We start from the raw sequence: 144,179 nt of genomic DNA on the forward strand, positions 1-144,179 counted from the left end.
GACCGGTTAGCTCCCAAAGCTCGCGGGGACCCATAAAACCGTGCCCGGGAGCCCTCGCAGCACCGAATCACCGCCCTAAGCGGTCGTGCAGGGCGCGCGAGGGTGCGTTCGATCTGCCCAACGGCTCGGCGCAGCCGTTGACCCGCTCACCCGCCCAACGGCTCGGCGCGGCCGTTGACCCGCTCACCCGCCCAACGGCTCGGCGTGGTGGGTGAGGCGGCAGCAACCCCCGCTCACCCATCCAGAAGAGCCTTCCTCACCGACACCATACACACAAGCCGTTTAAGGGGTCGGGTTTTGTTCCTTTACACCTACTACAAACTATTTTGCCAAGGCCGACTATCTCTCCATCACAATATAAACTTGACACTGCCTCTGTCCTCCCCCAAAAGTTAGCTGGAATAGGGTCTTGACCGAGCTCATGCATCAGCATAAAGCTTAGCCAAAGTACAACTGCCAGTTCTGTATACCTCAAGATGGACGTTTCTTAGAGATGCCACCAAAGCGGAGAACATCTGAAACATATATGGTTTTACCTTAGCATTCATCCTCAGAGACAGTGCTTTTTGAAAGCAAAAAGAAAGGGTTTTTGTTTTGTTAAAAATTGCCGACTGATAAATGAGAGTATGTTTCTCAAACTGCAGGTGAGGACTTCCACTGGTAAACATGGAAGAAATCTCACCTCAACATACTACAGACAACACAGGACAAAGTTCAGAACTGCTCTTGCTCATTGTCTGCCAAACCTCTCCCTGGTCTGCTTTCAGGCTCCAAAGCAGCTTCTCAAATATTTTGAAAATATACTTCACCATGTTTGTAGTTTGTACATTGGGTCATAAGTGGCTTTGGACTTCCCATGCAATTTCCAACATGTTTTATGACTATTCTAGTGGCTCTTCAACTCTATACCTTCTGTGATGGTAAAATACATCCAATGACTGTAGAAAGATGCTCTTTCATCTTCTGTACAATCCAAATCCATAATAATAGATTCTTCTTTATTTAATGACAGAAATCATTTGGACAACTGGATCAGAGATGCTCTGTAATCTGATAGTAATAATATCTCCTTGAGAGACCATGGAACATAGTTTAAACCTGGGATGATGATAAACCAATGAAGAACTAGTTCTTCAGGAAGACACTACAGACTACATACTGTTACTGTAAGGATTCCCAAGGATCAAAGTGTTCCTTCAAAATCCTTATAACACTGGGATCTCTCTAAAGAGCTCACATTGTTAGCTTCTTAAAGACACATCCCATAGTGCTCCCTGTGTATCCCAAGTATCTATAACCAGGCAAGTATTTCCACCGAGTTTTTGAAAAAAACAATTGAGAAAAAACAATGTTCTTGAGATAACAGGAGAGATCCTCACACCCAAATGAGATCAACAAGTTTTCCTTACTCATGCACACACACACACACAAACCCCTAATACATGGGAAAAAGCAAGCTCCATTAAAATCAAAAGCTAAATCCACTTAGATCTACACCAAAACACTGATTCAGCTGAAAGGCTGGGAGGAATTGAAGCACATTCAATGCTTACCTGAAGCGTGCTCTTCTTATTTATGCCATAGATATGTGATATGAAAAGACAGAGGATGAATCCCTGCAGTTACTGCTGATTTGAAAAGTGCTCAGTCTAAGCTACTTGAATTTATGCATACGGACCATCATTCAAAGATGGTCCTGATGTTTCAATCATCTACCTGATCTTATAAGATATTATAAGAGATATTATAAGATATCTGATATTATAAGAGAAACTGATATAGTGAGACTGCTTACTTTAGCCTCCTGAGATCTATGGATTCTCAAACATTTTCAGCGTTTTTTTTTGTTTTCTACACACTTTATACAAACAGCATATTAATCCCTCACCTCATAATCTCTTCATTGTCCCAAATTCTTATTCTAGTATCATAGCTTTACCCAGATCGCATTTTAGCTGTCTTCTCACCTCACAGCCACAGATTTGTCAGGTAGAAGCAGTAGCTCCTCCCACATATGAGGGAACTAAACACACACTGGGGATGGGGAACAGGGAAGGCAGAGCTGTACTGTCCCTCACTTTCTTCCCCTTTCAATACAGGTTGATCCAACTCTCTTGTGCTCTTCCACTTGTACCCTACTTTTACACTGGGAACAACATTTTCCCATCAATGATTAATTCACATAGAGAATGAATCCTGGTCCCACTGAAGGGTTTTAACGGGAATCCAGTGGGGTTAGGATTTCACAGAAAGCAAATTCTGCCTCTCATAAAATACCGTATGTGTGTGTGTGTTAAAGCACATAAATAATCTCTTAACAGGCATCCCAAAAACTTTTAATTTGGCATATCATTAATGTATAGTTTGAGTAACATAGTTAAAAATTCAGAGTAGCATTTTTCCAGATTCTGTGCAGAAATGCTTGATTTTTAATAATGTGCTGTAAAAAGCTAGTAAATGTTGATATTTGTAAATTGCTGTAGTTTAGAGCATATAATTCAACAAAATCAAAATTTTCTTCCAACCAATTATTTTCTCTTTTCTCCTTTCCACCTTCCCATCTCCTTCAGGATTTATATTTGAACAGCTCAATAAAAAAATGGGGCTAAGATCTTTCATGAATGAAAAGATGACAAAAAAGATGGAAAAAAGGTCCAACTATAGATACAACTTATTCCTGAAGCAACCTGATATGAAAGTCTCCTCAGAGTTTGTTACCACAAATCAGCTAGTTGCATTTAGAGTTCTCTGGATATCAGTCAGAGGGAGACATAAATGTGAGAATTCACAACAGACGGATGAGAAAGATTCATAATCTTGATAGGCCTCTACACCCTGCAATAGCTTCATACCATCTCAGCCAACCTGAAAACAAATATTTAACAAGTACACTGGCACCTGGCAGTTAAACACTTCTTTAAATATCTAACATCTGACATCATTCAGAATCAGTATCTAACCAGTTCAAGTAACAGCTCAAGAAGAAAACATTAGAAAACAAACACCTCTTATCAGCACCCAAAAGTGCATGAGACCCAGTGAAATAATTTGTACAAATGAAGCAAAGCTCCTGTATGAAATCCCAAAGCACTAACAGAAGCAAGAAAACAAGATTAACAAAGCAGCAGCTCAATTACATAAAAATGGGTGTTTCATTCCTTACCCTTTTGAATAGGTTTGTCTCATCCAAGTCTGAAGATGTTTTTATCTGATCACCACATGTTTTTAGCTTGACATAGCTACAGCTCTTTGATGTGCAATACTTCAAGATTATGGATGAAATTTAGCAAGACTTTTGAAAAATTACATGTTTTTTGCAGTCATGATTGATCTTTTTCTTTATTGTCCCTTATAATAGATGTATTATTTTCAATCTTTAATTTTTAAGCAACTGAAGTTGTTTTTAACTGTTATAGTAACTAAGTCTGTCTCCCGCACACAATTGTACCACTATTTCAGATGTCAACACCTGCCCAATACAGACACATCAATTAAAAAATAGCTACTGTGCTTTAATAATTAACAAGTTTATTATTATTCTGCTGATTATAATTACTATAATACTTAAGCTGTTTTCTTTCCTTACTTTTCTAATGTCTTTAACCTAAATTGATCCAAATCATGACCACTTGACATACATATTTTTGTCTTCTGATGTCTCCTCAAAAGCATTAATATGGAAAGATGCTGTTTTGTGATATAGCACATGGGCAGTCATGTTACTTATTTCGTAATGTAAATGTAAATGAATGTTTTGTAATGCTTAATACTGTACACAGTAAAGAAAAAAATATTATTTTTTGCTTAAGCAGGTAAATATTTAATGTCAGGGCTGTGAATTTGATTAAACTCAGTTTCAAGTATATTTCCATCCTCATAACATTGTTGTGAAAACTTCACATGAATCTAAATATTTCTAGATACACATGTCTTCATGTTCAGTTTAAGCTTTTTACACCTGTTATTCTATCATTCTTGAGGCAACATTAAATATTTCCCTCAAACAGTGATCATTTCAAATGTCAGAACCGTGGCGCAAAAAAAAAAAAATCCCTTCAGCAAACAATATAATCACTTGTTAGATCCCATAAGCTGCTGCAGATGAACTGCATTAAAATAATTTCCTCTCTTAGCACTTACTCAAAAACAGACAGACACCAATGAATTTAGCAAAACAAGTTCAAAGTTTTTTTTCAACTACAGTTTAATCAGATTTAAAGACACAAATTAGAAAAAAACATTTATAGGCAAGTTAAAAACACCTTTAAAACATAACAGCAAGCTGCTTCTGCAGCAATGCTGAGACAAATTAGAAATAAGTAATTATTAAAATATCACAATCACAGTGTAACTAACAGTGGTATTTTAATTTTACCATACACCAACACTTAGTTTATGGATCTGTTGAAAAATAACACTTTTTAAAAAATATATATTTTGGAATAATAAAAATGAAATTCACTGACAATGCATTATATTCTGAACCAGGAAAGGCAAATTGAGGAATACTGTCGCTATCCACTTTTAGGGGTGTTTTCTCATCTTAACAAATGGGTATTTGGAGGCATAACTACTTCTGCATTGAGGTAAAACTATTCCTTTGAATGTGTAACCAAGGCAGGAAAGAACAAAGTTCCATATTTTAAATTCTTAAATTGAATAACTTATTACAACATCTTTGAATAACGCTATATTTTACCCATCTTACACTAGTTTTCAATCAATACATTTTGAACGTTGTGTTCTAACTGATCTAGAATACATCTGAGGTCTGGGATTTAAGGATAACTACCTAGTTACTATTGTATCATTTTTGACACCTTTGTCACAGTAAGACACATCAGAAGATTCTTCATAGAAATAGTCAATATCACTGGACAAAAAAAGGTAAGAAGACAAAGAAAAGGTGTTAAGAGAAACAATAAACACATCAAAAGGCAAAATATGTGTAGGCAAATACTCCCTTTCTTCAACTTATTGTGACAAAAGTTTGTCGCACTTTTAATACGTAGTGTTGCACTATTCTGATTGCCAGTCTCTAGGCACCCCGTTTCGCTATTTTTTTTTGTCTCGTATTACATCTTCACAGTTTGGAAGGAAGTTAATAGCCTAATTCAGACTAAAGCATGGACCACGGCTATCTGTTCATACTAGATGTTGTAGTGAAATCTAAATTCCAACCCGGGGTATTTTTCCCCTCAGAGAATGAAAGTAAGATTAAAGAAGTGTTTGAAGGAAAAGGTTTCTCTTACTGAGAAGTTGGTCTGCAATAAGGTACTAGGACTGACTCATATAAAAAGTTTTCTCTGAAAGTAGCCCTGCATAGTTTCCAACTCAGATTTCAGTAATATACCTGAAGTCAAATTATATCTTCATAGCATGCTGCAGAAAATCCTGGAAGGGCTGGTTTTGCAATAAACTGAAAGAAGCGCTTCACTCTCTTCTTAAAATGTAACCTACAGGTTCTGTTTTCACTTTAGGAAACAGAAAGCTTAGCACTCTAAGAACAGAACTGATTTCAGTAAATATAGCGTACAACTGGAGGGCTCAAAGCTAGTCTCATGTAAATATTGATATGGCCTATTTTAAATATATTTATGCATACTATAGGCAACTACAGTTCCTCAATCCATGAAGTTTACACTATGCTTATATGGATATGCACATGAATCCAGGCAATTTAAAAATGTTTAAAATACAAAAGCAGGTGCAAGTCACAAGACACAGAGCTAACACAGAAGAGAATTAAGTGGCAAAATTTGCTTTTGCACATTTCTGTAACTGCAAGGTGAGCAAAATTGCTTTTTAAATATTATTTAACAGGATGAAAATTGTTCCAGCTGATAATTAGGTTTTGTTAGAAATATACAAAAAATTCACCTCAAACATGTTTTTAAGAAATTAAAAATAGTAAAAATATTTTTATTTTTTACCTTAATAAACAACTGTTGCAATATTTGCAATGGTAAGATTGTACGGTGACTTTGCAGATGCCTGGATTTCATGACCTTTTATCAAGTGCCTAGGTTAAAACTGCAATACACTTCAAAAATCCAGGTAGACCTAGCTAAGAGCAGCTGCAGCCTGGGTCACAAGCAAGCAGGAAACTTCTCTGTCAAGTTCTGCACGTAATATTGCCAAATCAGCAATGACTATGAGGAGGATAAAGGCCAGGACAGTACAACTAGCTTAGGTCCAGACAGATCTGGAAATGTAATGAGAGTAGGCTCAATTCAGTAGAGCCTCTGTTTAGATACTTAATTCAGCATAGCACCTAAGTGCTTGTTTAACTTCAAGCATTTATAGCCAATTGATTTTTGAACAGGACTTAAAAAAACCCCCAAAACTGCTGAATATTACTGGACTTAAATAAATACATAAAGGCTAATCATGTACTTAAATGCCATGATGAATCAGCACTGAATATATGCATATTTTTGTATCTAGAGTCTTCATATTAAAATTCTGAAAGGTATTTCCTTCTGATTTGTAACACTGATCACTTTTCAAAATTAATGACACTATTTCCAAATTTTCCTTTTAAAACAAAACTACAGAAACCTGATTTCAGAATTCAATGAGAATTGGAAAGTGAGAGATAAGAGCAAGGGAAATGAAAGCCTAAATTATTGCAAATGGTACTTTTCTTTATCTTTTCAAGGCGAGTTTGTAGAGCTGAGCATGTGAAAGTCTGTATGTAAGCATCAGTGACACATTTGCATGCAATCATGGAGGATATATTTGACCATGTATTTAAACAAATATACAATTTTGTCTGCAAAGCTTCTGAGAGACAATCCAGAAGCTGTTGAAATTACTTTTGACATGAATTTGATAGGAGGCCAGGATCTTGTAATGGTGTTTGCAAAAACAGATCTCATCTACATCAGAAGTTTTACCACTAACTGGATCAGTGTCAGTAAAGGGGCACAACTACTCTGTGTGCATCCTGTCATACACACATAATAGTGTTTATACTTGTATTATTCATTCCCATAGGGTAGAGGGAACAAGTTATGTATGTGTAAAATTCTTTTAATAAATAATATACTATACCGGTAAAACATCACGAGTCATGATATCAAACAAGTCAGTGTAGAGCTGGGGATATACCAAGATCTCTTTGTAAAGTATTCTCATTAAAATATGATTTGTCATCAAGAGCATATTAAAATGCATACCAATATTTTTATACAGTAATAGGTTTCAAATTGTCACCTATTACTGAAATCTTGTGGATGTGGCAGCTTAAGGAATGTCTGTGGAAGAATAACGTTTCTGAATAAGAAGGGCATATATGCAACTGTAAAGCCAACAGAGCCTTCTCTATCACAACAGTAGTAGGCACCACTGAAACTATTATTTAAATATATAATATAGATATCTTTCATTAATACAGAAACATAAAAAATTAAAAATAGTAAGCATACAGCTACTATGAGGGTGACTACATTTAGTAACTAACATTAACACATTAAGTGCCTGGAAGAATCGTTCACAATAGGCAAATACCTGCAAAGCAGCATAAAGTTATGAAGGATATGTTATATTGACTTTTCAGAGAGTGCTGAACTGGAATACAATAAAGACTTTTCACCTTTTAGATGTACATTAGTTAATAAGAGAAAAAAAAAATATTTAAAACCAGGTTACCTTCATGTCCAAAACATTTCTAAGAAATTTACTTTCTAATATTTTTTTCAGTAATAGTAAGTCACCAACATCCTTTCAAATCCAATATTATGAAATTACACATATAAAAACTAAAAATTATCTGAAGCATGAGGGCTGCTTGTTCTTGATTTTTTCATTGAATGGATTAAAAGGATTCAGTGCAACATTTTCATTTGTCATAGCAAGGCAGATAACTAGCAAAGCAGAAGGAAAACAACAAAAACACAATGACTAAGACCAGAGTGCTGCCATTAAACAAACAAAAAACAAAAAACCCAAAATATAACTCTCTCCATAGTCACAATAGATAACTGATTTGCATGAAGAGCAGATTTTGGTTCAGAGTATTTTTATATTTAGCAATGACATTTAAAGCATAAATTCTAGGACACTACACTTCAGAAGAAATTCTGTGCAGAACTAATGGAATTAATTGTCATAATTTTCTAAAGCTGTAATGTTTTAAGGGGCTCAAATCATGAAGAAAAAATAATTGTAATGCATGCAGAAACCATCACGCCCAACTTCGAAACCTGTATTTTGCTACTAGTGCCCAACTAAAGCAGGTACAGATTTTCTTAACTGTTTTAACTTCCTCTTATACAAGAATTTTAAACAAAACTATATGTGAATTCACTCAGACGGAAGTACTGAATACTTCTCTAACTTAACTCTGTTTGCTTTTTGCGAGCGCTTACAACTGCTCTTGTATTTCATTTTTAAGAATCAAATCGCCTCATCACACACATTGGTACCCATGCCAAAACAAGGGTACCAGAATATTAATGGAAAAAAACAATACATTAGATGTTGTACTAGCATCCAAAAATGCTTGTTCTGGTAGAAATGTAGACTGCACCAACAAGGAAGAGGGATTTAAGTTCAACAGTAACAAATGCTGAAAGCATCAACCCCAAATCTACTCATCCATCCAGAAATGGGCAATTCTATTCCTTATTTAAAGCAAGTGTCCCTTCAAGAACAGAAGGTGGAAAATGTCTTTCCTGATTCTATATCTAATAAGGATAAATAAGCATAAACAAACTAGTGTGCTCTTACTTATAAGCAATGGAAAAAGACAAAAATGCCTTTTCAAAAAGGCGTATAATGACAACTGCAACTCCATTCAAGGAGAGGTCTACATGTGTAATTAAAGTAAGGATTTACAAATCAGATTATTTTCTTCTGAAGATCATCGGTTTTCATGACTGCCATATTAGCATCCCTGCTCAGCAAAACAGAGACTCATCTGCTCCCACTGCATTCTCACTCCCACTTTCCTAAGTAGTTTAATTAGTGCTAACCTATCATGGCAAGGAAACACCTCTGACCTGACTTAGGATTTGGTTCTTTAGAGAGTTAGCCCAGAGAAGTCTTGTGACTATTTTTGCAGGACAATGTCCCCAAAACTGAGGACTATCACTGCAGTTCTACAAATATTAAGAATATTCACCCCACTAGTGCTATCAGATATCTGATCAAAAGTCTTTAAGATTCAAAATATTTCCTCATGATAAAGTTTTTCTCATTCATTTGTAGGTTATTAATCAACAAGTTACAAAATATTGCCAGGGAAAAATAATGCATCAATTTTAAAGCTAAAATAACATGTGGATAAACAGTTTGTATTTACTAAAAAAAAAAAAAAGTAATATGAAAATACAGAATATAAGCAATTAAAGTCTAGCCCTTTAACACAGTACTCTAGCAGGGACCATCACCACAAAAATGGTCTGGAATAGATATAATCACTGCATTATCCCCTTGACATATTTCCATAATTAAAATTCAGTCAGATATTCTCTTTTTTTTCCTCTATTTACCTACAAATGTGATGTGAACTTTGCATCTGAAATTCTAGGTTAAAGAAAAAGCTTTTCCGCAAATTCACATATTTCTTTGGATAAAGGGCCATCAGTTATCAAGCATACAAAACTTGGTTATCAGTAATTTCCTGTTTTATTATCTATGAGCTCAAGGTAATTTGGCTATTTTTATGTGTAAGCATCATCAGCTAACTACTGCATGCCTGAAACTTCAAAATGACTTTAAGTATTAAAAAGTCATTATTTGTAAAATAGCTCCATTCTAGAATAAGGATTTCTGGTATTTAAGGGTAAAAAAGCACTTTTCACTGAAAGCCTGGTGCTTGCACATTGTCTTTTTCTGTGTCCTATGGCTGCCTTTCCTTCTCTAGCTGCAAAGTCCACTTAGTGGTATTTTATATTGTTTTTATTTTAAAGTAAAAGAAACCTACATTAGAGCTATCAAGCTCTGGAAAAGGTGAACCTTCAGTTTTGTTTTTTAATCCATTCAAAAGGACTTGTGTAATTAGAATCTTTATCAAAGAAACCTACATATAATTTGGCATTGGTAATGTTTACAGTTCTGTAGTGTACTGCAACAGTTTGAGATACTTTAAGAAAACCCTCCAAATACTGAGATGCTTATTGCAATTCCCTTTTAAAGATTCAAAAATCTTCTAATGACTTTCCACTTCATATTTTTATCTTCTTTATAGCATTTAGTATTATATATGCATTCCACATAAAATCAAACTTGAAAATACCATTTAGAAACAATATTTCAGTAAATAGAGGGTTTAAGGCAAGTCATTTGGAAAAAATAATTTCCATTTGTTAACCCTAGATTGACACAATTTTATTCCACCCCATCAGTGCCTTGGGATACACAACGTACATTCAGCAAAGGGCACACATATGACCCTATGGACATACGTTGCAAGTCCTGAGTGCCCATTGAAATAATGGTAATATCTTCATATAAGGCGTGACCCACAGGGACATGGCATGGGAGGGGTTAATTTGTTTTGTTTCCAGTCTTGCTATTGTACGTGATTTTTCTAGGTAATGCATTCTTTTCTTACTAAACATCTTTGCAAACAAATACAAACCCCTTTAAAAGGTGCTAAAAATGGGTTTCTGAAAACATACAAAATATATTCATCATAGTATTTCTCAATCACTGTTTTAGTGCTTGATATCTGCAGGTTATTTCTTGTTTCTGACTGAAACTATTATTTGTTGTGGAATAACTGTTCTTTTGCAAAACATTTTCTTCTTCTAGTTTTTTGGACCACATGGACTGGATGCTTTCATGCTTTTTACTTCCTTTTTGAGTTCTTTTCAATGGAAATACCAACAACACCAGGACGCTGGCAATATGAAGACAGAAATAGCAGGAGCTAAAAAATAAACAAAAATGATAATTCAGTAAAACTCCAACCGCTCTTACAGGATGCTTAAATAAATTGTCGAAACCTACTTGCATATGATAGATTGCATGTAAGAAATTTGCATCAGTAAGACATTAATATTTCCTTTCTTTTAAAGTAGTAATGGGAAAAAAAGAAATAAAATCTTCCCTCACGGTATTTAGTGCTTTACAAAGATGATAATATATTTCTATTATCAGTACCAGAAGCGAGTGAAGGGAAACCTGCTTTGAACTATTTACTTTTTAATAAGAGTTACTTTTAGGATGCCATTTTCTTGTCTTATTATAAAGCAGGTCAAGGGCATAGAGTAATCTCAAATGCGTCCCCCCCCCCTTTTTTTCTTTTTTTCCTTCAGGAAAAAATAAGCCTATTACAGTAGGAAAACAAAAGCACTTTGATTTCTTAAACACAACAGAAACTGTGCTCAAGTGCTGGAATAGAAAGACAGTTCGCTCAACTAACAAATATTTAATTATCACTAAAACGACTTCAGAAATCTTGTGCAACAGAAAATATTTGCCTTTAAGTTAAAGAAAAGAACAAGGAAACAGGTAAAATGTGCTTACCTGTAAAAGGTGAAAGAGGGTTTTACAGAGAGCAGTACAAATGGCACAACTGTGTAACTTATTGCTACTTGAGTTGCCATCCACGTTACAATATCATAACATAGTTTAACAGTAGGAGATTCAACAAAGTAGTGTCTGATATTGTTTCTTATCTAAAAAAAGCAGGTAAGAATAAGTTAGATTAGGTGAATTGAAACGCTACAGTTTGGACAAGTACCTTTGAACCATTCCAAAATAAATTAACTTCAATAACAATCAGTTCATATTCTCTCCCTGCCTTTTCAAATAGTATGCTTTATCCAGCACAGGAATTAAAGTAAATTAATGTGTACACACCCACACCCACAGTGGATACTTCCAGTATAAATCCAGTCCAACTTTAGACTTCCTATCTGAATGTAGCAGACATTCCATCAAGTGATTCTGCAAACATATATTTTTGTAGTAATTGAAAACCAGAATGCTTCTGCTGAAAGCTTCTATATGGTAAGCCATTTTCATATACTTGCTAATAGGATATATTTTAGAACAGGTAGGGTATAAATCAGAATATTTAAAATAATCAATTTTAATGACATATTTCAGGATTCTTAGTAACAACTAATATCAAGTGAAACTATTCTAAAAAAACTCAAATCATTTCCTATGTTGAGTTTTCTTTTGTTCATAAAATTCTGTTCTAATAATGGAATACCGACAGTATTAAAAAACCCCAAACCCATGCAGGTTTGGGTTCAATTTTATATAAGACTGTGCATCAGAAAGACACCAATAGATTTTGCCCCTGCTTCCTTTATGTGACCAAGGATGGCAGTTCAGTTAGTCTTATTCAATCTCTCATCCTCCCTCTTCTGTCACAAAACAAACATTGCATGGCCCTCATTTAAGTAAAAACTATCTTCACATCTCACTGTTTGTATTCCCAGTTTTTTCCTACTGTCTTCTCCTTTCTATTTCTAAGCTTGTGAACATATTGAAGGTTCTCAAAATGCCCAACTACCTAAGTTATATTTGAAGATGGCCAAACCCCAGGGTCTTCACTCAGTCCTCATTCATTTTACTAATTGGAATTTGTTGACACTGATATAATTTCTGATATTCAGAAAGCTCATCTTCTATCAACTTTCATTACTTATAATACCAATTTTTCTAACATTCCAATCAATCCCCTGATCCACTGCATCTTCCTTCCACTTAAACATTTAACAGAGTCATCCAAGATGTCTAAACTCTTCTTAGAATATTTAAGTTTCTTCCTTTTCCTTTCCCTTCCCCTCTTGCCCTCAGACTTGTAGCTAGAAATCCCATCCAGGCTCTGTCAGGTATTTTGGTTTCTGAACCATCCAATTCTCCTGGGACTGCCTTGACAAATAAAACATTGCTCTCACTATGCACCTTCAGAACAATCATTTTCCTTGCTTCTTCTGATTAAATCATAATTCTCTATTTCAGAATCTCCCTCTGCTCCACAGAAAAGGATGTAAACTTAACCCATACACCACACTACCACCTTTTAGGTCATTCTAGTTTAGCCTAAAAAGGCTAATATTAAAAAAATGGAGTTATTGACTTGCATTTGGCTGTGTTAACACATTAGCCTCTGTCATGAATTAGCCTAATTTTCTCTCAAAACTGTTTTTCCAGTTTTATCTATCATTCATAGGAGAAAATAATGCCCATGTGATTTTTTTCCTTCAAAACCCTCCACAAGACTTGTTTCTAAGAAGTTAATAATAAAACACTTCACGTTAATCAGACCGGAAATATCCTGAAACTGTCACTTGACACTAAACTAACAATTGCAGTCTGCAGCCCTGTTTTTTCCTGTTATAGACACTGATTCTTTGTAGCAGTGACTTTTGATGCACTTCTGTAATGCATGTCTACTTATCATGCATGGCGAACATAATTTCTTTTGAGCTGTTAGAAATTAGCCCAATACAAGTAAGGGTGAGGTACTTAAAATGAAGCTAGAAAAACAGAGTAAATACGTAAACTCAATTTAAAATGCAAAATGAACAAGATATCATAGTGAAGAACTAGCCCATTGGAACCTGTACTTTGAAACATCCTTTTTTTTTTTTTTTTTTTTTTTTTCCCAGTTTGCCCTCCCAATGCCTACATGAACTCCCAACATAGTCAACGGAGGTCTGATCAACACAGTTAGGGGAACCTAAAGAGGAACTCACTGACAAGTCAAAACATGTTTAATTCACCCTTTTTATAGCTTTTTATCACAAATGCGACTTTCCAATCATCTGGCATTGAGATAGTCTTCTCTGAAAAGTTGCACACCAAAGTACACAGTTTAGCTATTTCACCCTTGAGTTCCTTTACAACTCTTGGATGAGTACTGTCTGGTTTAAAGATCTGTTGCTGTTTATTTTGTTAATTTGTTCTGTGACCTTCAATAGATAACTCAAGTTTGAGACAGAACCTCTAATATGACTTCACTAAAGAAGCATCTTAAATAGCAATGTCACCAGCCTCCTTATCATATGAATTAATTTAGTCTTTCCTCTAAAGCCTCATCTTTTTCAACAGCTCCTATACTCTCTTGATCATCTACTGGCTCTACAGACTCTGACAAGGTCCCTGCTCCTGAAAAAATAAAGATTTTTAAGATTGAGGTGGGGGGAAATTAACTACTGTTCTCGATGGAAAGTTGTTCCACCAACCACTCCTGTTATTGCTCCCCACCAAAATGTATACAAAGCTAGCTCATGCTGATTTTTCTGATTTTTTTTTTTTTGGTTACATTGTAGAATATTACCCTTTTCTTTTGCCCTTCTTACCCATATTCCTCCTCTGAGCCTTTTTTTAGTTAAACTAAATAAGTTAAGGCATTCTAGCTACATAAAACATATCCTTCATCCTACTATCTGTCATCTTCCCCCATTTTCTCCTATGGACATATACATGAATGCCCGAGTTCATGAGTTCTGTAAAACTTGGGTGAACTTTTACAGAATTTCCTGTGTAGAAATCTAGTAGTTTAGGACTCAAAGGATCACATTTAAAATAAATCCATAATTGTCCCTAGTAAACACCTGATTATGAAATGTGTAACGATTAAAGGGAGTAAAATTAGTTGAATACATGCTTAGGCATGACATGAGAGGACTGAGGTGATAAGGGTTGCTGAACTTTGCAGGATTAACAAAGGCTAGTAGAGTTAAACTATAAACATGGTAAAATATCTCTTTAACATACTTTATCAGTTAATATTAAGTACCTGTTCATACAAAAACTAAACAGCTTCTTATTTAACATCCTATTGATTTGACAGATATGAAATCTGAATACAATGCAGCTTACTAGTGAAGCCCAGGATGAAGTGCAGGGAGGAGTCCAATTTACAGGACTCGCATTGCTGAGAGAATGCAACAACTTTTATTTGTGAAGCCTCCCTGGACCTTGGCTTTTGCATCAGTCCCCTGGCTAATAAATGTGAACAGTCAACTGTGGTAGAATCTGGAAAGGAGAAGGGAACTATGCCTATCATGAAGAAAGGAGTCAATGCTATCAAACAAGGATAACACCCAAATCTTTGTAAAGAAAGAAGAGGAGCACGTTTTATTACTGTTAGTAAGAATCTATAACAATTGAAGTACCACCTTCCCCTTCCTAGCTATTTTAGCAACAGAGAAATCTGCTCCATTTCTCATTCTCCTGGTTATTTCAATGGAAGAGGGGTCTGTTATTCTGCTCCTAGCCATCATCTAATTTTTTGGTCCTCTTCCCCCTTGAGTAACCTGCCTCTGTTCTTACTCAGCTTTCTCAAGCAGTATTATAAGAGCTTTGACAAATTTACTCAGCCAATGTCGAGCAAGTAAAGAGTTAACAGGACTGCTTCTGAATAGCAGCTGCAACATTTTGTTAATATTACTACATAGGTACTTGGCAAATTTGGGGTAGTAACTGCACTAGAGATGTTTATCTGCTAGTTGAGATGAAACATATTTTAGTTAGCATCTTTAGAACAGTATTGGATAGAAACTAGGGACAGGGGAGGGACTCTATAAATATATAGCATGGACCCTCAAATTTTAAGCTCCTGGTCATCAGTGATAATGCTTTTTCAAAACAATCTTAGGTGACATTACCCTGTTCAGCATGGCATAATACCTGATCAGTTAATAGAGAGGAAAAGCTTCCATAAGAGATATCCCAAAAAGATATTATAGTCTGTGTACAGTCTTGCTTATTCCTACTGATCAGCCCCTCCTTATCATTAATCATTCCTACTGCTCTCATAACTAAAGAAGTAAACAACAGTATCAGAGACTGTTTGTGTGTCAACTATAAAGCAGAATGTGATCAATTTTCATTAAAAAAAATACTTATTTAAGATACTTGGTTGGTACTTACAGCTCGTGCTGCTAGTGTCATTAGTATTCCTGTTAAAAATGTTAAATAATATCCTGGGTATACCCCATGCCAGATGGCAGAAAGAATGAAGGTTTGGATCGTTGGGCTGAAGGTGGCTCGCTCATAGCACACTCTAGCAAGTCAAAGACAATTCAATATAAATTAACATGACAGATAGAAGATTACCAACATCTTACCTGTTATCATTTATATATTTACATTTCTAGCATCTGGTATCTCTAACATACCATTTGCAATGCAATTACAGTGAACTATGTATTAAATAATACCATTACATTATGACTCATAAAAAAATACTTCAAGTTATTCACAGATTCAGATTTAACCTTCAGTGCTAACCCATGTTCAATGCCATCATTTATGTATTCATTTATAATGAAGTGATACAGAAACATCCAAAGATAGGTGTTGGTGCTAATAAGGGATCTTGAGCCATCCAAGAATGTCTTTGAAAAGCTACACTGGAAGGCACAGACTATCCAGCAAACTCTTGCAATGAGTCAGATATTTATTTCATAAAATGAAAGCAATGTATGGGAGAAGGGAAAAAGTAACAACTGCCTTCAATTCTGAATAATAGAGAGACTATAGTTTAAAATATGTCTGTGTAGGGCAATTGGGTGAGCATGATGATAATGAAATGATAGTTAATGACTCTAGGGATGTGAATGTATCAAATCAGGAAAATGCTGAATTTTGCTGTTTAAAAATTGAGACTCAAAAATAAATAGGCAAGGTCTTAGAGACAGGAATTCTAGAAGGAAGAAGGGAAAAGGAGTTAAAGAAAGGTGGTAGTTTTCTAAAAGACAACATTAAATGACACAATGACAAACCATCATGATGTGGAAGAATGATAGGAAGCATGGTAAGGTCCTGATATGGCTTCATCAAGAGTTCTTTAATGATCTGAAAACCAAAAAGCAGTAGAAAACATGGAAACAGATGCACATGAAAGTGAAGTAAAAATAAACAGCAAGAGCATGCATGAACACGACTAAGGCTAATACACAAAATGACTTCTAACTAACAGAGGCCATAGACATCAATATGCAAAATGTTTTATAAACACATACCAAGTAACAGAAAGACAGAGGAGAATGCAGGTTCATTATTCAAAGAGGAAGACAACTTAATGAAACAGCTGAAATATTCAATATCTACTTTACTACAACTTCCATATATTCAAAAGATTGTTGAGACCAATTGATATGGTAAATGTTAAGGAGCAGAAGGTAAAAAGACAGGATCTGATTTGGGAAAGAACAAAAGTATTCTGCTAAACTTGTTGTATTCCAGTCGAGAAGGCTGGTAAATTTTATCTTAGAGTTCTTCAGTGCGGGGTACCTGCATAGCTCCCTCCCTTGCCAAATGGCCTGGCTAACAACACATGCTAAGATAAGGATGTGGACCCAGAAAGAGTGAGCAAGCGGTGTGTGCATGTGCACAATACACAAAACTGTCAGAGGTTGTTTGCCCAGAACAGATCATATTGAAGAGGAAGACAACCATCAGCCAAATTAAACAGTAACAAGGAAATTTCAAGGAGACTTTTGAAACAAAGAATGTGTTAGCCTGAAAAGAAGTATAAAAGAAACATGAAAATTTGTAAGAAGCCAGGGAGAGACCTTGGAGTGGCAACAGTAGTAGTCAAAACCTGGTTTGACACTGCCACAAGTCCCCGCGCCAGCATCACGACATGACCTCTGCCTAGGCTGAGACAGAGCATCCTCCCGGGCGGACACAGCGAGCAGTCTGCAGCCAGCCAGCGGGCTGTCCATGCAGGACGTACTACATCAGGAGCCCGAATGTGAACTCAGAGCATGCTTTCTAATTGACCTGTGAACCAGCAGGTCCCCCATAAAGCTGAACAGATGTACATCTCCACAGGAGGTGTCTACAAGTAGGGGACCCCCACTTCCAGAAGGAACTGTGTGCTTGTAGCCCACGTGTCCTCTCTCTGTGTATGAGGGGAACAGAGGTGGGAAGTGCATGCAAGTGTGTGCACACGTGTGCATATTTACATGCTTGCAAGTGCTATTAAAACTTCTCAGGATTAGTTATAGAAGGGTGTTTAAAACTTTGTTTAATAAACCACAATACTAGACATTTAAAAAATGTTATCTGTTGCAGTACTGATATTAAAACTGAATTTATAATTAACTGCCAATCAGTGACCTATGTCTCATTAATAAATCAGTAAACCAGTTCAGTCCCAATTTGTTTTTACCCTGCAAAGCATGCAGGAACTAACAAAGCTCACTGAACTAAACAAATTTCAGCCATATCAACCCAAGTTAGAGAACAAGATATCTAGTAGGAGAGAAGAAAAAAATGCCAAAGAATTAAAAGTAAACTTAAAAACCCGTCCATGGATTTGTCAGTGATAAGTCCTGTTGAAACATTTCCTTGATACTCCTAAAAGCAATTCAAGGAAATATGGTCATCACAACAGGCTGAGAAACCCTATTCAAATATAGCTTACCCATGATTTGCTCTAGAAGTGGGAAGATGCATCAACTGTTCAGCAGAGGACTGTCTTTGGTCTGGTTCTATACTTCCATTACTAGCTTGGATGGTAGACTTAAAAGTACGCTTCCCCCTCTCTTTCATCCCTTGCCACTTTCTTTTCTTTTTGGGGGGGAGGGGGAAGGGGGATGAGAGATTGGTATTTTTTTTCTTAGCAGATATAGGACTAGAATTCAAAACAAACTTAACAGACTGAATGATGTTCCAAAAATCAACAAGATGGAATGAAGCCCAAAGTCTAAAACACCTAGGAAGTAACCTCAAATGGAAGATACAAAACTAAGTATGTAGTGTTACTGAAAAAGTATATCTGAGCATGAATATGAATCAACAAGACGAAAAACTGAGCATCAGCTGAATAGGAGTCAACAATAGACTGCTGGGCAAAAAAGACAGACACAATATTGTGAGGTATTAGCAAGCATATTATCTAAAGAAAAAGAAGGTAATTAATCCACTCAAATCATCCACCCAGACTGCAACAAGCCAGGAAGAGATTTTGGAGATCTTAGGAGAAGTACGCTACATCCACTGTAAGAAGATAAGAAATCTGGAAAGAAGCCAGGAGAGAGCAATAAGAACTACAGAGGTTTTGCAAATATGACCAAAGACAAATGGAATTAGATGTCTTGTTTGGAAAAAAGAATGAACAGGCTGAGGGGGAAAAAGAACAGCTTCTCAATCAGGAAATATTATCACAATGATATATATTGTTGATACATGCTACCATGTAAATATCTATTTTAACTTATTACAGTAATACTTTTGAATTGCTATATTTTGTGATCTACATTAAATATTTATTAAATTTCTTTATGATGTGTAGCTCAGTTAACTGCTTAAGAGCTGTTACCAGCTCTAGTTTTTTATACCTGATCAGGGTTTGTGCAAGTCCTGTAATTTTGATGGTTCCTTTTTCAAGATTATCAGGAAAGAACAGAAATAATGCTTTGTATGCCTCGTATTTCTGTACTTCATACGAGAAATAGCTAAGATTTTAGGTAATTCTACAAATGGTACACAAGAGAGGTATTAAAAGTGGTTGTTTAAAGTAAAACATGAGCTTGTGCTATTTGAACTGCTGTAGCATACCAACTAATCAAGTGATTGGTAACATATACTCTGTGCTACTATTCATGGTCCTCATATATAATAATGAAAAGTGATTTTTTTACTCACAGTGAAACTTTAAGAACCACCCTTCTCCCTTACACTGTGGCAGAATGAAGACGCATATAGACTATCCTTAAAAGATATCCTCTGACTGTTCTTAAAAATACTCATTAAAGATGCTAACTTCTTTTAGCATCTTCTTTTAGGATCAACACACCAGCAATTGATTTGAATTTTTTTTCTTTCAGTTCAACAGAAATGTTACTTTATTCCCCACTAAAAGTTTTCTTTTAAAATCATTTAATTTAGGAGATTTGAAAATTTGTGAAACTTGACCTTTTTCTACAGTTTCAATACTGATAAACTTCTATTTTCATTCTAAACTAAAAATAATTTTTAAATAACTGCTTTGCTTTACTAAGTGATACATTTCAATACCTGTGAGCATATAATTCTTCCTTGCTGACTCTCCTAGCAACAGATTTTACTGTCTATTGAGCCAACTAGACTAATCACAAAATTCAATTTACTAATCACAAAGTTGAATTTCTTTTTTTCCATAGGTCAGAAAAAACATTTCAGAAGCAAAGAGGACAAACCCTGTAAAGAAGTTTGATGGAAGCAACATCCTGTTCCCAGCCATCCCAAGATAAGAGACAAAGTCCTCTGAACTGTTCCAAGATGGGGTTTAAGTCAAACCCCCAGCTACTGGTAAAAGACCACCTATCAAGAGATGGGGAGAAGGGAAACAATACCTGTGTCTCTACTGCTCTCAAGAACACTTTTTTACCTTCTAGTTACCACAGTGAAGTGGTAAAAGCAGAAAGATTTACTTCACTGGGCACTATGTCTGTTCCCTAGACAAGGGGAAAAAAAATGCATCTGAGGGATATGCTGAGTAGTTTGCAAATTATTTTGACAGCACATTGTAGGGTTTGATGTCTGCAGCGCAGTCGTTATGGACGGAGAGCACAAAGTTCCCTCTCAGAACACAGGCAAGTCCCTGTATCCCTGTGTGGCTAATGAAAGTCAGCGCTTCCCAGGCTGGCAGCCAAAGATGTGCTTTTTGCACAGTGCTCTCAGCAACATGCACTGCTTGGAAAGCTAAAGACTGGGCAGGGAGGAGGGAGGGAAAGGACTCCTCTACAAATTAATACTTTTAGGTTGCCTCTGAACAGTGGTAAAGACAAACAGTTTCTATCATTACCTGATAGGTTACACTGAAAGGTAAGTGCTAAATTCAAAGGGTTTAAAGTATTACTCAAGAATAGGAACGTCCAATGGAATTGGCTACACAACCACACTGTTTTGTGGATTTTAGCTTTAAATGTTAAATTATCTTCAAAGACATATTTATCTAAAACTTCAGTGCAGAAAAGCTTTCCTTTAAAAAATAAATACCTTTTAAGCCAAAGAGCTGTTTGAATATTCCAGTTATCAAGAAACATCTTGAAACTTGTGGAAAACTGTAAAATGAAAACAAATTATTTCCATGATTGTAAAATGTCATGAAATATTTCAGAACTATGTAATATAAATTATAAAAGACTATTTTGTGATTAATTGAATAAGGAAGCCAGGAATTTACTCAGCTGTTTATAAGCACAAAAGATTTTGAAAGTCAACCGACAGGTAAAACATATCCAAAACAGACTTTATTTTCGATCCTTTCCCAAGAGTATGAACACATCATTTCTGATTAATAACATATTCACTATCTTGAGAAACAAAATGTACAGGAACAGTTAATGAAATTACAACCAAGTACCTCCATGAGCATGCATTTTATTTGAAAGAGCCATGAACAAACCTCTATTTGCTGGATTCTCAGATTTGATACTAGATCCCAATGTGTAACTCCATTTTTATCATAACCTCTAAAACCAAACCCTGCGGCATTATTAATTGCATCTGCTGCAATGAAACAAAGAAACAATGAATTATAAACTGACTGTATTGCAAGTATTCACATCACATAACACATAGTTTGTTCACAATATTTATCACATTTTGGAAGCTGCATATTTATTTTTTTTAATACCAAGGATCACTGTATTAGACACTTGAACAAACAGGAAACAATCCAAGCAACATTCTAGTTTTCAATTTAAGAAAATCTTATACAAAAGCAAAAGAATGAAAAATAACACTGTTTCACGGTACAGGTATCTTCTTTCTCTCATACAGTCTACTTAGTTTTATTTCATGCTGTGCTTCAGATAGGCCTGCTTGAGCAATTTGACAGAAAAACAGACAAACTCAATGAGATGCACTGAGACTATGAAGTGGTTATCTATATATTGGTTGCGATCATCTGAGATAGCAGCTCAACACTCAGATGCATGCTTTTAGATATTCATTAAATAGCTATGGTGATGTTTAAAGCATAAAAATAATATTGCATGATTCACTTCAGACAGGTGCACATTTACAGCACCACACACAGACCAGGCAAAACCTAACACACAAAAACAGAGTAATTTAGTAAGCATTGCATACTTCTAAAACAAGTTGCCAAACTTCCACTGGTGGCACAAGACTTGTGAGTGACACGCTCCCGAGTCTGAAGTGTTCACAATGCATATCAAAGCTCAAATAGTTCAAAACAAACAGTATATCTCTCTTGGAGAAAAAGTCAGCTACTGTAATTTAGACTGTATGGGAAAGAGCATGAGATTTTACACTGAATACCACCTGCAAATTTCACTAACCACCTTTTCCTCAGCTTTGTTAGCTCAGAGGCTAAAGCTTCCTCAAAGTTATACCTCCTAAATTTGGATAACCACTTACCTGGAACTGGAGTTTTTCCCAAATATTGCCTCTGCTGAGCCAGGCACTTGAGTGCATGCACCCAAACACCGTAACCACGAGGCACATGGATATATAAATGACCATGTGTGGAAGAACACCAGTTCCTCTCATAATTCCGAAGAATACTAAAGAATTGGAAGTGAGGCAGACAAAAGGCTCTGAAGAAGCAATGCAGATTGAGTCCTCTAGTTACAGGACAGTAACCCTCTGTGTTAGTTCAGAATTCATCTAGAGCACTATAATTATATTTTTATATATATATATATTCAAATTATATATAAATATAATTATATTAAGTTACAGCTAATCCCCTCCTAAAATTTGCTCAATTCATATTACTACATTAAAAATGAATTTACTTTACACAGCAATGACCTGCCAATGAAATTATCTTTTCTCTTCCCCTTTCTTCTCAACAACTCGACAGAAGGCACTAATCCAGTGTATTCAGAAAGTAAGAGAAACAAGTATTTTCCCTTCTTTTCCAAATACTGCATTTTAAAACTTTTAAGTTATGTCCACTCTAACAGGTAATTTCCTCCAGTTCAGATTCTCCTGATTTCTACTGGTCTGCAGGCAAGCTTTGTGACATGTGATTTAATATACGGTAATTTATAACATTTTTATTTCCTCTCAACAACAATTTTAAGAAGTCATTTTAAAAGCAACAGAATTTGCTACTATGCATTTGAGATCATGCATGCCAACTTCAAACATTAGACAGTTTTATGTTCAATTAGAAACAGCTGAAGACATCAAAATCTATTTTCTTACTAAGGAGTACAGAGAGCACAGCTAGAATAAGTATTCATTTTATTATCGTTTTAGTAAGTATTCAGTTAGTAATTCATTTTATTAACATAAGTAATTCATTTTATTAACAGATTTCTTTTAAAGTGCAAAGAATAACAAAGTACAACTCAAAAGCATAATATTCAGTAAAAACCTAAGGCCACTGCACATTCTACTCACACCCTTAAAGTTAACATAAGGTGGAATGGAAGGAGGAAGGCCAAAACAAGGTACTTAGCAAACTGAATAAAGTACAGAGTTGATGCAGTTCATGTTCTTCAGTATTTTGCCAAAGAAATGCTATAAGCATGTATAAACAGAAATCCATCTGAAGAATTACAGGAAAAAAACTGAAGATTTTTTTTTTTTTTTAGCTGACTCCTGCTCTTGACAAGAGATGACACTGGTGCATAACAGCACAATATTCAGAATTATTTCTTTCTGTAATATGCCCCAGAATTATTATACTCAGACAAGCTGAAAGCACTTCATCCATTGACCAGGAATGAAACCAGCAGCTGTAAATGAGTCATGCTGCTCTAATACACGAAGGCTCTTTATTGCATTGTTTTCCACAGATTCTCAATCAAAAGAATTATGAAACAGATATGTAAAACTGGAGAGGAGGAAAACTGATGAAATCCGTTTTGTGAGGCATTTCCAAGATGCTAACTTACATAAATATAGCATCTTGGTGTGTGGGTTTTTTTTTTTTCCCTAGTAGCATGAAGTGTAAGGTAAAATATTGTTTAAACTACATGATCTATTCAGTGTCTTAGATGAGTGATTACAGTGTTCTGTCTTTCTGTCAATTAAAATTTTTAGCAAGCAAAGAGTAAAAATGAAGTGTCACCCGTCAAGGTCTGGAAATACTACTGCAAATGCCAACTACTATTAACAAACACTACGATATATCTGTATATCAATATATTCACTTTCCTGTTATGCTTGAATATCATCATCAAGCAAATTACTGATAACTAACCACAGAGAGAGGTTTGGAATAGCTTTTCAGATAGGCTGAAATCTAATTATCAAAAACAGGTATCAGACTAGCTTTAGTACAATTTTTAAAAGGGAAAAAAGTCATTGCTTGTTAAAACACTACCTTCCTGCCAAAAGCCCCCATGTTTCACTGAGATTTGATCAGTAGACCCTGATCTCATTTGCAACACTGTTACAACACTGTGCTTAGTTTTATAAATGTTATTGTTTTGTAAAAAACAAACAAGAAAACAAACAAATCCCCCCAAACAAGTGTACTCTGACAATACCTCATACTACTTAAAAGTAATAATGTTTTCCTAAGGCCTCAAGAGGGCACTGTCACATCAACACATGCTTAGTGGGCAGCATCTCAAATGAAAAGCAATACATACACTTTTTTGTTGCTTACCTAAAGTCCATGCAAAATAATATTTGGGTCTGGCAGCCATAAGAGACATATATAGGTAGAAGACCCTTACAGGCCATGATGCTGTAGCTCTGAAGTTATCATCAATGTTGTATTCCACAGGTAAAGTTTTTGTAATAGTCATGTGAAATAATAAGGACAGTCCACAGATTAAGAGTTTCTGTGCCACAGCTATCTGAAAAGTTTAAGACAGGAGACCTCGTAAGCTTCAGCTTTATCAATCTTCTAGAAACAAACACAAGTTATAACCTTCCTTTCCTACACAGGTGTGTATACATATATATACACATACATACACACGTGCACACACACATATATATGTATGTATATATGCCAATTTTTCAGTAATACGTACTACCAACTTAAAAATAGTTGGTAACATTTTATAGATGCTCAAGAAATAGTTTTGATTAGGCTATGAGCACCACTTCTGGGGAATGCAACAGATCAAATCCTACTACAGTTTCAGGCCCTGAAAAACCCTTTCAATACTGCGAACATCTTTCACAGTTCCAGTTTTACATTTCATTGTAAAATTACCCAAACAAATAAATAGTTAAGACATTAAGCACATAAGCCAGAACAGGACATCCGAGCTGAGCACTATCACTGCAGAGATTCCAAAGTTAATGGCAAAGCTTTAGTTCATTTTCAGTAATCTTTGGTATAATTCAGGTGCTCAGTTGCTGCCCAACTAAATGCATCAGTCATCTCTGCTGGAGTCTTAAAATATGTAAATTCCAAACCAAAACTGAAATACTGAAATAATTTATGGATTTACAACAAAAAAACCCTCAGTTTTATGGAGTTCTGTTTTCCAGCTAAAATGGTTAAGCTATATAAGAATATGCCCACATACATGTAAAAACCATGTTGTTCAGCTAGGATCTGGACTCAAGATTTCCTAAAAATTCAGTTTTGTTATAACCACCACTAAGGAGTATGTTATTTTTAGAAAAATAACATTTCCAAGGTTCCATTATAAAGTGCACAAAGCAATAACTCATGGCATTTGCTGCTTTAAGTAGCTAGTCTGATCCATATTCCACAGTCAGATATCATGTGTTATTTCAGTGACTTACACATCACACTAAATAAGCACCTGCAAAGGAGAAGTTTTAAGAGAGCTAGTCATATAAACTTAACTTGCAAGTTTTAATTGTAAATGATCTCAATATCTAAACATTACAATTTGAATTTACATTACAGGAAAGCAGTGACATGAGAGAAATGGTGAGGATAACTGGCAACTCTGGATACTGCATATATTTCACGATGGTCACCTCACCAGTTATTTGAGAGAAGATTAGAAAAAACAGCTAATTAAACAAACTGGCTGGCTAATTCAGGAGGCAACTACCTATTGACAGCTAAAGCCAGTTCCTGTTCGTTCCTACTTGCTTTCTAATGACTCTCATTTTAATGTTTTGCTCTGTCACAGGACTTCAAGGTGAAGGTCATAAACAAAAAACACTTTCAGAAAGATATTCTAGTAACTATTAATCCATCACTGTCTCTACCAGTGCAAGGGGATAGCTGAGCTGGCATTAACTTGTTGTCTTAGGGAATTTGAGTAGAACTGAATGTTCAGAAATTCAGCTATTAACTCTAATGAAGCTTTAATTTTGGTATGCAAATACCTGATACACACAAAACTTGGATATCTGTAAATACCAAAAGACATCATTAAGTTCCAAGGATAGTTGCAAGGATTTAACTTCAAAATCTAAACCACAATTAAAAGTCACAATTTATCATGAGAAACAGTATTTACAAGCTGGTAACTAAACATATAAAATAAGGAGCATGTTAATATGCTTATATTTTAAGTGTTTTTCATCTGAAGATCTCTACAAAGTCTCAAAATACTAACTAATGTTATCACTGTTTAAAATGGCCTTCTTCCACAGGCCACTATTTTCCAGTTCTTTTACATATTACCATCAATCTGCCAATTCTACCCAAGTTATGTTTAGTATCTCTTTGGAGAGTTTTAACTAAACTGTGGTGGAGAAAGCCCTTCTTTTAAGAAAAAGCATTAGAGTTTCAATAACATTAGAAAATTCAATAATGAACTCATACAGGGCTCCCTCTTAAGTTGTACTTTTTAAAAGACAAAAAAACTCCCTGCAGTTTTCAATTTGAAGTTGTAGAAAAGATACCATAGCAGGAAGTTTGGGTTTTTTTAATATATATAAAGTATTTAAATAATATATTTCTACAATTTTTTAGCAGTGACATTTAAGTATAGAACAAGCATCATAACATCCAGAAACAGCATCTTTCTTAATGTTACATGGATTTATTTTTTTTTTTTAATAATCCTGTTTCACCTCATGATTGTAAATCCCAGAGCCCCAATCAAGTATGCTGAGACCATTTACAGGGATCAGTATCAGGTATATTAATGTCCCTAGCAAACAAGGATGGAGACAATCTCAGGGCCCTAGAAGGATCCGAAGCTGCAGTTTCACGACTGGTTTATGTACAATTTCTGAAAGACGATCTAAACGCAGGCTGCAATGTAAAGGAGCCAGCCTGCCTCTCTCCTCAACGAGGCTGCAAGGTTTTGCCCTTTTCCTTCTACTGAGCCAGATTAGGGAAGTAAATGAGGTGAAAAACTAGCTGTTTAATTTAGGCAGGTTTTTTGTTTGTTTGGGGGGGTTTTTTGAACAAGCTGCTTTTTGACTGGATCAAGCAATCTGAATCAGATCACCAAGCAATTAAATGCATGTTAATACTACTATGACAAGCAAAAGACCCAGAACCCATACCCAAGACTGGCATAATCAGCATGAGTTTATACTTAGCTTGGCCTAAATAGGTTGTTAAACTACAGCCTGAGATTTGTTAATAGACAGCCTGAGATTTGTTAATAGCACTTAAGTTCTGAATAGATTTACTGATTTATTATTTCTGAATAGAAAGAATACTCCTCACCTGACACCATAGAAATCTACAGTTGAACTACCTACATCAATCCATTCGTTTAGTATGGCTTAACTGACTAGGTTATTGATACAAGCTTCTTTGCCAAAGCTTAAATAGGTAACCAATGGATTTCACATTTACAGAAGGATTTTTTTTTTTTTCCAATAGGGACAGTCACTAATTTAAAAAATTTAAATTTAAATTTCATTCAGTCTTTAAAGTTTTCAATGTATCAGTTTAAAAAAATGGAACATGTTTATTGCAGAATAACTCAAAAACGCGCTTTGCCAAAAGAAACTGTTCTCTGAATGAATTAAAAGAGCATAAGCTGTTCTTCAATCCCATATGTAGTAGTATGTACGTGACAGTCAAAGTAAAAAAACAAAAAGAGAGAGAGAAAAAAATCAGTAAGTAAGAATTTTAGTGTAGGAACTCCTATGCTGATCAGAGAGTAGACAGTTAATTTACAAGGAAAAGGTAAAAAAGGCCTGGCTCATTTAGCTTTGATGAACAAAAGCTGAGTGTTCCCAGATAAAAATATCAAATATGGTTAACACTGGGAAGGGAAAAAGGTACCAAGTTAGAAGGCAGTGCCAGAGCAAGAACAAATGTGCATAAATTAGAAGCGCATATAATTAGCTTGAAAGCTGGATTCCTAATCAGAGCAAAGGAGTTCAGGAACAGCTTGCTAATAGGCACAATAAAGGCAAAAAACAAACAAACAAACAAAAAAACCCCAAACAACCCACCCAAATTCCTAACCCCCAAACAAAAACTCCACTGAGCTCAGGGATTATATACATCTATTTCTGTATAAACATGTATAAGGTATATAAATATATATTAATAAGTAGATACAGATCTTTTAAATTTATTTAAATGAATTTTTCATTTTTCTTAGCTGATAAACAATCAATAAAGAGATCAATACAATATTGAACTACGTTAAAACATTATTTTGGGGAGGATGACACCTCTAATTGCTGGTAATTAAGCAAGAACTTCAACTTGTAGTAAGATTCTGTGTAAGAGGCAAAAAACACAGGTATCTGCTGACAGGAATCTTGTATCTTAAGGGCAGCCATGATAAAAAGAAACTCACAAAGAGAGAGATTAATTTCTGAGAGTTGACACCATTTTGAGCACCAACAATTGACAGCTTGCAAAAAGGCACAATAGGAGGGATATAAAAAGTAAGTTTTAATGGTGACTTGATACATTTAACAATGCAATGAAAACAGCAAAAATACTAAATCAAGTTAACATCGTGCAGTTAACACACAGTATAGAGGAGGAAGCTGGCATGAACTTGTTATATAAATGATATTTAACAAGAGATGAACATTACTGTAAACTCAGCTTAAGGATTTTTTCATTTACTATATTAACATTTGCTGATCCCCATTACGTTTCTGATTTTTCGAGTTCCCTAACAATTTATTCTTCTTGAAATAATAAATAACCTGATAATCTAGGAACACATTTAGCTCATTTTAATGTGAAGTTAATGGCATTTAAATATTATTCTAGAACAAAGCAATGAATATTTTAATTGATGAAGCAAATGCAGTAAAAAAAAAAAAAAAAAAACTCATAATCCATATTTCTCCAAAAGCACACAATACTATCTGGCATTATAAAATGCAGTCATATTTCTCTTACACCAGCTGGAAGGTGAAGTATCAATACCATAGACAGCTTCTCTTTATTTTCATGTCAGAAGTTAATGAAGCATAAATTGGAAAAAACAAACAAACAAAAAAAAGCATTTTATGAGCAACTCATTTTAAGGAAAACTGCTTACCTGAAAAAAAAGAATCCTTTATGAATTTATTTATTTCTATTGACTTTCCTCAGATTGCTAGCAAGATTACATGGTAAAGCTAAGTAGTCCTTCCAGGCAATCAGTAGATGCAAGTCCAGAAGTATTTATACCAGCAGATTTGGTTGGTTTCACTTATTTGCAGTAATTTTATTACACAATATTTTTCTCCAGAAACAAGATTTTTAATACATAAGATGTGATGCCTCTACTGAGCCAAAAGGATGTTTAAAAACAGGAAAAGTGTCTGCAACTTTGTCAATACAGCATATCAATGCAAGGACAGACCACAAGGAGCCAGCCTATGCAAAGAAGTCTCATTTGCCTTTCTCACTTCCTGACTACTTGCTCAACAGTAGGCGTCTATGAGCTTACATACTTTGTCAGCATGTGAAGCAGTTCACAATATTATCACCCTCCAGCTACTAGTTTACATTCCTGCGGTGCAAGTTACTGCAACCACAGCAAGACAGGTAGAATGGAGCATGAGTAAGAGTGGCTGGAGATGACACAGCTAACGGGAAGCACTCACATGGCCTGCTCTGTTCACCAAGCTGTGGAGCTGGTAACCTCCAGCTGGTGGCATGTGACAAGAAGCTAGGTGTGGGAATGCCTTCATCGGCTCCAGCAACAGCTAGTGGTCCACAAGATACACAGAAAACAGCTAATTGGTGTTGGAACTGGTGAAAGCCATTTATCTGAAGCGTATCAGTTGACTTCATAATAATTCTGATTTTTTTTTGTGTGGTAATAATTATCTTGGATTCAGGCACACAGATTTAAAAATCAGACACACTCCAATTTAGAGAATATGAAAAGAATGACAACAGAATATTCAGTACCCTGAGCACTAAACTGATTAAAAATTAATCAAAAACTCCTGAAACTTGTTACTTGTTGTCTTTTTTCATTTTAATTCACACATCTCTTGTAAAGTGTGATCAATTGGACTTTTATCTGTATGTATTTGGTCTCCTTTCTAATAATGGAATATAGAAAAAGAGAAATAGGCTGTATGGATTATTAGCCATAATATAATGTGATGAAGACATGAAAGTCTTGCTTTTATTACATCTTCAGATCAAAAAAAAATCCATCTCTAGTACTTCTCTACATGGATAAAAGTAATAAAAGTTAAACTACAAGTGTTTTTCAACTTGTTACACACAAATGTTTTCTGCTTGCTGCAAGCAAATGTTAAAATATAGAAGAATTTGAGAATGTTCATGGAAGTTTGCTGGAATTCTTAAGTCTCCTCAGCTTATATAAGACAAGACGTGCAGTTCATCCTCACCAGGACTTTTTCTGTGCACAGTATATGCTTCAAAGGAAACAGTCATAAACTGCTTCATCCAAAGATGGATTTTTAACCATACAAGCTTGTTAGGAAGCTCCAATTTCATTTGCTTTGTCCACAAGATCCAAACTGAAAACCATGGAGAAAACCTGCCTTAGAAAAAGTAAGCATTTAACTTTTTGAACATAGTGTTGACAGTACTGTTGATGAATGAGCTCCAGATACAGCTCAGAAGTTATGCCTATAAATGAACAGTGCAAACCAAGCTTTTCACACAATGATTACATAGCATTTGCACTGCAAAAAAGTCATAGATCTTACATTTGGAGAGGGATCCGTTTGCTCGTATTTTGTATCTTCCTTCCCATTTGCTTCAGACTGTTGCAGTTGGTATGATCTGCCTTCAATGAAAGTAATATAGTCTTTGTAAGAGCACAATGGGCCTGCCAGGATACCCATGAAATTACAGTTGTAACTTAAATACTCCAGTAGACTTGGCATACGCCTGTAATTCAAAGACAAGTAACTTGTGAGATGGAAAGTGTAGTTTTATACATTTCCACAGCAGCAAGAGTCATTCTTCATGTTATCATTTATTCTAATCATCTGTTATTCTAATCACCTGTTCTATTCATCTAATCTTCTATCATTTATTCATTTACAGTAAAAAACAAATGTAGAAATGCACTTTATTTGTATTTTGTAATCACAATTTAAAACAGAAATATTTCTCTCCTATTTGTACTGAGCATTTTCAGACTGATCTCTTGGAACTATGGTGACTTTCTCCTTGCCCAGCACCAAGCTAATATCTATTCTTACACATGCCTCTTCATTATAAAAGGCTTAAATGTCCACAATATAAAATAATAGCATGACTGGATGGGGTTTTCCTCGTCCATTCAAATATTGGCAATACATTTCTCATGATAATCAGGAAATTGCCATGTTTGCTAGAGACTGTTATTGTCATTATAATTTATTGATGCAGGCAGAATTCTTAAATATTTATAAGTAAACTTAGTAAACAAATCATCCTTCTGCAATAGACCAAAGTTTTAAAGACATGAGCTTATTCAGTTGTATCTCAAAATGATAAAAAAGATATCACTGATTTTCTCTGAATCCACTATCTCCAAGTCCTAAAAATTCTTGTGTAATTAATAACAAAAAGCATTTCTTAAAAGCAGAATATTCTACTTACCTAATTTTCTTCCCGCCCAACAAAAAATTGGCAAGGATGAAAAAATTTCAAAGTAATCTAAGTACAAATGCAAAAAATAACCTAGAAGATTTGTACATTGCTTACTGGTGTGACATACAAGGAGAGGCATAAACTGGGTACTGACACATATACTGGCATAAACGGCAGGGTTTCGGGTGCAGGGGTGACCTGTGTGGGTGGAGGCCATGAACTGCCCTATGTGGTCACAGACGGGTCTAGCCTGCTCTGAAACAGATGGGAACACCCCTTGCGAGCCAAAACTGCAAGCAGAGGAGCACATGGCGCCTCTGCTCAAACACGTTTAAAGAAGAGCAACAGACACTAGGGGAGGAGAAAATGGAGGAGACTTAATGGCATTGCTGGGGACACGGCTGGAGACATACTTGTGGAGTAAGTCTCCACACTAGAGGAGGAACCACGGCCCACGGGTGACCCAGGCCAGGGCACGGGGCAGCCCTGAAGAGCACAGCCCAAGGGCAACCCCACACTGGGGCAGGGGCACTCCCCGAGGGACCACAGGCAATCTGCACAGGGGCAGAGAAAAACAAGTAAGTAGCAAAAAGTGGCAGAAAAGACATCACACAGATAATCCCAACCAACTGCGCCACCCATCACCCCAAAAGGATTGGGAGGGACCAAATGTAACTCAGTGAAAACAAGAGAAGTTGAGACTATGAAGGGGGAAGGAGAGGTGTTTGACTGAAGCTGAGCCAAGGGAAGGAGGAAGAAAGGTGTTTCCCTAAGCATTTTTTTAACTGCTTATGTTTTCTTCCCCCCTACCCCATAACCAAATCAGTAATCAAAATTAAATTAATCAAAATACCCTGAGTCAAGACTGTTTTGCCCATGATAACATATTATTTTCAAGTCTCCTGAATAAAGGAAGACAAAGGTAAGCTAAATATTAAAAACAGAAATTAGACAAGCATGTTTCTTTGCTGATTACTTTATATGTGTATTAAATGTTACCTAACCTCCTGATTTGGCATAGTCATTAATATGCATATAAATGCATAGAACTTAAAATAATTTAAGAAAAACATTCTAAGTATAAAGCCTATTTCAATAGACATTTCCTGGGAGAATAGAGATATGTTATTAAGTTACAAATATGAAGCACATGGATCTGTTTTAGATCAGTTTGTGAACTCTCCATCTTGAATATGAACGGTAGCAATTCCTCAAAGCATTAATAAAACACAAAAAACAGCAGCTTCTCCTCATCCCCAAAATCAGACCAGACCTATACGACCTATGAAAGCCTACCTTACAGCCAAGCACCTCTGTGATGGAGTCAAATCTTCATTTTTTCGAAACATTCCTAGAGAACAGAGGGGAAAAAAAAAAATTTTTTTTAAGATCCCAACCATTAACTAGCAATTTCTTTGTTGAATGGAGTAACTCTCATGCTGCAATGTAATTTCTTATTTGCTCAAATAATTTCAGAGGTTTTATGTGACATAACATTTTATGCTGGAGTTGGGTCAAACAATTCTTACCACTGATAAAATGAGAACACTTTCGTATCCTCAGATATATCCAGCAGTGCATACACATCAAGTTGTGTTGTTCAGGAAGGTTTTAAGGAGGCTTGTAACAGATGTTCACAAACACATTTCCCCTATATTTAAGATTTCAGGGTTCGCAGGTTTTAAAACCTTATTCCCAATCCTGGAGATCAGACAAGCTCCAAACCCCATTCAACATTACAGTAACGCGGGGATGTTACGCTAGCCAGTACACATTTGATGTATAGTATGAGCATGGTCCAACACAGATTTAAGCAATTCAAAGCCCAAGGCAGACCTCACAAAATCACTTCTGTGCTGCAGCCCTCAAGGTGCTAAACAAGGTCCCATCAAGCAGCCAGGACAGCAGAGTATGCTCGAGTCTTGCTCAGAAGCGTTAACCAGGAGCCCTAAGCCCTGCTAGCAGAAGGGGGCAGGCCAAGTCCAAGTTCAGCAGCAAGACTGGATTTACCCTCTTGCTGTACACAGCACCTTCTGAATGCTGATAAGGCCACCCCTGAAAAACGAGTTTCAGAATTCATACTGCCATAAAAGAGAAAAGGCAAAAAATACAACTTCCAACACTTTGAATAATTATAAAATATTCAAATTCAAGGGCAGGGGGTGCAGAACTCCTCCTCTCAAACAGGGCTGGTTTATACCAGCCAGCAGCACTGGCCAAGTGACAGCTTTGGCTACTTTTGCAGGCTCTCTGCTACGCAGACATCAGTGCCTGCATGCATTCTATTCAGTTCACATTTGCAAATTTTCTTTGGGATTGCAAGTGCTAGAAAATTTATTTTCATTAGCCTAGTTTCCTAATGAAAATTAAGCTTATGCAATCCCACTTTAATTAATTCTTCCTTCCTAGCAGTTTCTAAATCCATCAGCCAATTCCCAGCCAAGCTTGATGAAAGAGTAGAGGTAATACAGATATGAAACTCTAATATGTTTTATGAAAATAGGTGACTGTATAGAGGAAGAGATCCTACTAGTTGCTGCACTCGGGGAAAGGCTGGCTTCAAAGCCCACCCTTTGATGCCAGCAGATCCACAGAGGGGAACGCTTGTATTTGCTCCAAACATAGGAGTTCGGATCAGAGCCTTTTTTTTTTTTTTTTTTTTAAGGTATCAAAACAAGTCAAGTTTGAGATAAAAGTCCATGGGGGACCAGGGCAGGAGGGAAGCTTTTTTTGATTCTATGACTCATGGAAATAATAACTATCTAAAGAAAAGATAATCTGTTGTCTCCATGTGACTCCAGGAACTCTGACCTATAGACACTTATGACTTAAAAATTGCACTTTTAGTCTTCAAAGCTGAGACAATAAAGAGGGGTTAAGCAGCTTGACATCTCTCTCTTCCAATAGGACCTGCAAAAATACCTTCTGACATTCCTGATCCTCCACAGTGGAAAGTCACCCCCATCCATACACACTCAAGGGAAGGAAAAAGACACTTTCTCTTCTCCATCATTACATTTTCTCACGTGCTCCCTAGTACTACAGTAAAGACTTCCATGCTGACAACTGGACTGAAAAAGAGATGTAGGAGAAGCTTTTTAAAAGCTGTGTTAACCTTTAAGGCTATAAGATTACAGGTCCTAGTTCTTCGAATTTAACACAAACTAAAGCAGAAATTTAACACTGAAAAAGTCCTATATATGTAGATCATACAAAACAAATAGTGTAGGGAAGTAGCCTGTAGAGAACCTACAGGCTCTTACAACATATACAACATCAACTGACCAGAGCAGTATCCTGCTAGCTGTGATATTCCACATGAATATTTTTCCCTTAAGTCAGAGGAAGCAGTGACCAAGGGTGTCCAAATGAACCTGCATAAAGCTAGACTAACCAGTAAATAAAGGTAACTCTTAGTGGAATGAAAGAATCTACTGATGTGATTTAAAAAAGGATGAAGTGGAGAAATCAAAACAGAAATAGAGGAATCAAAGTACTGAAATGTGGTCTATACTTTTGGAGGACAGGGAGGAAAGAGAGAATAGGCATATTTAAAATGGGTTCAAGATATATACATACATACATATAGAAGCATCTTACAGCCTAGGTAGCCTAGTGGGTAATACACCTGCTGTCTTAAATATACTGAATACAAATAAGTCTCCATGAATTTTTCATTTCCCTATCTCACTAAGACATCCTTCCAGCCACCCCAAACTCAAGTTTCTTATATGAGTGGCTTCCCCCGCCCCACCTTTTTTTTTAATGTCACCTCAGTGTCTTGAAGGTCCATTCATCGCCTTTGCATCGCAAGCAAGAACAAGCAAACCATTGATCTCTGCTTGTATCTCACTCTTAAAAACTTTCAGGAAGCTACAAACTTTAATTAATAGAAAATACTTATAAACAAATATGCTTTTCTACTAAAGTTTGTCTCATGATGAATATATACACATTCAGTATCGCCAAGGCAGTGCATCTGCCCATGGGCAGAGAGGCCTCATAAATCATAGCTGCTCCCTAGCTACTGAATGGTAGAGATTAAGGAACGCCATTTCGTTAGCATGCAGCTGCTAGGGAACTTGTGAAGTTTTCTAGCTTTTCTCTAGAGATCAGAAGAAAAGTTTTCCCCCATCCTAAAGCACAGAACTACTGCAAGGGCAGCATTTTCTAGGTCCTACCAAATCACAAATTAGGAATCAGAGAAAATGCCTTCTATCAAATTTCTGTTGAAGAGGTGAAATGACTTGGTCAACTCAGCAACCGTAACTCAGCTTTCTCATTTGTAAAGTAGGAAATAATTCTATATGCCTTACTTGGTAAAAGAATTTTGTAAATCACTAAAAACTTATCTCCCCCATTGATCTAGATCATGAGGAAATTATATTTTTTCATCCCTCCTCAGGAGATGATATCATATTGGTAACAAAGCCAACACCTTTAGGTACATGCCATTACCCTTCTATACAGCCTTCATAAAAGCACATTGTAAGTACCGATATGCTCTCCCACTAAATTTGCCATTATATCATACTATTACCTCAGCTTTGCGGTTGATCTGCTTGAATATTTTCACCTTTACATTTGCATGAAAATCTGGCTGTTCAGTAACTCCCTAATAATGCTTAAACATAAGATTATATCACATTAATAAAACCTAAACATGGAGATTATATCACAGGCTGTTGTATCTACAGGAAATTTTAATTTGTGGTTGTGTAATGGATCACTGGCTGAACTCAGACGCATGCTGTTAGTAAAATATTTTAAGACCTAAAGAAGACAGACAGACAACTACAGTTTCAGTTGTTACTAGCATATTGGCAGCAACAAAAGCAGACAGACACAGATGCCAGCTGAGTATAATTACAAAAAGACTAGAAAAAACAAGAAAAAAAAAAATAAAGGCAAAAGTTTTGATAGCCAGAGAGCAGAGCAAGCAAACATAGGTCCAAAACAACACTTGAAGACTTAACAGTGGAGAAATGCAATGTAATTCCTTTAAACACTAATGACATGTACTGCAATCAAAGTGATTCAGTAACTGATACTGAAGCAATAATGAACATGCTGTCACTAACACAACAGGGAGTACTTTTAAAAATATATACAAAAATATAGATCAAGAAGCATTAAAAGGATTTCCTAGACTTTAGGAAAAAGGATCAAGTTACTAAAAAAAAAAAAATTTGCAGGTTCACTGACTTTTTTAAAGCCAAACACACAGCAACTGAACAGATGAATTAGAAAAGCACATTCTTGGTTGAACAGCTGCAGCTTTTTGCTGCAATACTAGCATTTATAAACTGGAACTGGGTCATGATGACCCATCGAAAATTTTAAAAGCATGTAGTTCAACATGCGCAAGCACACATCTCACCATCTCAGGAACTGGTCAGTTTTCTGTTGCTCAAAGTTTCATGACAGCAAACATGCAAATACACTTTTTAAAAGACCTGATGATAAAAAAAGCTATTTAAAAATCAGAAAAGCACATTGTTGCTTTATGAGATCTTTATTTTCATAGATATAATCACATTCTTAAATAAATGATCATCTCTCCCTAGAGCAACAAAAAACCCCAAACATTTAATTGCAAAAATAAGTCAGTCAAAACACTGTATGCTTTCTTTTTACCAGAGGGTCACAACATGACAGTCAGCAATTCAACCTGATAATCCTGTTTTGCTTTTGTAGGTATTTAAAATAAATTTGAAATATCACATCTAATGTATAGAAGCACATAAGCTGTTCAACACTTCAATATATCCACATTTTCACACTTTAAGCAAGAATAGACTGAAGTTGTCTGCAAGCCTTTAGAAAGATTCAGTGCCTTTTTGCTGAACTTGAGAAGTATTTGCCCTTGAGAAACGTAAAAGGAGTACAGTCAAGCTAATTGAGAACAAGGAGGAAATGTTTATAACAATTAGAACAAGCAGCATTCTGAGAGACTTTGGACAGTATTACATTACTTGAGAACAGATAACAACGCCATTATCATTAACATAACAGCACATAGTAGAGTTGGGATAGAATAGCTGATCAGCTGCAAACCAGCAAGAAATTACTATCCTTATAACATTTTTTTCCCCCCACAATGTCATCTAAGAAATATCTGAAGGGTATGGTTTATCACCACGATTCAATGAGGCAGGTAGCAATACATAATTAAGACCATTGCAACTAAAAAGGTGTTTCTCCAACATTACTTCTGTTTCTTTTTCCTTCTTATCTCCTTCCTTCTTTCCCATTTTTCCATGTATTTTATCTATCCATTAAAATATCCTCCCTCTGAGGAGCTGTATGGACTATACTTTCATTACTGGGGCGTGTGGGGATAGGCTCTACTAGCCTATTTGGAAATCTTACAGCATTATAATAGTACAATAGCAACGTGAGGAAAACCAGCATAGGATAATTTGGTCAGTGCCCTAATAGGCTGATATTGTAACAAAGTAAAGCAGAGAGACTTAAAACATTGGTGTAACCTTACTATATTTGCCAATATATCGTTCAAAGGAAAAGGCAGAGGTACAGAATCCTTTGAGTGCGTGTTCGTTGCAATATTCACCTCTTCCTAGTTCTCACAGTAAATGCAGTGCCTTAACAGATCAGCATCAATGTCTCATCTGTGGCTTTTCAAAACAGAAAGCCGCATACAGCACAAGGAAGTAATTAGTAAGAAAAGGAAGCAGAGTTCCAGGGAAGTGCATTTAAAAATCAGCAACTAGAGTTGAAAACCAAGGCATGAGGGATAGGAAATGGGTACACATGGGAACAGCAGAGCGCATTTTTTGTGTCAGACACCATGCGAAGTAAGTCTCTGGAAAGCAAGAAGAAGAAGCTGGCAGAAGGGAAGAGCATTATACCTCTGGTTTCTTACGTGTGTCTAACTATGCTTTTCTGGACAAATCCAAGAGTAATAAGAGAAATAATTTGGAAGAATTACATTTCTTTGCTAGTAGATGAATATTATACTTAAGAAGTGGCTGGGTTTTTTTTCAAGTTTTATGTAGTATTTAGTTAAAATGGAGAAAAGAAATTAAAGTGAGCTTGAAGAAGCTCAGAGATTTTTTTTTCTCTCTCTCTTAAATATCAACTCTCATGTTTCTCAGTTTTGCTGAATCTCCTGGAGAGATTTAAAAAAAAATATGTTGTGAGCTCCAGAATTTTCATGGGGTATGAATGTAAAAATTTGAAGAGAGTCTATGTTTAAGATTCACTAAGCATTAGAGCTAAAAACAAGTTGCCAAAGAGCATACAGATTAGTAAAATTAGATTTTGATACGGGTCTTGCCTGAGAAGATCCCTGAGCTGATACAGGACTGCAGTAAAACGAGCAAGGCTCTGCGTGGATGAATGGGTTAGCAGCAAGGAGGAGAACCCAATACACAACTCATTGCAAGATACAGGAGTTAAGCAATGACAACACATCTCTTCCTCTCCCCAGCTTAAGTTTAGTACCTTATAACTATAATTGCAAAAACTTTTATAATTACACCATCTTCCAGATAGGATGACATTCCTTTCGCAAGTAAAGTCCTCCATTTTTAGCCTTTCTAAACTACAATTGTAGACATTTTCCCTGCTTCTAAAATATCTGCAACAGATCATTCCTTCTCCAAAAGCACACAAAAAACAACAAAAAATAGTTGTAAGTTTGGGGGGAAAGGCACTTCAGAAGAGAGAAGAGAGAATCAAAAAATTCATCTTCTTCCTTGACTCTGTCATTCGCCTAATGTGTTACATAAATAAGTCTAAATCTTGCCATAAAGAATGAATATGGACACAAGCAGCCTCCAAACCATGTAAAAACATTTCTGCCTTTAAAACATACATGTGTGATGCCAAAGATAATCAACAAAAAATACAAAGCAAGTCTTAATATAGTGACTATTTGTTTCTGGCAATGCTCAAGTAACAAAAAAACATAAAAAGGCAAGAACTATCATGGGCCTAAGGAAGATAATTTCAAAAATAAATGAGAACACACCAAAGGCAGGGTTAAACTTGTGATCCATGCAACATTTTGAAGAAAGGTTAGTATTAAATATAAAGTTTAAGTGATTTCTATACAACTTGCATACAATGGTTCTGCTTCTAAAGAAAAAACATACAGTAAGTGCCCAAGGTTATAACAATTATAGGGATGGCCATTGCTTATTTATGGGATTCTGTACTAGAGTTCAGCTGGGAATCAAACACATCTGCACTAAGAGTAGACAGACTTGTTAATATGTGGCATGAGTTGCCTTCATGGTTATATCCAGTTCTCCCCAGAACTTGCAGATTTAAGACTGAAACCAGGCTGAACACAATGAATAAGCTGCCAGAGTAAGGTATAGAGAATTTGCCTTTACCACTAATTAACCTAGTTACAACTGGTCTTGCCCTTACTAAGATTTACTAGCAGACCAACACCTTTCTTTGAGCTTTTCATTTTCACCACCTGACCTTGGAGATAATGGCAAAAATTGAGGGAGGGGGAAAAAAACAAAAAACAAACAGGAAGTAGGTAGTGACTAATATAACCAAGCTAATGTGACTCCAGGCTCATGAGATTAATCCCTTAAATATAGTGATTTTCATCATTATTTCCTCCCCTGTCAGCAGATCTTTTAAAGTACTTTCCAGGGGAAGCATGGACTCTTGTACAGTTAACAAAAGCCCATTGACAGCAGGTTTGTTTTTGTTAATTACTCTTGATGGACAGTGAACTCTGAATTTGGAAGTTATTTGGCTAATTCAGAATCAACAACCCAGCCCAAGAAATGTCAGTGAAGGATGCTGGTCTTTTGATTTTCATCAAAACATTTTCAGAGCTTATGTAATGACCGAACTACCTTTCTTGGTGACTATCCATTAGTAAGCATCAAAAGAATCAACAACTGAGACACAAAAATGTATTCTCTCCCCCCAAAAAGGATTGGACTAAAGCACCTCAGTGTATTGACTCATGGCTAACTTTTCTTAAATTTACTTTGTTTAGAAAATTAAATGGAAAATTAAAGACAGTTTAAAGAAGTCTTACCATCATGAATCTCAAATGCCAAACTAGTGATCTTCTGTGTAATTATCATCATTGGACTGTTACAAGAGAGGAAAAAAAAAAAATAGTTTAGAAAAAAGTCCACGATTTTCTTTCACATGTAAATATCGGGAAAAGTTTATACTAACAGTCCAGATTAACAATACTCTCAACTGGAAGATCTTCAATGCAAGTACAAAGTGATCGGTTTTTAGAGCTCAAATCATAAATTTTGATACAGTGAAAGTAACTTATTCCTTAGTTATAATATTTGATAAACTATGCCTTTTATTGCTGCACTGGGTCCCACAAACATGGCCAAAGTGTTTCACATTTATTTTCTGTTAACATAGTTTATTTATTTTACAGTGCGAAGAGTATAGGACGATGAGCACTAACCAATTATATGCATTATAAATTATCAACAGCAGCAGTAAGCAACAGACAAATACAAAGTTCAACAGTGACATAATTTATCTAAATACACAGACTATTTTCACTTTTTCTCTTTTTTTCTAACTAACACCTGGTCCTGTATTTAATTTTTCACCTAGAATTATTATTATAATGGAATTCAGTTTGTGGTGAACTTGGTTCACTTGATCAGTTCTTGAACTGTCAAAGAAATATTCCTTAGTGGCTGAGAGAGTTGGCTTTAACTGCTGTGGAGGTCAAAACCTTTACTAAAAGACTGGTACCATCTTTATGGTATCTAAGAGTTTTCAACTGAAGTAAATCTCAGCATTCCCAACCACTAACAGAGAGGGGGAAGGAAAAAATGCTTAAAGCAGGCTACGAGAATTTAGAAACTTAACTTTGAAATCAGTTTTTTTAAAAGTATATTGGGGAGTTTTTATTTGCCTAGTAGTATCTGAGCTAGGGACAAAAATCGATCATATTATAGGATGGACATAATTTTGTCCAAGTCTTTTTACAGCGCTTGGTATTTTTAATCACATATTTAAGTTGATTTAAGTTGGCATAGAAAAGCAAATCAAAGAGCCATCAAGTGTTCCTTTACCAACAGGACTATGTCAGTGTTTTGCCAGAGAATGTTAAGTCTGTCACATTATTTTTTTTTTTAGATTATGGTTATTTCAAAGCCCAATATATTTACAGTCCTCAACAGGAGTTCTCCAAACGGCCCAAAATCCAGGTATCAAGGCTAGAGTGACAGGTAAGGGTAGGGAAGAAAACTAAATGAGAACGGACAGCCTGGAAAATCCCTCATAGCTCTTTCCAGCATTTAAGCTGAAGACCTGCCTGGTGCTGGCTGAAGATCCCTAACTGGTTCTAAACATAATGTGTTTTCCTCTGCAAGTGGTCTCGTGATGGCACAAATCCCGACGGCTGGAAGAATAGAGTTCAGCAGGGGCTCAGTCATACCTTACACTAATTCTAGCCAATACATCTATTGTTGTTCTTATAGTAAATCCTAATTTTTTTTTCTCCTGAAATAGCTATTCTAGTATCTTAAGAGATGTGGCTGAAGCACAAGTCTCGAGACTAGAAGAGGGAGGGTCCTTCCTGGAACAGAGGGCTTTGTGGCAGGACTTTAATGATCCCTTTTACATGTTGGCAGCAAGGCAAAGAAAGGGGCAGAAGGCTCACAGACAGTGGAGATCTGTCAGTACTAAAGCCAGAACCACAGAGCTCTGCACAGGCAATGGTAACTCCAGCATGGTCTCCTCAGTTTTCTCTGCTGCCAGTGCATTGCTACCATGCTTCACATTTCCTCTGGAGATTCTCTGGGTTTGGACGGGCATGACATGCGCTAGGAGAAACATCTGGGTAAACAGAGACACTCCAAGCTCTTTCCAGGCTAAGCACTATCTAGGGGATATAAGCCAATATCTTCAGTACCAAGGAAGAATTTGTTGATGCTTGGGGTTCAACAGCTGGTTGGGCTTACTTTCTCCCATGGACCTAGGAGTGAAGCTGAGTGATTGAATCCAAGAAGGCTATTTTCTATCTGCAGCATGTCTTTTCTCCTTCTGTGTTGGAAGTAACCTCTGTTTCAGGCCTCGAGGTAGCAGATGCAGTATATGCTAGAGATTTACCCTTTTCCAATGCATACATCAAGCTCCCAAACCATTGCATGAATGGATAGTTTAAATCAGACAGCTCAAACGTATAATCAGAGTGTTAGAGGCTTTAGAGCATCTAGAGCATCCATCTAGAGCACAGACCTCATGAATCTTTTGGCATGTGTAGACCTAGCAGAGATCTGTGAGCAAACACCAAGCTAACAGAGCCACAGAGAAAGCTTGTACCTGAATACAGTACATTTGAGCAACAGTGTGCTTGACCTATTATTAACAGCTCAACCACAGCACCAAACAAATACAATTATACTGCTTCCAGAATTAGCTCACATCTTTGATCATTGGAAGATTGTACACTTTGGCCCTAAAGTGGGCTGAAAGGACAGCACTTGGATTATATAATCATGAGATTCAATTCAATTCAACATTACTACAACCAACCTTAAGCATCTTTATGCATAATGTCTATGCTATAGCGAGGTATGAGCTCTCATAATCAGTGGAGATCTAGTCGGTACAGTCAGCTCTACATCTGGAAAGTGATCCAGCTCATGCTAATGTAGATACTTAGTGGTTGGTCAACCAAAATGCCCTTGAGGCTCTACGGTCTACATTGATTTGACCTCCACTGACTATAACTGGAACTTAGACATCTGGCTTTAACATAGACACCTAGGCGTAGACACAAGTTTAGCTGAGTCTCATCTTCTGAGACATGTTTCTAATAATGACAGAAAAGTACTTAACCACTAGGCTTCAGTACTTAACCTTTAGGCTTTAGCTTATAAGTTAGTCTGTGCTAGACGTCCATTACCAATGAAGACTGGGACAAGGCTAACTAAAATACACTACTGTACAATACAGGTAACATTAAATTACAAAGACCAATGCCATTCATAGTGTTCTTGAAAAATATTTAATGCATTTTTAAACAGACTTGCAACTATCCCCCGCCCCCTTTTCCTCAATTCCTCCACAATTTCCCTTTAAATCAACAAACCCACCATCAACAGGATACTCATTTATAGAAAGTGTTGTGCTTTGCTTCTGTCAGCAGCACAGAGAAGAATCGCCAGTATGGTTTATTTTCACTTTACCTATTTTATTATATTTTGCTGGCATATAACTCTATCCCAGTATTAGGTTAAGTTAATTATATACAGTGACAACACAGACATAACTTTGTATTTCCAAGGGCCATGTTACTACTCCACCATACAAGTGATTGTCTCTTTAGCTTTCCCTTTCTGAAACATCTCGCATAAGATGGAAAAAAGAAAATGCTAAAAGCTAAACTCCATAAAACATTCAGATTTTCCTCGGATAATGGTATCAGGCTGTGGCAGACATACAAGTACGTCAGATGCAGTTCAGGTTCCATCAGGTTGTCATGGGTGGTAACTGGAATTTTAGGGGGAAAAGCCAAAGCCAAAAATCCCCAGGGCCACCGAATCCTTTACACCCTTCAGACAGGAATGTGAGGAAGCAGATAAGCAGTTGTGCATTCTGACAGACACAACTGTTTACAAAATTCTCCATTTGCATGCTTTAAGTATGTGTACATCTATATTTGTACCTATACTAATAACATAGAAAGTCTAGCTTTCTCTTAAGGTTTATAACAGGTAGACACATTTAATTCAGAAAAACAGAAATAGACACAGCATCACTTAGAGGAACAAGGTGAAAAGCATAAGACTGTTTTTTTATTCTTACCCAGAAAAATCAGCAGAATACTGTCCATAATCAAAGATGTAGACTCTAGTAATTTGGCACACAGTGAGGTATCCCAAAGCAAAAACAAAGCAGTACCTGAAAGAAAGAGGGGAAAAATTTGCTTTTCAATTAAAAAACATTAACATTTTCTCCACTAAGTAAACTATTGTTTTAAGAAAATTTTAGTTTTCATTTATTTCCAGTAGTTGTTTTATAATTTGAGTTTGTAAATATACCTTCACCCTGAACTTTGCATTTCTTTTTAGTGTACAGAACTTAGAAATTCTATTGTCATTATTCATAATATACATTCATACAAATAAAGATAGAATTTATAATTTCAAGTGCTACTGTGAAAAAACAGAAGTCCTATGAAAAGAAGATGAATCTGTCGCACTTTTCATTCAAAGTTAATTTTTGTCTATGAGTGCACAAATTAGACAAATTATATATTGAACATCTTCTCCATTGAGTGTACGGATTCCATACATTCCAACTTCAGCACCACAAATCCCACTGCAGCTGTTTGCAGGGAGGATTGGAAAAGGCAATTAATTTTCAAATACACACATTAGAACATTTCCGAATGAAAAATGAACAGCATGCCTTTATGCCTCTTATTAAAGCTGAGCCTCAGAAAACATACAAAAAGTACAGATAAAAATAACCTCACAGGAATATTATGTCTCATTTCACATATCTTTTTTCCAGTTCATTTTTTCCTCTTATTAAGAAGTACAATAGAATACCAGTGAGAATTAATCTGTCAATATACCCCCAAAACCTGCTAGATCATTTGCTGTCAAGAAAGATGGTAAATGCCAGAAGGAACTTATATTTTAACTAAGCCTTTAAAACATTCAGAACCCACATGGGGGTAGGGGGGGGAATCAGAATTAGAACTGTACTTAGTTGAAATACTGAGCAACACTAAAGGAAGAGTTTAGAGCACCCTTTTCCTTTGTTTTCCAAACAAATATTTTTGTTAAAAGTATTTACATAATGAATTCTAAAATTTTAGAAATTATTCTCCAATCTGAAAGTGGTAACTATTTTTGTTACATAGAACACTTGCAGTTTAACCTTAAATAATCAAGAATTGTGCTGGATATAAACTAAATGTTTTAAAACTTTCAGCCTTCAAATTACAGAACCATTTTTCATCTTATGTAACATATATTGGTAGCTACATTAAACCTCTCATTATTTAAAAACAGAATGCTGGCTGAGAAAGAGCTGTAACATCCATAGGTTATTCCAGTGCTTTGTGTGTGTGTATATATATATGTTTTATATATGTATACACACACACACACACACACACACACACACACACACACTCTGACTGGCCAGCCAGGTCAGTCCCAGACTAGCCACAACATACACTAGCCAGGCATGCTGACCAGTAGGCTCAGAAAGCAAGCAGACAAGCAGTCACACTGATTAATTCACATAACCAGAGGGTACGTGGGATGCATTTTGCTTTGATTTTCACTTTTGGGGGACTCATCATCTTTAGTTATAAAATATTTGGTCAAGTACCTACCGTACCTAACTATTTGCACTACATCCAGCAAAAAAAGAACTGTAACCTTGACAATGGTACCTTTTGGGGGATACCATAACACAGTATTTGCTACGTTAGGCTCTTCCTACACAGTGGAAGGACTGTTCTGCTGGAAGAAAGTTAAATAAAGCAATCAACACAATGCTGCTCTTTTCCCCCAGCCAGTAAGCACATAGTACAGGTTTAGCACCAAAACAAAGGTTTCATGTCCAGCTAAGATCCCTTCCTTCCATTACATAAGGAGACAGTACAAACTTTTCTTTGTAACATGTATACCTATTCAGTTTCAGAAGGCAGATCTGAGCACCATGGGATACTAAACCACTTTGATTTTTTAGAAAATGTGACAGAATAGCCTCAGCTATTCCCATGCCATTGTTCCAGCCTTGTGCTAAAAGCTATTGCCTGCTTTTTTTATTGCTTGTGCCAATGTAGAAATCACTGAAACACAAATTCTTGTCTCTAGGGTCAGAACTGAGTTCTTATAAAAAATGCAGTTATATGAATAGTTTTAATTCTAATGGGCATAATTAGTTTTTCATGGTTCAGGCAGTAAAACAATCTTCAACTCTATCCATTTACTACATACAATATTCGTTTGCAAATCCTCACAGGGAAAAAGCATACATCAAAAAGTGTCAATCTAAACATCTAATTCCATAATCATCAAGTACAAGCCAATAAAAATACTGGTTAGAATTAGCTTAGTCTTGACTCTCTAACATTTCACAAGGTAAGTTAGCTTGCCCCAGCTTGCTGTGGTTACACCAGGAAAGACTGCTTATTCAAACAGTTCATGTTCAAACTATGGATACAGTATTGACATAACAACTGAATTACTTAGAACACAGAGCAGTTTTGGACATAGACAATCAGTAACAGACTTGAGAGTGTGGCCTTGCTCAAGTCACCACCCTCTCTATATTTCAAGAAACCAGCCTCTAAAATGAGTGCAATATTAATCCTTGCAAGTCATCTGGCAGTCTTCTGATCCATCCACTATTTTGTCACTTCTGATGATTTCTTCAATGAATTTTCAATCTTTAAATACACACACGACAAAACCAGACTGCTTATTAGCCCATTGCACAAAAACAAGTGTTTATACTATGACGCTTCACTGCTAGCCATTTTAAAGTAAATTTAACAATTGGACAGAGTTCTCAAACATTTAGATGCAACAGCAATCCTACATAACATATAGGTCTACATGTAGTCTCCAAAGCAATTCATTTGGCTAGTCAGTCAGCACATGCTGTGGGTAACTGGGAGCTACCTAACCATCAGCATGCAGCCTGGCCACATATTAGGCTCATAGCTCTGGACTAACTACAGTATATGACAAGTTTTGCTCAGCCAGTGGGGAAAAAGATATCAAGGTCCATAGGTTTCCTGTATACACCCAGACACGTTAAAACCATGGAGCATGAAGCTTCATTAGCTCTACCATTCACAGAACCATTTGTGATTTCTGGAATAGCTAGTACTGTTCATTACAGACTTGCTGTACTCACTATCACTTGCCTAAAGTATTTTGGTGTTTTGCTACATAATGGCAATGTAGTAGCTTGGTAAAATAAATCTCAAAGTTAAATTAAACAATCATTCCATTTATAGCTACAGGCAATATTCAACAGAATGCCACATTAATACATGGCAAATACAACCACAGAAGTTCTTGTCAAAAATATATATCCAAAGTGTGGTATTTTCAGCATGATCTCAAAGTTTTCATTCTCTCTCTTTCTCACCTCTCCTTCTGCTCCCTCCAGACCTGAAATGTCTCAAGGATAAGGAGGTTGGCTCCAAGCTCCCTTACAGAGGATAAGCCTCCACTAGAAATAAAGAGGGGGGAGGCAGGAGAGAGAAATTGCTTTTGTTTCTTCCCCAAGAGGGAAGGAATATGTTATTCATCTCGTTCTTCCTGCAAGTCCAGAGGAACACGGAAGCAAGGAGGATGGGAATAGAAAAATTTGTTTTATCCATAGGACTCAGAGTTGAGGGCTGCATTTGATTCTGTCTAAAAATCATGACAGACGTATTCCTAGAAAGTTGCATTATGATGAATTATGGTATTGGAATAAAGAGGCTGACTACAAAAACATTCTTACCCAAACTATCACGTTACTTTTGCCTTTGGAAAGAAACACTGTTAGCAAACAGATTTTAATATTAAACTGAAATGTTACATGAGAGATCAACCAAGTTCTCTGTCATCTGAAAAACCACAGTATGTAATATCAACCCTTATTTCTGCAATCACTTGAAAGCATAATAGCAAACAATGCAGATAAGAGCACCAAACCTGATCTTTATTTTTAAAAAGGCTGCTGTCTATTAGTATATAGCAGTTAAAATCATACACAAAGAAGAAAGCATAACAGCTTCACAACATGAAATATTTAAGGGCAGAGTTTTCCGACTTTGGAATCTGTCTTACAAAACCCATTTGAAGGAAGGAAATTTTTTCAACTGTCCCACAAAGACGAGTAGTTATAATTCAGAAATAAAGCATCTGCTAAATTCCACAAACCTCCTATTTTAGCACTGTGAACTTTTATTTTTATTTGTTCACCCATTTTTCTATGCACAATATTTTTCTATCTATACGGTATTTATCCCAGCATCACAGCATGCAAGTGATTTCATCCTTCCCATTTGTCCCATGTCATATACAAGTAGCATTCTCTCAGACGGCAGAAACTTGCCTACCACCTTTATTTTTGCCAGCTAGCAGAAAGCCACAGAGTACATAGCTGAAAAATATTCTCCTTCTAGGACTACAGTGTATCAGCCAGACAAAAACACAGAAATTCTATGGAATATTTTTAAGGAAATAAAGATGTTATTACAGAACATTCTGACAGTAATAGAACAATGTATAAGAAAGTACTATTTTAAACAGAGCTCTACTAGCCATAATGGTTTAGCAACTCTAAACTAGAATTGCTAAACACAAAGTACTTTGTGTAACTAAATCATTTTAGTGGACCACGAAGCATCAGGCAAAACCTATGGCAAGTACAACACAACCAGTTCTCTGCTGGCAAAACCACAATGAGGTCAATCATTAAACAGCCGTAACTCAGCGCTTGGCAAGTATCATCCCGGATGAAGATAAGAGCGAGCTGTTACGTTCATTCACCCACTCACCACCCTGCCCCGGCTACCCATCCCCCTTCGCACCCCGCTCCCACCCCCACGGGTCCCAGCTGCTGCTCTTTCCTGGCCGAGGACCAGGAGAGATTCCCAGCTGCCACAGCCCCCCGGGCCCCGCTGCTCCCCCCACATCCTCGTCTCGAGACGACACCTGAGACGGCGAAACCGTGCGACCGCCACAGTGCTGGGAGCGAGGGGGAAGCTTTGCTCCGTCAGGAGGTGATGCCAGCTGGGGGTTGCGCTCCGCCAGTCAGAAGACGTTTCCTGCGCGCGTTAAGGATGGCAGCAGCTGGGAAGCAAACGGCGCACGGCTTGCTGAGAAGGTGGATCTGCAGCCCAAACAAGTGCGCAGAGAAGCTGGCAGACTAATAAGCAGCCCAAATCCTGCAAGGTGCAGCATGCAGGATGAAAGGCTGCAGAAATCAGATTCAGTTACAAGAGTGGAATATTTGAATGATTATATGATGTCAAAGAAGAACTAGGAATTCATGTTAATAGTTTAGCACACCCGGAGCAGTTGAATTTCCTTTAAACTGTTTATCAAGACAAAATACCTTCTTTTACAGAGATACTTAGAGTGGATGATGGAGCTGTATTTCCACCCTACCTCTTGCTTCTCCTTCAGAAAGCAATCAAACAATTCTGATTTCAACTGGCTGCTGAGTAACATCTCCCCTCCCAACTGCAGCCCCCACAGCTGGGCCGACCGGCACAAAATCCCAGCATCCTATTTCCTCCCTAGCTAATTATGTTGTCTTTGTGATCAGACACATTCCTCAAAAAGCACAGTGTTTGAAATAAAAGCTTTTCTGAGGAATCTGATTTACTTAAAACATAGCTTAAATGAAATGCCTGCTTTGCTCAAACACTTAACATCCCTTTAACGTGGAAAGACCTATCCCTTCAAAGGATTTATTGTTTCTGTTTGGTTTTCTCATCCCTCCCACACCCTCCCAGCAAAGTTAAATCACCACAATTGCACAATAGTTTTGTATCATCAACATCCTTTAATTAACTCATGGCAGTGTGCATAACATTCACATAATGCATCAACTTTGCCTTTGTCACAGTATGTGTCATATGCTCATGCAGAATCACACCTAGAAAGTCATCTGCCTCGTTCTCCCAGCCAGGAAAAAACCTGTCAGTAACTCTGCTTGCCTTGCTAGACGGTGACAGTGACGCCTGGCACAGGTTACTCCTAAACACTGGAGTAGCAGCTTCCATTTTCATGCAGATTTCCTTTCTTCCACAGGAAAGAAAACCTATCACCTATCTCCAAGTGTGAATTTGAGATACTCCACAAAAAGACAGATATGGAGTAGAAACGGCATGGCAAGACACCAGTCCTCAGGAAAAGTGAGCTTTAGACATAATGGCTATTTGTGGCATACAGTAGTCCTCCTGTTCCAAGAAATAAGGAAATACTTCAGACTGACTGTTAGGAAGAATCAATAAATGGAGATTGTTACATGCAAATATACAAGGAACACTATGAAAAAAATCTTGCATTTAATTTTGGATCGTTTTTCCTCTCTCCCAGTTAACAATGGAAAACTGAAACTGAAAATTAATTATTCTGTGACAATCCAAGTCATGGCACAGTCACTCACACTGTCATACATTGGCCCCAAGCAACATTAATGATTCAAAGCTGCATTCAACATCTCTAAGTTAGACAGTAACTATGTGTTTCCACATCATACATTTTTCAATTTTGACTTACTTGGATATTGGCCTGATCTTCATGCCATCTCCATATACTTTTGAACTTAGCTGCACTTTCAGCTTATACTAGCTGCTTGCACTCAGCTTCATAACCTCCCCATTCTTCAGAAGAGACATATACAGAACAACTTGTGTTAGTGACCTTCCAGTGCCCTTCAAAACCTCCCCTCTACATGCTTAGAGCAACCAGACTGTCTCACAATTAACTAAAAAAATATAGCTAGAATGGCTCAGATTATTCCAGCCAAAAGAATCGCACAACCTGTCCCTAACAACACAATGTATAAAGCCAACCGGTAGAAACTTTTCGGTAGATATTATCACAATGTATGCTAATGGAAGCTGTATTTCTGTACAAATGTAGTTTTAGTGTCAATACCAGGACAGATAAGGAATGTCAGGTCATGTCACCAATTATTCTTTGAGATATGAAATAAAAAAACCCCACACAGATCAGTCACCCATATGCACACATATATTAGTGCCATTTTCCTACCACTCCTAATCAGGTTTTTCCACTACCTTGTTGAATTTTCCTTTCTCTTCTATTTCCTAAAACTCACTACAGACTTCATCTTCTAATTCATTGCATTTGTATAATTTAGTGAGAAAAGTCACTTAAAATTCTCTGAAGGAAAACCAAAAACCACCCCCCCAAAAAAGTGAATCTTACTTTATCAATTTCTTATTCCCAGGATTCAATTACTTTTCATACTCCAAGTATCTCAAAAGGTCTCCCTGCTACTGGTTTATTCAGTTTTCTACAAGTATTGATATGACCAAATATCATGAGCCATTCTTCATGCAAGCTAAGACTAGTTCTTTTCTTGTCAAACAGATAGTGTCCAAGGTGATAATTAGTGACAGACAGTGACCTACTCACTCCAGAAACTTTTGCAACACTGATATAGCATTGACATCATCTTTTGCTGCTAGTTGGACTTCCTGGAGACTGCAAATCACATATAGGGAAAGTATCTGGCAATCGTTCCAACAGAAAGTCTCCTTTGTGAAAACTGTCACTATTTAAAAGCTTTCCTTTATCTACAGGTAACAAAAAAGTCGCATGAAAATTCCAAAAAGACATTTATGAACCTGAATTACAGAAGCTGAACTACAGAAAAAGGCAGACTGATGACCAGCATTATTCTTAAGAAAGGAAATGTGCTGAAATCTCTTTTCTTTTTAAATCATAATTGTAAACAATATCCAGTAAAAAACTTTGCATTTATACTATTGCAAGAAATTATTAAAAAACAAATTCATTAAACTCAGAATAACAGCTGAAATAAAAGTTAATTCCCATACATTCATAGTGAGAAATGTGTTATGTATATAAACAGATTACTATTATTTTGGTGGCAAAGGTCCTGCTGAATATTAGCTAGTTCACCACCACACCACTCTGCAGCCAAACAGAAAGAACGGCAGAACATAGCCTTAAAAGCCTGGAAGCATCACAGACTTACTGTATGATCACAAACAGGTGACTTAACCCAAGATCCACAAGTCAGTGTTCCTATTTATAGAGCCCCTATTTAGACATTCAAATTCCCATTGTATAAATCCACAGAACCTTAATATTTAGGAGCTAAATTTACAGAACTATTTAAAACCCTTTTACTGCCCTATATATATAACATGAATAGAAACACTTACTCATGTAACACTCTTGCAAACTCAGTAAGTGCATTAAAGAATATGATTCACTCCACTACTTTAGTAATGGTCACTACTATATGATTACCTAAACCATAAACTCCTCAGCTCTTCCAAAAACAACACTTAGAAAGTGTCCAATATAATGTATAAATTCTGTTCAAGTTAATTAAAATTACTAATTTTCAAATAGAATCAAATTAAGTTCTCTTCTACACAAGTTAAACTCCACACTGTCACCTTAAGTCTAAAAATAGCATGATTGCGAGCCCACCAGAAATCCAGCATGCATCCAGAATCTCCCACGCTGCACTTGCCAGGAATGTCAAGACTTTGAAAAATCACATATATTACAACAGTCAAGACAAACTTATCTGCAACACAAGCACATTATGTGCACTCTCTGATTATTCATTATTGTGGTGCCTGGCAGTGTCACTGCAGTTAAGCTTCCTTCAGTATTTTCATTATAAACCAAATGTGGGGAAAAGTTTCAGTTAAATGCGTATGCCATGCCCTACATGCCTTAAGAAAAGAGCAGTTAAACATATTTGTCTTTTCTGATGCTTATTACTGACTCAGAAAACCATGTGTGTGTGGGCAGGGGGAAGTGGACTCTATCTTACAAGTGCATAAAATTTCATACCGTTTCAGTCATTGAAATCCATAGGCCCCGCTGCGTATCTATATAATGACAGGCTGGATTAATGAGAAATCCCTTATGAGGGGTTTGAATCAGCTGTGTTCTATTCAAGTGAAACAAAAATATTTGTTTGTACTCCTATTTTTGCCACAGTTATTTGATTGTCATTTTTAACAATGTAAATAAATGACTTCCAGCCTGCATTTTATACCATCTCATTACCTGATCTTAAGATCACCAAGTATTCATGTTCATATCCTTCCACCCAGGGCTAAATTTGAATTACTATTCAATACTCAGAGCCCTAGTTCTGCAATGGTTTATAATGTTCTGCCTGTACCAGTAATCTCTCTCTTCCCACTTTTATTTGTCAGAGTAGTTGAGAAAGTATTCTATAAAAACAGCATGTGATATTTAAAAACAGTCTGCAAATATATTATGTTTAGACCTTTTTGTTACTCCAAAAATTTAACTGGCATCAGTTTGGAAAAATGTCAAGATGGAATGTTCTTCAAACTCACCCTAGATGCGAAGGGACAAACGCTGTTTGCTCTAACACCATTTCACACATTGAATCTTACCCAAGCACACAGATTCAAACTTGTGAGAAGAGCACGGGATTAAAACCAAGTAAGCAGATTGTAACCTTCATATTTTGCTTTGGCAAGTTCAACTGAATGCTAAATCTTTTTTTTAAGTAACACTTTGTCTCTGGAGATGTGAAGATAACAAACAAGAAACGTGGAGAGAAGAAGGAGGGAGAAGAGGAAAAAGGAATTATTAAATTTTTTTGGCCATGTCACTGATTTTAACAGTGCTCCCTTAAGTTATGTGTACCTTTGCCAAAGTAAGAGGCACAATTATATCATGAACATATTAACACACCTTTGGGCTAAACTCACTGTTGCCACTAGATATAGATGTGCTACACCTCTGCGGTAACTCCTCTCCCTCAAATTATTTCCACAATGAAACAATAAAGTTGGTAAAGCTAAATGAAGCAGGAAAAAAACAGTACAAGTGCGTGTCTTGTGAAAGCAATGACTACGAGAATAGAGGACAGTACAAATGAAGATTTCAGCAGCGGCTGTAATTATTCATCATCGCCCAAATCATCCTGAAGCTACTGCAAAGAACGTGAAACCAGATTTGTGAAGAAGGGAGAGAAACTTCAGATTAACAGAACTGTTGTTAAAAAGCCCACAGTTTTGCACTTCCCTTTATTAGCCTAAGGTATATTTTATGAAATGGTAATAAAATACATTAACTGCAGTCAATTTTAATTCAATGTAGACAATGAACTTTAAAGTATGCTTTGGTTCTCAGGGTCCACTTTAACAGGTCTTTTATAGATTTACTAACTAGGTTATTATTGGCTTGAAGGAGAACAGCATAGGATGGTGATGATTAAGCAGACCCACCTGGAGGAAGGCCTGAGCAACCCGGCCCCATCTCCTAGCAGGCCCTGCTGGGAGCAGGAGGTTGGACCAGAGACCCATTGAGGTCCCTCCCAACCTGAATTATCCTGTGATCATTCATTTAACTGTTAATTTTCTAAGATAAAATGGGGTAAAGGATACTAGTAACTTTTTTTCTGATAAAGTTTGACATCTAAAAATAACGCAGCTGCATCTCAAGTGTAAAATAGTTTTATCTTTTTGTCCAGAAACAAGTTAATTTTCCCAAGGGATCCAAATTAATTCTTCCTACCATTTGTAGGATAAGAGAATTGTGTGAAAAGAGTAACATAAGATGCAGGATGAAGCAGACTTTATTGAAAAAAGTTATATTGTAGTAATTAAGGCTGGAGCACAATTGAGATGCTGTCACATGTTATAAATGTTACAGTGATACTTTTGCACATAATTTTATCTGTCTAATATCTACACTTCACCACTTAGCAAGCTACAAAATATGACTGTATTTATGGAATTGTACAGATTCACCAGCACTGAGATTTAAAACTCTGGTATTTTAATTTATATAGAAGTATAAACATGTACCTCCTATGCAAATTTGTAAATTCCTAACATTTGAATTTAAATAAGAGATTCTGTTGCGTTATGAGCATTGTGTATCTGAATCTTAGGTTTGCCTTACTGCTCTAACCACAAGACAATTCCCTCCCGAATAAACACTTGCAAATTACAGAAGCCTAAAAAATGAGAGCAAATGCATCACCTTGATCTTCAGTACTGATAGCTGAGATTGAAGAACAACAAAAAAAAAAAACCTAAACCCCACACATTTTAAAAGATGCTAAAGATTTGTAAAGATATTTCGAAAGAAATGACTGAAGAGGTGAGAGAGAAGTGTTTGAGAGAAAAGGAGTCAAAAGACCATTTACTTTGATTAACAGCCATATCAGCTCTATCAGTCACTATCATTTGTTGTGGGAAAATATTTGCACAGACGCATACCCCAGACCACATAGTCAAAGAAGGCCAAGAGTTATGCAGAGGACCCAGAATTACCCCCAGCTTTGAAACGACACATCTAGATCTCCTCCTTATATTAAGCTTTCCAGAAGGGTTATAAAGGCTTTTAAGCTAAGGGGGAAAAATATCCCAAATGTTATTAGAACAACTAGAAACCTAAGTTTTCAAAGGAGAAATCTCGGACCAGCTAGGGCAGCCAGAACCACCCCCTCCCTCCCTGCATTCGCTGTGCCCTTGGCAGGCAGGTCCGTCCTTCGGGCGATTCAACCGTTTCCTGAGCAGTGGCTGACTCGGCTCAGGGCCCCGAGGCCCCAGGAGGCTCCCGCTGTGCCCCGGCCACCCAGTGCCCATCCCCAGCCCCACAGCCAGCTCTCCTCCGCACGCCGCGCTAGCCTCCGGCTCCCAACCCCAAGTAAGCTCTCGCAAGGAAGGCACGATTTCCCCCTCCGTACAAGAGATTCATCCATCCTTGTCTTAAAGGGAAATACCAACTTGGAACAGACAAGTCAAAAATGGCTATTGTTCACTGCAGTTTATTTTGGTACTATTTAAGCAATTTTGATATTACATCAGGGATCAAGTCAATGGTTCACTTAATTCAGTATTTTTGCCAACACCAGGCAAGTCAGAAGCAGCTGCAAGAATGACACTGTAAGTAGGCACAGTAATTCAGATTAGAAAATAATCTGAAAAGAACAGAAACATTACTTTCGTAGGGAAAGAAGCAGAGGTCCATTAAGAGGCCTTTTAAAAGATGAAAGCCAGGCAGGCATAACAAGAAATAATGCTAGGAATAAAGCTCAAAGACATTCAAATTAGAAAAGGTGAGAGTGATTACTGGAATCAACTTTCAAGGGAAGACATTTTCTAACTTTCAGTATCTTCCACAAAAGCATCCAATCTCAATTTCAAAATTCATTTAATAAAACAAGTTATTGGCTTTAATAGTGTGAAATGCCATGTTGGTGCTATAACAGAAGCCAGGTAAGATCATCTTAAAACCTCCCTTTAAAAGTTTATTCTATCCTCATGAACACCTTATCATGACTCCTTGTAGCCAGAAACCATCTTAGATTTTGATGCCTGGTGTTTATAACCCTTCCAACCTCCTTTCTCTCTAACAAGAATATTCAAGCCCTTCTTGGCATTTCACCAAGGTCTTGGCCCCAGGAACACCCTGGAAAATTACGAACCAAATTTCTACTTTGTACTGAGATAAAAGTAATCCCTTGAGCCTTTTGAAAATGCAATTTTAACAGCAATTTGTTTTTATATTCTGCATGAGAGAGAAGCTATCAACCCACCTTTCCTATACTGCTCATTATACATCTTTATTCATAGCCAGAACTAGGCATTCATCAAAAGTAGGTACCTGCCGAGGGCAATAGATTGCCAGGAACAAAAGTAGTTATTTTTAGATATTGGTATTCCTACTGGACACAGCAGCCAACTCCCATTTCTTTTATTTTCTGAGCAGCAAAGGAACAGCAAATCCAGCTTTCTATGCCAGATCTCTTCCCAGTCTCCTCTGTCCTACAGTGAGGTAAGCCCAACTTTTCCTATACAAACAGCCTTAGGCAGGTTCTGCCCTCATATCCCTTCTAATTAATTTCCTTTTCAAGAAAACCAACTCAAATGTCCTCAAATTCTCATCTGAGATGTTTTTACTGACCTTCTCTGAATCCTTAGTAATTCTACAGTACTCCATGTGAGATAAAACGTTCGGGCACTCCAGGTGCTCCATTCCGTTTGAGCTCTGGGTGACAGCATATCACCCATCCATACAAAAACAGTACAATGCTCATATGCTACATTTCATTCCTCATGTAGCATATAGTTTGTTTTGTGAAGTTTCTTTTAGCTGTCCTTCCTGATATACAGGTCCCATCCCTAATTTCAAGCCAAATATGTTGTATGCATAGTTGAACAGCCAGCTCCAGTGAGTACAGCTTACTTTTTCCACGTTGAACTTTTAGCCTTTCATTTTTGTCCATTTTTTTTTACTTCTACTAATTCTGTAGTTCCTTAGAGTCTTTCTTTGTCTGAGCAAAGTGCTATCATCTGCAATTTTTGTTTTCCCATAGTATCAGATCTTTTTCAAATCAATAATTTATCTAGTTGAGTCACGGGCTTACTACACTTTTCCCTGGAAAAAAATCAATTCTTTGTTTCTACTAGTTTCCTGTTAGTAACTGATACTTGGTCCACAGCAACTCTTTGCCTCTAAGGAACAAATGCTTAATGCTTAAGAGCAACCCATGAGAAAGTTCTTTTGACTGATATTTCTTTCTAACCACAAATACAACACATTCGAGAGGCACATAAATCAGATAACAGTAAATCATTAAGGCTTTATTGTCATTTTCAGAAAGCAAATTCAAAGATTAAGTTAAGGGACAATGTAGAGGGATAAAAAACAAAGTTGACAAAATGCAAGTAAAAGCTAAAGGATATTCAGTTCAACACAGCTAAAAATAGTCATAGATTTAACAGTTACTCTTTGAGAAATAAATTTAGCATGGGTAAGATTTCCACAGAACTTGAGAAAAAGGGCTAAGGATCTTTAGACTATATTTAAAAGTAGAAAAGTGAACTCGGAAAACTGTAGACCAGTAACTTGATATTAAGTTCTATAAAGGATTTTTTTCCCTAGTACATACCTGTAAACACCTAGAAAGTAAACATTGCAACAACCGAGCCAAAGGCTTGTCCAGAACAAGTACACTCAAAATAACCTATTTCTAATGGGTTGGTTAGATGACTGCAAGTGACAGAGGTGCTATCTGTCATATCAGCCCCAAGAATGACCATGCATGACATGCTAACGATTGCTACGGCTAAACCTACGCTGGTAAACACAGCCAGCATGAGATAAGGGTAAGCGCTCATTTGCTCTGACTTAATCCTGATGTTTAAGTTACTGCAGATAACTTCCAATATCCAAACAGCATTTGAACCGCACTTGGGGGAAAAAAAAAAAAGAAAAAAGTATCAATGACACACCATCAAATCTTAAGGATATAACAGATATAGTTCTACTGAATCAAGATACCAGTATAACAGGAAACATTTATAAGTGTTTTGGCAACAGTAAGTACTCTAATTAAAGCTTCAAGAGGACACTAAATTAAGAAAAACTGTGTGCACTTTCTTAGTAGGACCAGATCACAGTTACTGGTGTGAAGGAAGGGGGGGACACAGCCACCAGAGAAAGGCTCAAAAGCATCTGGTGGAGTCAAATACAATCATGTGCAAAGCACTACATTTTGGCTGCAAGTAATCAGCCACACAAACCTGTAATGGAAATCAACTACATTAGCTAGCACTACAGCAAAAAAAGGATTGGTGGAAAGTCACTGCGCTGCAGAAGAGACAGAATAAGCCTTTTATTCTGCTTAGCATCACAAATACCTCAACCTGTTTTGAAAAGCACATTTCCAAGTGACATGGAACAACTGAAGAAAGTCTTGAAAACATGACTTAGGAGGAAAGACTTCAACAGGCTTGTTCAGTCTGTTCTAGACTGAAAGACAACAATATAAACACAGGATTGCTGCAGAAAGCAAGGGAATAAATTTCTCTACAGAGACAAAGGGGCTTAAACCATGGAAGATTTAGGCTAATTATTAGGAGAACCTAACTGGAAGTATAATTAAGCATTTAAACGGATTGTGGAAACTCTCTCTTTGGACCTTTTTCAAATTAATTTGTAAGTTTTTCCTTTCTTCTTTTTTTTTTTTCCCCACTCTCTTTTCTCCCCCTCCTCTCCTCTCCCTTCTTCGCCCATCTCACACTACCTTTGCTTAGGGCACTAGATGAACTCAAATCCCAAATCCCTTCCAGACCTCTTTTCCATGATTCTATCATCAGGTTTTGTTTCCTGAAGAAAAAAAAAAAGTATGTAGGACAGTGGCAATAGAGGTCTGCTTAAAAACTAATCCAATATATGTAGATGAAGAGACATTTGGATGTAAAGTTTTATAGTTTAGACTCCTTTTAAGAGCTGACATGCAGTAAAGAAGAAAAACAACTGTGGGAGCCAGTCAAGAGGCTGCTGATCTGGTGAGACAAGCCCTAGAATAGGAATGAAAAAGGCATACCCACAAGAGCTGTTTGTGTGCATAACATGTTTTAGATTCAAACTTAGTTTAAACATTTCCAACACAGTCAAACTGAGGTTAGGTGTGCTGTGGAGTTTTCACGTATTATACCATATAGTCACATACCTATTGTTGAACACATAGCCCACATGCTAAATATTATTTGATAAAGGCGTTCAGCTATGCTGCAAGGGCAGTGAGTCCACACTTCTTATCTCAATGCAAACTAACAACCTATAGAGAGAATGAGGTTTTAGCACCAATTATTTTAAATATATATATTGGTTAAGAGGGAGGTAACCCATGACTTTTTTCCTCTCTTCTAATTCATAGATTGTTCAAATACTTTAAATTCACGTGCAATAAGCTACTGAACAGATCATGAAACACATAAATAAAATGCAAGCAGTATAGAAAACCCAACTCAGCTGAAGTTCACCCCCTGTATCAAAAAAAAGAAAAACAAAAAGGGGGGAAAAAGAGCACTCTGTGCTTTTCACTTGAAAAAGCAAGGTGGAAGATTTTCTATCAATACTTTTTGGAGAGCAACGACTGCAAGAAACTCAGAGATCCAAATTCTATGCTTGGAATACTGGATTCCTGAACTTCTGTAGAAATCAAAAGCATTGCTCCTTCCTCCCTGAGCAGTGATCTTGGACTCTGTAACAGAATTGCACCCACACATTGATTCTCACAAGATATGCCCTGATCAGCACAATAGAAGACAAGCAGGGAGAGAAGCATGAAGAAAGATGAAGGCTTCTTCCTTCAAAAAAGCAGAAACTGTAAGAAAACCACTAGACAAGAGTAGTAGATCTGATGGATGCAATTCCAGCAGTGCTAATCTGTTGACATACATCTTTGTCTTCTCTTTTTCAGGAATTGGGAGGAGACAGCGTAGGAGGAAGTGGAATATTCCTGGCCTACTCCTGCCATCTCCTCACAGTCTACTTCTCAGTCTGCCAAACTGAATAAAAACCAGAAACAAAATAATGCACTTAAATTACAGAGGCTTTGCTTATTTTTAAGAAAGAAACTAACTTGAAAATACTTGTAATATTCTTTACCTCAGTACAAAACCTTCGGTTTTCCAATTAACGTATTTTAATGGTCACAAATCATTAAGAATCAATCTCTGTTTTAGAGATCTAAGCTCATTTAGAAGGAAGGTTTCTATTTGCTTCATTTAAATGGTGGTTTCAATTCATAACTTCTTCTAATTCATCCACCCTCACATTACTTCTACCTCCACATACTAGTTGGCTGGTAGACTTTCTGCACTTTTCATTTTAGACAGTTTCGTGTCCCAGTAGGATGCCTGGTAGTGTACAGCCAGATGTCAGAAGTTATTTTTAGGTCATCAAGGAAGTCCAGAAATACTCTTTTATTATCTAGAAATATTTCCTATGGATTTGGAGCTGTATTTATACCACCTTGGAAACCACATTGCATTTAATTTATCTAGTTCAAGCAGCACCAAGATCTGAAGCTTCATGAATGATATATCTTTCATTACTGCAGCCAAATCATCTCCAAATAGCCTATGACATTTAAAGGGTAAAGCTGTTGGTCTCTTTTTAGAAATTAAGTCACCTTCTCCCCGAAGTTTAGTTGCAGAGTGTGATCCACTTTTTTTTGAAAAAAAAAAACAAACTATATAACTGTTCAATTTTTCTAGAGAAAGTCCAGACACAAACTAATTAAGTTTGAGGAATTTCTCTCAATTCTCCCTTTCAGCTTTCACATTGCACTTCCTTCTTCCTAGCTTTTGCTATACTAAACTAGGTCAGACTAAAATGACAGCAAATATCCAAGGATTTGGGGAGGGTTTTTTTGTGTGGGGGAGTTGTTTTGTTTTGTTTTTAAACAGCCAAGACTTCCTAGGAAGGAAAATCATCTCAACATACTCTTTTAAAAAAAACCTTAGAGAAAGCTAGAGAGATACTGGTACACGCTCTGATATCAGAATATCAAGTATTGGGAGAGCAGTTAATCCCTTGGAAAAGAAAAACAGGAACATTAAAGTGTTTTGGAAGTAGTTGGCTCTCTTATTGATACAGTTCTACCTTTATTACCACAACATCCTGAAAAAAACATGAAAAAAAACTTTCCTGCCCAAAGTCAGAAGGGTTGTCTTCTGCCCAAACTTAGGTTAGAAGTTGAGCAGCAGAAAAATATTTATAGCAGACACTGACATGGAGGATGGAGAAAACTGGAGCACTAAGTACATAACAGTCAGATAAATATCACCAGTCCAAATTTGAGGAAGAAAAAAGAAGGCACAAATGTACTGAGGAGCATGGAAAGGCAGAGTAGTTCACAAACCAAAAGTCAAGGGACCACACAGCTTTCTACAGCAAGACAGGAGAGGCAGGTAGTAGGTAGAAGGAAGACAGCAATAAGTAGTTACATAAATTAAGAGGAATGCAACCATTAGCACATTCGCAGAATGGAAGCTAGAGGTTTGGCTTGCTAAATGGAACAGGGGGCAGGGGTGTATAGGAAGCAGCTAAGTTCAGCTTGCAGGACACAGCGAGCCCACAAGAGATGGGGGAAGATCTTGAAATCTTCACAGACTCAGGAATACCAATAATCTCTTCTCTAGTCAGCATCCAATTTTTATGGCACGCACGGGGATTTTTCTTGAAGAACTTCAAATTTCTGTCACAGCTGATTGAACCAGTTGGCCAGTTTCAAACACACAAACATAGCATTAGTGTCCTTTCATTAAGAAACCAGAGTAAAAAACAACAACAACAACAAAAAAAAAAAAAAACACACACCATTGTGGGCTTCTATTTTTGAGAGAGAAAGGGGAACACAAATGAGTTGCAAGGCAGACAAACAATTAACTCCATTAACATGAAAAGGAGGATCTGATCTTTGGAAATGTGCAAGTGTCTTAAGGTATTGCTCTTGAATTTAAAAAGTTAAAAAGCAAAACCAAATATACAATAAAATAACCCAATGTGACCTGAAATACAACAATAATAGGCAAATAAATATTGCACCCAGAAAGATTTGTACAAAACCAAGTTGGGATTGTTTCAGGGTTCATAGTCTTAGCTATCTTAATCAGTTTTCTTAAGGGAAAACATCCAGATGTTACCCCCCAAAAAAGTTCCTTCTACTTCGAAACACAGCTTGCTTAAGACTTCCCAGCCTAATACTGTGAACTTTAACAAAACAGCTTCTTTCAGGCGAGCATCCGAAAACCAGGACTTGCTACTATATAAGTCACCACTGGAACCCCAAGTACAAAATTTTGCCAATAGAAAATAAGATGCTGGCAGAGCATTCAACACAACCAGTTGTTGCAGGGGAAGGCTCACTGGAGCCTTTAATGAGAACTGTCTGGCTTATGTGGAGGTTATCGTCTGTTTTCTGCCTCTGTCTCCTCAGGGCTCTTGGCATCAAAAGTATCCAGCAACCAGTGTCCATCTGGCAGGAATCCCATGCTGAAATCCTTTGGGCTCCCTCTGAGAGAGAGAGATGAAACATTTTGAATTTCTGTGGCAATACTAATCAATATCTCCACTGGCAAAAGATTCCCTCTTACAGTGAATTCTTCACTGACCACATTGATGGCTCAAGGATTGTTTGCTAAAGTTACCCAATAATAAAGCCCAGTTATTCAAAAGATAAGAAACCAATGCTGCAGGCCAACAATAAATACACAAAGTCCAGAACTAATTATTCTGTTGGGGTTTTTTGGTCTCCTCTTTTCCCATCCTATCTCCACTCATCTCCCAAGTCAACCACAAGCCAAAAGAGTTCCCTATTAATTACTACTGACTATAATTCTTAAACACACTTGCACACAAGGACACAGACACTGCAAGAACTCCCTGTCAAGAAGAGTAAAGGAAAATGACCTGCACGGGTTTGTCAGGCATCTGCTCAGTGACTTGATCGAATGCCATTTCATGCCATCACTGTCCTGCCACATGGAAAAGAGGCAGTATTAAGAGTAAACCAGACATGCTGCCACAGTGTTTCTATGTTTGCAGAAACAACCATGGTGAAGGGCAAAAGAATGATCAAGACAGAAACAATTTGCTGGTTGCTCACATTTTCACTCTTAGTAGGAGAAAATAAAAGAAATTAAATCAAGTACTTGTTTATAAAATGCTGAAGAGGTACAGTATGTAAAATCAGATGAACACAAGTTCATCACAGTCACAATGAACACAAGTACAGAGCAGATCACTACTGTTCTGATAAAAGATGCTTTAAAACAACTGGTGCTCAGTACTTATCTGAAGAATAAGTTTTCAAGAAATATTCTGAAAGACTGATGTTCCCACATCTAGTTAATATCTACAGCAGAAGTTTCAAAATGGTATGAAAGATTTTACTTCTTCACTGATTTTGTTTATAAAAACAAATATGTGGTGCCTGTGAGGGATGACTGTATTAGCCAGCACCTGCATTACTTCAGCAGTTGTCCGTTTTACTACCTTTAGAAAGTGTTACTTGCTTCATAAGCTAATGCACAGTTAACAACTGTTGAAATACTGCTAGTTTCACTACTTTCAGCAAAAGGATGATTTTGTACTTTAAAACCTGGACACAGACTGCATCCAATTTTTGTGTCCGTTCTATGCAACTTACATTATACTTTATACCCCAGTTCTCATTCACAGGATGACAGTGTTTAGGAGCAGAAATAATTTCATAGTCTTGAAGTATTTGCACTTCTACATTGCAGAGGGAAGACCTTTGCAGGATCTTTGATAAACCCACTGTGCCAACTATGCTTTGCTGTTCCAACTAAACTCAACCTGTTTCTAGGTGCTTTAGATCTTTTATTTAGACCCTTCTACTGTTGATACCAATTGTCTCACAGTACACAACTTGCCTAACCATGAACTGCAGAAAAATGCCACAGAAACTAACCAGCTTCCAAAGCCACATACTTTATATCAAACCAACATCAGGATAAAGATTTATTCTAGCCTGCTTATCAGAAGCCACTTACAAATCAAGTCTGCTTTTTATGCTCTTTCAAGAGAGCTAAAAATCCTTAGCTATTTCAGTTTGGAGAAATCCTGCTTGGATGGGGATGTTGTTGCATCAGATATATAAAATACAACAAAATCCGTTAATCTGCTTCCCAGCAGCCGTGAACAATGAAAAAGCCATTGGCTTTTGACAGGAGTTTTGATGACAGCTCAGTAGCAAGGACCTTTTATCTCCCTCAATCCCAGTAATACAAGGTATCACATCAAGTTCACATTGACCAATTTTAATTTTGTTACTATATAAAGTGGTAATAAGATGCTATAGGGACAATAAAATACTTGACCGATTCTTTAGCAATTGCAAACACACTGCTTACATGAATTCCTAAAGCAAAGCTACCAGGTGAAACAATTGTAGTCAGTACAACTGAAAAATAATGCCCTCAAGACTATAGTTTTATATGACTGTCATATGCCTTAAGAAGGTCTACATAATTACTGCTCAGATTTCCACAGCAGCATGGTCATGGAGTGCAAAAGAACTAGAAGAGCTTTGTTTCATTACAATTGGAGACAAAAAGTGAATATTGCTTATCAGTGAGAAGAACTACCTGCATCTTATTCAAGAAGGATGCCTCTCTATAGGTTTTTTTTCTTGATATATTAAAATACACTTGGCCAAACGTTTCAGCTGGCAGCTGTACACCTTAAATAGTGAAACAGCAAGAATCTTATTAGTTCTTATTATATTCATACCACCTCATTCATCCCTACCTCACAAGGTGTCCTGAAAATCTTTAATATATTGTGAGCTGCTTTGAAGATGAAAAGCTCTCTACAGAGGCAATGATATTAATCACAAAAAATTAGCATTCAGTATCAAAGCCAGAAGACAGTGAATCTTTACATACAGGGATGATGCTACAGTATATATTAACCACTGTTTCACAAATGGATATCATGGTGGGGGGAAAAAGAGGAGGAACACCTGACAGCGTGAGAGGTCTGAGACTAAGGACTTTCCAAAATTTGAGACTTTACTTAAAACATCATAGACACTCCCAGAAAGGGCAGAATACTGAGAAAAAGAAAGCCAGGTACACAACCACTGTTTAAAGCTACACATTACTTACATGCATTGTGCATTTGCACATGATACGATCTATTAATAAAATAGATTATTCATTCATTAAGTAATCATACACTGGAATACCCACAACCTCCTTTAGCGAGCCTACTGACTTGACAATTCCTCTGTTGTGCCTGTGATTAGCAATAATAGTGCAAATTGCTTAACACTTGTCTATATTAAGTATCTTTTTATTTTGACCCCAGTTTTAAAAATAACACCACACTACATTGGTAAGAAGATGCTAGTACCTTACACAGATGTAGACACACAGCAAGCCTGCTTCAGTACCACATATCCAAAATGTCACAGAAAATATTTAATTGAATTAAAATAGAACACAAAAAGCTCCTTTTCATTATCATTTAGGTCAGACTTGTTTAAGATGGAAAACACAGGACCATTTACAACATCTTTGTTACTTTTCCATTTCTCATTCAACAAAATCAAGTGCAACTTTCAAACAGTAAAGCTTGAAAACTTGCTGTCATAAAATAGCAAGCTTACTAGCTAAAAAGTATGCCAACAGACATGCAAGGAGAAAGGAATTTTTTGCACATTACCCTATTAAAAGCTCCAGGCAGTTCATCCATACTGAAAAAAGCATAAGTAATTCCCTCACATATCTTCTCATGGTATAGAAGAAAAAAAGTATGGATTTCTTGTTTGAATACCAGAAAAAATGGTTGTCAAATGTAATTGAAAAGTGAAAAGAAAGTAACAATAGACTTTAAGAATTATCAATACTCTCTCCGATTATACAAAAAAGGGGGAGGGGGAAACTTTTTTAGTGAGTCCAAATCAGACCAGAAAATAATATTGAATGAAGTCACCCAAATAAAGTTTAAGTTGTAATAGACACTGAAGCAATATACCAAAAGGAAATGACTAGCATGCTTATGACAACTGCAACTATCCAGGATCATGACCATATTAAGGAAGACTTCAGTTTCATTATGCCTCTCTAGATCAGAGACTTGATATCTATCACATGTTCCTATTAAAACTGAATTAATCTATAAAAAGCTATTCACATATGCGTCCTGCCAAGTTTCACCTACAGTCTATGTAACCCATTTTCCTAAGTTTCAATTAGCTTCCAACTGACTAGAGTCCTCTAGATTAGTAGTTTTGGTTCTCAACATTTGAAGGTGAAAAAATACCCACTCTTCTTGAATAGATGCAATAAAAAAAAAGAAGTTTATAACTTCCCTGGAGAGACTAATTTTAAAAACAGTGATGACAATACAGGATATGGGGGGGGGGGAAATCAGCAACAACCATTATTCTTAATTGCTGGCATTAAAGCATGGGCAAGGACAACAGGAAGCATTCACAGTTCTGCAGGCAAAATTGGACTTGTATAACTTAGTGAATAGTTCCATTAATTAAAGCGAAACAATTATTAGCTGAGTTTGTCATAATTACTCAAGTGAAATTTGTCACAATCACAAGATATTTCACCAAAGAATAAAAAGAGTGTAAAAACACACACTTATAGGACAGAACAGGAAGGTCAAAGCTTATCTTAGAGTACTGATGCTAGACACCCTAATTCAATAAAAGTCTTCAATCAGGACAGCAGTTAATCATAAACACATGCTTATTTTCCCCAGAAACCTGGACTTAATGATTTATGTTCAAAATGGTCCAAAATTTATTATGTCCACTGGTCCACAATATGCTATATAATTCCTTCCACAAAAGTATCATATCATATGATATGGAGTGATATGACATCACACGATCAGGAGTAGTCAGCATGGATTCACCAAGGGGAAATCATGTTTAACCAATCTGATAGCCTTCTACAATGGGTTGACTGGCTGGGTAGATGAGGGGAGAGCAGTGGATGTTGTCTACCTTGACTTCAGTAAGGCTTTTGACGCTGTCTCCCATAACATCCTCATAGACAAGCTCAGGAAGTGTGGGCTAGATGAGTGGACAGTGAGGTGGACTGAAAACTGGCTGAACAGCAGAGCTCAGAGGGTTGTGATCAGTGGTGCAAAAGTCTAGTTGGAGGCCTGTAGCTAGCGGTATCCCCCAGGGGTCAGTACTGGGTCCAGTCTTGTTCAACTTCTTCATCAATGACCTGGATGAAGGCACAGAGTGCACCCTCAGCCTCCAAGTTTGCTGATGATACCAAACTGGGAGGAGTGGCCAATACACCAAAGGGCTGTGCTGCCATTCAGAGAGACCTGGACAGGCTGGAGAGCTGGGCAGAGAGGAACCTCATGAAGTTCAACAAAGGCAAGTGCAGGGTCCTGCACCTGGGGAGGAGTAACCCCAGGCACCAGTACAGGCTGGGGACCGACCTGCTGGAAAGCAGCTCTGCAGAGAAGGACCTGGGGGACCTGGTGGACACCAAGTTAAGCATGAGCCAGCAATGTGCCCTTGTGGCCAAGAAGGCCAATGGTACCCTGGGGTGCATCAGGAAGAGTGTTGCCAGCAGATGGAGGGAGGTGATCCTTCCCTTCTACTCAGCCCTGCTGAGGCCACATCTGGAGTACTGCATCCAGTTCTGGGCTCCCCAATACAAGAGAGACATGACTGGAGAGAGTCCAGTGAAAGGCTATGAAGATGATGGAGGGACTGGAGCATCTCTCCTCTGAGGAAAGGCTGAGAGAGCTGGGCCTGTTCAGCCTGGAGAAGAGAAGGTTAAGAGGGGATCTTATCAATGTGTATAAGTATCTGAAGGAAGGATGTCAAGAGGATGGGGCCAGACTCTTTTCAGTGGTGCCCAGCAACAGGACAAGAGGCAACAGGCGAGGCAACAGGCACAAACTGAAACACAGACAGTTCCATCCGAACATGGGGAAAAACTTCCTTACTGTGAGGGTGACGAGCACTGGCACAGGTTGCCCAGAGAGGTTGTGGAGCCTCCTTCCTTGGAGATATTCAAAAGTCATCTGGACACAATCCTGGGCAATGTGCTCTAGGTGACCCTGCTTGAGCAGGGTGGTTGGACTAGAGGATCCCCAGAGGTCCCTTGCAACCTCAACCCTTCTGTGATCATACTTCTCTTATTATATACTGCTCATAGAACAGCAATTTCTTGAAAGACAGAGGTGCTGGGCAATGCAAACAATAAGAGACAGAGGTGGTCTAAATAGCTAAAACCCAAACTAGGCATGGTCCCAAGCAACCTGCTCTAGTTGACTCTGCTTTGAGTAGAGAGGTTGGACTAGCTGACCATTCCAACCTTAACTATTTCATGATGCTACAGTCTCATCTTAGACTTCCAAAAATGGCATTTTATCTGTAAAACTGATTAACTGATCAGCTGTAGTAGTCTGTCAGCGTTTTCAGTAAAGATACTATCTGAAACTAATTATTTCATCTAACATATGCTCAACTGAGACACTGGATTTTAAAATGCAGAAGTATGTATTTTCTAAATATCAAGGCTTCTTATTTATATCCACTTCCCTTTAAAGGAAACAAAGCACAAGCAGGGTTTTTTTGTTTTGTTTTGAGGCTTGTTTGTTTTTAAATGGCGATGACCCTTTTCAATACAGGTGTACTTCTTTTGCCTCTTTAAACAACTTTTAGCTCCAAACCCAAACACTTTGTACACCATCACTCACAGTTCTGCAGGCAAAATTGACTTGCATAATTTACAGTAAACAGTTCCATTAAAGAAAGTGAAATGATTATTAACAGTTTGTCATAATTACTCAAGTGAAATTTGTCACAATCACAAGGTATTTCAAAGAATAAAAAGAGTGCAAAAACACACGCTTACAGAAAAAAGTTGACTACAACATACAAAATACTTGCACCTAATCCTTCCATCCCAAATACAACCGGTACAACTCAGGCAATACTATACAACCAGAATTTTTAATCAGCTCTTATCAGCAGCAGCTGAAGAACAGAGCTTTCACCAAACTCTTCTAGGTACAATTCATTCTGCCACTTCATTTTGTAGGGAGCCTGCTTTATTTGACATCAATAGTTTGCTGAGGTAAGAAACCATGCAGCAATGATACCATGATTTACTAGCAGTCAGGTTGTTTGGCAGCACGACAGGCAGAGCAATGTGCCTTGAAAAGGTATCTATATAAATGCTACAGCTTTCAAGAATTACGAAATAAATACAGTGCCCAGAAAACATGACTTTACTCTCACTATCAATTTGCCTTTGCTTGATTAATACAGCTTCCTTCTGAGCACAGAAGAAAAAAGATGCTGACATCTATGCAAGCCAAAAAGCAATAGCTACTCAGCCCAACACATTTCTAATGCACCCAACCATTCCACGTTAGTGCTTCGTTCCAAGAAAAGATTGTTCTCTATGTTCTCACACAGAGCGAAAAAGCTACTTACTATAAGTCTCAAGTTTAGGGAGTGAAGAGGACCATCTTTCAATTAAACATCTAATAGCTACTTCATAAAGCAGAAGTCCAGAAATTTTTTCACCCGAGTTTTCTCAAGCATAATGATAGAGATTTTATATGCCAGCAACATTGTCAGCACACCTGGGCTTCTGTGAATTCCTTTCCTGGGGTGCCATGAACAAAGTGGGGGGAAAAAGAAGGGGGAAGATTTAAAACAAACTAAATTAGACTGTTCTCCCTGGAAATACAAAATGTATAATCAGAGTTTGTTCTAGCTACATTAAGACAGTATATGTTCCTTTTGTTTCAATGCAACTGAAGTGGTAACAACACTTCTTTGCATTGCTGTTTATCACCTTTGCCAGCCTATTTTTAAGTGCCACACTTCACAAAGCCTCAGACACTAAGATTCCTGTCGTCCCTTCCTCCTCCTCCATACATATGTGGGGGGGGAGGGGAGGGAGCGACGGGATTGGGGGGAATTAAATGCATTTAGCAATTTAAAAATAAGGCAAAAAAGTGACAGGCATTAAGAATAAGAAAATCCCAGCTCTATTTTTGTTCCATTTCTGTAATTAAAAAAAAATACAATCGGTCAAGGCCTTTCCATTCTAACATTTCAATTCAACAAGGTTAAATAAGTGTTGTTTTAAACCTACACCTTTGTTTTAAACACTACATTGAGTTCTATCAAAACATAGCCAGGATAGTTAACAAGAAGTTATCAAAGTAGTGGATGAACTTGCAATAGCTATTTAAAACAAATACCTCCAAAAGAAATTCATGAGGATTACTAGGAAATTCCTTCAGTTATTTACATCAACACACGCTCACTTTTCAAGTCATTGAAGGCAACCACCATTTACATGGCTATTTTTGTAACGGCTAAACCTTCAGAACACAAGGAATCACTACCTGCCGCTAGCCAGTGCTTCCGTTCCTACAGTTTGGCCCAGGCTTCCCTAGATAAAGATCACAAAAAGCAAACATAACCAATCGTGAAGAAAAATCAATCAATAAAGCATACTCAAAAACCCCATAACATTATTAACCACAATTTCCAAGCTCCAGAAAAGTAAACAGGGATATTTATTGTCTTTTGAATTTGGTAGGTCAGTTTTAAACTGCAAGTGGTTTTGATGAATAATTTGATGTAAGAGAGAGGCAAAGAGCGTGTCAGAGGCAGTTATTAAACTGCAGACAACTACAGGATATGCTCCAGTCACACAGGATACATCCCAGCTCCACACATTACCAAGGACAGGACCAGCAGGATACAGGAACTTGAGTTGTGCAGACCTCTCATGTGCAAGGTTTACTCAAGTTAAGACCTTCAAGTAGGTTATCTGACTTAGCTATATAATGAAGCTAGATGCCACAGCTAAGGACAAAATTTTCTACGGATAGTAAATTTTTACTAAAAGGTGAAGCCTATTCCAGATCACAAACTTCATGTCTTCTGTTATCTGTGATAGTTCCGTTTTGACTCAGTCTAGCTTTATATCTATATCTATCTATACACACACACGTACATATATGTATTCATATATGTATATTTGCAAGCTGAACAGAATTCTTGAACAAAAAAAATTAGTGTTCACTTCTACAAACACACGAGGAGCCTTTGCCATTACAAGAGCAAAATCTCAAGGATTTATAAAACTAGAAAGACAGTCTAACAGCCAGACTGAATGCTAGGCTATAAAGGAAAAAAAAAAAAAACTAGTGAATTCCATAAGAGAAGCATCCTCCTGCATGGAGGCATACTAATATTTCTGATAGCAGAAAAGTGTTTCCAACTAGAAGAAAAAAAACACTTATCTTTCAGTACAATTAACTGACTTTTGTAATGCTTCAGCTGCTAAGCTAAGACATTCTCCACATTTTCATCTCCTATGTTAATACTTTGCTCTCTTGTAGTTCCTGGATACACTGAAGAAACTGAGCACAAAGTTCTTAACAAGACTTGGTTTTAATCCCCCAAATCATTGTTAGAGCTCTTAAAAAAAAAAAGAAAATCCAGTATTTCCAAATCATTCTTTAATCCTGGCTATTAGAATGGGACAGAATTCTGCAAAACATCTCACCACTCCCTTTGGGGACATAGAACCTGATGATCTTTTCATATATTCAAGATTCACATCAGCTATTTTAGCTATAATTTTGCTTATGCTGAGACAGTTTCCTATAATGATCATGAATCCTTTTTTTTTTTTTAAAGGAAAAATTGACAAGTGCAATCCCGTTTCCTTTGGGAAAAAGGTATACAACTTCAGAATGGAAAACAGATTCTTATTAGCTGAAAACTATTAAAATATGCTCCTAAATACAGCCACTTACTAAATTCTGTGTTTATTTCTGCTAATAGAAGAGAATGAGAGTTCTACGCATACTGCAGGAATTATGTTGTTTAACACGTATTTGATTCTCATCTATACAAAAATCTTTAAAATTGCTTTTTAATCAAATACAAATTTTATAATGATACAGTTTTAACAGGGTTTATTTTACATTTAACACAGATCTGATAAAACAACAAGAATTGCTTCTAGTGATAGAACAGTACTGTTTTGTTGTGGTTGTTTTTCTTCAATCTGGGTATTACTTAAGGCTATAGAACCAGCAGATCTCATCTTCTCCCATCTTGCATTTATCCTTATGTGGATGATAAGATGACACTTCTGCTTTTTCAGCTCTCAATTACTTTAACTGAATGAATTCATCTTATTTGAACTAATTGTTGAAGCAGAAATGAAGGAAACATTTTGTTTGTTCATGCAGAACAGTTTGCAGCTATTAATACTTCAACAAATTCTGACTCCAGGTGTATAGCCACTGTCCTTTGGCAGCTATCTATGTATCAGACATTTCTGAGTTACTTGAATAAGTTATAAAATTTGTAACTGAGAAGTTATGCCAAATAGCCTAAAGTTCCCTGGATACTCTTCTCCCCTTTAAAGAAATGAAAATTACATTGGCAGGTTTTCAATCCTAGGTTTGCTTAAAATTATTATTAGAAATTGATAGCATTTCTAAGTCAAATCCTTAAAGATTATTAGATTTTGTAATTTCAGCCTGTTGGTTTGCTGATGCTTAATTTTAGATGCTGCTTCAGATCCTCCTTTGAGGATAAAAGAGAGTCTTCTTGATGACCAGGAAGCACCTCGAAAGGGGCTGGAGTAGCTACATCCAGGGAATCTGGAGAGGAATGGGGGGAGAAGAGAAGAGAGGGTGCTTATAACCCTACTGTTTTTTATATATCTAAAATACACACACATACATGAACATATATATACACACAGACAGAACCTATCAAAGTTAGTCAATAACACTGTCTTAGCTTCTCTTTCTTGTTTTCAACTGCTAAGAGAGCTAAGAAATAGCTAAAGTGTATTGAATAATTTTCTAAAGTTAGTCTTCCAAATAAACAACTACCTCTATTCCATCAAAGTGACATACAATCCCAAACAGAATGTATTATATATAAATTGTGGAAGAAGGGGGAAAGTACTTCATAAGAGAGATTTTAAAGTGTTCCATAATATAAGCATTAAGACTTCTGAAATCCAGAGACTTTATAAAGCTCTGGAAAAGATAAATACCTGAAATCAAAATTCTGCTCCCCCCCTCAGCACATGAAATACTTAGTGCTATTCAGGCCTCTTCATCCTTCATTAGTTTTCTTTTCATAACTTAACTATGCCAGAAAACAGCTTGCTGATCAGATATTTTTCCAAAACCAAGAATAACCCACCATAAGTTCTAATAGTTCAACTTTAGGCTTCTGGAACAAGAAAACTATTATCATCCTACAACTTCAGGCATAATGTAGAACATAATATACCCCTAACAGCATGCCTACTGCTTGGTTTTACATTAACAGATTTACCAGATTTGAATTAACAGATTAACAGCACTGTTTTTAAATTAACAGGCTCAATTCCTACACTGACACAGCTAGCATTTGTATCTTCTCTCAATAAAGTCATTAACCAAAAAATCCTCCTGACTTCAGCAAAGCAATTACGAGACCTATAATTGTGACTTTCTTTTCCCCATAGGCACAGAGATCTTATTTACCAACCATAAAATGAACAATGATTTCAAAAGAAACAGTTGCACAGGAACCTTAAAAAATCTTGTCATCAAATTACCTGTGCAAGAATAGCTTACACAGCTCTTTGCTAACACTAACCAAATACTTTAAAGAAAAAAACCCATGGCATTCTGGATTTTGTCTTCCAAGAAAAGTATCAATTTCTAAACTAAACAATGAAACAGAATAAATTTAAAGACAAAAAAGAAATTAACATTATATCAAAGAAATTAACATGATATCAGTAAAACATTCACTTTTTGTACAAATGCAAATTTATTGGAATTGAGAATTTGGTCAACACGCCTTTCATTTTCATAATTAAGTAGTCCACAGGAGGGTCACAAATAAATATTAGCATAACTTAGTCACAAATCCAAAACAAGAGTTTTTGAGCCATTCAGAAGAGCTAGTGTTACCACTCAGCCTTTCATTGAAAGTTCATTTAAATAAAACTTAAGTATACAAATAATGGATCGATTTTAGTTAAGTCCAAGTCTTACTTAGGTAACTTATCTTCCACTAATTAACTGCATTCTAAAAGCACTAAAATATAAAAATAAGGTTTTCCTCCTTCTTAATATGTTCAGTTCTTTTTTTAGGGTTTGGGTTTTTTGTTGTTTGTTTTTTGAAGTAGGTTTTTCATCTTTAACCTACCATGTATTGCCCAGACTAACCTCCTAGAAGCAATAGCTGCAAAAGGTTCCAGGACCTCTCAGTAAAACTGCAAAGGCAGGAACCTTGTAGAGCAGAGACTTTTAGGATCCAGTGGAAGTACACTAAGAAAATGACAGAGGTTTAGAATATTAATATCAGGCCTGAAAGTCTGCTTTGGAGAATTTAGAAGTAAATAAATAGAAAAAAATCAGATTGTAAGGAAAGCCAGTATACACTGTATATAGCAGAACTGAGAAACAGTTTAAGAAGAAGAACAGTTATCTCAATATCAAGCAGTCTGAACAATTTTTACAGAGGCAGAAGAGAATGAGAAGGCACATTGTGAGGTAGGGAGAAGCAGCAGGAAGGAGAGGGAGAATGGTTTTCCCTACATATACTCATGAAGTCTGCAGGTGGGGGGAAAAGTAAACTTACTTCAATTTGGATAATCACAGACAAAAACCTTTTGTACAATACCCATAAATGCTTTCGTAATACAAAGTCACCTGGATCCAAATTTACATCATATATAGGTATGTGCACATGCACGCACACCAGTAAAACATGGACTGGGGCCATTCTCCAGTCCTAAGGCCAGATGCCACTATACAGCACTTAGCCTTGAATCTCCTCTGGTCTCCATGTGATGCATTCGTGGCCTGAAGACAAACATTTAGGTCGGGAGGGAGGTTGTTCACATTTGTTTCAGTTCAAACTGCCATACAAGAAAGTTATCAGAGTGGCATTTTCATAGCAGAAAATTAGGAGTACATGGTACATTCCTTCAGTACAAAATATGGGCACACAGCGATACCGAGAGGCATTACCCCTCCTGGGCTACTGTGACAATGGAGGAACCAAACCTGGTACAGTCGTGGCTCTACCACTTTCTAGGAGTGGCTGCTGGAGCTTGCCATTTCCGAGACAGCATCCAAGCATCATCTTTGCACTAGCTGAAGAGGCCAAAACCATACCATAACAGGTAGTGCAGTGCACAGTCCAACACTCAAGCTTGCTTCCTGGTCCTGCTGTTACTTTTTATTTAGCGTGGACATGGTCACCATGGCTTTTGCATACAGTAAGCTAAAGCTGAATTTCTTCTACTGCTGCCAGCTACTCTCTTGCAGCAGAACTACCACCTTGAATTTCCAAACTCCCAGATGTTTACAATTTCTATCACATTGTTGCATCAATCAGCAGGAACCAGCTGAAAGGAACCATGAAAGGGGCTATAAAACTGTTAGGCACTAAACCGTGAAACTAAATTTCAATTTTGGTTTCGAAACCCATTTTAATGGCATTCTAATACTCCCTCTGATCTCATACTCCAAGTTACAAACGCAGGTTTCCAAAATAGATAAGTACAATTTTCAGCCTTATTGTTCATTGCACTCTTAAAAACTGCACAGTTATGCAGAAAAAAAAGGAAGCATTGTGATCCTTTTCACTTAAACTCAATTCATTAAATCATATCATTAAAATAAGCTTGAGGAAAAAAAAAATGATTGAATACTTGCTGCTCATTTTAGCTTTTATGCTGACTAGAAAAATAAGCATTATTCAACTAACAATAATTTTGTTTCAAGTTATTTGCTTAAAATTTATTCTTATCATTCATACAGGATTCATTTTAATGTTTTATTTGTATCAAGTGATGCATACAAGTAACATAAATAGAACTACTCTATTTGTTACATTTTTTTCCTCCATTGAAAAGAGAGACGCTTCCCAGCTTTATCCAATGTTAAGTTACTTCATACCATGATTCCGCAACATAAGTCTGCTAGTCAAATCTAGATTTTCACCTCCCACCTGGGCAGCAACTAGGAATAATAGAGAGTATTCAAATACATAATAGAGAGTATTCACATACAAGAGAGATTCCTCTGCTGCATGGCACAGCAATCATTTCAGCAGATCAGGCCACGGAGTTAAACCAGCTTGTATGAATCAGGAAGAAACTATGGAGTTCTCTTGCTCCAACTTAGGAATGTTAAATACAGACATGTCTACCTGCCTCTCACTATAAGGGAAGTCAATCACTGCTAGATTCCTTTTTACAACACGAAGTTTATGTAATTTGTTTTGAGAAAGATCCAAGTATACCTCCCTGGTACAAAAAGATTTACACTATATTGAAAAATGTTCGGAAATTTGACGGAAATTCCTTAAAATTGCAGCTTGGATACTGCACTTGAAAGACTAATCTTATTATAGACAAATTCCAATTTGAATTTTACAATGCTACAGAATCAATGGTTCCCAAGTTGGGAAGAATGCTCCTTGTTAGGCGAGATAAAGAGCACAGTAAATCCTTCAACCATTCTCCCTTCTTTGGGAACACGAGGGGTTACAGGGTGAAACTCTTGAATTTTCGCAAAATATCCAGCACATGGTGGGAACTTCCAGAAAGAAATTAACAATGAAACCACCACATACTTTTCATCAGTACTACTACAGAACACATCTCAGGCTAAATTCAGAGTTCGCACAGTAGAAAAAAAACTAATATAATTTTTTCAAAGAAGGTGAGTTCCAAAAAATCTAAATACATTTGATTTAAATCAAAAGAGAAGGGGTAGGGGATAACCACCCAAACATATTCACAAATATACACAGAAAAGAGACTGCAACAGGAAAGTAATATTCATGTTGTTTTGAATTTGAACTACAGCTTTTTGTTTTTTAAGCTATTCTGTAGTTAAGTATTTGTTTAGTAATATATTCCTCTGTAGACTTTCTAAAGTATTCACTTTCAAAAGTATTTTTCTTTTTGCTGTGCAGGAGCATTTAACCACACTCATAATTGACTTTAGAATATTAATGTAAGTTACAAGGTATGTAGCCTGTTTCTGAAGAGAAATTGATATGGACAAGTTTTAAAACAAACGCTGATCAAAGCAACCACTGGAAAATAAACTAAGCAATCCCACCAACTAAAGCTCTCTCACATTTGTAATAGTTTAAATATTTCAGGATTTTCTGCAAAGCCTGAAAATAGGAGCCTAATATGGCATATTTCAAGAGACAGTAAAATTATATTCAGTAACAGAGTATAAAGAAGCAGTGTGTTCTAACAGACAATACCACGAATTCAGGCCACCCTGGCTTTGCACAGCCTTTCACTATAAAGCAATTTCTTTTTTTCTTTTTTTTTCTTTTTTCAATATAAAAAACATCTTTCCTGACAGCCGCATGTACTTCAGGAATCTGTTCAAGCAAGAATTTGCTCTTTTATTAAACATTTATGCAGGAATTAACACAGTGGGACCCTAATTTGGTTCTGATCTCTAGACTACTGGAATATTAAAACATATGCGTACAGTAGTAAAAGAATTCTTTCTTGTTTTTAAGACTGAATGAACAAAAGAAACTAATTCTGTTATGGACGGATTCAGATACTAAGTTAAAATAATGCCCTACATATGTATTTATATGACAGTATTCTGAATTCAAGACAGCATTCATACATTCCATTCTTACAAAACAAAAAAAGGAATAGCAGAAACCCCTAGTACTTAAAATGAAGTTTGTCATAAATCCTGTTCCTTTCAGATATCTTCCTTCTACTAGTTTTGGAAGGTTACAAAGTTACATTCGCAGAGTTAACTCACATATCTGTGAGACACCTAAAATTATTTATGATCAAGTAACAGCAAAACACATTAAAATCAGAATGCAAAGAACAGAAAACAGTCTTAAAGGGGATATTGCCGAATGTAGAAAGTTTTAGTTTTCTGTCCTGGAAATAAAACCGTGCTTAGTTAGAATTCAAATACTGAAAAGAGCTGAATATCCTGATATAAGCATTAGTATGACATACATACATAGTTATTAAAAAGCTAAATAGGAGCGTTCTTTAAAAGGAAAAAAATATGAACAAGTTTATTCAGAACTTAAACTTACTTGTGCATATTTTCAATTCCTATTATGATCATGATATAGTAGGAAATTCCACTTTGTATAACAAAATGTAAGGCATACCTAAGGAGGAAAAAAATAGCAAATTATTCAAGGTATTAACAATAAGCTACATATACTTACTACTTTAATGTGAAATTAAAGAAATTCATAAAATTTTTTGCCCCATCAATTCTTCCCCCAAAAAGTTGTGTTCTACTTGAGTTTTCTGTAGCCTATTTTCTGTGGACAGCTTCCTCCCTTAGCATGGTATTGAGAGCAATAACTGAGAACTGAAGAAACGCTGGTAATCCTTGCAACACAAAGAATAGGTCGTATAGCATTTACATATAAAATAATGCAAAGTGAAAGCAGCATTTATGTTTTGTGGTTCACCTTCCATACTCATTTTTTTACCTATCTGCAACAGTATTGTTGGCCATATCTGAGACAGCTATCTTATTTATCCAGAATATCAATATATGGGAAGATTTCCCAGCCAATATAACTCTGCCTAGGCAGTCTCCTTGCCCACAGTATTCAGTAACTAGTAAAGAGATGATGTTTTGTTGATGATGGTCTCAAACAAACAAACAAACAACAAAAAAAAAAACACCACGCCACACACACCTAACAAACACCACACAGAAAGAAACTGTAGAGTTATTTCATAAAGGTGCTCTAACCTCCAACTTAGACTTAGTATTTAGCACAACTGACTTGTTCTCCTTATTCATTTTCCTCAGCATACTACCATAAGTTTTCAGCTGGGATTTTTTTTTTTTTTTTTTTTTGAGGGGGGGGGCGCACCTAGAAATTATATTTCATTAAGCAAGTAGAGCACTGGCGGCAAACCATTATCAGTGAGGGGGAAATGTGTTTTGTCTTTAGTAAGCTGATTTTCTTTCACTTTGGTACTCTACTCTAAATGCTCACATGTGCTCAAGTGACACACTGATCTAGTTTGGGAATTTTTCCACATACAAACACAGCCTAAAAAGCAGCTACTATTCTATTTTACTCATATTATTCTCTTTCAGCTTATCACCCACAGTCTTCTAATTTCTCTCCTCATTCATTCATACCGAAATGTCACCAAAGCTATTCAGCAAGAATTGAAGTTCCATCCAAAAAAATTCCTAAGAAGTCTACAAACAATGAATTGAGAGAAAAATAATTCATCTAGATTTTAACTAACCTTGAAAATCCTGACTTTTTATGGAAGACTAGATCTCCTCTGCACATGCTCCTATGAATCACTGCTAGCTAATCTCATTTGAGATATGACTAGTTAAAATTCAAATGTACATTTATCATATGAAAATGTCAATAAAAAAAATCACTTTTTCTTTTCATATCAGCCACACATTTTTTAAATGAACATGAACACAATTTATTTTTAATTTTTAGAAATTGTGCCCAAATCTTTTGTTATAAAGAACAAGTTTAATGGTGGAATGGGCAAGCCAATCCCTGAAATTATTACTCTTTCAGTATATCACCTGTAAATAATAGCAATATGATGGATCTCAGATTCAAAAATTAATAGAAAAGATGCATCTAAAGACAATATGAAAAAAATTAGCTATATACAAGGTGTATTCTAGGCCTTTTATGCTATTTGCTATTATCCCAAGGGAGTTATCCCCTTCCTATACCAGATCACCATCCCAAGCATTACAAAGATGACTGAAGACTAATGGACCTGAACTTGGAAAAGACAACATGACCAATATAGTCTTAAAAGGCAGCAGATTTCAAATTATTTCTCTTGTTTAAATTTTGCATGGGATTTTCTGCAAGTCTATATTTACTATAAACTCTGCATAAGACAACAGTGACTGTTTCCCTCTCTCATACACATATATGTGAAAACATAACTGAAGAGTTGCTGAAGGGAGGGGTACCAGAAATTTGTAACTTAATATGCTTAATTATTTTCTTGGGGGGTGGGGGAAAACAACCCCCCCCCAAAAAAAAAACATTTGTACTTTGCATACTTAAGCAATATGGAAAATAGTTGGCACATTTGCGTATTGCCAATGAGAGGCTTCCACAAATCTGTATTTGTCTGTTGGGGGTCATTTCTTTCTCAAGTCTCCCATCTATAGATTTCAGATGTGAAAAACTGGTAACACTTTTTTTTTTTTAATTACAAGCTACAGTTGATAAATTCTTTTTCCAAAGAAACACATATAAAATGTGTTTCTAAAGCTAACATAGCTCTCTCAAAAACAAAACCCACCACCCACACAGCAGCACATGACACCATATCCCCCATCTCATTTTGTGCCAGGACTGGAAATCTTTGACATCAGATTATTCTCTCAAAACAGAATACCAGGGCCAAATGTTTAAGTAGTGCATGGGAATTATGCAAGTATACATACATGTAAGTAAACTGCACATACATGTAAGTAAACTGCACATACAAGTCCCAAGAATAAAACTTACTGATTTTTCTTTTCCTAAATTTAAAAGTAGTATCTACAAACTAAAGTCCAGAAGCCTCTGTGACATGCCAATATAGAACCCAAATCTGTGGTTTGGAAATCCAAGAGCTGTATACACTGTGTGTGTTCACAGACATGGGCACACATGCACTGTGTGCATCTTCCCACCTGCACAACAGATTGAGGGAAAGGATTAATTCCCCCTAGTTCAGTGCTACTTTGCAAAAGTCAGTACGACTTGTATTCACCTACACTTGAAGTTAGACAAACACTTTGAATTAAGAGCCAATTTGGGTTTATAGCAGGGTAAACATCTTAAACCAACTTGGTAAGATGAGAGCCACTTAAGCTAGTTTTGTACAGCAGTTGCAGGGATGGGGAGCTGCAAGGGAGGAGCATAAAAAAAGAAATCAAACTACATGCATTTCTTTTATTAGCCTTACTCTAATTCTGACTTGCTACACTTTGAACAGATCAAGGTGTGAAAGCAGCAACTGCAGAAAATGTATTTATGTTTTTTAAAGAGAAAACCACCTTCCCTCCAAAATATAAAAGAAAAAAAGTTTCCAAATCTGCACTATGCTAGAAAGTTTAAACCATTTTCCATCTGTTATACTTCTGTACATTTGTCTGCAGCAGCCAGAAAACACAGAATTATGTAGTAAATTTCCTTGTAACAAAACTTTGTTTCTCTCCAAACAGAAAATGAAAGTCTACAAATCCCTGAAAAGTGAAACTAAGCACAACTTACCATCCAAAACAAAAAAGTGCAAGATAAAGGCCCAAGAGGGTTGCAACAACATGTCTTATAAATGGGCTGGTTTTGCTTGAATGAAGGTATGTTCGAAACCAGATAGCTGCAAGCAAGGCAAACAGCTGGCACACTACAAAGTTGACCTGCACAGAAAGAAAAGCAAAAAGTCATCTCATACAGTCCCATATTAAAGATTCACTAACAGAAATATCCGTGCATTTTCAGCATTCCTGGCTCTGCCACAGCTCTCGTTTATCACAGCATGTCAATTTGAAGGAACTTCTCCCGAGCGCCACTTCCCCCCAACGGAACAGAACACATTGCTGCCATGAGCACCGAAAAAAAAGAAAAGAAGATTCACCATAGAATCCCATAGGGACAGTCTGGGCATGAATCAGGGAAAAAAAGTTACCATTTTTATATATTTTTCTGTGAATTTTACATATCATTTATCAATCATGGAATCATTCATACTCTCCAAGTAACAAGAAGGTCTGGATTTTTGTTTTGTTTTGTTTTCTAATGAGCCTCACTGGGAAAAACACATCAGCTACACAAATTACCGGCAGCTCACTTCAGTGGCCTATGCTGAATCAGAACTCACTGAAGTACACTTCAGCGGTACGCAATCAGATAAACAGCATGGTTGCACACTGGGTTTTCCTCCTGTGCATTCAAATAGGATGGTTTCACAAATTCTCCCTCCCTTCAGGCCATTTATTCTAGAATACAGCAAATCTCTTGTGTATTAAAGACATTAGGGTGCTGAAAGAAAAAGTGGAATTAAAAAACCAAACCAATGAGGAAAAAAAAAATCATTCTGACTGTGGTCTGAAAAATTTAAGATACTTAAGATAATTTAAGGGCATGATAAAGAAATAACTTCCTCAGATATAACAACTGCTACCAGAATTGTCTTAAGCCACAAAAAGCTGGGTGAATTTAAGATTCCTTTATTTAGAAAAGGACATTTCCCTTCCATAGAAAACTGCCTAACAGTTTCCCTTGTCTGACAAGTGTCCCAAGTCATCCCAAGCAACAGTTCGAAGACTGCTACTTTTGGATCATAAGCTCTTTGAAACAAGAAACTTCCACATACTGTATGCTTGAACAGTCCTTAGCACAATGGGGTTTTAGCCTGTTTTATGCCACTTAGCACTGCTGAAATATATGCTTAATCTTAATACACTTAAGATATCACAGGGTTCAATGACATCAGTATTTTTATGCTCATGACAACAGGCCTAATACGCATGCTTGCAGCACCACAATGAACACCTCTAGTACCTTGATTTGGTTAGTCCATTCCCTTTCTTCACGATTTTCCAGCCAAGCTTCAAGCAATAACAGATACGGGTGTGAGTGTGCCAACACTGACACATTTAAAGTAGAAATTAAATAACACTAGCTACCTACACAACTTTTTTTTTTTTTTTTTTTTTTAAGGTCTATTCCATAGATGCCATCTGCAAATCCAAGGATAATTCCTGTTTTTCTGAACTACTCTAAAACTTTCTCTAATACCAAGTTATACAAGCATTAAGTGCTAGCCAGGAAAGACACTCAGAGTACAGGGCTCCTCTGCTTAACAGGAGGAGGTTCTCTAAACTAAACCATCACATACACTTTGCCATCCATTTTCTTACTCCCACATTTACAGCATGCTTTTAAACAGTATCTGAGAAATCCTAAATGAATAAGGAGATATGCTTTCAGGCTGTAACTTGACCTGCTTTATCTCCTGAGATAAAGAGACGATGTAAATGAAACAGGATGAGATTTATAACTCAGGATGAGTCTGCAGGTTTAGAAATGCGGAAAAGTCTCATACAAAACAGTTTAATATCAGTTCAGGTTAACAGTTCAAGTTTAATGAATCACGGAGAGAAACAAACTGACAATGTTTTTAAAAAGAGAGCAAGAAGGAAAAAATAAAGCAAAGTAATTAATTATGAATTGAGTGTCTATATTTGTTTTGAACATTTATTATATAAATTATGCTATGTATACTACAGAGTAGTCCTCTGTTTCTGACCCAAAGAACTCACACCCTAGACAGAATAGGAGAGTGGGAAGGGATGCATGCGCATACTGAAAAAGCATTTTCCAAGCTGACAAGTTACTTCCAGGAAAATAGACATAAAACTAAAAGAAAGCACACACACATGAGCAAAGAGAAGAAAAAAATAGTGACAGATACACAGTGAGGCAGAGGTGAAGAGACAAAGGGAAGAAACAGGCATGGATATCCATCTGTAGACATTAGCACTGTGAACAAGTTAGCATTGATGAGTTTACTGAATATACAGAAATCACTGCTTTGGTTGCTTTTGGAGATGATCTGCCAATTGGAGTCTCATGATGTTCCCCTTTTTCAAATTATCCCTCAAAGCAATGTACCAAGACCCGGGGAAGAAGAGAGATCATCACCTGGCTCTTAGCACTACCATGGTAAAGGAGGGCAGAGCTTGGCATCTCTGACCCGTCTTAGCTTCTCTACAGGAAAGGACACAAATGAAACAAACCTTGAATTTCATAACTCAGAATGAGCCTTTAGGTTCAGGAAAGTGGAAAAGTCTCATATAAAACATGCAAAGAGAATCTGAACAAAAGGTGTCCCCTCTTCAGTCCCTACCTGCAGACTCCTTTCACCAGCCCTTGTTTCAGCTATTATCCAAACGACTGAATCTAAGACCCTAAAAACAGTATCCCATTAAACTGAAACAAACACCTTCCCCTACAGAGATATGTTTAGAACAGCAATAAAATGCAGGATATCATACCTTTAGACCAACACTACAAGCAACACTTCCAAGGATGTCAATCCCTAATGTTGGTGTTTCAGACATACCTAAATGACTCAAATAATAATCTTGTTCTGAAAGCCTTCCTTACAAGTGACTCAAATTACCAGCAGGCATTTTTAAACTTCTTCTCAGAAATGTTCTTCTCAGAAATGCACAAACAGATGTATACTTAGACAAATAAAAGACATTAATGCAATGCTCACACACTACCTAGTGTTCCTTCCCCGTTCCTACCAATCCAATCACACAGTTGCCTCAGAGTGCAATGAAATGTAGATTACAAAGCACTGGTGTTTTTTACAGACTTGTAATTATATCAAATCTACCCAAAACATTAAATAAGTATTTGAAAAACTGAACTATGCAGAAGTTAGGATTTCAAAACTATGCAACTTCAATTTGGCCTTTTATATGTCTATTTTTGATAATACTCTTTCTCCTATGTTACTCTCTTTTCCCCCAGCAGGATTTCTGCTTCATTCAGCAAATGGACAATTGCCCAGTTTTTGCCCTCATCCTATGACCCATTAAATACTTACCATCTGCATCACATACTGAACACAAAAACCTTAAGTTTCCCTGTAGACATGTTTGTGCATATTTGACCATAGCCATCAGAAGACTACATAAAATAAATGCAATCTTCGCAACAGCTTTGTGAGATCAAGTGTTCCTATCCCTCTTCTAGAGGTGGGAAACTGACATTCAATGATGAAAGCCCAAAGTGTAAAAATAAATTCCCACTGATTTTGTTTGCTCAGTTTCAGACATTCAGTACCTAGCTTTTCATTCCGCAGTTTTAACAGAAGTTTAATTGATGTGCTTTGAGAATATAAACTTCAGCTGCTGTTCAGAATATTCAGCATTTCTATAAATCAGGCCCAAAGTATCTCAAAAGGAAAGCAGAAACTGAAAGTCATCATTACTGAATATTTTCATTACATTATTCTCTAGATCTTAAAACTCTGTGGCAGAAACAGAGATGAAAATCAGTTTACTAGTGATTTGTATTCTGAATAGAGGGAGGGAAACCATCTGGAAAAGTCTTGGGCTGTACTACAGTCATATAAGGTAATCATCTGATGGCGCTTCTGACTTTTAAGCATTTGCTGTCACAAGCTAAATGTTCATTTAGTATACACTTTGAATATCAGAACTCTTACATTTTAAAAAGCAACAAAAACCACAATACTATACCACGTGAAGCCATGCTTACCTGTTTGTAATGATCTGTGGATGCTTCAGTCCAAAGAATAGGTTTCTACTATAGATATCAGAAGTATGTGCTTATTTCCACAAGGAAATAAGATTAATCCTTCACCTATACTACGTGAGGTAGAAAGAAAAACAGACTCTGGGCTCCCAAAGTCCATCCCATTCACTTCAAATTCCAGCAAATATGCATCCACATAGCATTTTAGTTCAGATCAGGAGAGGGCTTCTGAAGCAAGACTCCCAATCGTTCTCTCTTAAGATGCTTTGGTTTGCATGGTACAATGATATGTGAGCACACAACTGTTGTTTTTGGTGTTTTTTTTTTTCAAATCAAACTAAACAAGATGTGTTCCAAAGGCAAATGGACATTCACCTAGGCAAAAGCAGAACTTCCTGAGATTATTACACCATAGACATTGGGTACTCTGTGCCAAGCACTTCAATATACAGAACTGCTTCTATTGTACTGCACTGCTTGCTGAGGTAAACAAAGCCAAAATTTAACATTTAGCCTTTTCTTAATTATATCTCCCATCTTCACCTCATGTTGACCTAGAGCAAGAGCACTGAACTGAGACACACAAACAACTAAAGATTACAACGTGTCTTGAAACGAAACAAAAAAATATCCAGCTTGTTAGAAGACATAGGGAGCAACTGTTCAGATAGCAAGTGAGCAGCTATGAGGACAGCACTGGAAGCTTTCATGATGATAATACCAGGAAAAAGAACGTCATAACCAAGCAGTTATTTTGTTGGCAAATGTTATATGCAGTAGCCTGAACATCTGGGAGTGGTATACTTGTATAACTTTTGAAAACTTATATCAAACTGTAAAAACATTTTGAATTTGGGCAAACTAAAATTTCAAAACATCTCAAGACTTAGTCAGATATGGGTGGAACATACACAAAGACAATGCAGTCATGAAAGTAACATGATTTGTTCTTCAAACCAAACTCTAACTTGTCTCCATGAAGTCTTCAGGGCTGCTCATTGGAACAGCTTTTGTTTTATAAAACATAAGAACACTGAATCACTTAAACCTGAAACTTCCTGGAGGAAAAATTCTGATATAGATGCATGGAATGGAAAGTTTAACCCTGCACAGTTCAGAGAGAGTTTTGGCAAAGAGACAGTTTTGGCAAAACATTTGATTTCAATAGCTAAAAACCTCAAACCTTCCTACACAGGCAACGCCTTTACTAAACCATTAGAAAACTTAAAAAAAAAAAGCCTAGAAAAAATATTATTTCTCCTATGAAATCAATTTTTAATATTCTGCTATGCAATTTTATCTAATTGATATTTTAGGTCCAACTTCCTTTTCATATCAGCTGTATTTTAATATAAAAAGCCAAGCGTTGCATACAATACCTCCAGAATCCTACTATTTTACAGTACTGAATGAGGCAAATGCCTTCTGAAGAACAGGAGAAAAAGAAGCCAGGGAATTTTACTGGTATAGGCAACTTTTAACCAGATGGCACAAATTAATCATGCTGGCCTAAACAGCATACATTCCACTGAGAAGCAACAATATCATTGTATAAAGGTTTCCTTATTAGCTGTAGCAAGGCATCGAGAAGTACAACATGCATGTTAAAAGCTTGCAAAAGAACCAATGGTTTGGTGGTTGGAGCACCAAATTCAGGAAATTTGCATTTAACTTTCTCTTCTGCCAATGACCTACTCAAACTTTCTGAAAGTTACTTTCTCCTCATGCTTCTGTACTTTCTTATTTTTAATGAATCTTCTCTGATCAGAAAAAAAAATCATTCAAACTTGTAAACTGCAATGAATACCTGTGGCATCAAGAACAAGCTTTTGACTAATTAAAAGCTTATCTTGCCTTTTTGTTGTCTTTTTTTCCCTTTTTTAATTGTTCTTTTAAAAGAGAAGGCAGTTTTAGTTCTCTCTGATGATGCTTGGAAAAAGATTATCCAAACATAAGTAGATGCACCGATGGCTACTTGATCATGCAGAGAGCCTAAAACTAACCTTAGAACTGTTGTTCTAAGATGCAAGACACTTCATATGCAGAGACACCAATTCTGTACCTAGAGATTTGGGCATTTTTCCCCATTTTTCCCCCACAGTGGAACATTATTTCCATGGAATTCAACATTTCTGAGTTGCAAGATGCCAACGTTATCTGCCATCTCCCTGTCAGTAGCCGTTTTTTGGCTCCCCACTTTCTCATGGAGAGGAAGTGCACTGAGTTATTGTACTTACTTCCTGCACTGTCCTATGGGGTAGTGAGCAAGGCGCATTCTTTTTTTCCTCCCGTATTACAGCCTTACTGTTCACCAGTTACAGTGGGAAAAGACGATCAAAGCATGGTAAACATCAATTACCAAAATACTTCAAAAAAAAGTTTTTTGTGAGAGCTAGCAGTTTAAGCCAGCCTAATAGACGTTTTCTTAAAAAAAGGTGAAGCACTGATCAGTTTGGAGACTAAGCTTTAATAAGACTCTCAGAATTCTTCAAGCAGAGACTTTGATTTTTGTAATTCTATAGAGCTATTTTGTTAGGAGTAATCTTGTAAACACAACACCCTCCAAGTGTCATACTTAGCGACACATACTTGGCAGAAATTGCCAAACCTTATTTGTAATTAATGAAACATGAGTATTCCTTGTTTCTCAAACGTCAGTATTAGCTTGTTCTTGCTGCCAGTAAGGTCAAAGCTATTTCTCTTTCCACCAAAACAGATGAAGAATTAAAAACATCTGCAGATGTTCAGAAAAGGTTACCTATAACACAGGAGACCTGATGCTTCTCCACAGCAACTAGATGAAAGTACAGATGGACTTTCTTCTGATCAATTTATAACCTCTGTGCAATAAAAAAAAACAAAGGAGTAATGCATAAAAGAAGCTTGTGTAATTAGTCACCAACAGAAAGAGGTTAAGGGTGAGAATAACTATTATTTGAAACAAACAAGTAATTTTCAGCTATTCCATGAAAATTCCTGCACTGGTCTTAGAAAAAACAAAAATAAATCCCCACACACCACGATATCCATCGTAAAGCTGAAAAAGCAATCTCATGACCAGAATCAGAGTTAAAGTCTTTGGTAATTTTCTTCAATTCATTGGGAAAGGTCAGGAAGAGGATTCCAAAGAAACTAGCAGACCTGATAAACTTCTGATAAAGTTGGAAGATGCTTGAGAGATCAGCTCAGAGAACACTTCTGTATCTGACAGGAATAAATGGACATTCCCTCAGCAATTCCTCTTTCAATTCAAAGATCATAAATCTTGCGGCAACACTTTCAAATGCATATTTTGGTTCAAATCAAAGCACATATTTTTCTATGTTGAACATTTGACTAATTATCACTCCTGCCCCGAAATCTGAACCCTCACTTTGTTGTCCCAAATAGGGGATTCGTCACTCGGTGTGCAACAAGTCAATCCACACAAAGAGTCGAGATATCGTTTTATTTCAACGTTGCGCAAAATCGGGTGCTAGGTGATAAATCCACAAAGCTAGCACACCAGGTATTTCTTTATCATTCTATTTATACAGTTTTTCTCAGCTAAGAGCTGCCTCTTGTTCTGCCCCTATTACATGATTGGTTAAACTATCTGCATATTGCTTACACTGCAATTCTCACGCATGCCCAGTGGGGAAGGGTGTCCCCACAATTAGGGGTCTTCAACCTAGTGGGTGTGATTTTTAGCATTATAATGATATTTTAATGAAGAAAGTTCATTCTCGGTTAAAGCTACTTGTTGTTTTTTTGCTGACTGATTAGATATATACAGGTTCCCAGGATGTTCCTAATCTGAAGGACGAACATTGGGGCTAACACTGATTAGGAGTTCCTCCCCTGTTCACTCTTGGCAGTTTCAAAGATAGGTGCTCTGGTCCTAAATCTTAACCATTTAAATTCCTTCCAAAGTAAAATTCACAAGTTCAGTTAATAATTCAGATAACAACTTCACCAGTGAAATACGATAGCGAAGAAAAGGAGCAGGGGTTATTTTGGGGTAGCATCAGTACTGAAGATGTTAATGTTAAAACACTGTGTGTGTTGGAGCAAAGACCATTACTCTATGTTTACAGAGTACCCAGTGTGAGGGGACACCCATTTTTGGACCAGATTTCCAAGCACAACTCCTCCAATCGCAGCCGCTTCCTTTAAGTCTGGGCTTAAAGCCATTTTTGTTAGTCAACTTTAACAATACTGGCAACAGCTTTTTAATATTGCACTAATACACTTCATCTTCATATGAATTTATTGGCAGCTGTAAGGACTTACACATCAGATTGAGATTCTGAATGCTTTCTTTCCAGTCTGTTTTTAGTCCAAAATATCAAAAACAGACATAATGTATGATAATAATAGTATTTCTATTTCCAATTTTAACTTTCAATTTCTAGTTCATCATTCTGTAAGTATGTTGGAGAGCAGTGATGAACATCATGAAGAACATGATGTAGGCACTAGTACTCTGGTTTCTGCAAAACAGAAGCATCAAACCCAATAAGCTTTTTAAAACAGGACTTACTAAATCATTGTTCAAAATTACCTTAAGAAAAGAAAAAACTGTATGACTAAGGATTTAAAATGAAACATCAATTTATACATTTTAGAGTGAAAGTAACACTCAGATTCCTTGAGGATAGAAAGATGTCAGCTGAAGGGTATTCATTCAGAGCACTAGGCAGCTTGCTTAAGGACTCAGAGCTATGGATATTCAGCTTTCACATGGCAAACAGCTATGCATTCATAGGCACAGGCCAAAAATCTAGGAAGCAAGTTTGGTTCAAAGGTGAAATCAGAATAAGAATGTCAGTTGGGGTTTTCAGGTCCCCGTCCGCCCCCTCAAAACAATAAGGACTTAAACCACTTTGCTTCTGTTGAGTAAAAACTGGTTTGGCCAGTTAAGGGTTGCCGAACTCAAACTACCAGGGAAAAAGGGTTTACAACTTCAGAAGACAAAAGGCTGGGATTATGCTGCCAAAAAGCAGTTCCAGACAAAACGCAATTCAGCTACTGAGCTAGTTTTCCAAAGTGTGACCTTTCATCACAGGCCTAAACAAGTTGACATCTCAATGAAATCTCAGATCAGAAAATAATCAGATTCTGATGAAAGCAAATGAGAATTAAAGTCATGAAGGATATCCAATTATTTATTTCCTAGTAGGAAATCTTATATTTTAAATTAAAGATCTTTATGGTCTTGAAATAGTGGCTTACAAATTCCTAACATGCTGATACCTATAAATCTTCCAGTACAAAAAAACCCCAGCCCAAACTCAGCCTAATGTTCATGAAAATGAAATCAAAAAATAGATGCTCAAAAATCTAAAGAGACATAAAATTTAAAAGTAAAAAATGAGAAAGGACTTGCTTTTCAGGGCCACAAGTATGGAAAGTAAACGTCATGTATTTAATTGCATAAATCATCACCATTTTCCTTCTTCCACTCTTTGCTTAAATCTTCTATATTAGGTTATTTTAAATAAGCGGGTTTCTTCCCCACCCTTCAGTGGAGAAAGCAGTGAGGGAGTTTATAAGGAAAATGACTGTTAACTCGCCTCTCAGAAGGATACCCACATTGCAAATACTATTTCTATACCTTTCATCTTTAAAGGCTGATTTAAAATTGGTACAAGATGAAGGATGAAGCTTAACTTCTGCTGGGGAAGGAAGAGTAGGCAGCACTTTGAGGTGTGAAAGTGTAGAAACTCTACTTCTGGAGACTATAGCGACTGAAGAATAAGTGAAGTTAAGAAAAATATATGACATCCAAGATGTAAAGTTATTTTTAGTCAAGCTGTTTACATATATTCAATTCTTCAATTAATAAGTACTTGGCGTGGGGTTGGGGGGAGGGGGGGAGCTTATGAATTCCACATTCTTCTCCAGTAAGACAAGAAGAACTGATAACATGTATCCAAAGTTTCCAAGAAGTCTTTCAGAAAAGCCAGGGAAGTCAAATTTGTCTTTCCTTCTACGTTCATGCATGTTTTCTTATAGGTTTAAGTTCTTTGGAGAGAAGGGGTAAGGAAGAACCCTCTTGCATGCCCTCCATCACAATAACATCCATTTTTCATAAATTTCATGCTTTTATTTACCTTTTTGCAAGGTAAGAAAAACTATTATCTCTACTTAACAGTTGAAGAACTGAGGCCAAACAGCCTAAAGGAAGAAATTACTACAAGGTAAATTGCAGATTAAGGTCAAATTAAAAAAAATAACAATAAGCAAATAGCACATCTCAGTCAAAGGGAGGAAGGAGGAAAACACGCAGTACACAAGTCAAATCACACCATGCTACACATCAGCTGAGACACACCTTCAAAGAAGCCTGCTTGGCTGCACGCATAGCCCAGTGTCCTTGTTGGAGCCACCAACAAACCTGCATTTTTATGCTAGCTAGGAATTTGGTGCTCAGTGGATTTTGAGTTAAAGAAAACTCAAGGAAACAAAAGGCACTCCCAAGACCGCTTTGCATCAGGCCATACTAGACATCAACCCTTGAAGAAAAAACTGGTTAAAACACTGTAGTCTCTTCAGTATGATAGTCTGAAATTTTAGGTAGAGAAAAATGACTCTGGATAAGAAAAGACGACTGAGACTTCCTCACGATCCAATGATGCTAATTTTTCTTACTATTTTTAAAGTATCTAGAGTCAAGGAACACAAACACTTTTCATCATTATAGTTAAAAAAACTACCAAAGAATACAGCAGAAAAAAAAGGCACATTTTTACATCAGCTCAAATAAATCAGTTTTTGTTTTGTTTTTTTATCTGATCAGGTAACAGTATATAGCCATTTCACAATTAAGACAATAACTTCATTTCTTATTCCTTTCAATCCACTCAGTGATTCTTATTCTATTTTCCTAGCCCACATTTTCTTAATGAATTGTAGAGACACAGTCAATTAAATACAAAATAAAGCACAAAAAAATCCCCTCACTGATATTTAACACATTCATATAATCTTACAATTAAGATTCTGCTTTACATAGCAGGTATCCAGAACCTAAATACCATGCAAATATTCCATAAACATGGATCAAGAATTGCTGGTAAATACTGCATTTTAAGAAGTTTAGCATTATGCTTGTGGACTAAATTCCACAGCTAGTCTTCTTCCAGCAGTCTCATAACTTTGGAGGAGGAAAGAAATTGCATTAATAAATAAAACAGCTTTATCCAATTAGCACCTAGCAGGTAACCTGAAAATCCAGTCCTCTAATTCTTCATCATATGAGTATCAGCAATATATAAGATACCCAAATGTGTATTCGAATGACATTTTTTGTTCATTTTAATACTTAAAGAATCATTACACTGGCTGAAATTTTGTAAAAATCTTCCAAGTTTACTAGACCCACTTTCCTGGCCATTTAAAAATAAAGCAGAATACTAACACCTATAGGAATTATCCTTTACAAATACAGTCAGAAACAGCCACTTTCCCCGTTAAGATTTACAGTGACAGTATTATTATATTCTGCTGATGGGTGAGGAACCGAAACTTATCTTGAATAAGCAACAAAAATATAGGAAGTAACACTCTTCTATACGAAGCCTATAGAAATCCAATAACAGCAGTAGTCAATTTAACAAGCAACTAAAACATATTCCCCATCTTTAAAACATAAGACCTACCTTCTCTGTTTTCCATTTAAAAAACAGGGGTGTGTGTGAGTGTGGGTGTGTGCATGCGCATGTGCGACTACATTGCTCCTTCCATTCAATGACTTCAGAGGGTCTCTACTCCTTCATTCCTACTCTCCTCCTGCTCTTCCCAGTTCAGGAGTCATTGGGGTGACATCAGCCACCTACAAAGTCTCTAAGCACCACAGCAACAAGAGTCCCATACATATTTGCAATATGCACAACAACCTGCAGAAGTAACAGAGACTACTTTGAGTTGTTTACTGTTTTTCAAACTAACTCAGTTTTCCTTTAAAAGTAGTTTAGAAACATTCAGAATTATGCTTCTATAAATATTTTATCTAACTTCTCACATGTAATCCTGTTACAGATGAGTATTTCTTAACATACTGTAAAGCTAGACCCTCTAGAGATTTGGTAGTCATCGCTGGGCTTCCAATGTTCTAATCAGCTTCTAATAGCTTCCTGAAGGTTCATGGTGGCATCAACTACTTCTTTACAGCTTCTCAACCTTGCAGACCAACACCCTGCTCATTATATTCTGGATTCTCAGGCACCTTTTCAGTGAAAAGGAAACTCCAAAAACCCTACTAAAGCAATATATTTTTATCTTTACAGATAGATATAAAGATAAAACATCTTTACAGCCATGCCAAAATAACTTCTTTACTTTCAGATACATTATTCCAGAGTAGAAGGTTTGGATATCTTCCTTTGCAAAGAATTACTTAGCTACTGAACACATTTAAGAGAGGCAGGCATAACCACCATTTATCTAAATTTGCAGATATCTTGAAATAGCTGAGCAGTTCTGTTAATTTGAATGCTAAAATACTAATAATAATAACTAACAATGAAATTTAAATTACTTCCCAAAGGAAAGCAGGAAAAAGAAATACGCCTAATGAAGAATGAAATCAATGTTCTTTCTAGAAGGCCAAGCATAAAGAGACACACATAAAGCGAACAGGTCTTCAAATGGCTGGGTGTAGCTTTTCTTCTAGATTCTCCAGTTCAAAAGCTTGGAAAAAAAGAAAAAAATAAGAAAAAGATTACAGGCACCATTGCAGTGGGTGCGCAAAGGGGTTGCCAAAGGAAGGGTCGCGGTGCCAAGAGAGCTCTGCTGGGACGACTTTCTGCTCTGGGCCACAAATGGGGCTCCTCAGGCCAGCACAGGCATTAAATACCTTTTCACAATTAGGGTTAGGGTTGAGAGAAAGAGAGAGTGTGGAGGCCCCGTTGGAGTGGGTGTGCAAAGAGGCTGCCAAAGGAAGGGTTGCAGTGCCAAGAGAGCTCCGCTGGGACGACTTTCTGCTCTGGGCCACAAATGGGGCTCCTCAGGCCAGCACGGGCATGAAAAATGTTTCCACAATTACGGTTAGGGTTAGGGTTGAGAGAAAGAGAGAGCGTGGAGGCGCCGCTGGAGTGGGTGTGCAGACAGGCTGCCAAAGGAAGGGTCGCAGTGCCAAGAGAGCTCTGCTGGGAGGACTTTCTGCTCTGGGCCACAAATGGGACTCCTCGGGCCAGCACGGGCATGAAAAACGTTTCCACAATTATGGTTAGGGTTGAGAGAAAGAGAGAGCGTGGAGGCACCGTTGGAGTGGGTGTGCAAATAGGCTGCCAAAGGAAGGGTTGCAGTGCCAAGAGAGCTCTGTGGGGAGGACTTTCTGCTCTGGGCCACAAATGGGGCTCCTCAGGCCAGCACAGGCATTAAATACCTTTTCACAATTAGGGTTAGGGTTGAGAGAAAGAGAGAGCGTGGAGGCGCCGCAGGATTTGGTGTGGAAAGGGGCTGCCAAAGGAAGGGTTGCGGTGCCAAGAGAGCTCCGCTGGGACGACTTTCTGCTCTGGGCCACAAATGGGACTCCTCGGGCCAGCACGGGCATGAAAAACGTTTCCACAATTATGGTTAGGGTTAGGGTTGAGAGGGAAAGAGAGCGTGGAGGCACCGTTGGAGTGGGTGTGCAAAGCGGCTGCCAAAGGAAGGGTTGTGGTGCCAAGAGAGCTCTGCTGGGAGGACTTTCTGCTCTGGGCCACAAATGGGGCTCCTCAGGCCTGCACGGGCATTAAAAACGTTTCCACAATTACGGTTAGGGTTAGGGTTGAGAGAAAGAGAGTGTGGAGGCACCGTTGGAGTGGGTGTGGAAAGGGGCTGCCAAAGGAAGTTGTGTGGTGCCAAGAGAGCTCTGCAGGTAGGACTTTCCGCTCTGGGCCACAAATGCAGCTCCTCATGCCAGCACCAGCCTGAGAAACTTTTTCACAATTAGGGTTAGATTTCAGAGCCACATGTCACCCAGCTTCTTTAGGTCAATACAGAGACAGGTAAACAGGACTTGAGGTCCGCAAGTATCCAGGCTGATGTGCTATAATGCTGACATCTCATTTATTTCAGTTTTATCAGTTTTCATACCTCTTTGATTCAAATCAGCAATGTGCCTAAGAAAGCCCATAAATGGCTATATAGCTACTTTGCAATACATATACAATAACAATACTTCGAAAACAAACAGAAAGCCACATAGTAAAATCATACATTCCCTAAGTAAGTCACTTTGTATGCCTTAATGTTTTTATTAAAGCTGTTCTTTGGGCACTTAATGTTCTTTTCAACATCCCAGGACTGCAGTATTTTTGTAGCCATCTCTGAATGATATTTTGAGATGACTTGTACTGTGGCAAACAAAATCAGTAAGTGCTCAGACACTATCAAAATAAATTGCATAAAGATAGGAAGAAACAATCTGATTAAACAAAGCTGGTCATTATAGGACTGTTCCAGTGAAGATGTTTATTTAACATGCTTACTGTAGAAACTTTGCGCTGTAATTACATTTGAGTTTTTCCTCTACTTTGCACACACTAGATAAAACCTGCCCAGTATCAAATTGAGCAGGATTATATCAGGATAAATATTTGCTCTCTCCCTAAAAATTAAAAAGTAAGAATAGTTATACACTTTTTATGTTGTAACAATATTCATAAGTCTGCATTAAACAGAGAGGTATTTCCGGCCTACCATATCCTTCTCTAACTTAATAGATGGTTCATCTTTTCCAACATTGTAACCAATGTGTGCCTTCCTCTTTTCTTTTACAATTCTTTCCTATAACTTCCAGTTCTTCCTTAAGAGAAGTTACTGTCTCTTGCCCATTTTTCTCTTACCCCAACAACTTCATCCTTCTCAACACGTTCTACATTACAGAGCAACTTTAACCAACAATCTGTGGAGAATTAAGTCAACACTTGAATCCTAATATTAAAACTGGACAAAGGGATCGCCTCAAATAGACTAGATCCTTTTGATGATGTTACTCCCTTCCTTCCACTAATTCAAAGGGAAGTAAAGAATTCAGCAAAAATATCATCCCTGGACTTTGCTAGTGCATCCAAAATATTTGAAGTCACAGAGGATGGGACATACGGAACAGAAAAACAGTATTCTTTTCCCCATCTCCTTTTCACCCACCACAGTCTCCATCTGTTGTGATGGGAGATCATGCTTTACTATCCACCCTTCATTTTTCTGACTGCTGCTAGCAGCAGATAAGGAAAACACAGGGCAAAGCTGGGGCCCAGTTCTCTTATCCTACAATTCCCTTATCTGCAGTGTTTGGATTTTACACACCCATCAATTCTATTACCTACCTCTACTACACATAAGTTTCCTGGGTCACATCAGAAAAATTAATAACATGCTGCTCCATATTTCATAGCTGCACACAAGGGTTTAAGCATCAACAGTGAAAAAGAATAAAACTTGACTTTTTTTTAAATAGTTTCATAATTCTTAAGATGAATAGTAGACCATCTATTCTGGACTGCTATACATGACAAACTTTTTCATTTCCCCTCTATATTTAAACAAAAAATCTTTCATTAGACTAAAGCATTTCAGTCCTCAGGAGGCTAGAGTCATGTTGCCTGGGCAGAAAACCAAAGAGACTAAGGCATCTCTAATGTCCAAGGCTTTGTGAAATAACAGAGAGCTAGCTAGAAGACATGCCCAGATGCAGCCCATACTGCATCTAAGCAGAATGATTCCCTACTCCACCTCCAAGCCTGGTCTCTTTTCTGAACTCCAGCTGTGGCTTATCTCCAAAGCTTCAAAAGTAAGCCAAAAAATTTGCAGATACATCTTGCCAATCACATGTGTGATGATGTGATGAATGTGAAAAATATGCATCTCTTACATATTTATCAGGGGGAAAAAAAAAAAAAAAATCTGCCAACTCTCCTTGAAGGCAACCAGATGAAACCCCAAGATATGTCAACGATCATTGCTTTTATGTGGAACTGAGTGCATTCAGGGCATGCTGAAAGTAACTTAGGTAACTTTCTGCACAAGGAGAGGTATGATGCACAGGAAAACTGAAATACTCCAAAGCTAATACGAAACACAAGAGCCAAGGCTGAAATTCCTCCCCGCAAAGACAGAAGCCACAAATTTCATATCATAAAGCCAGCAGAGCCTGCTTTTGAAAATCATAAAGAGAAGCAGATGCAGCAGAGTTGCCTGTGATCGCTAAATTAAGGAAGTCACTGCACTGGTTTATATGGTTTATGTTTAGGAGGACATGGCTTTTTATGCTTATGCTTGTTAAAAACAGTCAGTTTAGATTCTGTAGAGGTTGATGGCACTAATGCAGAAAATTATTCTACACAAGTGAACAATTTTATTTAAATAAGAACTAAAATCAGAGCTCAAAAACACAAAGAAGTGTGGAAATTACAAGGAAACTTATTGACTTTTGTTCAAAACTGCTGCTTATCTTTACATTCTGGATTTTAAGTGAAGTGCATAATTATAATATATATATTTATATGTATTTATATATATTGTATATATAATTTATTATATATAAATATAAATAAATATATGATTATATAATGTATATATGATATTATATAATATAATTATAGGCATGACATTTTATTCAACCCATATATGTTTGCATAGTGTTAGTAGTCAGAGCAATAATCTTTCATTTATCATCTAAAAGATAGTCACTAAACACAGCTTAGTTGATCCAGTTCTTCAGCTCATACCTTAGAACCTCAAACTTCTTATTTAGACAATCCACAGAGTTCATGCTCACAATACCATCACAGTCAACCTCCTACGGCAAATGAAGGGTAGTAATAATCCAACCAATTTTTGCCTGTTTTCAGATAAAAATTTTGCTCCCTCTTGTGGAAGCAGTGAAAGTAGATTATGCTCTGAACATAAGCTTACCCTGCAGAGACCTAAAACCAAGAAGAAAGCTTTGTTCCCCCAAAACCCTTCTCATATCACAGAATACTTAAACATCAGCTTATCCGACATTGTCATGAAGAGAAGCGATTTGTCAATAGACAATCAGCAAGACAGTGCCACAGCTAAAAATGGGCCCCAGGTCAAGTGCATTAGTCACCAGGCTTTACTTCTGAGAAGGAAGGTGATGGCACAGGCACAAATACTACAGGAATATAGGCAGGAAGACAGAACCCTAGGTGAGAGAAGAATATAATAAAATATTTAAAGTCACAACCTCGATGCATTATGTAATGTATAATTCTATAGCAACCAAGTTCTTATGATCGTCCTTCCCTTCTCTTTGGCTGTAAGGGGTAGGAAGGACATAACTACTTTTACTCCCTCTCTCCCTAAACAAGACAGAAAAATAGTTGTGGTATATTTATACATAAACATTCATTCATTCATTAACTTCAAGGACCAAAAAAGGCATAGTTGTCAACAGGATGCTTCTTTTGCTGAGTAGGAAACTTATATTCTGCAAAAAGTGAAAGGATACAGTCCTTATATTATGCTTTTAGCCCCTAGGCATGCAAGAATATCTTTTCATAGGAAAGTACAGGAGAAAGGTATGCAAGTTTGTCTTCCCAAATCTACAGAGACAGCCTTAGGTTCTTGCTTACATGAAACAACTTCCCTAGCACCAAAAGACCACCACCACCAACATAAACATTCTTTAGTGGAAAGTGGAACAACCGACCTACTGAAACACACATTCACTTTTCCCAGTAGATATCTCAGCTAACTTGATGCAACACAACTTAAAATAAGAGCCAAAGGAAGGGTTAACACAGTGGCAAGTTACCACAAAATACCTCGTCAGGGGATATACAGAGACATGGAAAACAAGTTCTTCTCCATTCCAATAGCTAACTTGTACTCTAGTACCAAGAAGTAAGGTTCAGGAACAGCACTCCGATAGAGAAACAAAGCATTTCTCTAGTATCACAGTTGGGCACACCAAAGAGACTGTTCTTACCAGTACATTAGACAGCTCTGGCGGAGCTGTCATCCTCCATCTCTCACATTGATCTATAACTAGCACGTAACCCATATTATTTTCAAACATATCAGTGCCTTTAGTTTTACCAAATATCAAGTCAAAAACTAATCAATTGCTATAATGCAATCCACAGATTTTGGTCCGATTAATTATTTTGATCTTAAAGATAGAAATTTCACTTTTCACTGAAATACTTGCTTATATTCACTGCCAAAAAGTGGAAGTTCTGTTGTCCATTTATTTTAATACCAAGACAGAAGAATAGCACTGACACTATCTGCATTTGGCCTCCAAGAGTTACACACCTCTGCCTTCACTAAAACTGTATAGCAGGATAACCATAGATGGTAATTACTTAACTGTAAATCACAATCACAACATTTTGGATTGTAAAAATTGGTGTGCACCTGCAGTTAAAACAAACACAGAAGTGGAGATATGAAACCTATCCACCTTTATCCATTGCTTCAGGGAGGTGCTGGGATGGCATATTATTCTGGAGTGCCCATTGTTGAGTATCCACTATACTGGTATGACTGCCACAATATGGATTTGGATTAAACAGTAGAAATAACCTATTAATCAGAAAACCTTTATTCTTTTCCATTTCTTCTTTTCAAGCATCAGAATATCAGCATTCCTTTTTGCTCTCTGCTCTCATTTTCTCCTCCGCCAAGCCTGATGAGATTACACTGAACACACTTCACATTCTTTCTGTATCACAAACTTACTACCAAGGCAGACTTTTAAGCTGAGACATTACACACACACACCTCACCTCGATTCATCTTGATTTCTTTTTTTAAATAGATATGTTTTCCTTAGAGGGTGGCATAATTTTGTAACTCTTCAATACATACTCCAGTCATAATCATTGCTCTTCATACAAATCTGGGCCTATATTATATATGGTCCACCGACTTAAAAAAGTATGTACATTTTTAACTCCTTATAACAGATCTTTTAAGCCACCCTACACTGTGATTATCCCCCAAAACTTCTACAGATCTCATAAATAGTGCTTTACAAAACCAACCAAAAAATCCTGCCCTTATAGAAGCATCTGTTGCAAAACATCCAATCCAGGCAAGTTTTCCAAACTTTGATGGAAAACTAACTTTATTATCATCAAAATGCCATATCAACAATACTTAAATTTGGTAGGAGTAACACTACGTCATGAAGTAGGTAAATTTATAATTGCTGTTATAAACAGTTAAGTAATTATATGACACCAGCATCATTGGACCATCCCATAAAGAGATAGTCATCTGTTATTACTTGATTTGCAGTACCTTGTAGAAGCTATGTGCTTTAAAGAAATAAATGCATGGCACCTGCCTGAAAGAGCTTACAGCCTGTAGATAAGAGGCACTGAGCCACACGTGGCCATTGATTCAGGATACAGGTATCACTGGGTGTTGTACTAGATCTATTCCATCACAGTAAGCTCAGTTTGAACTTGTAACCTGCTAGAAAACTAAAAGAAGCAAACTTCAGGTTAAGGATACATATGAAAATGTATCTGACCCCCATTCTTGCAATTGATTAGGTAAAGAAAAGAAAAAAAAAATCATAGTTCAGTCACTTCCAAAACAGTCTTTCACCATCCTTCCTCTGTGTCTACTTTCCAATTACTTTTTTTAACTTCTCAGGTGCATTTTGTGAAGCCAAACCACAAACTCTCCCTTTACATGAGTCCAGACAGTTTTCCTAGATACGTTTCATTCATTCATACATTATCTTAGATGCTTTCTTCAAAGAAGTCTTCACATGAAGTTTCCTGGCATTACACGTCTATAGGAAGAGTTAGTTTAAAAACTTCCTTTTTAAAATGCTTTCTCTAGCTGCACGCCATGTTATAAATACATATGCAACGTTATAAACCCGTAAATAGACAAATATTCTGGAAATTCAGGAGCGCCAGACAACTACGCCTGTTTAAAAAAAAAAAAAACACCATTCTGCACAACTTCAATTGTTAACCTCAGCAAACCTCAGTTTCCCAATCTCATTCTGTAACCTTCCGACGGTCAGTGCGGACGAGGGGATTAACAACTTTCAGGAACCTACAGACGACTTGCCGGGGGGCCGCGAGCCCCGCCGCGCCCCCGGGCGCTACGTGCCGCGCACATCGCGGCCCGAGCCCGGCCGGGAGCCCCCGGCAGCCGCCGCGCCGCGCCGGGCCCGCCACACCGCTCCCCGCGGGGCATCCGCGCGCGGCCGGGGCCGCAGACCCGGCACGGCGGCGGGCCGAGCCCCGCGGCCCGAACCGGCATCGCGACAACGACAGCGCCCGGCCGGTGCCCGGCGCACCTGCGGCCGGGCCGGGCCGGGCCGGGCCGGGCCGGGTCCGCCGCCCCCCTCCCCCTCCCCGCGGCGGCCGGGGGCGCCCCGCGAGGCGGGGCCGGCGGAAGGGCCCGGCCGGACCGTGCTGGGCCGGGGGAGGCGGGAGGATGGAGGGGCCGCGGGGGGGCGGCGCGGCGCAGCCGGGCGCGGCGCGGGGGCGCTTCCCTGCGCGGCGCGGCACCGCCCCTCCCGGCGAGCCCCCGGGCGGGCGCCTCCCCCTCCTCACCTGGTCGACGGGCAGGCGCACGGCGTTGCTGAGGGGCTGCAGCAGCGTGGAGCCCGTGGTGCTGGTGGCCATGGCGAGGGCGCCTCCCCCGCGGCGGGAGAGCGGGCGACGAGGCCGGCGGAACCGCTCCGCTCCGCTCCGCTCCCCTCCCGGGCGCCCGCGGCGGCGGCGCGAAGAGCTCCAGCCCCGCGCGGCGCCGTGACAACAAGGGGCCGGCGCGGCCCCGCCGCCGAGTGACAGCGCCGGCGGCCAACCCAGGCGCGGCCCCGCCGCCGAGTGACGGGCGGCCTTGCCCAATCCCCGCCCCCCGGCCGGGTGGGCGGGACAAGGCGGCTCCCCGCCGGCGGCCGTGCACCGGCCCGGGGGGCGGCAGAGGGGGGACGGTGCCGGGGGGACGGTGCCGGGCGGGCGGGCGGCCGCGGGACGGGGGGCTGGCGCCGGTGCCGCCGCGGGGCGCGAGAGGCGCCTGGGAACGGGGTTGCCAAGGTGGGGCGGGGGGGCGGGGCGCCGGGCAGCCCCGGGGCGGCGGCCGGGGGCCGGTGAGGCAGCGCGGTTGGGGGGGCGGCGGGCGCCCCCTGCCGAGGTGGGGCCGCGGCGCCGCCGCGGCCCTGCGCGCTCCCGGCGGCGCCCCGGGTCGCGCGGCCCCGCGAGGCGGGATGCGCGGGAAGGGCGCGCGGGGCCCTCGGGCCTGAGGGGAAGCGGCGCCCCCCGCCCGGGGCCGCTGCGGCGCTGGAGGCCAGGGCGCGGGAACCGCCCCGCCGAGGGGCCGGACCTGGCCCTGGCCCTGGCCCTGGCCCTGGCCCTGGCCCTGGACCTGCCGTGCGGCGGCCGCGGCTCCCGGTGGCATCAAGCCGCGCACGGGGTGGGGGGGAGGCCCGAGCAAGCAGCTGTTGGCAGCCATGCGGCTGCCCAGTGCTGCCCGTCCCCACTCCACGACGGACCCGCTCCCCTTCCCCAGGGCATGTGGAGCCGCTGGGTCGGCAGTGGCGAGGGAGCGATGGAGATGCGGCGCTCGAGGCCACCCAGGCATGCTGAAGAAGGCTCAAAAACTGAGTAAAAACAGGTTGTTCCCACAACCAAGCGTTGACTTGCAAACTCTGCTGCTGATGTATAACCATCAGCTATACAGTTTTTAATTTGTTAAGAACCCAGTTCTTAAGTACGGAAACCCAAAGTGGTACAACTGCGAGCATTTCTCTCCATTGGGCTCAGGCCAGCGGCGGCGTTCCCCTAAGGAAGGCCAGAGCGACGCGGGGATGCCAGCAGCGCTGGCTCGGCACGCTGCACAACATGTCTACCTGCCCTGGGAACGTTACATAACATGAGACACGGCGAAGTCCTCGGTGGCTGGAGGCTAGGACTCACAGCCGTCTCTACCAGACGGATGAGCTTGTGCACTAGGCTGTTCATTAAATCATCCTGTTCTCATGGCCTGACTGCCTCTCTTAAATTAGAGACTTCTGTTGTGTTAGCGTTGAATATTTTCTTACGTAATAACGTTTACCTTAATCGTTCTTCTAAATGATAGGGTGAGAGAGCCTCCAAAGGAATATACTGCTTATATCTATAAAACTACCCTAGGATCCTGGGTCTCTTGAGAGAAGGTTGCAGGTTATTCTTTGCACTTAATTAAACATTTGTTATAATTATTGTATATTACACCTCTAAAGCCATGCTACAATCATAAACTTACCCTCAAAACACAAGAATTTCTCCTTCATTTTACAAATGTGGGAAAATGAAGTGCCTTGTCCAGTATCACGCTAACAGTGTGAACTGTTCCTGGAATGGCACGTAGGGATAGTGATTTTCATAGGCATTTAACTTCACAGGTAATGGGTAGTAGCTGAAAAATGGAGGCAAATGTAATTTTTTCATAGCAAATCCATTGTTTCTACTAAATTGAAGACCAGATTCTGTACTTACATTTCAGCTTGTGGTAAGGTCTTTTGTCTATATTTAAAGAGACTAGTTAATAGCTACAAATAAGTGGTTTTAATTAGGTTTCTTCACTGCATGACAGGCAATTACGGTTGTGGTAGCATCTGCAGCTTCAGAAGGAATAGCAGGGTGTTTTTGTAGTAAAGCAAGGAGAACTGCTTTTAGAAAGGAAATAAACACCTTTCCCAATAAGTTCTGAATCAGTCCCTTAAATGTGAACCTGCAAATGTATACACACATGAGTAACTTCATAGCAGAGTAAAGCCACTAGGCTCAGTAAAGTCTCCATCAGACTATATACATATATGTATGTGTGTGTGTGTTTGTGTGTGTATGTATAACAGATTAAGCATACTTTATCTGGTTTTCTTTTAGTAAGTAGACAAATACTTAAGCATGAATCTTTGGAAATCTTAATCTAAAGATTCTGGAATAAAGAGCTGCTACAGAAGAGCTGCTTTAGAAAAGGCTGATAGCTTATTCTGAATCATAGTCTAGTCACAAGAAATGATTCTGGTGTATCTATATAAATCCATGGAGGTGATATTACTACGAGTTTCATGAAATATTCACAGCAAAACATTGATCTACTGAATGAAACCCATAGTTTCAATTAACAAATTATTGTGAACAAGCTCATGATGCCACAGCATAAAATGTCAGTTCGTTTTAAAACATGGCCCTTTCTTGATAAGTTTTGTTCTTTTTTCAATGTGTGTGTTGTAGCAATGCTCAGAAAATACTAAAATGTGCTTCCTCCCATGACTTCTTGGATATTAGAACAGGCGTTCGTACTTGAAATATACCTTTATCTATACTGTAAAACACATTATCATTATAAATATTTTGCAGCTATGACATGAAGTTTCATAGCTAACATCTTTCACATGCTTCCATTGGAGAAATGTGGTGTTTTGAGAAGAGGCTCTTGTGTTCTTATTTGAGAAGGGGTGTGCTGAGGAAGACAATGTCAGAGAAATACATCTTGAAGATAGTCACAGAATAATAATCCCTCCACAGTGACAGGGCAAATTGGTTACCTGAAAGAATAAAATGGATCCTGCCCCACAGAGCTTAAATTCCAGGTTTGCAAATAAAAATGAAGTATACAAATGTTGGTCAAGAAGAAAGTAACAGCAAAATAAGCAGCTTCTGCTAGAGAAGAAGTAGTCTGTCTTTGATGTCTGCTGTAAAATATATTGTAAGGGTTTTCACAGGCACTGCAGTAGAACTAGGTCTTGTGCTGGTGTTTTTGAAAGATTGCATTACATATGTTTCAAAGAATTTCTGCCCACCTAAAAGTACTATGTTATGTGTGGGAAGATGAAAACGTCTAGCCGGACAAAGGTAATGTTCCACACCACACTATGACATGACAACAGTGTGACTAGTCCTGAAAGTTAAATACAAAAGTCTTCCATGTGATGCAGTGGACAAGAAGGGTGGAGAGCAATATGAAGAAGCTGATGTACCCACAGCAGTGAGTCTATAAAATCTGGTGGTCACATAAGTGGAACAGTTTTCAATAAACTTTATTCATTTTCATACTGTTATGTATATTTGCACATAATCAACGAGAAGTGGTACTTCCACAGGGAAATTCTTTCTACCAAAGGCTATCAGTCAAAATGCAGGAGGACACGTATTGATTTAAATAGCCCCTGGAGAGTGGCTTGGCATAACATGAACTTCTGATGGTCTGTGATTAACTTTTTATGGTTCCATAAGTGCTCATCATTCTTAGGTATAAAAAATTACTCTCTCTGTCGGAATGATGTAACAAACACAAAGAGCTTCCTGTAAACTTCATTTAGTTGAATGAGAATTTAAGATATTCAGTTGTTTTTGAGACCAGTCTTTTCATATGACAGTACACAACAGAAAACAGAGATCTGTGGCAGAGGACAGGAAAGAACAATGGGACAAAGTTATTAGCTGCACCTTTCTTGTTCCTCTTTTTGTTTGACAAGATACTTCTGGGAACACAATCACAATCAGGAAATAGGAGCAATTATTGAAGCTTCTTTTGGCAAAATAGATCAAGAGGAAAACTGGTTTCAGTATAAGCTATATAGGGGCTATCACTTTTTCACAATAAAGTCTTATTTTAGCCTTATCTATCTGGCTCTGTTTAGCCTAAAATGTTTGAGACTTCATTCTAAAGATAAAAATATTTCTGCAAAAGCTGAAGCCTGTCAAACTGAATTACTGTTAATAGAAATTCTACTTTTGAATTTTTGACATTTTTGAAAATCTTTGTCTCATCCTTCTTCCAAAAAAGTCTTTTGCTATCCCTTCAAATATTCCATACACCACAATAATCTTCACAAGCATCAGCTGTTTTCTAAACTAAAATAATCTTTAATTAGCCACTTCTTCGGTAGTGGTAATTTAGGGCCCAGTGTGATTCCTGTTAATATGAATCAGTAGGCATGAATGACAAAACTGTTATGACAAACTGTTATTAATGATGAAACTGTTGATTGCCAGGTCAAGTAACATCTGTTTACCTTCTTACTTATTAGGAAAACATAAATACCTTTCTAGAGGCAATAAGTAAAACCTTCCTGTGGCTCTTATGGCAGAACAGTTTGGTTCTGGATTTTCACTTCTTCATTTGTTTCAGTCTTATAACTGTTTTTGAGAGAGAGAGAGAGAGAGAGAGAGCTTCTCTGCTTTTAAGGCAGCAATCAATTTCTGTTGTCAAACAGATTTAGACCAGCTTTTTTTTATCTAAGTACTTAAGTTTTGTAAATTCTATGATGGGGAAATTCATTGGTGACACTTGAGAACATAAACTCCTGTTCAGCTCAGACTACACTATTACTCATATAAATGAGTTCCTTTTTCAAAGCAAATTGTCCTCCTAAAATATGGGAAAGCAATACAAAAAGACAGTGTCCAGTATTTCAAAGTAATAATTGTAAAATGTCAGGTGCAATTGGGGTATCATTGTCACTTTGACTGAAAAGTTTTGGGGAATAGATATCCTTCTTTCAGAACTCAAATAAAAGCAATGAACTTCAAAACTAAATTATGAGTTCCAGAACATTTGTTTTTAGCTTAATTAGGTATGTATCAGACTATGAGAAATAAGGTAGATAGGAGAGAGAGGTGATAACCTTATAAGGGATGTACATGTAGATCTGTAGAGCAGTAGTAAGGAACCGAAAAGACTATCTATTTTTAATACCTTAACTATAAAAAAAAAACACATTCATAGTAAGTGTATATGAATAATGTATGATGAATACATTGTTTAGTTTAAGTTTGCCATTATCTTAGTTCCTAATATCTTGTAACAGCAGGGCATGCAAATACCTGCTTTTAACTCGTTTCTCAGCTTCCTGGGTTGTCTCTGTGTTTTGTCCCCTTTGCTGAAAGAAGAGAACATGCTTTCCTTGATATTTGATGTCACTGGTTCTCAAACTGGTCCTTGCCATTTACAGAGTTCGGACCCCAAGATTCCTCCAACATGCCCTAGGAGGGTGCAACAAGGATAGAGCTAAGGCTCTCGTTTATTTAGATTTTATTGTTTAATTTGTCTTATTCTTTCACAGTTGCTTGTTTTCTATGCCAAGATAAGCTTACAGAATAAAATAAATTTATTCTAAGGGCAAAAGTTGAAGATCTTGACTAATAAAGGAGGAAGGAGGGAAGTGCAAAGTAAATCATAAAAATGCAATTTTAAATTATACTTACCAGATAACTTTTCCTTTCAGTTTCTTCAGGTTCACAGTTAACTTGAGGTATAAAGGGAGGACTGTGGAATATTTTTTTTTTCTGTCCCCCAGGACTGTCTTGCCCTAAATAGCTTTATAAGTCCATACGGTCATTGCTACTTAGTTTAGGGTGGTTCTCTCTGTTCTTAAGAATGTTTAATCATATTTCTGTCTTATCATATTTCTGTTCAATAAGAAGTAGGGACTTCTCCTCTCCTTGAGGGTTTCTGAGTTGAGTTCTAGTGCATTCATTCAAGCTTAAACTATCCTCCTATATTTGGATCATTTTGTAAGTTTTGTCATAAGACATATTCAGTGTCTGTACATCTTATTATCATTATTGTCTGCCATTCATTTTGAATTCTTTATAAAAATTGCACGTATCAACACTTGAAAGGATAGATTTAGCAGCACAACACTTCATTCCCACCCTTCTCATCATTCCCACTACCTCCATCTCCACACACACTTTTTGAGTCTCCCACTCTGAAAATTCCTCCCTTGTACTTCTGACTCTGACACAGTCAGTCAGCGTAGCATGAGGTACCTCCTCTTTGCCAGCCAGTGGGTCATGTCAGACTTTATAGCGGCCAAACCTGATGGCACGAGCAGAGACCAGGGTGAGTGTCTGGATAATGAAGAGTAGGTACTAGGGATGCTAAACCTGCATGTCACAGCCTGGAACTGCAATGAAACCTGTCACTGAGTCAGAGCCTGAATGTCTCTGCAGTTGTTCCAGGACTGACCTGCTGCCCTCATTTGTTTGCATGGCAAACAAGAAGCTGTTGCCATCTCACCTAGTGAGCGAGCCTTCACTTTTCAGAGTAGCAGCAGGATGGGGAAAGTTTTGCTCAGCTAGGAGATCTGGAGAGCTGAGAAGAGAGATGGTCGTGGAGCCTCTCACCAATAAAATAATTCATTAAGATTTAGCTTTGTTACCTGCACCTTAGCTTGATGCCTCACCTGTTCAGTGACCCTCTGCATGCAAAGCGCTGTGGGGGCCTTGTCCAAATACAGGTTTGCGAGACATAGTTACAATAATGTAATCCTCCCTGCAAAACACACAGAGCTTTAATGAGTAGCATTCTGGGAAAGGTAGCAGAGGATACATGGGAGTACTCAAGTTTCTGAGAGCTGCATCAAGTCATATACAAGCTTGGATATATGTTCCATCCATATAAGGGGTGTTATACACATAAGTAAAGCCAAGGGTTTGTCTGACACTCAAATAGCAGTCTGACCAGACAGTTTGTCTGACCAGTCAAACAGCAGTCTCTCTAAAATTGCAGTATATGAACTTGAGATACTCTAGGATATATGTTTCCTTTTCAGAAAACCTATTTAGGAAACTGAAGAGCACTTCAGTAAATTGAGTATATTAATCTATATATAGAAATTCAATTTTTTCCTTGTTCATTTAATTAAATTATTACCACATCAAATATATTTCTTCTGCTATGTTTTATGCAGTACTTCTTTACTCTTCTGACCCCTAAACTTTGCACAAGAGCAGAGTTTGGCTAGTATGTCCTCCATCATTTTTCATATTGATGTTTATGATGATAGTAAATTTAACCTGTTTCTGAACTATACTGTAATTGGGGTGATATTTGAAATAGCACCCTGAAAGAGTACATAGCATGAATTAACAGGCACTGTTCCATCTCTTGTTCTAAGTTGGCAGCAGCTTCTTCTGTTCTATGAAGAATTAGACACATGTCTGCTTATAACAAAAACAATTCATAACATCAGCTGGCTTTACCCTCATAGAGATCAGATTAGTCCAACTTCATTGCATAACATTTTTTATACATAACTTTCTGATGGAGAGCAAATCTGTTTGACATGTTGCTGTTTATTTTGTTTCATTCTGCTCTTCATTTTGATAGTTTAAATGACACATTATGACTATGTTTACTTTTAATAAGGAAATGTGAATGTAAAAATTTCATAGCAACACTGGCTATATTTTCTTTTCTTGTTTAAATGTGAAGTACAATTATTAGTAAAATTGAGAGGAACAGTAAAGAGCTTAGTGATCTTACTTTTTCTTCTAAAAGTATGAAATGATAGTGAAATTCTGTCAAGATATATAGAATAGACAACAAATTTCAAAATATGCAGTTATTTTGTTGAAATCGCTATTGGAAAATAAAAGCCTTTTCAAAGGAATTTAAAAAGTATCAGCAGCAGTCAGTAGACATAGTTTACACTTACAAGAAATATAAATCTTCAGGCTTTGAGCTTTTAATTATTAAGCTAAGCAGCCGCTATCTGTTCCTTGGAAGAAACTTATGTGTAAGTTATTATGTAATTGACTAATTTCAGCTTTTTTTGCATGTTCCTCTGAAACATTTAACTACTATCAGGGAAGATGCTAGACCAATTGATCTGATTCCCTAGCACCATAAAGTTGTTTTATTTCTCCTTAGCTATTTTGTTTCTTCCCATTCCTATTAGAAAGTTATTACGTCATAGTAAAGAAGTGCTAAATTCCAGATCCTGCAGTATGTAACATTTTGGGAGCCTCTTGAAGCCGAATGGAGCACTGTTCCTGTGATGCTCCAGCCCGGCACTATGAATCATATGATCGATGTTTTAGGGGCTGCAATCCCTGCTGTTTTAAACAGGAAGTTCTTCTAGTGTCATTTCAGTTCCACAAACAGGGCCACTTCCTTAACAATACAATAACAGGAATTTGATCAGAAACTTCAAAATTCAGTTCTCGAAGACATGAAGGTTATTGCTTTTATTCTTGCATTATCTCTAGTACTTAGGTATAAAAGTTATGCTTCTTGTTTTTAAAAAAAATGCTTTCTTCATATTCCTTTCGCAAGGAGGAACCTGTCTTTTTCATGATTGTTGAAATATTGTTCCAGTCTTCTGAGTGATTTGTCATTCTTTTTTCTCCTAGACTAGTTTTATGCTGCCAGTATCACTGTATGATTCTGCAGGAAAATGTCCCCACCTACTTCTAAGAGCTCTTCTTCTTTTGATATTCTTATGTGGTTCATCACTGAGAACAGTAGTTTTAGACATGGGTTGTTCGGGTGGAGGTTGCTCAAGAGGTAAGCCTCGCTCACCGCCTGTATTCATTCGGGCAATGAAGACTAGAAAGGAGTAGTTTCCAAGAGCCTTCAGGCAAAACCAGTGGCTTGAACGGCCGTTATTAACTGCCTCTCAGAAGGACAACATAAGACTGTGTTCAGCTTATGGTGCGAGGTGTTAAATGTATTTCTTTTAGGAAACAAACTCATCCTAATGCTACTTCTATTACTGATACAGGAAATATCACAGCTAAATAAAATTGATTTATATTGCAGAACTAAATTCTTTGCCTTGTTTTTTACTGGTGAAATTTGCTTTCAGGATTCACAGGCTCTGGAGATCAGTGGAAAAGTCTGGAGCGATGAAGACTTACCCTCAGTAGCAGAGGAGCAAGTTACAGAACATTTAAACAAATAGAACTTACACAAGTTCATGGGACCTGATGGGATTCATCCATGCATGCAAGGCCACTTTGAGGCCTGGAAGAAAGCGAATGTTACTCCTGTCTTCAGGAAGGGCAGGAAGGAGAATCCAGGGAGCTACGGACCAGTCAGCTTTGCCTCAATCCCTGGGTGGGTGGAGCAAATAATCCTGGAAGCCATTTCCAAACATAGTACAGAACAGAAGGTGATTGCGAGTAGTTAGTATGGATTTAAGAAGGGGAAATTGTGCCTGACCAACCTGATAGCCTTCTATGATGAAGTGACTGGCTTTGTGGATGAGGGGAGAGCAGTGGATGTTGTTTATCCTGACTTTAGTAAGGCTTTCAACGCTGTCTCCCATAACATTTGCATAGACAAACTGATGAAGTACAAGCTAGATAAATAGGCAGTGCAGTTGTTTGAAAACTGGCTGAACTGCCGGGCTCGAAGTATTGTGATCAGCAGTGCACAGTCCAGCTGGAGGCCAGTCACTAGTGGTCTCCCCCAGGGGTCGATACTGGGGCCAATACAGTTTAACATCTTCATTAATGACCTGGATGATGGGACAAAGTACACCCTCAGCAAGTTTGCAGACAATATGAAAATTGGTCAGAGCAGCTGATACACCGGATGATTGCAGTACCATTCAGAGGGACCTTGACAGGCTGGAGAAATGGGCCGACAGGAATCTCATGAAGTTCAATGAAGGTAAATGCCAAGTCCTGTATCTGGGGAGGAATAACCTCATGCACCAGTACAGGCTGGGGACAACTGGCTGGAGATCAGTGTTGCAGAAAAGACCATGGTGCTCCTGGTGGACAACAAGTTGACCATGGGCCAGCAATATGCCCTTGAGGCAAAGAAGGACAACAGCCTCCTGGTCTTCATTAGGCAGAGCATTGCCAGCAGGTTGAGGGAGGTGATCCTTCCCCTCTACCAGTGACAGAACAAGAGGCAACAGGCACAAATTGAAAGACAGGAAATTCCACTTAAGCAAAAGAGAGAACTTTTTTCAGGCAAGGTGGTCAAATACTGGAACAGGTTGCACAGAGAGGCTGTGGAGTCTCTGTCACTGGAAACATTCAAAACCCAATGGACATTGTGCTGAGCAACCTGCTCTAGCTGACCCTGCTTTGTGCAGGAGGGTTGGACCAGATGATCTCCATCGATGCCTTCCAACCTCTACTAATCTATAATTACATGATTCTGTTAAATTAGGGTAGCCAGAAAGTTTGAGACCAAGTTCGTCCTTTACAGGTGGAGCATAAGTGCATAAGGAGCCAAGCACAGCCTCAAGTTATATTGTTGACCAAGAGCTTCCTGTCAAAAATACAGGGTTTGTGTACACCAGAAGTGAAATACATATAGACAGATCAATGATTGAAGAACAGACTTCAACAGTTCCCTTTGGCACGCTATGCTAAACTGCTAATAGATGGTGTCCAGATTGGAATTTCCAATTGTAAAGAGACCTTTGACTGAAAAAGTCATTTAAAAATATTTTTAATTTCTGTTGTATGTTGTTAAATTGAAGGAACCTGCTGGGAAACGCTGTGATTCAACCATGCACAGACATGTATTTTTAATATGTGTTTGAAGAACCTGCTTAAACTGCCATCTCCAAGACATTGCTAATTATGTTTTTTATGTATGTGTAAAACAATGTTGCTAAATTGTCTGGGCTGACATCACATTTTGGATAACGCTATAGGTGGCAGTCAGGTAAATCACTACTTTCCTTGCTATGACAAAAGAGCAGATTATTCCTAGCTGTGGTTTTACCTACTTCAGATTAAGTTTGTTTTCCTTCTTTTTTGCCCTTCCTCTTTCCCTGTGCAGCATGGCACAGCACGTACCTGGAGGCACACCATGCTTAGGTTTCAGATTCTCAATTCAGAAATTTTTCTTGGATGCATATCGCCAGCTATGTGGGCCTTAGCCCAGATTTTACAACTTCCCTTTTCTTTCTCAGTAGTCTCCAATAGCCTTTTTTTATCTAGCATGGTAATTAGCCTGTCCAGAACAACTGCAAAGGATTTCCCTTTTCTCCTCAGTAACAGATGGGTGCTTTCATGTTCAGGAAGGAACATAAATGCTGGACCTATATTTCTCAGCCATCTGCTTCACTGAACACCTCTTTCCGTAAACTATGTTATCAAAGAGGACTAGCAGGTCCCAGTTTAGATCCCTATCACTCTTAGGACCTCTTATAATCCTCTTTAAACCCCATCATGGGCTCTTTCTAGATATTTAGTCTATTATCTGATACCATTTTCCAGTATTCCTAGGATAACAACGAGCTGACTCAGTCAGCAAGTCTTGGCATATTCCTGAGGAATAGTAATGATAATGTGAGATAGGCCAAATTGCTGGTATGATACCACTTCTATGTTGTGTCCATGATAGTTTTGTCTCTGCTTAATATCACTTTAAAATGGCCCAGGTCTCCAGCGTGCTGGTTTCTACATAAACAAATAAAAACATGATTCTTGCTCAAAATTTTACAATACAAGGAGAGAAATGCCATGAAAATCAGTTGAACTGTTGAGGCTTGACACAGGTACAAAATTTTAATAGGGATAAAGCTGCATCATGAGAGCTGGAAAATATTGATCAATTCAAACTCTATGATACATAATTATTTATATCATGTACACAGCTCCACCCATAGATTCGAAGACATTTGACAAAATCTCTTATGTTAACTTTTGCAACACTATAGAAGCATATGTATGTTACATTTTACTCTTCACATGAAAAGACTGTTGACAGATGTGCTTGTATTGAAAGGATTACATGGTCTATGTTGATTATTTGCATCAACCTGCCATTTGTTTATGTTCATACTTTGAGTTGGCCTGGAAGTTGGGAAGTGCAAAGCTCTTCTTTTTTTCTCCCACGTTGCTTTCTGGAACTCATGCCAGGTCTTAATAATCATGTGTATGCTCTGCTTTTTGGAGCTTGTAGGCAAAATTATTATCTTGGGAGGAGCATTGCAGGTTTCCTAAGGAGCCAGTGATACAGCCTTTCCCCTTTGCAAAAGAGTGAGTTGTCAGTCTTTATTAGCCCAAAGGTAGAAGCTATTTTAATCCTCCAAAATCTGCACTTTGCTGATGTAGCACACTACTCAGACTTTAACACTTACTGCTGTGTGAAAAAAACAACACATGGATCTATTTTATGTCTGCAAGTCATATATTCATATTCTGGGACAATGTGCGGAGACACTGCGCCTTGGACAGTGCTAAGCAGGAGATAAAGCAAGCCACAAGGAAGGAAGAAGTACAGATTTGGAAGATCTGATGCGTGCTACATATTGGGCTTTTCAGAACACAGTAACTATCCTTGCCTAGACTGTTCATACTTCTCCCTACAGACAGAACAATGCAGTGATCCCCAGTGATCCCCAACAATCCCAGATGCCAATGACCCCTGCCTGAGGAGGCTGTCTCAAATCGCCAAATTCTTAGTCAAGAAACCATAAAGACTGTCCACCCCAGACTGGTGTCTGGTGTTGGCAAGTCAACTATTAGGCTCAATAGATCATCCATGTTATCAGGAACACACCTGAAATTTTAGCTGGCTTTTAGAGTGGTCTATTTATGGGATACAAATGTCCACTCACTTGCACCATTTGGGAGAGCTATGTTTACCTCAAAAAGTATTATCCCCCTGTTCTGCAGGATTTGGAGGATTGTCAGGGAAGCTTCATAAATACCCATTTGGATGCAGGCTGTGTGTCACTTTGTTCTGAAACAACCGAGGACTCACCTGCTTGGACAGTTGAAACCTCCTGCCACATGCATAGCTCTCTATCACAGTTTAGGGGGAACTGAGCCTGCCATCTTCTGATATGGCCTATGAAGGTGTACCCACACAATACAGGCCATGCAGAATATTTTGTTCCTAGTTGCTCAAAGGTAGCACGGTGCCACAGGTGTAAAGCAATTACATAAGCAATGTTGACCTAGGCCAAGAAAGGCTAGTGAAATTGAAGTCAAACGTGCTTACTTTCCTGCTCTTACAGGTGCTTTAGTAAGTAATTGCCTACAACCATATACTGTGTTAAGTTGCAAAATATCTTGCGACATGTTGTCCTCATTTCTTACAAGGCCTTGCTGTCTATATTTGCTTAAGCTTTCAGTGTGTGGGGCTGCCCTTCTGCATGGGGAACAACATGACATGTTCAAACAGAGAACTGTATAAAATTCACAAAAAATAGGTACAAGAAAATACTTATGGAGCCCTGTCAGATTGCTAGGGAGAAGTAAATGTACTTTTTAACCGTGGGAGTGTATGCCAGCAAGCCAAAATTCAAACTTCTGAAATGCCAGACGTGGGGAATGAGTTGTGATTCCTTCTGCATTTGAGGGTCGTCTTATCCCTGACACATCTTCTTGTTCATTTGGTGTGGGCTGAAGAGGTTGTCTGACTGCTGAGTGTGGGCACATGTGTCTCATAAGATACTTGTCTTTGCCTCTTTCATTCCCTGAAAGTCATGGTAGCAAGCTGGGAAGCAACAGACCAGAGGTTCGTAAGAGATTCTGATGTCTGACTCAGACCTTGGAGGGGGACGTGAGAGACAAGGACCATGTGTCCTTGTGTCTATACCAGCTATTCCTCAGAGCCCTGGCAAAGGTGCCAGAGCCGCATTTTGCACACACTCCTGTCCCTGTATGAGTGGCGATGTGCCTTCATCACACTGTGAACCAATGTTCCAAGTGGTTCTGGTCCACTCCACCAAAGGATTTCTCCTTCAAGAATCCTTCCAAGGTTCACTGTTCCCACATGCTGACAATAACTTTCCCAGTTCTTTGCCTCTCATTTTGGATATAGCAGTGCATCTTCTTTGGGCCTGACACTGTGGTGACTATGTGTTCATGCTCCTTGGTAAGATGGCTAGTCCCTCTGTTTTCATAGTATCTGCAATGGGAAAAAACAGACAGGCCATTCTTTTTTTATTTTTTTTAACTAATGAGACATGAATTTTCAATGTGGGAATTCATTACTTCTACACTGCAGGATCAGAGTTTGCAAGTTTTATTTTATTTTGTGTCATCTCACTTTTGAACTCAGCAGTCCTCAGAGGTTCCTGGTAAAAGGCATCAAGGCAATAACAGATCACATGGTGAGAAGGCGAGTTTTATTTGTTGCTTTGTCTAACTCACTTTTATAAGCTTACTGACTCCCAGTGGAAACTGATTTGCCTCTTGGCAATGATACAGTTAAATAGATAGTTAGAGCCTCAGTCATGGGCCTGTTTGTCTTTCTCACAGGCTGGGCAACTCACTGGGGATATAAATTTCTTGGAGATGCCTAAATGGGGAAAAGAGGAAGTATTCCAGACCAGCACGGCCTGAGCATTCTTTTACACTGTGCAAAGTTTTTTAAAAGCGTTCTGTACCCACAACATGTAAGTAAAAGGAGAAATATTCTCAACTACACAAGTGGTTGAATACAAATTGCACTGTTAATTGACATAACCCATTGCCTAACATGCTTTCTGCCTTAAATATTATCAAGCCTTACTTCACAGCAATGGGAAGGATCAGGAAAAACACTGATGCGCTGCTGAAGTAACTGCTTTTTGAGTGATACCTGCCAAGCAGTCTTCCCACAAGCACAGCTTATCTGCCACAGCAGAGGGACAAGTGAACGGTTTGCAATTTATCACCAGGAGCTTCCATGATTTCCCTCTAAAAAGTGTGACAGCTCAAGGGAATCCTTGCCAAAAAACATTGGCTGCCACCCTCCCTGGGACAGCTTCCACGTAAAACAGACCAGCAGTACAGACTTCTGGTGGCTTTTACTATTAACAAATGTCATCCACTAAAGCAGCTGTACAATTGAAAAACTAAATTACAACTTAACTTTGCTAAAACTTTTCCTCGGGCTAATTCACAAACACTGTGCTTATTCAGATTATTATTACTGCTGTTATTATTAGCAAAACACAAATTGCAGCATTTCCCAAAGACTTCAAACTCTCTTCACTTAGGGGACAATCCTCTGTGAAAACAGCTATCATTATCATAAGTGAACCCAGGAGAAAGAATTTTAAGCAGATGATTGATTTAAAAGCTTGGAGGAATTGGTGCAGTTACCTGATCTTGATGGGATCATTGAGACAGCGCTTGGAGAAGCTGCCTCGTCCTTCTCATGGGTTCTGAAAGAGCAATCGCATGAGAGACATCTCCATGTGAAGAAAGTGGCTAACCAGTGTTCAAGGCAGTTTCGTTTGCAGGTTAGGATACCGAACCTGGCTGGAGGCAGCAGTCAAACCAAGTAATACAGCTCAAGCCATCAGCTGCTTCTGACAGTTATTTTCCACGTGAGTTGACCATGCTAGTCTCCAATTGCTGTGATCACGACAAAAACAGCCTTGTTTTGCTGTTTGAACATTTATGCATGTAGTCACATATTTAGAAATATTTTAACCTTTGTGTAGCAATTGTTGAGAGCTGTATTATTATGTCATTTTAATAAAAATCACTATGACATTTCTAGGTGATATTATTGCTCAGTTTATATATATAAAAACATCTCCAGGTAGCAGTCATCCTGGCAAGCAGCCAGCATAAGCCCATTACTTGGGTTCTTCCATAGGTAAAAATCAGTCATCTGTGAGGAAGACCCAATCCTTTCTAACCGCATGATTCATCTATCTGGAAATCTCTTCCCCTTTGTACAGAAATACTCCTTGAACAGTAATAAAGATGTAAATCAGCACTTGCTCTTTTGGAGATCCTATTCAGAATGCAGAAGGGTCTCTCCTGGTGCACTGGGACCTCTGATAATTCTTGTAGCATCTGGGGGAACAGTTTGTTAAGGAGGTTGCTTCAGATCATGTGTTGTGACACTCGGTCATGTTTGTGTCTTAGCAACACTTTACAACCTACTCTTCTCCTTTTTTTCCTTCTCTGAAAAGTGTCTTGTGAGAAAAATAGGATCATAGAAGTTTCAGTGCTTAAGGTAATATAAGCACTTTATCACTTTATTTTATGTAGCAAGGGCTTGAGGCTAGGGCATGTCCAGAGGTGGTTCAGCTCCTTTGCCTTTCAGGAAGTTGGTGTCATAGGTAGGATGTCCCCCGGGAACTGCTATGAGCAACCTCCCTCAAAATGGCACTGTTGTAGTGTGCTTAATATATCAGCTGCAGTCACAAGGCCTGTTGTTTCCCTGTCAGGATCTGACTGGGATTTGCCTGTGCTCTTCTTACCAAACAACTGTATGATGTCGGGAACTCGTATGACTTGGACTGGCTGCCTGGAGCAGCCCAGAGTAATGAGAGTCTGGAGACCAAACACGGAGTTATAAAATATTACCTGAGTAAAACAGCGAGATGGGAAAGTTTGTCGAAAAGGCACAAGAATTGGAAACTGTGGGCTGGTTAGTGAAGGATGAACTAACTTAAATCCCAGGAGCTTGTGGTTTTGCTGCAACTACGGTGCAGATGATTAACGGGAGAGAGTACAGATGGCAGCTGAAGCAGGTGTACCAAGGAAATCTGATCTGAGCCTGCAACGTCAGGCTGTACTTGCGCCACAAAACAAGGATAGGGATGTTTGGGGGTTGTTGTCAGATAGTCTGGACATGAGTATGAGCCTGAACTCACGCCCAAATCCAAGCAAGCGTGCAGTTATCCATGTACAGTCATTAAGGCGTAGCCACATGAGTTTTGTGGAGCTGCTACCACGCAGTTTGCTGCGAGGCAAACTCAGCTGACATTTTCTTTATTTGGATAGTTCTTGCAGAATATCAGGAAGAGAGACATTACACTGAGTGACTGTAGAGTAGGTTGTGTGCCTTCTTGAGGTGTTGTTGTAGCTGTGTAAAGATAAAGAAACCAAAGCCTTGAGTGTGCAACACAGCAAATACATGGCAGAAAGTGGAGCTAAGTACCTACAGTATCTTGATTCATCCAGCACATATTTTCATTGTGTGACTATGCTCTTCTTTTCCATAGCTTGAGATTTAAGCTTGAGTTTTCTTAATTCAATACATGATCTGATTATGTGCTTTTAATACTGCAAGAGAACCCTTATCCTTGGTATTATTTTTTCTCTTCTTGTCTGTTCTGAAGTAATCCTCTAGATTGAACACAAGATTATTCAAGAGTTCAGATTTAAATGCTAATTTGTGTTGAAAGATAAACAATAATAATTACTCCTAGTTGCATGTGTTCAGTTCTTCCTAACCAGCAAGTGCATGGCACTTCACAAATACTGAGACAGTCTTGCTCTTGCTGTGTCAAAGAAATGCAAGTAATAAATTTTGGCACTCAACATGAAACAAATCTGGTAGTACATGTGTATGTAATGAAAGAATTTAATGGTTTATGTTGCTTTACTACACCAGCAGACTCACCTCCTGGTTAAAGAAACTGGGGAGTGGCTGTGTGGGACAGGAGTAAAGAAGGTACAGCCTGGAGGGCTGCGAGGGCAAGATACTGTAAACACAAGGGAGAAAAGTTTGCACTGATACTTGTGTCCTCACTTTATTTCTTCATTATGCTTGTCAAATTCCAGAAAGGGATGAGTTATACTGAATGTGTTCGTGGAGCAGGTTGGGATTGACGTCTCCTCACATTACTCTTGCATCTGTTTCAAAATGGGAAAACTAAAGAATTGCACGTAAGGGGAAAGTTTAGAAACAGAAATACTGCAGTAGCAAGTATCACTTAAGCACAACCAGTCCCAGGCTCTGTCTGACAACCACCAAACAAATTTCCTTTTATAAATCAATCAAGTTGATTTATAAACAGTGTTAGCTTGTTTGCCCTTATTACTCCCATTGGAAATATTTTTCATAATCTCACTGCTTTGTTTTAAAGTCAATAAAAATCAATTTGGGTACCTTGATACTCACGGTCTGCTTTAACTTAAAGAGCACACTTTCTTTCCCGTGGATTTTTAAATCAAAAATATTCAATTTAAGATCACATTCACACTGATGGTTCTGCACTGGGAGCTTCACTACAGACCACCTGGCATTGTTGCAGTTTTCAGTATTTTAAATCATCCGTGGTGTTGTTTTTTTCACTCACTGCCAGTGCCCTAAAGTAATTCCAGCCTGGTAAAAAAGACTGTGCCAGCATGGCAATAATGGGATGAAGAAGGCTTTAGCCACCTGCTCACCCTCCCAAACATTGCCAGTTTTATAATTTAAATGTCTACCACGGAGAACAGAAGAAAGCGATTGCTAAATTAGCCAGCTAAATAGCTTGGGTCTATTAACGCTTTTACTAGATAATCCACCAATACCGATACTTGATTGTCACCCCTAGAGGTACAAACTGTTCCCTGTTCTTAAAATGATTTTCTTTTTTTTTTTAATACAAGCATTTTGGTACAAGCTTAAAAGAGAAAAGTGAAAATAACAATAAAAAAAGTAGAACGTGACGTTGTCTGCAGACTGATGCTATATCAATGCAAGTAATTTGCTCTAAGTGCAACAATTTAACTACAGTGAATTGAAGTGCATTTGCTATCACTTTGCTATGCAGGTTAAAGATGTTTTCCTTAATTACTGTGTTCGTACACTTCTGCATTACATTGAATTAGCCACTCAGCATGGTGGATTGATAGCCCAGAATTCAGTGGTCACATGTCCTGCCCTGCACTCCGTGATTTTTTTCTTTTCTATAGGGTATTCATAGATCCTTAGCAGAAAATACAGGAATTCTGGGAATGGAGATCAAATTAACCAAGTTGCATGCTTCCTTTGCTGGCATTAAAGAAATGCTGTACATTTTACCCATTTCAGCCATTCAAAGCATTTTAAGCCATTTTCAAACAACTGTCAGGCAGCCTGTGGGAATCCAATGTTGCTCTCTGTTACTGTTAAGAACAAAATGTTGCACTTGCATTTGGAATACCTTATTTATTTTGTTTTGTAAGTACAACTAATAATCAAATTAAAAATGTGATTAAGAAACAAGCTAACAGATTTCAGTGCTACCTGTCATTAATCACAACCCATCACCAACCAGTGACCAACTCCATCTCACTAGGCAAATAAGTCCTTAACAGACTCCAATGCATGCAACATGCAATGCAGATGTTTTTTAACATATTCCACTTTTAAAGATTGGAATGATTTTATTCTAGTTTTTACTAAGCAAGAGTATATGTTGTGCAGGAGAAAGTTTTTGCCATGCAGCTAGGTCACCCCCCTCTTAATCTGTTCATATATTTATGACAAGTTGGTTTGAATGAAATGCACTGCAATCAGGAATTAATCTAGTAATAAATTGCTTTTAGCTGGAGTCACTAAACTTTGTTGCTCAAAAATAAGAAAAGTTGTTAGAAATAATTGGCCAAAATACTCAAGAATTTTTAAAGAATACTGAAAAATACTGAAAAGCAAAAACTGAGAGTCACTTGTGACTTTATCAAGGTAGTTTAATTTGCTTCTTGAGCAATTAAAGATGAGTCATTTCAAGCCAAAGCTTTGTTTATAAGTTTGTTCCAGCAACACTTGCAGTAGAAAACACTGTCCTGTGCAACATTTGGCTTCAGCATGGCAAGATACAAGCTCACCAATTTGGCCACTGTATTTTCAGCCCATTATGCCAGGGGATAAGGAGGCATATTAATAATCTGTTGTGTGAAATATAGGTCAAAATCTCCAAAGCTCTTTGCTATAGAAACATAGCCAAAAATAAAAGCCAATGCTTCCATTAACTGACTGGCTCCTGATCTTTGAACAGACTGAGGCTATACATCTTTTTTCTTGAATTTAGTGGAAAACAAGGTTATGTTTGTGGAGTAGGTCCAAATTAATAGCTTTAAAGGACGTATGAAGTTGGAAGCTTGAAGCATTCATGTCAAATGAAAAGTAGATAAATTTGTTTTAAGCTTAGATACTGCTGGGATATCATCATCTGTTGTGATCAAATGTCTACTGAGAAGCCCTTTTGGGATGCACTTTGAATGACACTGTTGTAGTTTCAGTTGGCAAATACTGACTGATAACTTTGACAGGTTTTAGGACAGACAGCAGGGTTTCCAGAAGCTGCCGGTGTGCTTTCATATCTGGTTTGTGGGCTTCTGCATTTTCAATGACATTTGCATCGTGCAGAATAAGTATTACAAGCCATCTCCATTCCAAGTGCCCACTCAGTGTATTAAAAAACATTGTTGATCCTGGTTTTGCAAGGCTGCATTGGTTTGTTTCTCACCGGTTTCCCATTCTCCAACCGCTGCCCCTGGCTTGCTTGCCTCTTCCTTCATTGCTATGTAACTGCTAGAAAAATTAGCCGTGAAGCACAAGGCGGCACCAGTGCGATCAGATGCCAGCTTTGGTGTTTTCTAATTGACATCTGTTTTTCACTCATCACTGCTCAACATAATACAGGGATGGAGCAAATAATAAGTGCCAGTATGATCATATCCCCGCTGAGTTGCCTCACCAACAGCACTTTAGAGTACCAACAGGCACACACACTCTTATCATGGTTTGTAACTGCCCTAGGCTGGCTGCTGCCTGCAGCAGCCATCTGATACAGCACCTTGTGTGTCGCTACGTGTGTGGAGTCTCTCCAGAATGGGCATCTCCACCTGCCAGCAGGGAGAGATTTAATTCCCAGGGACGCTACTGCAGGCACCATTCAGTAGACTGGTTTAGACATCTTTCACAACAGAAGCAGCATTTCACCGACTGTCCAGCTCTCTCCTTCACCCACTTCAGACATCTCTTCCCCATCATTTTTCATTGGGGACTGCTGTGCTCAGGTTCAGGGAGCATGGCCACACAGACAAAAGCCTCAGCTGCAAAGACTTCACATTGACAGGACGTTTTCTTCAGTAATCAGCTCCCTAGCCAGAGGCCTAGTAATATCTTGGCAATTGACGTTCTGAGGTTCTGACATTGTGAGGGCTGAAGAAATTATGAATTTGTGAAGAAATGTCTATTCTTGGCTAGTTTTGTCGCTGTTCTGATGTCCACTGGAAATGTTCAAATATGAGCATTTATGCCAGTGTTTGACCCAGAATGCTGAGCTCTTTATGTCCCATAAATTAGCACTTTTCGCCACTTCAGTAAAATATTCACAGGTATCTGACTATTTTTTCCTGGTCAGCATTATAAGTGCCCATGTTAGAGACTAGGATCAGGTAAAAAGGCAAATAAACCACGAGGTGAATGAGGAAGTTTCGAGTTGTGATTTAAGACTGCTGCTTCTGAGTAATCTTGTATTTAAACACATCATTACTTCTTTTTATTGCTAGTCAGATTGGTTGTAATGAAAATTAGATTCTTCAGCAGAACTAGCATGAACCTCTGTTATTATTTCAAAATGTAATATTGTTTTTGAAATTCAGAAAATAACTAATTTCAGTGAAAAAAACAGAGAAATGTTGAGTAATTTTATGTCCTAGCACTGCACACAGGTGCTAGGAAATGACTACTGCGTTCATAGAGAGATAAGTACATATTCTTTTTAAAAGTTTTTTGGTTTAGTAGCTTTTAAAGTCCTTAATCTTTGTCAACATGATCGGTAATAGATTAGGAGCCCTCTTTTTGACCCATGCTCACAAACAGATTTGTCCCTGCGGCTTCTACAGGGAACAGAAAAATGAAATGAAGGGGCTGCTTCTGGAAGGAATATACCTGGAGCATCTTTATTTGGTTGATTATCAGTTCTTAATGATAGCCCACTAGCAGTGGTCAGTGGGACAAGGCAATGACATAAAGACATAACCGGAAAGTTTGGATGATAAAAACCATCAACCCAGAAATAACTACAGAAGCACTAGAAGACCAACCTGACAATTCCTTTTGGTGTGGAAAGGCATATGGGCAGCATGATCTTGGAGGTCCCATTGATTGCTTCTGATTGCTTCTGTTAGCCCTTAACAAGTTTGATAGTGGTCAATCAATTGTACAGTAGAGGTCTGAAGCACAGTTTGCTTGTCGAAGACCTGGGAAATCCAGGGCAGGGTGCTCATGATCAGTTGAGATGGAAGATAGACCCAATACTCATGTGGGAGAAATGCATAAAGAACCCTGATAACAAGTTACATGAAAACATGGGCCTGTTTGCCCAAATGAGCAAATAAGAACACAGTTGCTCCTTAAAATATTGTGGATGCTAGTGGAATTTTCTACGCTCATTTCTGGAGATTTTACTTCCATAGCTTATGACAATATTGAGGGCAAGAGAAAAGAGTTTAACTATAACCTAAGGGACTGCTCAATGTCAGTGGGATATTCTTCTGAAAAGCTGAAAGAGAGTTGGCATATCTAGTGGCAAGGCTAGATATTTGTTACCATTATACACTCAGGTGAGAAATGCCTGCTATTGTACAACATGTGGGAGAGCAAAGGATTACTACTGAGAGGTGGATAAAAGCAAGAAACATTCTGAACAGCTCAAGAGGATGCCTAGATAAAATGCATGAAGCAGTCAAGGAAACAGGACCTCCCATTTGTTGCCCAAAGAAGACCATGGTTAATGACTACACTGTCAGCAAGGAAGCACATTTGTATTTGATATTATTAGGGATAACTGTATGGCGTGGGTGTTCTGATATGTATAGTTTCAACTGTATTTGGATAATATTTTTCATAAAAGTAGTAGTAACAAATTTAAATAAGACAATGAGTCTTTAAAGGAAAGAAAATTATTGAAGATTGTGAAAAAAGACCAATAATTATGAAGAATGGCCAAAATAAGATTCTTCTTATTGGCCCTGTAATTAAGCAGAGAGAAGTGGTAGTCCCATTATGATGCGTTGAAGTTTTGTTTGTCTCTAGGTTATGTACTTCCTCTCCAGCTAAGGGTGCTCTGAGGGTTTAGCATTACCTCTCTGCTTCAGGTGCCACTGTTAAGATGAATTCCAGCCTTCACAGAACCTCTCTGGCTTTTAGAAATTTGTCAGGTTCTTTGAAAGAAGTAAAGTTCTTCCTCCCACGATTATAAGTGCTATGAAAAATCAGAAACTGAGATTTCAGAAGACAAATGGCCTGGATCAGGTGGAACGTATGAATTCTGAAATATCTCAGTGGTCCAATTAAACCATGTTCTTTATGAAGACTCAGCTTCATGAAAAAATGAGTATACTAATAAAACTGTGAGTCACCGTGGCTCTATTATTGATTTTTGTTATCTTCCTGTATCCGAGGCAACAATAAACATGATTTATATGCACTGTGTTTAATTTCCCGTGGTGTTCTAATCTTGCATTGGTGTGGGGGAAAAGTCAATGAAAATGGATGGTGAGCAGAAAGCAAATTAGGATGCAGGCAGCTAATGTGGCCAGAAATTGGGGGGGTTCATATTGCAGAGATAGCTAATACTTTTGCATCTCTAAAGCTGATGCCTTTTAGAGTATATTAAAAGAAAAAGAATTATATGGCTGATAAGGCATAAAGATGGACCTGTCTGTACCCACAAAAAGTACCAATTTAAATGCCCTTGTGCAAATGAGTCATAATATAGTGCCTAACACTTATGAGCATTGCTTTCCTCCACAGCACTGCCAAGCAGGAGCAAGTTTCTGTAAGGATGTTCACATAGCAATCTTGTGTAAAGTCCAGATAAGCTAATCCATGAGCAGGTTCTGCCTGCTATGATAAATCTCCTCACTGAACCACATGGATCATACAACATACATGTTATCACAGGAGCTTCCAGTGTTTTTCTGTGTGTTTCCTATGTCATGCAGGTATTTTATGGATAGATATCTGTAAACAGGCCTTAGGCTCCACAGTGGCATCATTTGCAAAAATTAATTCAATTTTTTAAAGTATAGGCAGACCACAGAAAAATTGCTATGGGTTATTTTCTGATTCCTTATTTTCAGATACATTGTTGGTACTTTTCTTTTTTTTTTGATTCAACATTGAATTGGCCCTTTTCATTTATTGGCTTTGATAATATCCACTATATGACTGCGTTCCGGTTCCTGTCCAAATGGTGCTATTTAACTAAATGCTATTTAGCTTTCCAGAAGGTACAATTAAGTCTATGGCTTCCGGCAGAGTCATGACCCTCATGCCTCCATGTGTACCACCACAGCCAGTATGGGGATGTGATACAGAAGAGGCCTCCTGGCTGCCTGTCAGAATTGGAATGAAGAAGCGATGCCAGAACAGTTGATTCAAACAGGAATCAGTGCTGACTCCTGCTAGCAGGAAAGTGCTTAGGAGTGAAAGTGCAAACACAGATTGACTTCTGCCCCTCATGAGATTACTTACTGTGGCTTAAGAAGTCAGAGGTGTTGATTTAAAAATAGGTGTGATATGGACACAGAAAACTTAAAGGCAAAGTAGCTACACTTCCGGCAATGTCAAATACCCCTGTAGAGAAAGCCTCAGAGAGTAAAGAAAACAGAATCCTTTTCTGATGAGCAGTTATTTGTAGGACAGTTGTAGCCACCAGAGAGGAATATCCCAAGAAGTTCAACTTTGTCTCTGCTGCTTGTTTTTGGAATAAGAAAAAGGTCACATGCTAAGGCAATGACAGTTTAAGTCTTTGTGAGCAGCTGCCTCTTTATGGTTCATTTTGTGCCTTGACATTAAATGATGTTACTTTTTCTTCCAGAGAAATTCAGCTCCGTAGGTAGTGAATTCCTTTTGGGCTCTATTCCTTGGCTCTGCTCTCCCTCCCTTCTCGAATGAATGTGGAGATCCTTAACCTACTTTTACACCACTGCGAGGCTGGGAGCCCGTGCCTGCTCCCATTGAGGACAACTGGAACATTGCCACTCACTTCAAAAAGAGCATGGGCAGGCTTCTAATTAGTTAACATTCGTAAAGTGCTTGGAGGTACTTAGGCAACAGATGTTATATAAATGCAATTAATATTATTATGTTGCTATCATGACTTGCAATGCTACACTGCAACTTTGTCAACAGGCACCTTACTTCACACTTAAGTGCTGTGTGTTTGCAGGATTGGGGTTTAGTTAAACACAGATGAATAATCTTTTAAACGTCAATACAACTTTTCACCTACATAAAATAAAGCTTCCATGTTAGTCTCTTAGAATAAGAAAATTTGTGTGAAAACTCTTTGAGTTAACAGAAGCTTGCTCTTTCTGGTAAAATTATAAAACATAGCTGTTTAGATGTTGTATGCCTGAATCATCATAGATATCCAGGGGATAGCAATGGAATAATAGATACAGATAGGCAAATACTATTTAATACTGATCATTCAACCATTCACAACAGCTTTTTCCAGTTAATTGTCAAAATTTAATTTTATCTTCCAGTGATACAGGGAAGTCCGCTAACACTGATGAGTATCATAGGTGACATTACTACTTCAGAATAATTTTTTACTTACAACTTCCATGAGAACAAAGTTATTTCTTTATCATTTTATGGAACTCACAAATATGTTTCAAAATCTATAGGTATTTCTTAGCAATTTCATACAGGATTCTTCCAATTAACTTGCTCAGTATTGCTGAAATCTATCAGTTTGAGGCCACTACAGCCTAGATGCTTGGAAAGACAATCAGATGAATGAAAGTCCTTGAAATCACCTATTAATATGTAAGGGCAGCCAGTCCAGACACCACAAGGCAGATGTAATAGGCTTACCAAAGAATGGTTGCTGCCAGAGAGCTGGTAGAAGGAGGCAGATTTCATATTATTCATGCCTTGTTGCACCAGCAATGGCAATATTCTTTACAGTGAAATCCAGTGCCTGGAAAGGAGTAACAAGCATAAACTCCTCTCCAGTGCAAACAAGTCACTAAAATGTGCTACATGTTACATGGGCAGAGCCATCATCCTTTATGAAAGCTATAATAGGCATTTACAGATTGATTTAATTATGTTCCATGAATCACTGACTTGCTTCCAAAAATACAATCACAATATAAAATCCAGCAGACAAAAGTATTCTGATAGATTTTTAATAGGATATAAAATTCACCCTTTGTATCATATCCCTGCAACTTTCGAACTATGTTCTTTATGCATTTGTGTTGCTCAGAGCCCCAAACGAATATTTTATAGTAGGTCCTTTTTGTGTTCTAAGCACTTTGTTGTCATGTGATACAAGCATTATGACAGTCAACAATTGGGTTATCCTTAATCAAAAACAATGTCATGTAAATGAACTGAAACTTGATCATGCCTGGAACCAACATGAGTACAGAATCAACTGTTCCTTGAGATTTCTACAGCTAGAGTTATATAAAATATTCAAAGCTCTGTAAAAATATGAGTTCAGGCATTCATTCTACTATTGCACATAGAAAATTTATAAATGACACCACAAATTAAGACTACTAAAAGACATGCTTGTACAACTCCTAAGTCACCTGATTTCATCAGGTAAGAATTTAATGTTTATCTTGGGAGGAAAGGGGGCCTGCCATTTCAGCAGTAGCATGGATTTATGATGGATTAATGTGTCCATGTATTTACCATTTTAGACACTAGCTTACATAGTTCAGACTATAACCAATGGAACTTGCAGGTCATCTGTGGTAATATATTTTAAGAACAAAGCAATCCCATAGAAATGAAAAAGACCTCAATGACAAAATAAGAATTTGTATAGTGAAGCAAGCGAAACCTGCTTTCCAAGGGGAAAAACATAATTCACACTATCAAATCACACAATCACCACTTGTATTCTTATGTTTCTTTCATGCTTCTGGAAGCACATGAAGAAAGTAATGCTTGATATAGACAGCTGTTTTACTAATCTTTAACTGATGGGGAGCCTGAGGTACATGAATGGTTAAGTCAAATATTTTCAAGAAGCACAACTGATCTTAGGGTTTCAATTCTTTGACACATAATGCGAGGCACGTGGTGTTTGACGTGAAGAAATATTTAGCTCACTATTCCAGTCATGGCCTAAAAAACATAATGCCAATTCATGCAGCTATTGATACATTCAGTGTCTGAACACTTTCAGCCACAGCATCTCTTTAGGAGAGGATGTTCAACTGTTATTCACTGTAACTGCCTCTTTGCAGGCACTTTTAAGGTTAGCATTCTCAAGGCTACTGTTCCCTACTGAGCAGGTAGGACCTTTCATTCTCTGAAATTATTTGGCAATATTAAAATGCAAGATGCTTCTTTGCACTCTGTCTAGCAAGTGATTCAGATTTTTTTTTCTATAAAAGTTAGGTTTGCAATCTTAATTTCCATTCCATCAGTCTTTGTGCTGTACAGAGACACTACAGCTAGCTCTCAATAAGCTAGCTCAGTACACAGACATGTGTTCCTGAAAAAAGCCATGGTCCCACCTGTCTCCATGCTTGACCAGTTCCCTTCAGCCAGGTACCAGCTCTGAAGTGCATGCAATTTCTCAGCCAGTTCAACAACTGGCGAGGAGCAGATCTAGAGAGAGAAGTCTGGAATTTGCCAGTCATAACCACTGAAGTGGCACATGAATGCAGCTACCTTGGTTACCTGAGCTAGCTCATGCAGAGATAGTTTGGGAAGCTTCTGACACCACTTCATTGCACTCTGTGGACATAATCTTTCTTCTTTTTGTAATGTTTATAAGCAACTACTTTAGTTTTCAAGGTGATTGATTAAAAATACAGGTTAAGGTCAAGCTGCCTAAATAATTCAAATTCTGTAGTGGAGTTAAATCATCATATTGAGTCCTGTATGAATAATAAGGATGGTGAATTTCTATACCTGACCTCCATTCAAATTCCTCCAGCTCAGTATTTTAGGCTTGTAAAAGTTTTACACTGAAGCTTGAAGAGAAATGTTGTACATAGGTTCCTTGGTAATAAATGTGTTGATTTTGCATTGAAAATGAAGATCCTTCAGACTGGGCTTCCATTTTTCAGGAAGAAGACAGGGAATGAAGTTCCCCCAGTTCTGGATGCCTAGAAGGAGTTGACTTTATTCATCTGACATACCTCTAGCATTTGTCATTTATAGAGGTACATATTCTTTGCTGATCAGGCTGGAGACAAACATTTTGTCCATGTAGTATGACCTCCTTCATGAAACACCACAGGGCTGCCAAGTATTAGCTGTCATCTAAACTAGACCATATCCTTGGAAAAATATCCTAGCTTGATGTTAAAATTGACAGTAACAGACAACAAACTCCAACCCTTCATAAGTGCTCTCAGATTTAAAAAGTGTTCCTTATTTCTATTCAGAATATATCTAGCATCAGTGTAATTAGCATGTGATTCAGAGGGACATTTCTCCTTTGTGTTGAGCAGAGTTATTTATTAAGACAATCCCAGTCCCAACTAGAGACGACCAATCACAGTCATCTCTTATGCTGCTCCACTGAACCAAACGGAATTTGCCCCAGAAACTCTACTAACTGTAATCTACCCTGTTAAATACTTCTACAATCACATTTCTAATATTTTTTCTTTAGATTTTTAAATAAAATTTCTTCCCGATTATGTACTTTCTTTTTCTTTACAGTGCTTAACAAATGTGGGCAATTCTTGACTAGGAAGTGGCATGTTCTATAGAACAAGATCATTGATTTCATACTTGAAAAATTATAAGGACTTGTCATTTAAGAACTTGAAATTTTTCTTCAAATTATTATACTCATGAACTGAAACAAGAAACATAGAATATTCTCCAGCAAAGAGACAAAGACAGCAGCAGCATATTACACAATACTGAATACTGTGGATCTGTTTTATGCTGTTTCAGAACATTCAGGAAATTATTTGTTATATTTGATACTCATACCCTGTTAATTCAAAGAGATACTATCAAATAAATGTTGCAGCAGTGACAGTCCTTATATCCAGCAGCAGAAATTTTATGATAAAATAAGAAACAAAAAAGCTGTCCAGAACACTATATTTATTTCATCTAACTAACCTGATAATGTGCACTTATTAATAGGAATGTTTACCTCTACAGACTTATATGTTTTAATTTTACTATGGATCTTAAATATATGTAAAGTACACCCAAGCTCTGAGTATACTCTTTCTGATACTGAAGCCCCTCTATCTACCAAACAGCAGCTCCAGCTTGTCAAAAGGATCCTCTGTGCTATGACTGATGCAGGTGGAGTCTTATCTGACTACCACAAAAGACAGTGAGTCTTTTTGTTTTTTTCTGGGTTTAGACACCGCTCCAGCAGGTGAGCTAAATTATTAGTATCAATGCTCAGGTTTTGTTTCCTTGGGCTCTCAAAAGCTCTTGACCTTCATCATTCTTGTTCTAATAATAATGATCTGGTGAATGATTTGTCTACCAAGATTTTTTTAATGAACCTTTTTTGATCTTTCTTTGTTCATTTCAAACTTAGCTACAATCCGAAATGTAGCCACGTGGACATCATCAAGTTTGGAACCAATATATGGCTAGGGCAGTGATTTGTGTGGATGACCATATGCATTTCATCTCATGCTTCAGTTGGCAATCATATGGGTGCTCTATTTGTTATTCACAAACAACATTCTCTTGTTATTCACCAGGTTACTGAGTTTATTACTGAACAGTTTACTAGCTCTCAGTTTATTATTAATCTGTTTACTATTAAACAGTTAAGTAGGAAAATACAGCAGCCTGTAAGAGGGGACTGACTCTGGGCTATAAAAAGGAACCAAGATTTTCAATTACATGGTCAGTTTATTATTTTTGCCCTTTAGCAAAAAGATAGAATGCAGATTCCAAAATAAGATACTAAACATTTTATTGCTAATGTTTGGCTGGCTATGGATAATGGATTTAAACTGTTATAGTCCTAATGAGTTCACTACAGTAACTTACTTAAACAATTGAACAAGACAAGCAGTGCATGTAGGGGAATTGTTGCATGCCTTTAGTAAAGCGTAAAATAAAAAGAAAGGGATTTCAGCTACCAAAAAGCCCCTGGAAATAACTTCCTGTCTACCTGTTTGGAACTAAAGAAAGTAACGGAATTGTAAGAAAGCAGAAAAGAAGATAGATCAGCCCTGCATTTAGCAGTCTGAGGGTATTTCTCACCATTCAGAAAAACCTGTCCAGAATGCTGTATTTGTTTCTCATAACACATTGCATAGTGCTTTTTACCCTGAAATCACAAAAGTTTATAAAAAAAATGGTCTAACTCTAGGGCCTCCTCTCTACATATTTTGACAAAGAGAATGAATCATTAGATAACTGGCTTTAAGGTGTCTTTTTGAGGAGTGGGCAGCTTTCTGGAGACAACTGCAGTAGTCAACTGCAGTAGCAAAGAAATAATACTATCAGCTAGAAGTTAATGAGATGGAGCTCAATTCACTTGAGCCAAGCCCTATATTACAAGCAGAACTTTGCCAAAACAAAATGATGATATGATTTGCAGCAGATAAATTTGTACTGGCAAAAGACTTGGGTGTACATCCATTTACATAATTAAGAAATGGCCAAATAACTTATTTCACTAAAATTATAAGAAGAGGTGAAATTCTGCCGTGTTAATAAAAACACAATTTTATCTGTATAAGCTAGGTTCATACTAGAAGTTCTTTACTGATGGGGACTACCAGTATAGTTATACTAGTAATGCCTTCTAAATTAAGAGTTTACCTTCAGGCGAACTTATTTAAATGGAATATGTCAGAAAAGGAATTAAGAAGGTTGGGCCAGTCAGAGCCAAACTAGGAGGGTACGAAGTTACTATCCTTTCTAGAGTTTTTGAATTTAGTATGCTGCACACTGCACAGAGAAATAATAGAGACTTTGGTTAAATCTATTTCAATTTGGAGCTGTGAAACAAAGAATAACATGGAGTGCGCTGTGTTTAAGCCTGCTTTTGCAGAATGTTTTAGCCTTCTCTTGACCCCCACTTTTCTGTTTGAGCTCTATTACAAGGTCTCATCAGGCTATTTTGAGACTTCAGTATCTGAAGTGCACTGTTTTGCCCCGGTAGGTATCGGATCAGTGTCAAGTCCAGGCAGGAGTTAGGTACCAACATATTCATTCAACACACACTCTTTACTGTATTGATATTTGTGAAAGTTAGGAGACCAAAGACAAAGTTGGTATAATAACAACTGATAATAAATGTTTCTTATGCCATCTCCCCGCCATAAGTAGAAAACAGCAATGCAGCCTTCCCAATAAAATGTACAGTGAAATATAGCCCTTCTCTGTGGTCCAGTTTTGAAGGTTATTCACAAGACAAACCATGAACTTTATCTTTAGCTTTCTTCTCACATATTCCTTGGACTCGTCTAACAGGGGATTTACCCCCTCCCATCTTACATCTTTAATATCATTAATAAACTGAGCCTTCACAGCTGCATACGCTGTCAGTCGAAGAACAGCAGATCAGGAAATCAAGTTATTTGAATTATGCTGGAATTAACAATAGTAAAAGTGAACAAGAAGCCATTTCTAGTTAGTTTGGTGACATCTGAATGGCTACTGATCTATGAATCTGTGCTGGTGGAGGAGGAGGAGAGCTGGCACGTAAGAGAGGGTTCCTGAAGCATTCCTCGTTTCACTCCTCAGCAGACATTGCTGCCACTCCAGCACCAGACCTAGGGCTGAAATTCCTTTTTGTTTTCCTTTCCTGTTATCATCTCTGTTATGCTCTCTTCCTTGAGCTGAGGATAATCACATTAGGAACATACTGTGCTTTCTATGTTTAGATCTCTAATTAGTTTACTCAATAGGGTAAGTATAATTATCCTCATTCTGAAGCATCATAAGATGAAACAATTTGCTCAGTATCTCACCCCAAATCATTTATACATATGTTTTTATATCTATGAAAATCCTAATCATTAATTCCTTTTTGTACTATCTTGTAGCAATTAGTTAAAAGTGCCTCACATCTCACTGTCAAGCATTTATTTACAAGTCTACTCCATCCTGGACTTCTGCCCGCCTTGTGCCAAATAGCTCACTGCAGAGAGTGAGAGGCACAGCCACACAGCAGCAAAAACAAAGCAATCTGCCCTGCAGGCCACCTCATTTTTGGCAAGGTAAGTAATGAGAAATTTGAAATTTTCCCTGTTTACTCTGCTAATCCAGAACAAAAACAGATGTATGCTGACATGCTTATTTATAAGTACAGCACTTCTCAACATAAATGTATAGTCCATGTCACCTTCTTCATGGACTGATAAACTGAAGCATACAGAAGTTAAGTAATCTAAACAAGACAGCCTGTGACTCCTGAATCCCAGCACACTTTTCTGTCCAGTTACTACCCTTCACTATAATTAAGGACTGAAAATTTGTACTGATAAGGAACAGTTACTCATAAAGTTACTTGCTGTTTTTTTCCAGTTCTCTCTGATTTTTTTTTCTAAACAAGTGAAACTTTAAAAGAACCTTGAAAAAAAGTTTTTGGCAACAACCTTAGCAGTGGCACATGTATTCTGTTCAGCTTAGTCATTACACTGGAGCATACAAAACCCTAGCTTTCATTCAGTGAGACTGACTTTTAAGAAGCTTTTTCACCAATGCATACAATTTGGTCTGTGTGTCCTCTTTTGTATCCATTATTAACTCAGTGTGGGCTATAAAACCAAGCTTCCTTATCTAGTGCCAACTGGCATCTGTCACCACTTTCTCCTTATCTGCTACCTCTGCCAGTTCCCAGCGTTAAATGAGGCCATGCCATGCTACCGTTGGGATTAGATCTAATGCACTGAGTTCTGTATGTCCTGTTTATTTTTATCAACTTATTTAGATTTCCAATCTGGGCATCCCAGCTCCTGAAATGCTGCTATTTTTATACTTTCCAGTTTTAATGAGCTGTAAATCCATGTAGATGCAAATTCTGACTACTCTCTCGCACGTTAGTCTGTGTGTTCTTAGAGAACATGACGACGATGCAGGAAGCTGGAGCTCTCTAGGGGTTACTTCCACATCTTTGCAAAGCATTTCTGGGGGCCTGAAGGATGAGGGAACACAAGGAAGGACAAGTGCCTGCCTGTGATGGGGGGCCCCCGGAGCAGGCTCAGCTAACACTCTGCTGCTATTCACAGGGCAATGCTACTCTATTTCCCAAGACTCCTTGGATACTCTTTATTAGAGACATAAGAAAAAAATGGACAAGCAGATAAATGGATTTATAACTTCCTTCTCTAACATACACTGATGACTAGATAAAGGGTTGTATGGTCCATTTACAACCCTTGTCTGAAACTGATGAAGCAAAATCCAAACTAGGTCAGATGCTAAAGCACAAAGAGAACTGACATGAACATAAGACATATAGTTCAGTTCTCACACAAGGAAGAAAGTAAGGCAAGTCACTGCAGAGAGAGATAGCTTCTGGTAGCTATTTAAAGCCAAAGCAGAATTGTCCTTTTCCATATTTTCATAAGGGTTCTGGTCCAGTCCGGTCCTAGATATACCAAATCTCTTAACAGATATTTCAGATGTCAATACATCACACTGTTGGAAAATACCTTCCTTCACAGTCAAATCGATCAGTTTCTTCCCTTTATATTCTTTTTTATTACTACATAAAATTCTTTAGCATCATTGGTGTTTACACTTTTCCTAATACTTGGTGCTTGTCAAATCCCTTAGTATCTCCTCTGCCTTCCTAAGTTCTACATCACAATTTTTTGATATTTCAACTCCCTAGTATAAAATCAATAAAAACATCAGGCTTATGATGAAGAAAATAGGGCTAATAGGGTTAAGAAAAAAAGCAAGCCTCCAAAATAAAATGCTGGATGCATAGATAAGCTGTGGAACTCCTCCACAGGATGTTATACATTCTAAAATTTTAGACAGCTCCAGAAAGTAATTAGATTCATGGAAGAGAAACACTTCAAGTGTCATGAAACAGAAAGATACCACCTCTCAGCAAGTCTGTGAGTTGCAGACCATTGAAGGATGGGAAGTGAACTGGGGAAGAATCATTACCTGCTTTCCTTGCTCACCTACCATTTCTAAAGCATTGTTTGTTGGCCACTGTCAGGGACAGGCTACTGAACTAGATCGACCTCTGGCCTGATCCATTACATCAGTTATGTTCTTACATATCTATATAGGATGGGAGGGTTGCTTGTTTGTTTGATTTAGTTTATCTACCATGTCAGTCACAAGCTGTGCTGGGAAAAGAAATTGCTAAATGGGTCATAATGTTTCTGGAACAGAGGTGAACAGTGCAGAGTAGCACCTCTAGCCTGATAAGGGTATAGCCTTGACAGCTTCCGGAAGAAGTTGCAGAAAGAGGTGCTCAAGGTACTTGTGAGGGCAAGAGATAAAGAGTATGCAAGTCAGACGAAAGCAGAAGTTTCATTAGGGTTTGCTCTCCAAGCAAAATGAATAAGTGAGACTACCATGACAGATGATAGATACATCTCTGTATAACTTCAGTGAGAAGCTGAGTGAATTAGGAAATGAACGCAGTATCTATGTCCATCGGATTCCTGTGTGAGCCCCTGTTACAATGAGATGCTGTCTGCAGAACGGTGAGATGGAGTTAGCCTGGAACTGAAAGCAGCATGCATAATTTAGCTCCATCAGCTTCTGTGTGAACATGATGCCCTGCTTACCAAAGCTGTACCGTAGTGTTCCTTAGGAGCAAAACATCAGCACCCTGCAGTGCATCACATTTTCCCTGCACGAAGTTTGTGAAGATGAGCTCCAGGTCACTGGGTTTCATTAACTGAAACACTCACAGGCCATTACAGTCTCAGTATCTTCTTTTCCTACTCACAGATTCTCCTTTCCCCACTTCACATATTCTTTTTCTGTTTTACTCAACTGCGATGCTTGGCTCCTATCATTTTACAGGGAGGTAATTAAGGGTAATTGCATTGAGGTTAGTGTCTGCACTTGGGTCAGCAAGAGGTGAAACAGTTGATGGAGACTCAGGGATACAAACCAGAATGGGTCTGAGCGCTCTGTTTTCTTATTGCCTTATACAGAACTACACTTATTCAGGAAAAGGAGATAGAACTCAATATTGGAGTTAACATTTTTAATTTTCCTCAGCAGAGTAATTAAAAAACTCAGACTGCTGAGGCTTCCAAAATAAATAGCACCTCACAACACTTGGTTGTTCCTGTAAGCTTAAATGCAGTGGTTTATTATTTAGAAATATTAAGCCCCAACACTTCATATATACTGCTCTCTACTGGGAGCAAAATTGTCTATACCAGTCAATCATTAGTCTGATGCATTACCACCTATCAAAATGGATCTTCTGTCACAAGGAAGGCATTGCAATTTAAAATCCTTATCAGTCTGATATAGCCTCGGATGATATTTATCCATAGACAGATCTAGAAATTATAACCCCAATAATTATTAAAGTCTTGGAGTTTCTTGGTTTTGCATTTGTCTATCTGTCTACCAACATAACAAAAGTAGGATTCATAGATCTATTATTTATTGTTTTCATCATCAGTTATAATGGATTCTGTATTGCCAAATTTTGGCTAAGATGATGACAAGCTTCTGTGTTTATCCATGCAGTTCAGGCTATTTTTTGAATTCTGAGAGGCAGAGAAAAATGTTGCGTCTGTGTTCCTAACAGCTTCAATAAAGTGTCCCCAGCACTCACTATACTTGAGTCCCACCTCTTCATCATTAAAATTTATGAACTAGAGAGTAGCAGTAAGGCAATGGGTGTCATCACAGATTGGCCTTTCAAGGATGCTCTGGGGTTTACAAGAAAATCCAAAACACTTCAGAACTCCAGCAGATTAAAATATCTGTCTTTCCCCATGTGGGGTGGTGGAAGGTCATTCATATTGTATCATTTCCTAAAGATCATCCACATAACTGGCTCAGTTATAAACACAAGCAGCAAAATATATTGTGTGTGCAAGAAGGCTATCTGTTAAGGCAGGAATGTTGCATGGAGTAATTTTTAATTAAAAAAAATGAAATGCTTTCTCCAACCTGTGGCAAGGCAAAAAACTTTCTACAAGCACTCCACAGATCCACAGTCCTTCCTGGATTTACTGACTCAATATTGTACTGTTCACTGAGCTTCCATTCTTCAGAGAATAAAGGGAAGGACTTGAGTTTGCATTTCACTAAACACTAAAACGTATCACTGACTATTTCAAAAGAAGAATGCTTTCAGTTGCAGATATTGTCTGCTGCTCTTCACTCCTGTTTTAATGTGCTTTACTCCCTTTTCCAAACTATAAAATAATTAGGCTAGCTACTTGACTCTAAACTGATTCATACCTGCTGAGGATAGTTTTCAAGATCTCATGAAGAAAAGAACCTTGTTCATCTATTTGTTTTCACCTTATTAGACCAAAAACCTGATTGTATTAAATTATATATTAAACTGTATTATAATCATAGTACAGACACCTGCAGTATTCAGCAACTTACAAACACATGCTTATATGAATAGTTTTATGCATGAGAGATTTACAGGGTTTTTTTTTGGGGGGGGATATTCAAGTAATGAGTTACTCATGTGCATGTATATGCAGGATCAGGGCCACAGCTTTTTGGAAGTGTTTTCTAGACAGAAACATGATACACTGTGTGTCCCACTGTGACAGTTCTTATAGCAACACTAAAATCTCAGGAAATATTCTTGCAAGAGTGTGACTCAAAGCAGTCTTGACTGTCAGGCTGAGTAAAGGATCAAATGCTCAGAATAAAAGTATCAAAGCAAGAAGGCAAAACACTTGTAACCATTCTGCAAAATGTGCAGTAAGCTGCTGACAAACAAAATCCAGCTGCCACCTGGCAGACATAAAAGTCCAATACATTGGTGAATGACAATTAAAAGGAAAAATAAAGGTAATCAAGAATGCTAAATGGAGGACAATTTAATGAATTCACATAACCTAACTTTCCCTTAAAGCCGATGAACAGAGATAAGCTAGTAGAACAGACTAACTCATGAAGAATGTATGTGATGCATTCAACCTGCACAGAGATTGGAGGAGCCTCTTTTTAAAGTTTGGTGGTTCTAGTACAAGAGTGTAGCTTTGGTTTGCTTGAAAATCTTGATGACAAATATTTTTCATGGTAAAAATATTTTAAAATAAATATTTGAACAAAATTAAACTGTCTTAAAACATTGTGAAGTTTTTAATTAATACTTACAAATTTCCATTTTCAATTCCAGCCTTGGAATTACTTTCTGCACTTTGCATTCTATTTGCTTCATTTCGAATTTCCATGTTGTTTGACTTCATAATTGAAAATCCTATTTCTGTCCAAAATATCATATGCTGCTGTATGTGTTACTGTATTAGATACATCAAAAGTATTATGACTAATTCAATGTAGCCCTATAAAGTCACAGTCAAAGTCACCAGCTCCTCATGACTGAGGAATACTTTGTTGACGTACCTGCTTAGTTATGTATACGTTACACATATATCATATTTTTCTCTAGAAATCTCAGACAGAAATTAGTCTGAAATTGGACAGAAGTTGGCTTGTTTGTATGCTGTAACCTTTGGAATGTGCTTGTCTTCCTGTTTAAGCATGTTACTATTGGATATCCCGTGAACTGTAGGCGTGCCTGATGCTAGACCTACTGTGCTGGCTTGGTGACCACAGTGGATTTGTTTCACATGCCATTCTCACATTCTGGAGAAAAATATGATATATGTATAATGTATACATAACTACATCTGCCACTACCAAGAAGAGTTTGACTCTTCGGTTCCATTGCGTTCATAACTCCAGAAATTGTTGGCTGGGGTAGATCTCCTCTTAGCTTCCTTTCATCAGGCTAAGCAAGTGCAGCTCCTTAACCTTTCCTTGTAAGTCATATGCCCTAGCTGTTCAGGTACCCTCCCCTGGTACCCTCCTCTCCATTTTCTCAGCATCTCTCCTAAACTGGAGGATCAAAACTGAATGCAGTATTACAGATGAAACCTCACCAGTACTAAGCAGAAAGAGACAAAAGTGTGAAGTCATGAAAATGAAGTTTGCTAAATATCTGTTTGCATGTTTTCATTTAAGAGTGAAGTGTCCTTAGAATACTGAAACAAAAATACAGTAATTTAAGGTCACTCTAGCCCTCAGTGGGAGCACCACATCTGGGCATAACCCTTTGGAGCACACACAGCAGACCTGAACGCTTTTCCCTTTATGTGCATTGCCTTCGACAGTTTCAGCTGATTAACTTTCACCAATGCTCCGTTAATGGCAGGGTATGAATGTGGCGGACCAGCTGAGGACAGCTGCTACACACGAGACAGGACAGATGATTAAGGCAATACTTTTTGGTTCACTCACCAGCTGATTCCAGTGGCAAGGGTGGGTAAGGGAATCCCCTCAGTAAGGACTAATCGCTATCGCAGCTCACCATATCACTTCAAAAGACAAATGCAGTGACCCACTCACCTTTGTGGTTACCATTGTGAACAAGTACCAGATACATTAAGTTAAATCTTTGTCTACTGCAAAAACATAGATAAGGTTAATTGCGATTTGATCAGCTTTTACATATTACTGCAAGGGAGTCCAAGTGTTTGTGCTGGCTCTTTGGTCCCGATCCTGTTCTTTGATATAGGACAGTTACTGGTCAAGTTATAACAACGTTAGGTCAGGACCATCTTTTTTTTTTGCTTTTTTTTTTCTGCTCTCCATGATCTCTGAGGTGTTCTGTGAACTAACAGTTCTGGCCTGTCAGGGGCTTTATCACATCTGCCACAACTCACTTGGCAACCCCTCCTACTTATGATCTTCAAAACTGCCTCAATTTATGTTATCGTTAAATCAGCTCGGTGCAAGTAACACACTGTTACAAGGTTACATTATGCTCAATTTCTTGCTTCACAATTTACTTGCTCAACAAGTTTTCAGGGCCTACAAAACTTATCTCAATAACAACACCTCACACTGATTATGTAAAGTGCACTTACGAGTTATGATGTGTTGCAATACTTTTCAGAAATCTCTACCTGCATAACAGCTTTCTTAATGAAGATCCCAAGGTGAAGCTATTCATGGTGCTGTACACAAAACCCTCGTTTGACTAAAACTAGGAAGAAACCTTCTTAGTTTTGGTGAAGCAGCTGTGGGAGATCTTCAGTAAGAATTCCCCAAAGTTATTACTCTGCCCAAGTCAGAGCTTCTTTGAAGAAAGCTCTTAAGACATAATTGATCACTTCAGGCGCAAGAAGAGATGATATTAATAAGGAAGAAACTAGACCATTTAGCCCGGAGTTGTGTTTGATTGCTTCTCTTGAGTCACCACTGCAACAGTTTACTGTCTTCTCCACACTCTGAGATTTTTCTCAAGTTTTTCAGTTCTGGAAAAGATACGGTCTCTTACCAGAGCCACCCTGGGGGAATGGCACCTCATAAACACTGTTGTAACATATAAATATGTGTAACTGTAGTCCTGTGAATGTAACTCCCTGATTTCAAAAGATATCCATTTCTGGCTTTGCCATGGATTTGCTTCTGGTTTGTACCAGCTCTTAATGACTGCAGGTGTTCCTCCACTTCTTTGCACATTGCTTGAGAATTGCTAAAACTCAGTAAGGTTTACATATCCCACCTGATAATTCAATATTGCTTTATTAAGTAATGAATGATTACCAGACATAACGAAAGTTTTTCCATCTGACTTGGGTTATGGAGGACTGTGAACTCTGGTTACAGCGTTTCCCATGACTGGAATGACTGCGGTGGATTCTTCCAGTTTAGATTCTCTCTTGTCACTGATCACAGATGAAGTCATACTGCAGCTGCTCATTCAGTCATGGTATTCATAGTGTCTCCCTCCCCTCCCTGGCTATCTCGTTTCATGAAACTTTCAGTAATTTAGGGTGGAATCAAGGAGAAAAATTTAGGCACTTAGGTTTAAATGGGCAGGATCTCCCTCTGTAGGCCTTCGACAGCAACTGTTTCTCTGCCCTGATATCAGAGAAACCTTTGGGAGAACTGCTTTGGTGGGGCCAAAATCCTGCTGCAAATTAGATATCTCACCCCGAACTGGATTTCCTTAGTTTCTGATTTGCCTTACAACCCCTATCTTTCTGCCAAATGTGGCTGTAATTTCCCAGCAGATTAAAAAGTTCGTGGACAGACACCTCTTTCCTCCTCCCCCTCCATGCAGTAAGTAAGTGCATAAAAATCCTTTAGGAAAGCAGGCAGAAGAGATCAGAGAGTGTTTCTGAAGAGGGTTTTCCCCCTATTCTCTGCTGTGAACGTTGGGCCGTGGACTGCCAAGAAAGCAGAGCCCACCAGCAGTGGGGGCTTCTCCTTTGGTTTTGTTCAGTAGAACATAATATCCCAGCTCATCTGCTGATTAGTAAAAAAGTTGGAATGGGAGTAAAGAAGTCTGATAAAAAATGAGTCTTCTGATAGTCTCATACAAAGAGAAACCAAAGGAAAATCTAAATCAACCCACAGTGAGATTTTTTATGCAAAATGTGAAAAGCACAGGAGAAAACTAGAATTAACTACTTAGGTCTTCGGACACGGTCAAGAATTAGTGCAACATATATTAAAGAATTATGTATTTATTTTATTACATACTCCCCCATATAACCTGTAAAGTATTCCCTGACTGAGGAATGTTGAATGACACTTTCTTCAAATACATTTGGCAAATAGTAAAGTATTTCTAGGCATAGGAAGAAAGATATCCTAAGACTACCAGTTTTTCCCAACAAATTATCCTGGATGTTATAAAAAAGTCCACATCTGTGAGCTTAAAAATAATAATATGCCTTTTTTCTGCTAACTGTTGTAATCTATATCAAGAACTTGGAATCCACCTTTACTGCAACCATCATGTTGGATTAAAAGAGTTTCACTTAATACCTTCCATTTTCCTTGATCTCCATTCCTTACTTCACATCAAATTAAATAATTTCTGAGTCTGTTAAACTTGTGTTGATCGTTTTCCTTCAACACTAATGAGCTGGCCTCTATTATACTTTTAAGGGATGTTGTCAAACTGAAATCTAGTAAGTTTCAAAAGCTATTTGAAAAGTTATACCATAATGAAAATACCTGTGAATAAATAAAAGGCTTCCAGTGAATTTCAGCCAGTTTATTTGGCACAAAATTCTGGACTAAAGAATAATTCAGGCTGCAATATCTTTTGAAATTTTAATGGTCAGTAAATTGAACATCATGTAATCAAAATGCATCTTCAGTATATTTAAGATAAGAAATCTTTTAAATAACAGATAATAGATTTTTCTCGTGCTGTAAAAGTATATCTAAGCTCAGAGCAAATATGGGAAATGTCAGCCCATGATCTGAAGGGGAGATTGTAATGAAAGTCCATGTGTAACCATAAATAGCACAGGAACTCTTGTTTCAATAGCAGTAACAATTCTCAGTTACAAGTTACTGGAAATTGAAATGTTTGTTGGTTTAGTAACTTTGGAATCAAAGAATTAAAAGGAACGGCAAGCAAAAAACAGTACTGTCTGTAGTAACTAAATGCAGAATTTACTTCTATCACTAAGCGGCGCTGCTGTATAAGGCCCATGTGATATTCTTGCCCACCACAGTATGAGGTGTAGCAGAGAAT

The 144,179-nt window shown here is 37.9% G+C and overlaps 1 protein-coding gene and 1 long non-coding RNA gene across 2 annotated transcripts; both read right to left on the reverse strand.

The window, feature by feature from the left end:
• Positions 1 to 4,179: 4,179 nt before the first annotated feature.
• LOC136991604 (uncharacterized) lies at positions 4,180 to 9,314 on the reverse strand. The gene is made up of 2 exons (XR_010883837.1): positions 7,182 to 9,314; positions 4,180 to 7,101 (listed from the first exon to the last, which is right to left on the reverse strand). It is a non-coding gene; the product is annotated as an uncharacterized lncRNA (long non-coding RNA).
• Positions 9,315 to 10,603: 1,289 nt separating this feature from the next.
• Positions 10,604 to 102,890, reverse strand: MBOAT2 (membrane bound O-acyltransferase domain containing 2). The gene is made up of 13 exons (XM_067294268.1): positions 102,694 to 102,890; positions 82,148 to 82,293; positions 78,950 to 79,027; positions 44,564 to 44,659; positions 40,806 to 40,861; positions 33,068 to 33,122; positions 30,898 to 31,081; positions 24,509 to 24,701; positions 21,320 to 21,423; positions 20,911 to 20,975; positions 15,850 to 15,982; positions 11,479 to 11,630; positions 10,604 to 10,879 (listed from the first exon to the last, which is right to left on the reverse strand). The coding sequence occupies exons 1-13, from the start codon at positions 102,763 to 102,765 to the stop codon at positions 10,657 to 10,659; spliced, it is 1,557 nt and encodes a 518-aa protein (XP_067150369.1). The 5' UTR covers positions 102,766 to 102,890; the 3' UTR covers positions 10,604 to 10,656.
• Positions 102,891 to 144,179: the final 41,289 nt, after the last annotated feature.

The sequence above is a fragment of the Apteryx mantelli genome, chromosome 3 (assembly GCF_036417845.1).
Source record: "Apteryx mantelli isolate bAptMan1 chromosome 3, bAptMan1.hap1, whole genome shotgun sequence".
Taxonomy (NCBI): domain Eukaryota; kingdom Metazoa; phylum Chordata; class Aves; order Apterygiformes; family Apterygidae; genus Apteryx; species Apteryx mantelli.

Excerpts from the sequence above, each read along its gene's own strand:
- MBOAT2 (XM_067294268.1), bottom strand. The coding sequence starts at position 102,765 with ATGGCCACCAGCACCACGGGCTCCACGCTGCTGCAGCCCCTCAGCAAC. Across the intron at positions 82,294-102,693 it reads TGCGCCTGCCCGTCGACCAG|GTCAACTTTGTAGTGTGCCA; the intron begins GTGAGGAGGGGG and ends CTTTCTGTGCAG. Across the intron at positions 11,631-15,849 it reads TGACACTAGCAGCACGAGCT|ATAAGAAACAATATCAGACA; the intron begins GTAAGTACCAAC and ends TGCTTTTTTTAG.